The sequence below is a fragment of the Colias philodice genome, chromosome 8 (assembly GCF_061535455.1).
Source record: "Colias philodice isolate Cphi_HAF_F1 chromosome 8, ilColPhil1 Martin Lab GWU primary, whole genome shotgun sequence".
Classification (NCBI taxonomy): domain Eukaryota; kingdom Metazoa; phylum Arthropoda; class Insecta; order Lepidoptera; family Pieridae; genus Colias; species Colias philodice.
Window position 1 is genome coordinate 7301402 of NC_143093.1, and position 128820 is coordinate 7430221.

General features: G+C 33.1%; 4 protein-coding genes and 1 long non-coding RNA gene across 13 annotated transcripts; 3 read left to right on the forward strand and 2 right to left on the reverse strand.

Moving 5' to 3' along the window:
- Nucleotides 1–926: 926 nt before the first annotated feature.
- On the reverse strand, nt 927–46429 carry step (cytohesin steppke). 4 transcript variants are annotated; one of them, XM_089698304.1, is made up of 9 exons: nt 46282–46429; nt 46071–46144; nt 19534–19666; nt 15722–15920; nt 14696–14957; nt 9933–10051; nt 8453–8564; nt 5817–5947; nt 927–5114 (listed from the first exon to the last, which is right to left on the reverse strand). In XM_089698304.1, the coding sequence occupies exons 1-9, from the start codon at nt 46358–46360 to the stop codon at nt 4979–4981; spliced, it is 1245 nt and encodes a 414-aa protein (XP_089554430.1). In that variant the 5' UTR covers nt 46361–46429; the 3' UTR covers nt 927–4978. The 4 variants fall into 4 exon arrangements, with proteins under 4 accessions (XP_089554430.1, XP_089554428.1, XP_089554429.1 ...); XM_089698302.1 differs by lacking the exons at nt 46071–46144; nt 46282–46429 and adding exons at nt 40367–40677; nt 43541–43726; XM_089698303.1 differs by lacking the exons at nt 46071–46144; nt 46282–46429 and adding exons at nt 40367–40677; nt 43496–43514.
- A 980-nt stretch (nt 46430–47409) lies between these two features.
- not (ubiquitin carboxyl-terminal hydrolase nonstop) lies at nt 47410–55437 on the forward strand. Of its 4 annotated transcripts, none has more exons than XM_089698289.1 (8): nt 47410–47583; nt 47655–47830; nt 49026–49261; nt 49725–49890; nt 51781–51891; nt 53471–53610; nt 53819–54457; nt 54757–55437. In XM_089698289.1, exons 2-8 carry the CDS (start codon nt 47711–47713, stop codon nt 54809–54811), a joined length of 1467 nt encoding a protein of 488 aa, XP_089554415.1. In that variant the 5' UTR covers nt 47410–47583; nt 47655–47710; the 3' UTR covers nt 54812–55437. The 4 variants fall into 4 exon arrangements, with proteins under 4 accessions (XP_089554415.1, XP_089554416.1, XP_089554414.1 ...); XM_089698290.1 differs by having other exon boundaries at nt 47412–47552; XM_089698288.1 differs by having other exon boundaries at nt 47415–47513.
- Nucleotides 55438–59579: 4142 nt separating this feature from the next.
- LOC149486632 (spermatogenesis-associated protein 20) lies at nt 59580–65557 on the reverse strand. Of its 3 annotated transcripts, none has more exons than XM_089698231.1 (6): nt 65317–65557; nt 63189–64811; nt 62737–62945; nt 62143–62363; nt 61113–61233; nt 59580–60283 (listed from the first exon to the last, which is right to left on the reverse strand). In XM_089698231.1, the coding sequence occupies exons 1-6, from the start codon at nt 65460–65462 to the stop codon at nt 60135–60137; spliced, it is 2469 nt and encodes an 822-aa protein (XP_089554357.1). In that variant the 5' UTR covers nt 65463–65557; the 3' UTR covers nt 59580–60134. The 3 variants fall into 3 exon arrangements, 2 of the variants coding, with proteins under 2 accessions (XP_089554357.1, XP_089554358.1); XM_089698232.1 differs by lacking the exon at nt 65317–65557 and adding an exon at nt 65188–65208; XR_016315966.1 differs by having other exon boundaries at nt 60143–60283; nt 61113–61220.
- A 2640-nt stretch (nt 65558–68197) lies between these two features.
- Nucleotides 68198–68676, forward strand: LOC149486633 (uncharacterized). The gene is made up of 2 exons (XR_016315929.1): nt 68198–68306; nt 68377–68676. It is a non-coding gene; the product is annotated as an uncharacterized LOC149486633 (long non-coding RNA).
- A 2084-nt stretch (nt 68677–70760) lies between these two features.
- Nucleotides 70761–72617, forward strand: LOC149486634 (uncharacterized). Its single transcript, XM_089697889.1, has 4 exons — nt 70761–71166; nt 71419–71442; nt 72118–72216; nt 72489–72617. The coding sequence occupies exons 1-4, from the start codon at nt 70909–70911 to the stop codon at nt 72615–72617; spliced, it is 510 nt and encodes a 169-aa protein (XP_089554015.1). The 5' UTR covers nt 70761–70908.
- The last annotated feature ends 56203 nt before the right edge of the window (nt 72618–128820 follow it).

Consider the following 128820-nt stretch of genomic DNA (forward strand, 5'->3'; position numbering starts at 1 on the left):
ACATCGATGCAGTGTTCCAGTATATTATTTCAGAAGCATTTACGCAAGAGCGTTTCACCGACGGAAAAGGAAGCCAACAAACTTCACGCTCGGACAGCGCAGCGTAGCCGCTTGAAAATAAACGAATTCGGCCGAGTTACTAACACACTTACCCATTTTATTTAGTTTTATGGCCGTTGAGATAAAATTCGACATTCAATTTCTAAAATACATGCACCGGCTTACTTAGTTAAGTAATTCGCATTAAAATCGATAGCGCACATTCATGTATTATTACTACGTAGTAAGTAACATAGTAACGCAGTGATAGCGCATGAGTATCAATATTCATTTATTTTAACAAGAAACAAATGAATAACATCAGCATCAATTTGCTTGTACCCATTACGTAGGGGATTCGGTAACATGTTATAAGATTTATTACAAAATCGAATTTAAATGTTATCATGTCCCACTACAAGTTATATAAATTAATTCCACCACCTTTTTTCTACCGTTAGGACAGCTTCTGAGCTTTTTGGCCAGCATCTACCTCGGGTTTGTAGATGTTATATAACATGAATATTTTTATTATTCTGTTTCTTCACGATGTTTTCATTGACGAGTTGCAGTGGTGTGAAGTGATAATGTTCAGCTCAAAATAATCTATAGCTTTTTATCTATCTTTGGTTTGATTCGCAATATTTCAACAATCGTATATAATACGCGCGTATTTAAATTTGTTACATTATAAGGTTCTCATGATAGTTAACTACTTAATAGTATGCAGAATCTCAAGCCAAGTCCCTTAATCTCTATATTTATAACGTAATAGCACAGACTAATAATAATATACTACGTATGTAATAGTAATTGTCCAAAACGACAAACAATTGCATGTAAATCAAAATCAAGCGCTGGGAGTTGTTGAAAGAAAAACAAAACAATAAAGATAATAATGTATTTCTTTTCTTACAAAATTATTTACATCACAATAATTATTATGCATGTATCCATTGTCATATATAAATCATTACAATTGAGATAAATTAACCGATTGCGAATTTACACAGCTTTAATACTAATTAACAGATCGTTAGGCACCATTCCCTAAATACGATTATGTTAAAACACACAACATACTAGGTATTTCATATAGGATTCCACACGTTTTAATAAAAAATGCATACTTTTATTCCAAATTTTTTACTATAACACGTTTATGCGCTCAAAACCCCTCGGTGACTAAATTCAAGAGATCTTTAACTCATATAGCATTTAATAGAAAGCGAATTAATTGTAATTACTTAATAATTTATCTCTGAATCAGCGTATAAATATGATAACATTGTAATTGCATTGAACTAACAGACCGAATCAAATGAATTGAAGGCGTAATACATCATAATATAATCACTTACTGCTGTATAAAAGTGTTCAATCCTATATAAATACGATATTTACACCTATATTCAATCATACGAGTGAGTAATTCATTAAATCAACGATTTATATTAGCAAATTATTATTATTATTAATTAAAAACTGTTATTTTGCGCAACATTTCGTAACTTCTAGAATAGTAATGTTTCACCTTGAGTAGACGCGCATCAAAATTACAAAGCACGTTGCATAAATAATAACTACATGTATATCGACTGCTCGTAAACGTGAGTGATTAAATAATGGCTATAAATACAGATATTTATTAAAAAACGTCAGTTATTTTCCATTTACATACAGAATACAGATATACAATAGTACAGGTATTGTGGTAAACAATATTCTACAATTCAATATACACGTACAAACTTTACATATAAATGAATAACCAACCATAATTTAAATGTACATTGCTATATTTGCTATATGCGTATAATATATAGATAGAGGAAATCAACAGCAAAAACTACCGAATTCAAGTCATTCCAAACGTCCATTTTATTAACGTGAATATAATCACACGAATTATTAAAATGACGATTTCCAATTAATTGTTAAAGAATCGTTTCCACAAAAAAAGACGCTTGTTAAAACATTTTATTAACTTGCATATTTTTTGCCTTCAATACTATGAAACATTTATACCGTAGGTAAAACCTTATAAAATATGTATAATATAAATGGTTAAATATCAAAGTTGTTTGTTATTGTTGTAACAAGACAGTCATTTTGTGATAAAACGATTGTATTATTCTATTGTGGTGCCGACCTAGAACATAATATAATAAGAACCTTAAAATACAGACCAAATACAGAAAAGCTATTTGTAACATTTGAAGATAAATATTGTAAATGATTTGAAAACTTCTATAGTAAAGATTGTTATTGAGAAACGGGTTTCAACCAGAGAAAGAGCAATAAACAGTATTTACTTCAGTTAAAAACGTTCTGTTACTTATGTATTTGTAATTTGAATACATAAAGCAACATAACAGTGTATAGAAAGTATATTATGTAAAAGATCGGTTATAACTGATCATAACGTAATACATAATTAGGCCAATTTGGCAGCATTTCTGATAAAAGTTATTGTCGAGGTAACGAGAAGCAATTAACACTACACTCATTGCGATCAGCAATAATTCAAAATGGCATTGTACTCTCCTCAGATATAAAGCTGGGAAATAAAAATATCATTATAAATTCCACACGCAATTCATTCTATATAACCGCAATAATGGTATGTTCTTAGAAAATAAGAAAGCAAAGATGTTTTTGCGTTTGGAAGTAATTGGATTAGTTATAGAATAAATAATAAATAAATAAAATATAAATATTTCAGGACGATTTTCACACACGACACGATCTGTTCCCATACTAATCTTTCGCTTGTGTTATGGAAACCAGATGGCTGATAAACATAGATATATAATTTTAAATAAATACGTATATAGATAATTAGACAGACACAAAGCAAATATATGTTCATCACACAAATATTTGCCCCGGGTGGGAATCGAACCCACGACCTCTGGCTTGGAAGACATGGTCACTACCAACCACGCCAACCGGTCAGTCTAAATATGGTCGTATTATAGTGTCAGAATAATAATAAAGATAAAATATAGAAATAAATAAACGCGTAATTCTCAATTTATGGATTGCGAATGTTTTACCATTGTTTAGAAATATTTTATAACCGCAACCATTTCAATGAACAATATATATTTCCTAACAATAGATAATACATTTATAATTATTATAGCCAACATCACTATTCACTAACCTTTCATCATTATTTTTATTACCAAGAAGAAATCATTTTGCACTATATTTAATTTATTAGTTTTTTTTAAAGCGTGTCTAATTTATATAAAAATATACGTTTTTATTCTTGTTTCCCAGCTTTATAACGCGAACCATTAAAAAGCAATGTATGTACGCTTTCAGTCTTGCTTTCGTTATTTACATGGACATTACTAACCATAATTACTCAATATATATACAGAACAATGTTTAACAGTCACATTGTTATTTATCACATTTCACAATAATTCATTGCATTCAATGTGGACGACTACAATACTATATAATCTACGAAAACATAAAATAATCTTTCATTGCTATAAAATATAATAAAACTAAAAATAAATCTTAAATCAAATATTACAATCACAAAGACACTGATACATACACAATAATAATAATTAATGAAATATACATCGACTTATTTCGAAAATTAAATTATTACTTCAAATTTAAGACACTGTTTTTATTAATGATATTCTGTAAAGTGTAAAATAATGGTTTCACTAATAACCATATATTATCATTCTTTTTTTACTTATTCTATCAAAGAACTATTGCAATGATTGCAAAAAATCTCTTATCTATTGGATTACTTCATGATATAAAAACTTCAGTTTCAATTAATATTGTCTTGAATATTGAGTTTTGTTTATTTATCTAAATAAACAAATGTTTTAGTGCCTTTATTACCACTAAGAAGTACAAACTGATCAATCTGTAATTGCTATTTCATTGGAATATCTATTTAAAGGAAACAAAACTGTATTGCCCACGAAAAAAATTACGCATTACTTTTTTCCACCTTGATGTCTTCACTGCATTAGAACATTTATCCCTTCTTTTGACAATATCATATTAATATGGCTAATGAATCTCTTTAACCAAATGAGTTGCTTAACACTTCCTTCTTACTGGATAACTCTAATTTGTGGCGTAAGCGATATGCATATTTAGCATTACGCTTAAGATAATTTATTTATCAATGAGTTATCACCTTAATATCGCCCATACAATACACTGCCACCATTTACGAACCCATTTTCTGAATCTAATAATTTTTTATTCAACTATATAAATAATGTCCATTACACACTGCTTACGTGAGCGAACTCTTTGTACCATTTCTTCTTTCTAGCATGTAAATATGACGCTGTTGCATTGTGAACTTGAAATGTTTTTGTAGTTTGAACAAACAAGCATGAATCGTATTCGTATATCCACAGCATAATATTATGTCCACCAGTAAAGATCAGTACACACTGTGTTGTCCTGTAGAGTATACTACCACATATCTTGATAGTGATGATACAACACTGGTTACATTGGAAATAGCTCTTGCCTTTAAAAGCAGCAAACACTTTATCGTGAGTTCACAGCATTAGATGACATTATGGTAAAGACAGGACACTGCACATTTATGCATTGCTTGATGTTAATTAGTATGCTCGCCACATAGATAGCACAGTGAGTTCACGCTTTACAGCAACCAGAGCGCGCCCGACCGTGTGTTCACAGCTCAAAGACCGGTACACACTGAATACTAGTTGCTTGATGGTAATCAGTACATTCTTGCTTTACAGCCAGCACACACTATACTGGACCGTGGATTCACAGCTCACTATATGAAAAGCCCGGTACACACGAATTGCTGATGGTAATCAGTACTTTCCACAGTGAGTACCTTACAGTACACACTATACCGTGTGTTCACTCAACACTTCACCCGTACAGTCCGGTACACACTGTGCTAGTGGGCCGAGTGCACACTGTGCTGCGCCTTCTTCTTGCGCTGCGCGAGCATGTCGTAGAACGGGTTGTGGCTGATGGAGCGCCGCAAGCACTCGATCCACTCGTCCCGCTCCTCCGCCGTTGCTGCTGACATTCTGGAATAGAAATATAGAAATAGAAAGAATTTTATTTGCCACCATGTAACTCTTAGTAATATAATACACAAAACAGAAAAAAAAAGATAGCAATGGAGGCAAAAAGGACTCCCCGTCAGCAAAGCAGCAACCATTATTTAAAACGTATTGCTGCACTGATTTTCAGAGGAGAGAATAAAATAAATTAAACATTATTATCGTGTTTGGAGTTATGACGAATTTGTGCGTTTCCTCCTGTTGTTTCCTTGCGCTTCGAGGTGAATGATCTACATTACATATTTTGATAATTTTATTCTAAAATAACTTGGAGGATATTATATTGTTCGATATACATTTTCAAGGTCAATTGTCTGGACTATTCAAATCTACAATTCCACTTTTATTACCGTTTACCGTTTAATTATCTAACTCTTAATTCTCTTTTTTTTCGTGACATCACAAGAAAGCAACACGTTTATTATTTAAATTATTCTATAATACAAACATTACGCTTGCCGACTGATCTAATGATATGATCCCGTCAATTTCAACCATGTTAAAATTTCAAACTAAATTTTATCTAGACTAGATTATTAGTTACTAGCTGCTCTAACAGCCGTTATTCTGCCCTATTGCCCCTTTTTTGCCTTAACAGAAACATTTTATAATATAGTTGATTATGTCGAGCGGATATCTGGTTTTTATTATATATATATTACCCACCTGTACACAGTATGTTTCCCCTCGACGACCTTCCCCTCGGAGTCAGTCTTGCACGCCTTGATGAGGTCGGCGCCGCCGCTCGCGTACAGCTCCAGGCAGTGCGGCCGCTGCCGATCGCTCGCTGGACGGACCTGCAAATATTATTATTAATTAATTTGACGACGCGGTTGGCGCAGTGGTAAAGTAACTGCCTACTGAGCTGACGGTCCCGGGTTCGATCCCCGGTCAGGGCAAATATTTGTGTGATGAACTCAATTATTTGTTCTTGGGTCTGGGTGTTATTATCTATGTATTTATTAAATATTATATATTTTATCGTCGCCTAGTACCCACAACACAAGCCTTAATTGAGCTTACTGTGGGACTAGGTCGATTTGTGTAATACTGTCCTATTTAATATTTTTATTGGTTAGGGCATGGATATGGCATAAAAACTGGTGATATAGTTACAATCTGTAATGTTACATTATATCTATCCATATTGATAAGCACGATGGATACTATAACACATTCACCTGTTCAGACACATATTATGTTCATTATTACTATAATAAACAAATTCGAGTGTAATACTGTATAACACCATAATGCAGAAGTATACTGATGTTACTAATAAATAATAATAGCCGAATCTTTAATGCGGCGAACAATAAGCTGTAAATGTCTTTTTTTTTTCGAATAAACTGACATTTACATTCTTATTTATAACAAAGAAAGAGATAGTGGCATTACACGAGAATCCCATAGGCATTTCGTTACACTCGCATCTAATATTGAATACAAAATGTGTATTTTATAAGACCTTGTATGTTTATTTACACACTGCAAATAGGGAACTAGAGAATGTGTTGTGTGGTACCGTCACATGTTGGTATGTCACATATCCGTCTTATTATATATTCATAATCATAACAATTAGTTGCACGAACTATAGACGGAAAACTAAACACGGTCGACGGCCTGCAGTGTTATTATATAATTAAAACATAATCCATTGTGGATATAATACAATTATGAGTTTCCGAGAAACAAATTAAAGTTAAATTTGAACTGTTATTCAAATCAAATGTAGCAATAGTACTAGGTACGTCACGTACGCTTTATGATCATGGATTTACGGGTTTAATAAAAATTGATTGTTCATTAAATATAAAGTCATTAACAGCTTTAACTTTCACTTTCGAAGCTTAAATAAACCATAAAATAAACATAAATATTTTAATTATAAAATTTAATATGGCATATAAAGTTAAGAGTAATTTTGTATACCCAATTAACATTCCCCACGGCTCATTTCGATCACCCACAGATATTAATAAGTAAAAATTTTAATAGTATTAAATTTATTAGTGGAATTCAGATTGGATCAGTTCAAGAAACAAAACAAATAAAAAGGAATATAAAAAATAATTGCCTCGAAAGCGTAACTAACATAATATAGAAAGTTTATAGCGTACAAATTGTCGTGAACCAATTTGATACCCATGTGGTACTAAATTGATCTTTATGATCCATCTTACCGTAGATATTATGTATGGTTCGTTATGTGTTTGCAAGTTTTTCTTGTAATTATGAATACAATAACCTGCGTTGAAAGCATGGTAAAATAGAAAGATGCAACTTCAAAAACTTTTACTCTGAATGGTATAATTTTTTTGAAACATACCTTAATCCTATCACAAAAAACACACCCAAAACTTACTATAGTACAGAAATCTACCACCAAACAACACATATCGCATATACTGTTAAATACTTTTATTACACTAAGGATGCTTGTCCACCAATAATGTGCGAGGATATGTAGCAAGGAATGTGTGTGTAAATAACCAATCATATCGCTTAATTTAGTTTGAAGCGTTTAGCGTTTGAAGCGCTACTATTGGTGGAAAAGCACCCTTATGATCATTGTTTACCGTCTAAATTATATCACCACATTTCCATACGTTACTTGTGTGATCATCGCATGAATGTTATCAGAGCACACGCCTACCACGAGATAATATTAAAGGGGGATTACGATATGCATTGCTATTGATAATAAAAAGTGCAATTTATGACATCGTTACGATTTTATAGCCCGTGACAAAAATAAGGTTTACGCTTGTTAAATAAGACATAAAAGGAATTAAAATTAACGGTGTTATTTTTATTAAAATCTTACAAATATCGGTGACATTTACGCCTGTAAAATATATGTATTTATTAAAACTTATAAATTTAAGGCAGAATACTACAGAATACTGCCTGAGGTTTTTTATACATAAAAATATAATAAAACCCGTCCGTCTATATTTTTATCTGTTCGTTGTTGATGAGTATCTTTTCAAATTATACTATAAAACTATAATTTTAAAATAAACAACTGAATAATTGCGTAAGCTAACAAAAAATACGACCGCAAAATTATATGTCCGAAGTTTGTATACTTAAAATTGATTCATCTATAATATAAAAATGAATCGCAAAATGTGTTGGTAAGCGCATAACTCGAGAACGGCTGAACCGATTTCGATAATTCTTTTTTTATTATATTCCTTGAAGTACGAGGATGGTTCTTATTTAGAGAAAACGTAAATATGTACCACGGGCGAAGCCGGGGCGGACAGCTAGTTATAATATAAAAAAATACTCACAGATATATTTTCTAATGGAATGATTCCCCTTGGCTCCTTATCCGTTGTGTATTCGAAGTAGTAGAGGCAGTTGTCGTTCAAAATGAACCATCTTCTCTTCCATGATTTGTATCTGAAACACAAACATAGTTTATATTAATCTTATATATAAAATTCTCGTGTCACAATGTTAGTCTGCATACTCCTCCGAAACGGGTGGACCGATTCTCATGAAATTTTCTGTGCATATCGGGTAAGTCTGAGAATCGGCCAACATCTATTTTTCATATGTACCACGGGCGAAGCCGGGGCGGACCGCTAGTATTTATATAATTTTTAACATTATTATGAATAACTTACAAGTTACAACATATTCTGATAACAAAAATTTTTAACATTGCATATTTAGGCAAGAAAAAGTCTTATACATTCATAAATTCTCAGCTATTTCTATGTAAGAGAAAAATATTAATTGTTGTTTATAATATAAAGAGCTTGAGCAAGACCTAAATATTTATCATATACTAGCGGTCCGCCCCGGCTTCGCCCGTGGTACATATTTACGTTTTCTCTACATAAGAACCATCCTCGTACTTCAAGGAATAATTTAATGGTATTAGCCAACGCTTAAATATTGACTTTATTCTACAAAGTGGTTGATATTTGACTAAGATATTGTACTACTTCAGTTAATCCAGTTTAATGTACTACAAGTAGGCTATCAATACCTATGTGGGGCCAACAAATAATAGGCACTGATAAATTCATAACAATTTCTTTTAAACTAATGTATATTTTACTGATAATAAGAGCGTATTTACAATGAAACTTAAGCTTTTGGTTTGATATAACAATAATAATAATAAACTGGTTACGTAATCTCGATTAAACAGAATTATTAAATCAACAATTCCGAAAAACAATTTTATCTCAACGTAAATACCATAAATGTGTACGTAGATTCGCGAAAAAACATAATTCATATGTAATTAGCGACTTATAAAATATTTGACTGATAAATATGCAAATAAAATTCATAAGATAATATCATGTGCGGCAATGATCATAATATTATACAAAACAAACATTTGTTCTAAACTCAAAAATGTTTGTACAAACAGTGTCTGGGAATACAAGCTCCTATTAGAAACACATAGTTATTCCAAAATTCAATAGAAACTTTTAAGGGGATGCGATACTGCAGAGTAAACAAAATATAGACAAGACGGCAATTGAATTCAACAAAAATATACAACGCATTACTGCAAACTATTTAGTCTTTATTATGGTTTATCCAATAAAGATGATTAAAATCTGTTTTGGAAAATAAATGGGTTCTTACAAATCGTAATTTCATGATACCTATTGGTCAATCTTTCACAGACCTTACTTTGTTGTTGTCCATATTATGGAGGGGCATTATAGAGATTTTATATACATTATTTGTACTATAAAGTATAGACTTAAAAGTAAAAAATATTAATGTTTATAATTTATATACCTTCCACCCTGTTTCCACAGCCACCCCTCCTTGTCCGGGTTGAAGAAGGTATGCATGAGATCATTACCGTCGTCCTCGGGAATCTTGAACGGCTCCGTCTTTATAGACTCGTATAAGGACTGGAAATTAAATAAAGGCACATTAATAAAGGCATTTCATTACATACATAATGAGCATGTATTTTATTAATACAAATGAACGTTATTTTATCATTTGCATTTAATTTGCAATATTTTAAAATAAACAATAAACCAGTTAAAAGGAAGCAATTATCAATATATCACAAATGACCCAATATCTTTGTTTATGCGCACGTGCATAATAATTATCAATTTTCATACGAGCGAATTAATGCAAAAATAAACCGTAAAAACGAGCCAACAATCACTGCATAATGCATTTATCGAGTAATGAGGTTCACTTACATATTAAACACGTGTGCCGTACATCGAGTGTTAATCGCACTAGAAAACAAATTTAGGTAGCGTGGAGAATAATTGAAAACAATAAATTACTATCGTGCACCACATCGCTACTGACTCAACTGGCTTGTCAAATATCATGACACGTTTATCGGTCGTCACTTGGCGCCGATAAGAGGGCATTATATTGACATCAACTATCGCTTAATTTACTTTATAGTGTCTCATTTACGTCATTTGAGGTTAGGATGGCTGTTGAGTAAACAAGGTCGGGCATAATTACTTCGTGAATGATAACAATTTTCTAAATGTGTCTAATTAATGATTGATTGGAATCAATTTGGAAAATCATGACATAATATAATGAATGAACATTTTTAAGCTATCGGATTGTTTGTATACAGTTTGAAGGAGTGAAGATAGCGCCTAGCGGTCCGTGTTATGACGCAAACTGTTGTAAAGCCTTTTATCTTTTACTCAACCAATCTATACGCATACATTTCCAAAAATTTGTTGATATGATAAGATAAATTGATGAAAAACGATTTAAAATTACTGTATCTCTCAATATATCATGGCTATCGCACGGCTTCTAGATTAATGTAGATACTTATACTAACAATTAATTGCATCGATTATATCGCAGACACTTTGTATAGTTACATACAAAGATGCATTATAATATTCTAGGAAGCACTTACTGTTTAATTGCAGACAATATACCAGGTATTTCATTATTATGTAAACAAATGAACAGCCCAACACAACCAGAATCGTGACAATTTTACATTAGAACCTAGTACGTATTAATTTTTCATGTAGAAACGTGATGTCATGACGCTAATGTACTGGTGGTTAATAGAAGAAATAAACTAATAGCTAACCTACATAGTTTTATTGCGTTAATCCGAGCAAAGGAAATGCTAGCTAACGGTGATTATAAAATACTATTACTCAGATCTGACCATGTTCTTATTACAGGTAATTAAGCTAAATATTTTTTACTAATGCTCATAGTACTTAACAAATTATGTCTAAATGCATTGAAAGAATTCAGAATTCAATTACACTGCAAGAGAATCTCCAAAAGTAGATTTTCCCTTCAAAATACATAAAAAATAAATATTAATTAAAAACTATAGGCATAGCATCCAATTTATCTACACACATGTAATTCCGTTATTATGCCTAGATTATGTGTGTGTAATCTCTCTGTAAATGAATTACTAATTTAATTATTTTGCGATTTATTTATTCTTTACCTTAATCATTACTTTAATATCGGTGATATCTTGCGTAGGTACTCAAAAAACAGAGTATTTTCGTATATTTAAAGCAAATGATAAATTATTCAGTTCCAAATTATAAAAAAAAAACCTAATTTATTAAAACAACAAACACTAACCTTCGAATTCAATGTTAACAACTAGATAAATCGACTGTCAGAAATAATACGTGCTTATTCTATATCCTGAATGCAAATGAATATTGATTAAATACGCAACGTATCAACTACAAACTTTGCTTGGTATCAATTATTATTGTACACACATACGTCTCAATTAATATTGTAGTAATATTATTGTACTAGTTTAAGCCCGCGGTTTCACTTGTATGGTTGCCCTTTATAGGATAGAATTTTATTCAGACACAACCAGACGTTTAGGCGCTTTAGCTATTTTACGTTAATCCATCGATGGTTTAGAATTTAGATATTAAAGATATTATTATAGCAATATAATTAAATGACAGAAATTAGGTAAATATAATGTTAATTATAGTCATGGAAATTTTTTGTCGTCTTGAATTTTTTATATAGGTGAATTATTGTTAAACAGAGCAAAGCCGAGGCAGGCTGCTAGCTAAATGCCTTTCGAAGCACGCCTGAAGAATTTTGAAATACCATTGCTATTACAACGGTAAAGCAAACTAGGTTAATTTTATAAACTAACAAGGACTAATACTAATGTAGCCTACATTTGCATTACGTTAACTGTACACATTTGTTAAATTATAAGTGGACCGTTGAAACTTTGATACGAAACTATTTAATGAAGTTCATTAGCGATAATAGTAAATTAAAATTATTTTAAAGCTATTATAATAATATTATGTTATTAATAACTTTAGTATTATGGATTCTGTTTCAAATATATTTTTTATCATTTATAATTACATTTATAACGTATGAACTTTTTATTTTACAAGGTTACCTTGTCATAGACAAATGTGTTCTATGTACTAAACGTAAAGGTTCGTACACATTAATTCAATTATTTTACATAAGTGATCAATATTTTGCGATCCTATTTATTAATTATTATCAATTCAAATAATTTATAGTCCCGATAGACTGTACCTTGTCTCTATCTGTTACCACAATGTACTAAACCTATTAAATGAATTTCAATAGAATATACTCTATAGCGTTTGCTAAAATGAAACTTAACATTTGTGAAATAAGGCCTATATTATGCACGGAAGTTCCTTTGCATTCCTAATTTACACGCAAGGAAACACGCATGTAGGAAGCTAGTTTCCCAAAGTTTAGTTTCAGTTATTTCATACATTTGCAAGCCTTACAGCCTTCTCCGATGAATATATGTGTCAACCATAAGAAATGTTCTAATTTGTGAAGGTGACAGCCAAGTGATAACTAGTCTTACAAGACCATAGTAACATAGCGTTATCTTACCTAGAAATACACATCATTCTAATTTCTAGCATCACCGAACAAGAAAATTAGACTTTATTTGTATATCATCTTAACTTAATTTTTGTTTGAGTATAAATTTGTAATTAAGAGTTAATCAATTCAATCACAACTCTAATTTCTATGTTCATTACCACTAACCACTTCAGGGATAACGACATAATCTCTACGCATTAACGCGAAAGACACCCTTTCTATCCATCAGCACTTTAAGTAGGAGAGTAAAGCCAAAGTATAGACGGTTTAATTTGTTTTAATTTTAGTTTAACCGTCAGTTTTCTTTAATATAATTTATTTAAGAACTAGCTGTCCCGGCGAACTTTGTACCGCCCTGTCAATGAATGTTGTGTTACCTTTTAGCTGAACTAATTTAGGCTTTGATGAATGGAATACAATGATACAAAATAAATAAAGATATATAACAGCATTTTATTTCGATGAATAACACATAGGTATAGGTAAATAGTATAAAAAAATACGTGTGGAACTCGAGGACTGCCCCGGTAAAGCTATTGCATAGCATCGCATCGCTGTGCCGGTTGGAGTAGGGGGTGTTAGGTTTTTTCGTTACGGAATTTTTACATTCGGTCGCCGCGCTCAGTCTGAGATAAAAACTATGCAATAGCTTAAAATTTATTATAATTTATAATATTTGCTTTGCATAAACAGAAAAGCTTAAAGTTTGTGAGGATGGATGGATGGGTGTTACCGATTACAATGTGGTATGAGACAATGTGAGCTGAAGACCCAGAATAAAACATTTTTATCGCGGAAATCCAAGAGGAACGGTAACTATGCGGGTTTTTCTTTGAAAACGCGGGCGGAAATATAGTAAGATAAATTTAATTGGAATATCGCCGTTGGCCATAAATAGTATCTACAGTTTCGTCAAAATATTGTTTACTGGTAATTGACTTATCAGTATAATTAAAATGGGATTATTTATCCTTCCTAGCGTTTTCCTTGTTAAATAACAAACGTTAAATAAGTAATAATATCATCATTTAGCTTTAAATTAGTGCCAATTAAAATTAATAATATAAGTAATACTAGATGTATCCCGCGGTTTCATCAGTGGACAAAATCTACGACAAAAATTGTTACTTCTAACCTTTAGGAGTTGGTTTAAAATTTAAATAATGTACTTCTCCATTATCCTTTGTTTAAACTATAGTATTGTACTTAGATCATTAAGTAATTGTATTTTTCTCTATAAGTGTTATGAAATAAACCTTTATTTCTAATCGCGTAACTACTTATCTATTAATAAAAATTAGAATTCACAGCGATAAATATACAGCGATACATATAACAGATCGACGATCTGGGCAAATGTGGATGACCAAATCGTGAAACGTTGACGATTTAACGATCTGGCCGAACTAAATTGGCCATTTCATGAAATGAGCAAATCTACGATATGGCAACGACATATATATGGCCTTATCTATACTCTATTTGTCACCGTAAAATTGTAAACTCCGTTAGATTATAATAGACGAAAAATAATGCGTAGAATTGTTAGCGGATGTGACTCATAACTGAGGCTAATTTTTGACAATTTGTAAACTTGCGAGAAAGATTGTAATACACAATAACATAATATCATAATACACAAATAAACTCACCAAGAGCAACTCCTGAGGCAGATCCCCACCATTGTTGATCCCTCGATTCATAGCCACAAACTGTTCCGGCGTCGGCTTGTCCTTCACACTGGGGTTATGTAAGGACGTATTCAGCATTATTATCGCAAAGCTGAGCACATAACACGTGTCCGCGTTCGTGAATATATCGGGGTTCAGTTGGCAGTACCGTTGCGCGAAACTCTCCATCATGCGGTCGATCTTTTGCGCCTCGCCGGGCAATCGAAAACTCCAGAGGAATTGTCTGGAACAGCGAGAAGTCTGGGTTGATGGGTGGGTATATGAGAAGCCGTGTACAATACTCGGAATATGCGAATGGGTAGATTCTAGTAAAATAATGTAGCCTTTTGGATAAGATCTACAACAACCAAATTTTTGCCTAAATTCCAATTGAATCTGTAAAATTACATATTACATTCCATAATGAATATAATCATTTACAAAATCGTATGGTACGTATAGCTGTTTCATTAGGGTAAAAAAAATACATATACAATAGATAATGGACAGTGTAAAATAAAGCTCCACAAAAGCTCACTGTATTGCAACTCGTGGCTGCAGCTAACAGATAGATACACAGGCAATTGTTGTTTTTTTACAGGAATAGTGGTTATTTTTTCCGTCGTTTCTTTCTGCAATGCAGGTAGTTGTTAATCCTAATACGGCGTTATTTTTTTTCCGCAGCCATTCTCGTATCCTTTTTGTAGGTTTAACAACATTAATATATCATTAACGTTTCCTTTTAAAATTAAGAAGAGTTGAAAACGTTTACTTAATGATAATTGATGTACTCGCTTCATTTATTGTTAATAAAAAGCGCAAGAAAAAATAATCTCTTTAATTTCTTTTATAAAAAAAGGGCAAGGGGAGAGTAATAAATCAAAACAAGATCACATTACAAAGCGATTTCCATGTAATCAATCTGTATTAAGATAAAAACGCGCTGAATGAAGACCTAGCAAAATAAATCGAAACTGGATAAAGGCACTCCTTTGAAATGAAACTTACCTTAACGCCTGTACGAGTATCAAGTCTGTAAAGTCGTGAAGTTCAACGAAGGCTCTGAGTACCGCCTCATTGAATTCCGAGCGCTCGCCGAGGTAATCGCCTATCGCGGTTTTACTCAGCCCCTCGCCTTTGTGAAGGAATTGCGCTACGTCCTCCGGTGTCCTTTGTAGTAATCCGTTCTCGTACAAATACTCTATACCTGCAACAACCGTACGGGTGATTCAAGGAACATCCTCAACTGCTTATTGCGCAGTTAACACAATTACGTAAAAAAGTATTGTGACAAATTATCTGAATTCTTTAGTAATATTTCTCTCTTGATTTTGCGACATTATTATTTAATTAACGTTGAGTACAATTACGAAAGTGCATTAACAAATTCGTTGTAATATCTTTAATTTCAAAATGGTTCCCCATTCAGTATTTCAAGTGGCCATCGTAGTACACGTATTATACATTAGCAGATTAAAAATCTGTGCAAACAAACTCGGTGTTCCGCTTCAAAAATGTATTTCAGTAATGCAGTCCGTCCGAAAAGGAACGGTTACTTCGTCAAAGCGCTGTAGCCTGTGGCTAGGCTCTCCAGCGTAATTGAAAAGATGTTAGGAATTCAAATAAATGAACTGGCTTTGAGATGTATATCTAGTCTTTATTATTTAGCATTCTAGTTAATTAGAATGCATACTCAATATAACATACACATTTTTGAAATCTATATTAACTACCAATTCATGTAAGATCAAATCTGAAAGGATGAACGAAGTATGAAGTAATTTTCTGAGAAAAATTACAACCTAATCATAAAAGCAGAGATCAACTTTTATGGTTTAACTTACTTTTTTATCGAAGGTATATAGATTACAAGTATTTGCAAAAAATTCGTGTGCGCATAATTTAACTCAGGAATGCAACAATAACTGAAGAATGCAGTATTAAAACTAGCTTTATATCAAGCTCCACTAGAAATTTAATTTCCCTGACTCAGCACCAAAGGCCTTCATACCAAAATCCATTTTAATCTTTACGAGAGCGTTTATATTCGAGCCTCAAGTAGATTCTCAAGACAATCACTTGTTAGCATTTATTCGAATAACTTTCAACTTGCAAGACTTGAATACCTACTATACTTATAGCTACTCTTGTCCAAATGACGTCACAATCGTCATGGTTTATTGCTCACCCCTGACGTCATATACGTTCACCCAACACCCACAGTGAGAGTAGAACGTAGGCCTTTACATTCCGAGAAATCCAATGCCTCAAGTTACACGAAAAAATCTTTATATAAGCTGACGATGCGGCTCATTTATTCCCCGAGAACGATAGGTATCTAGAAATATATTTTATCGTTAGCGTTGAAAAAAGAATCTTTGAACTAAAAATAAATTGAAGCCTTTTTTATATTACGTCTAAGACCATGAAAAATTGAAAATAGCAGAATGATAAATTGTCACCGACAAAAAAAGGACATCGCGGGACGAGACGGATGAAAACATAAAAGATGAACACAGAGAACGTTGTTAGCGAAGCGGTCATTCTGCATAAATTGGCGCAACCAACTTGCACATTCTGAGTACGCTGTGATTTTATTAGCCTTGGTTCACAATATTATCGATGATAAATGTGACTGCGATGGGAGGGAATTATATCTGTAATTGCGTCGTTACTTCTGTATACATATAAAACCGTTTAACTTCAGTAATTATACTACTTGTTTCTAATTAAACCTAAGTAACTGTAATAGAAAAACGCCATGTAAATAGGTAATGATTTTAATGCCCTTAACACGTTCGCGGACAGTAACGACCACAGGCGTCTAGACAGCTAAAAGTGATACGACAGTACGTCTGTCGACGTATCAGTTTTTACTTGCATAAAATCAGTACGCCAAACGACGAGCGATTTTTCATACTATCATAAAGAACGGCATGTTGTACTGTCATCACAGGTATAATTACGACTTTTGTACTGTCACTGCATTATTTACAAAAATTCGTCAAAGGAAGGTACTTCCACGCATACATTCATATTTTTTTACCCCTCTCCCCGCGCACACTACGCCCGTGGGCGTCATGTTTGCATACGGTTAGTCGAGTACTGCGCCGCTGCGGTGATCCCGCGTGCCGCGTGTGAATTGTTGTTTAGAAATTGAGTATTTTGTTTCCAACGTAATTTAATTGTTTTACTCATGCTGGATGTACTAATTCAAGTCTAGTTGCTTATGTAAACAACAAATTTATGTTGCTATTGTTTGTTGTGAACACGATTTTGTTGAACTAAATTTGTAACGAATATTTTTGCAAATGGCGTCTCGAGACTCGTTCGAAAAAGAACAAAAACGTCTTCAAGACCTGCTTGATGCAGCGTCTACCCCTGAATCGAGTCCATACCCATTTGCTGATGATGGTGACTATGAATCTGACGCTGAGTACTTACGACGTTTACGCCTATATCCGTTCTGTCATATCATATGGTTTTTTAACCATGTGTTGTAACACTACGCCCCTGGGCAATGTATGAAAAAAAGTAGTGTCTCAGTAGCTGCAACCTGTAAACCAGTACTGTCCGCGAACGTGTTAATTTCTCTATAAGTATTCATGCACGCGCGCAATTTAAATGACCCAAGTTAATTAATTGCGAAGAAAATTAAAGCCGATTGACCATAATGTAGGGTAAATAATTACACCTTCTATGGAAATTGTGCAAACGGCAATAACATTACTTAAATTGCTATTCTTTCTTTAACAATGCAAGTTGCACGTCAAATAATTTATAAAGATAAACAAGGTATACTTTTAATGTCAACACACTTTCCGTTTATCCTTTTACGTACACACTTTGTTATTTGAACAGTGTTTAGCAACACAGTGTTTCATAAATCATCACACATATGGCAGGTGGATGAATGTAAAAATGCATAAACGACTGGTATTGCCGTCTATGTCAACAATGCGGTCTTTCAAGCCCGTCGTGGGAACAACACACCTGTGCTTCGTAAATGCTGACATATGCCAGTTAAAATACATATTATTTTCTGATTATAACGAGTAATTCTATTCACTGTCTAATCCACAACTATTCAGTAAGATACAGTGATCATGCTTGCGCAATCCCTTACTCCAATTGATTAAAGCCATTACGCAACAAAGAGATATCATTCGCTTACCTACCAACTAAAACAAACTCATAAATAATTAAGGAAACCTAACCTGAAACGCTTATACCTTGTAGTTTCTAAAACGTTCGCACGAATAATTTCTATGCTTATTACGTAACATTGAAGTTTAGTTATGTAAATTATTCAATTGTGGATCATTAATATTCGTATTTTAAGCTATTTATCCTTATTTGTTCAAGTGAACTGCATTTAACTATATCACTCGTTACATTAGGAATTGCTTTGTAACAATGACCGCTATTTATCACCGTAGCACTTGCCTTGCAGTATGTATCCCAAAACTTATTTCCTTTCGACATAGCAAATTGCGTAATATACTGTTCGTGAAAAAAAAATGAATGACTAAATATCTATCTGTTAAGATCCACGCTTCTTCCTCCCTCCACGCTCATTCTAAATACTTTCTTTGAGGCAATTCATTGAGATTTCTTTCTGTAACTGACAGCTAACAAATCGTTTGAACCGAATTAATTTTACATTTAGGAAACTCCGTCTAGACATCTTTTATTATGGGTAATTTATCAAATAACAATGGTAATTAAAAAAGTGCAACTCCCTTGAATAGACTCATCAGCTCAAAACACATGTAGGTACCTATTTAGTCTGATATATAGTGTCTGATTGAAATAGTTACCTTTTTTGGGATCCATATTGAATTTTTTCCTGCCTATGCTCATCTGTTTGGCCTTACTGTTTTGCTTGCACTCCTCCTGGCCGTCGAGACCCTCCAATTCTGCAACCACTTCGCCGAGTTCATCTTTAAGTTGCTAGAAAGAAGGAGAACAGTGTTCAGCATATTTTCAATTGTGCATAAAAAATAATATGACTTTTTTATGAGTCTTACAAACAAATAATACATGGGTGAATTTGTAAAAAATAATATCTAAATTGGAGTGAGTATAGATAAACGAAAAATAAAATAAATATTTTAAAGGTCACCTTCAATTTCATTTAAAAAATAAAAACTAAATTAGACACGTTCACGTATTATTGCTCAGAAAATTCAATTGATTACGATTGAATTCTCAAGAATATAATGGTGCCACTTAAATTCTCCGTCACAATATAAAACTAAAGAAGTAGGACGAACAGATTTTCAGCTGAACATCAGCGAATACAATAGCAAAGGTACAAAGAAAATATCATATTCACTAGCTCGAACAAAAGTGAGCCCAGCTGAAAATAATTACGAACACTGCCACAGCAGTTTATGGCAGACAAGCTTTTCTCCTTTAAAATACCTATTCCTGAGATACATGAAAAGTCTACAAACAATTTAGCTCATTCTATTTTGTTCGCTAAGTTTGTTAAAATTTATTCCAATAACATTAATATACTTCCGAGCCATTTGCATACAAGTCTATTGTACAATCAAACAATTTCCTATTATTAACTTGAGAAAGTTCGTCGGTTTAAATTTGAAATGTTTTTCATGAATCAAGTTTTGTCATAACAAAGCAAATTTAAAGATAATACATGTATTGTAGCGATTAAATACAGATAGGACCAATGGTTGGATGAACATAATATCGTCTTGGACAAAACACACATTAGATAGTAGTCTCAAATCCCGCGGCTACGGTCTGACGACGTTCCAACATAATTTGCGGTCGGCAACCTATTCCCCCAAGGGAGCTGGGAGCGCTACCGGTCTTCCTCGTCTAGACGATAAAATAATAACCATTACAGACCTATTTGTTTACTAAACTAGCAGCTCATTAAATAATATGTACCTAATCTTGAAGCGCATTTTCAAATAACACTGAATGTTTGTACAACGAAATCTATGAGCAATTTAGGAAAAAAATTAAAACGATATTTTAGTTATAATAATTATAATGAATAAGTGTATTTATAACAATACATTTATAATAAGTAAGGGGTGATACATTGATGCGCTCACTACACCCTTTATATTATCAGACAGGAGCCTACAAGAGTACTATATTTATTAAGGCTGTCTAGACTGGTTTTTACTTACGTCGATAACAGGTGCCTTTACAATTTCTATTTGAACGGGGTATGTCAATTAGAAATCCATCTTCTAGATATAGAGTGAAAAGAGGACGCATAAGGCATTTAACCAAATTGTTTGCTAGAGATTATGGTAATGTGACATACAAGTACGAGTAGTATCTTTAGATAGTTAGTTCCTATTTTGTGTTTCGTTTTAACTATAAAACTAAAGATCAAAACAGCAAATTTTACTGAGTAAGGCATGAAATATTCAATATAAGTACAGCATTTTTATTCGAGCTTTGATGTACTTAAAAGTAATTTTAGCAATCGCGTTGAAATAACGCCTTTCACTATAAAAGTGAAGGCGTTACTTCGATATTTAACTATCACTATACTGAAAGTCTATTTTATATCCCACGGTATTATTGCACACGTATTATTCAACGGATGACTGAATTAAAATGCAAAAGCCACGTCAGAAAGCTCATTTACGATTAATTATATGGAAGTACTGAATGCTGGATGCACGTAGGTCTACTTCTTAAGAAATATCATTTTCTTATTTCGATTAAAATGTTTAAGCATAAAGATCAAAGCTGAGGAAAACTTCTGGAAACCGTGAATACTATCATATAATAATATATCAATCCATAAACGTGAAGTTCGGATCAAAAGCTTCACCTTGTCTAGACATGATATTCAATCGGGCTGTGGAAATGTTTATTATTTTTTGTTTAATATAGTGCAGTCTTCCGTATATATCGGTCGCCTAATGGATAAAATGTGGTTATAAATAAAACGTTAAAGTTGTTGATGTTAAGAGAATCCCACAGATATATTTAGATTTAAGACCTATCCATTTGCAACACCTGTTCCAAAATATTATATTCTAAAACAACCACAAATTCAATATGTTTAGAGACATTTCATTTCAAAGAATTTAATACTTATTTAAAATCATGTTTAAATAAAAAAATAATTTAGTATTCAAAGTTTTTCTTTTAATAGTATACAGAATAAACAAAAGGTTCTAAAACTATACTGTTATTTAAGTGTCATGTGCCACTCAAGTTTCAATTTATGAAAAACAACAAAAACGTTCAAGCCAAGTCATTTGAAAGGGCAACAGTCGACAAATATGCCTAAAAATAATTGTAATAAAATAAAGGCCGTAAATCCTAGCATTTCGAATCAATGTTAGTTTCAGTAGCGATTGCCGTAACTCGATTGTGAGCCACATCCGTCATTACATTCTGTCCGAGGGATTGAAATTACATCACAAGCGCTGGTCACACTTTCCATGATTTAAATGTTTTATTGTCGCAATTTGTTGTTTGATGGAATCATAGAGACTGAGACTCTATAGATTATATAAATAAATATCTCAATCAAAATTAATGGTCCGGATCAAATTATATGCAAATGAAGAACGCCACGCTTGTTAAATAAATAGTGTACGAAGTATGCAATTACACACTTTAGTAGTAAATAATAAAGTTTCAAATTAGTTATTATAGCGCATAGAGCACCCTTCTGATTCCTTTCCAGACGACTTATTATAAACAACATAGAAAACACATATTAAAGGATGACTTGCTTGCTGCAAGCTTGAAGTGTCTGAGATATAACAATATCTCAGACACTTCAAGCTTGCTGCAAGCAGTGCCAGGCTTGTTTAATTTTAATTAATTCTGAATTTTTTCCCAAGTTAAAGCACAATGACACGCAAAATTGTTTTAAGATTTGTATAAGCGCTTGATAAATTACTCTTGTCCCTGCCTTGCTAAAACAAGTTATATTTTACATTACGTTCAATTGGACAATTGTCGGTGTAATTTTCAATTTGACTCCATTAGGGTGCACTCACACACATCAGTCACCGTCACGGCACGTCACCGGACAGGATTAAAAAAAAATATGTATCAATAGTTCTAGTATGACTCTGTTCCCACACGACAGTCGCCGGCACGAAATCTATCAGTGACGTCCCCGGTCAGGCACGTCAAATAATCTTTCCATACATGTATCATACTTTTATCCCCACTCACCCGGTGCCGTCACGTCTCAGTTCAGTCAGCGTCGTGCTACCGTCAATTGCTACATGTTCTCTAGCGTGACACACGTCTAATCACTCACTAACCTGATGTATGTGTTCAATGATTCAGTCAAACCGGCGACGTGACTGACGGACAACATGACGGTGACTGGTGTTTGTGGATACGTACACAAACCGTCACCGATCAGTCATCGGTGACTTGACGGTGACTGATGTGTGTGAGTGCACCCTTATCGACACAAATCACTGGACCACTTGATGAAGAACAATTGGCATTGAATACATAGTTTAAATGTTTGGAATAACTGAGTAATGTTGTATCTTATCGTGTTGTTGCATTCCCTTACTCTTTAAAAGAAGTATAGAGAAGCAGAAAAGCGCAGCAAATTTCAACTCATCACCGTCGTCGGAACAGATCATAAATCTATATTAAGATCTTTTGAACGACGGACAATCATACAATCAAACTGCAAATATAGCTTCTTAGTGCAATTCCTTATTAGGTATATTGGCAAATGAAAGTCAAACCTAACAAGAATTCAAGGAGCGTGTGAAGTACTTGCTTGAGGACAAAAGCCTCTTAAAATTGATTTTCTCAACTATCTACGACCCCTTGACCTATCTCCTCATGAAGATAAGATGAAGATAACTAATAAGATGCAAGATGAAGTAATTTTCTACCGGCAATTAAAACACTGAATAAATGAAAGTAAATTGTAAGGTTTCGTCTGGCATTGAAGCGATAGGTGTCGTAAAACGAGCGTGATCAAGAATCCTTAAATACTTTCCCCTATTAATTCACTTTCCCCGGGCTAAGTTTCAATTTCGCAAAGTCTTTCGATTGTGCTCTGTTTCTATAAAATAAATTAACATAGAACGATTTCATTTTGATAAAAATTTCTATCCATATAGGTACTACGGACTATCTAATTTTAACATAACGATTAATTGCTCGTTGCAAGTTGGCCAATAGTAAACAATAAAATAAATAAAAAATCATTAAGCTAAACTGCAACGGTAAAAAGAAATATTTTAGATAGCTAGAGTGAAGCGCGGTATATCAAACGTGTCCAGTGCATTGAGAGAGATCTAGGTAATGTGTTGTTTTGCATTTATAAACTAGACGGATGTGTGTGTTAGGTATTTTGCTGACGTACACGAAACAACGGCATTATTTTCCCTCTATTGTCTTTATACATTGGAATCAACATCAGTAATGTTGGGAAACATTACACTTTTCATTCAAACAATATTGCGAAATAATAAGGATTGTTAGTAATTAACGTTTTACCCAATAAAATAATTTTTGCGAAATTATAACAATTTTAATAAAATAATTCTCTGGTTTACTAGTGACGGGTTCCGTGTTGTAATTTAAAGAGATTTATAGACAAGATAGATTTCTTTGCAAGAATGAAAAAATTGTTTAGCTAATGTTAAGAAAGGTTGACCTACATGCCTTAACCTAAATGCAACATGCAGATTGCTCCTTAGCACAAAGGAAAAGGAACTTCACATTTCGACTTACAGCTTTTTAAAACCTTTGACCATTACGTTTTAATGGGCACAACTATAGGTGTATTTTTGTCACATAATAGCTATGTAGTATAAAAAGATAACAATTTACTGTCACACACGAGGCTAACAATAGATTCGTCATTATCATGCGGTTAGCGACATCCCATCGTCTAATGGCCTGGACAATGTAAGCCAATCTATAAATAATACCTACCTACCCATTTTTAAACTGATCGCTCCGAGTCCCATCAACTATGTATAAGGATGGGCATTATTTTTCTATCAGTTTTTACATTTATTAAAAAACTAGCGACCCGCCCCGGCTTCGCACGGGTGCAATGCTGATACTAAATACACTACAGAAAAACTGTGAACGTTGTATATAAAAACATAGCGGCCGGCCGGCCGGTACCGCCGCAAACGCTACGTCCCGCAATTTTTAAATCTGTAATATCTTCGAAAATATTCACTTAAATCATACGGTGTAAAGTGCCATATAGATCTATATTAAATGAACAATGTATTCAAGGTATTTAATTGGTTAAGGATTAATGCTGTATTGGTGAAAATCGCTTCGAAAATTAGCTATTATTTGTCGTAAAAAGTAAATGACAAAAAAATGTTATTGTGGGTTATCCATAAGAGATAGACATATACCATCGCGGACTTTTCTGTAGACCTTTTCAATGTGTATAATACTTAGTACATTACTTTGATAAAACTCGTAGGGTTCAGCCTGCGTTTGCAATATAAGCGGAAACAATGTAATTTTTTACGACATCACATTAGAAACCTCAAAAATAACAGTACTTCTCCACTATTTAATGGATGTTATTATACATATAAACCTTCCTCTTGAATCACTCTATCTATTAAAAAAAACCGCATCAAAATCCGTTGCGTAGTTTCAAAGATTTAAGCGTACAAAGGGACATAGGGACATAGGGACAGGGAAAGCGACTTTGTTTTATACTATGTAGTGATAGTGATACATTATTCTAATTAAATATTAATATTTGTAGTGTAGACGCATAAAATATGTGCATAAAATGAATTAGGTATCCATATTTTATCACCATTTTACGGTCTTTCATCATAGACAAAGGTCATCGTTCTACAAAGCCCAAAAGTAAATAAATTTTATTTATTTTGGCGGTTTTCCAGTAAGTGGTGTCGTTTTCAGATATATAGAAAGCTGAGATGATTACTTTCGTGATAATACTGACCTTTCCTTTTCTTGAGATCTCCTTATGTTATAAAAGGCTTGACAATTCTAAAAAAATACTTGTCAAGTTATATTTTAATATACTAGACTACTCGAATATAATATGACGAGAAGCAAGAACGAAAGCTTCTTGGAACGCTTCTTCAACTCAAGATTATTATCTAACATAAGGCCTCGGATCGAGCCGTTACATTTGTATAGAAAATGTGAAATAATCATATTTTTTTTTAAATAAATACCTACTAAAACTATAATTTATGTTACTGTGAAACGAGTTGATATTACTGTTATAACGGCATGTTTTTGCGTAACAGAAATACTTATTGAAACAGTGTCAACTCCTTGTGGGCTCTTATTCCCTGAGGCCTAAATGTTGCTTGTATTAGTGGCCCAGTGATATTTGTGACTGCGGCACGTCCGACTGCCAACTCTAATATCGGCTCAGCCATTTTCGTATGAACTGTGATATTTACAAACTTAATTCGGATGAAAGTCGATTCAAAGTGCTATATTAAGTTTCCATGGAGACTCATTAAAACTTTCCTTTGTCTCTTATTCGGACCCTTAATGAAGTCGTGATAAAATTATAAAATATGATTTGTACAAAACGGTTCGTACAACCAGAATAATAAATAATAATGGATGTAAATGCATCACTGTTACATATCTTCTGAATCTAGGCCAAGAACAATTGCATTCACGCATTATGCAAGTTTCATAGTGAAAGGTGATTGAAGGTACCAAGCGGGGTGTTCTTTTACAAATCTTTGAAATTTTAATTATAGGAACTTCTCATTAAAATATAAAGAAAAAGAAACGAAAACTTTGTGTTATGTAATTACCTAAGTTCTAAACTATGCCGTACATAATATATTTTAATATGAAATACGATTTATGTAAAAGATGTAAAAAGCTATTTTTAAAATTGATAGCGTTGTGTTTTTATGGTTGTATCTATTACTAATGAGGATATACCAACTTACGTAATTCGCGAGGAATTTGCTTAGACAGTGCGCGCACGAGCAACTTTGTCTCCGCAACTATTTCGTCTCCGCAACTATTTTGTCTCTCCACCCATGGGCTAGTATGAAAGTGCGCGCACGTAGCGACGCAACTCCCCATACAAATTGATGGGAGAGACAAAATAGTTGCGGAGACAAAGTTGCTCGTGCGCGCTAGCTCTTAGAAATACGACAACAGTGACAGACAAATGCGACCTTCAGACTTCATTCCGAGAAAAACAACCTGTGTCGCGTACTTTGTATTCCAGATAACTTCCTATTTGTGTAATTATATAAAACCTAATTAGTGAACGGTTAAACAATAAATAGCCTCATTTTTTATTAATCTTAGATATATCTATGATGGAATTTAGTATCAAGTAAAGCCTTTCACTTATATTATTATTGCACCTAATATTAATATTGGTCTTCATTTTGAATAGAAAAAGCATTGAATAAAACAAACTTGATATAAATGTATTGACTGAGTATATTATATTACATACGGTCTATAAGTAGTACAATGCTATGCAATTTTTAATCGAATTCATATTTGTCGAAGTTTTAATAAACCAAAAAAATGAAGATAATATTTATTTTGATTTTTGACTGCGTATGCTAATACGCTTACTAAATAGATTATATTTATGAGTCACCCAGTAATAAGTATTCACATTGTATTTAATACCCAACAAATCGTGTGTCATTCGTTTTCCAAGAATTTTCCCCCGATTCGTGTACTTTTTGTTTAGTGTTAATGTTATTTATATACACGTCATGATATCAAAACAAAAAATGTAAAAAGGTTTGGTTATCACATCCTAATCGCACATTATAATTTGTTATATAAACGAATTTTAAATTTAATAATGACACCAAAAGCTCCCTAATAATTTTCCAACGTTGAAAACTGTTTTAAAAACCATTTAAATTTTATTTCATTTTGAAAACAAGTTTATATTTCTTTTATCCAAAAGGGAAATTAACAGTATCGTACTTCCGTTTATAACAGGCATAATAACGGTATATAAATATTTATATTATAACTTAAATATCGCGGTCACGTCCAACATCTCCCCTGACCGCAACATATACCTCCTGCATTCTTGACCCATCCAATCACTTATTGCCCCGAGAAATAGTCTGACGCATGTCGGAAAACGTCACTATATCAACTGAATACTGATACATAAAAGCGACATCGAAAGAAATTTTCGTTGTACAAATCAACCTCATTTAAAGCATTTTGCTCGTCGGGACACGTAGCATAATAATTCATTCAAACTATACTTTTCGTTATTGTTACTAAGCGCTTGAGCGAAGGACTAATAACACTAATAAAAGTCAACATGCATGCAAATATGTTCACAAGACCACAATACAAGCCGTGCAAATAAGTGGTTCGTAGAACGAGTGCAGCAAAATAAAGAAACGTACATTACAATGACACTACACAGTACACACGCAGACTCCGGGCACAAAAAGGCATAACAAACAATAAGTCCATGTTTCCGGTGCACGGTCACCGAGTAGCGAATACTGCAGTTTCACAGGCTCTTTAAATCCAAGTGTAAACGAATACCGATTGTCCAACTGGCTAAAAGCCAAAATGGAAGAACACGGCTGGTTAAGATTGTTACCGTGTAAATTCTAATTATGCGCTATTTATTTTTGTAACTGTTGATGTTCGGACCAAGAACCATCCGAGACATTGACATTTATATATCCAAATATCTATACATTTCAAGTTTTAATATTTACTATTTTAATTTCAATTATTGAATTATAAAAACAAGCTATCTATAGGAACCATAGATTTATATATGCGGGACTATTAAGCGTGTAAGCAAGCTGAAAGCTTTGAATGTTCCTCGGTTTTGGTTCCACGCTAATTGCCACTTTGATATATACGTCCGTAATAAAATCATTTATCAACTGAGGGAGCTTTAGTCATAGATTATATCTATCGCCGACAACAATTGCTTTGTGCTTACATTCCCATTTGCAAGGGCTAAACAGACGCAATAAAAGCAAAAGAATTCGCGGAGGGAGCTAATGAGACAGCTCGTATAGAAGCGGTGGCGCGTTAAACACATGCAAACTCCACGGCCAACGCCCCCACAAATTCAAACAGCGTCATTGACATTCGAGTATATTGAAATTTCAAACGTCAATTTATACCATCCACGTGCAAGGATCATTGAAGAAATTAATGTAATGGGAATTGTTTCGCACCTAATTTGGCGCGCATGGAATGTGCAATATGGAAATGCGCATGCATAATGCAAATTCAATACTGGTGTCGAAGACGTCTCCGTTGGTCAAATTAGATCGGCATGATTCATTGGAATATTATGTTATATTCATGAAATGCTACGGTATTTATTGCAAAAGATTATGATGTCAAGATGTAGACGAACACATTTAGCTACTTCCGTGAGTAGACCTTGTTATGGAATATTTTAATGTTACGTGATAAATAAAAAGAGTCCGTTGTCTGGTAAATTCTATATCATACACATTAATTAAATAAACTTGAACTTAACAACGGCAGGTGTGTGCACCTAATTATACTATTTCTATTAGTCGTTAAAATACTCGTGCGACAGGTGAATGCAGCTAACGTGGAAATAATCTACAAAAGTGCTAATACGACTAAAACCCTTCATAAAAAATAACAAATAACATATTTTAACGATCATCTGATTTAAAGCAAAAGGTCACGTATTAGAAAACTTACATTTTGGCGCAAAATCCTGAATGTAATTGGTTACCATTTTCTAACACAATTTTGAAAATAATCCCTTAATTATTATCTTTCACTATTTAACATACATGCGCATTGAAAGCGTAATCGCTATTTTCTCGTAACTATTAATTAACAAGAACAGTAAAGCATGCCGTCACGATAAATGATGACCGCATTTAGTACAAGACATATGGTCCATTGAGAACGGCGCCCGAAATAATTACACCAGTCTATACTCTATACATGTGTTCTGATAAAGTTCAATGCCGTAAAACACGGAAGTATCTCTCACTACACATTTTTTAATGTTTTAATATTATGATAATAAACATTAACGATAGATAGTTTCCGTGTGAATCCACGTTGAACTATATATTTATTTATATTGAATTTTAATAAGTATACAATGTCTTGAGAATCCGGTGAAGGTGACATTCCTTTACCTTATTTTATATTATATTTTTCATCAAAAATGTATGTTCGTTACATTTTTATAAAGCTCTCAATGTTATACAAAGATTTCTCAAAACTGTTTTAAGTTTTCACGAATTTGGCTGCTTTAATGATATCTTATTTACCTATATCTGCCGTCCTTTAACTAAAAAGCCGTTAACCCACAAATGGTCAATTCTCAGTTTTAAATGTAGGGTGACAAAGTTCAAAATTCTCTATCTTTCTGTCTAAGAATCATTTCTCTAGCATTAATAGTTATAGAGATATGAAAATATTGTGAGCCGTTAAGTAACACAATTTTCGGCAATTCCATAACTTGAAAGCGTCTAACCAACACTACTTCGCTAAATTTCCTTTAAAGTACCTTAACCGCCAGATTTAATAATTATTTTTTAGCTTTTTACTAGACTAAAAGTACGTCATCACATTATACTTGACTATAGGGACGCAAAAAGACTATAACTGCTTTGTGATATGCTTTCATATAACGATTCCAATGGAAATCCTTACCTTATTTGCAGTTACTCGCCCTTAACGCTTTTTTAGTTAAGTAACTTTATTTAGGAAAAATACTAATTACACTTTTTTGCTTAGCTACAAAGCAGCTAACCCTCATTTTTTAGCTAAAAGGCAGTTATCTGATTCTGGTGATGCATCAGTTTTGGGGATGAGTGTGATGCTGTAATTGTGTCGCCCCCAAGCAGACTACCGATTGCTTTTGATTTTATTTTACAAGACGTATTGTTTCTGATCAGGTTTACTAAGTTTTATACAATCTAGCAGCTAAATTACGGAAAATATAACAAGTCAAAGTTACGAAAATTTGGTAGGTAATGGTTACGACAGTGCGAACTTTCAATCGTACTTCTCTGTTTTGACTCTGATTAGTCTCTGTAACCGAGAAAGAGAACATAGACAGTCTGTACTATTTATTAATGATGTAATTTACCCCTTGGGTGGAATTAGTAATCGACTGTCAAGCAATGTACTAGAGATGGTGATACAAAAATTGTTATGAGTACCTTTGGCGGGGAGTTCATTTTGCCACTATTTCTATTTTTTTTCTTTTCTTTATATTAGATTATTAAGATTTGTATTTTTTTACATGGTAGCAATAAAAGTTTTCTATTTCTACCTCCTGCTATTTTCCTAATATTCTGGTATATTATATTTTCTGAATATGGATGAAAGAGTCTTTTAATCATTTGATAAGCGGTTCTACATTATTTATTAAGAGCATCCCACATGTAAGAGCTTGAAGCCCTATTGAAACCAGGATGTTTTTTTCAAAAGCCTCGTGCAAAAGCCTTAATTTTTTTTTCAGAAAACGATTTATGTTTACATTGTTTGTTGTCCTATTTGTACTCACATATCCGTGACTCGTATGATGGCTTCGCAGAAGAGTATTTATAAAATAACGTTATAATTGCAATTCTAAATGAAAATACGGTTCCAAAAAGAAAAGCGAGAAGATTTATTTCAATCTTAACCACTTAATGAGCCTCTGTATGAAATAAAAGTGAAAAAAAGGTTAATTTTATCAATAACTTAAAAGAGTCATTTAGTAATAGAGTTTAAAATACTTGTTACATAGACAGACCATAAATTTAGATGTGTTTAAATCCTTAATACTTAAACCTAAAAGCTTTTGATCCTTTTCCTTTCCATTGGTTGACCTAGGGGATGTAATTCCCGAGAGCAAAGCCTCAGACAGCAGCAAATTTTTAACATTAGTAAGATTAAAAATTAGTACAACTTTATAGAATCGTAGTACAAAAGCATCCAAAAGCCCTTAACCGCTAATTATAAAGTTTTTGAAATATAAATTAAAGCGAAAGTCATAGCTTAAAAGCAGTTATAGTAGCTTAACGGCGTTTTAGGTAAGCATTTTGTTGATAAATTCAAAAAAAATCACAAAATGAAAATAAAAATACTAAATTACTAAGCTAAAAAGTCGCTATGGTATGTTAACGGCCGGCTTGTCCAGTAAAAAGATAAAATTTTCAGATTATATGCTGAGCTAAACGAGAAAAAGTGAATTTAAAAATAAATTAAAAACTATTATTTATATAATAATATAATTAAATGTCGATCGATGTATCTCACAATAATTATTCTAAGTGTCATAATTTTTAAGAAATAACGATTTCCGTGTTTTTTGCCATTTACTCGAAACTCACTTCGTTGGCTTAACGGCTTTCTAGTTAAAGGACGGCAGATATATGCTACAGGTTTTACCCAAAAACATTTGTATTTGACTTGAAGGATATTAAAAGAATCGAGGTGCAACATTTTTTCTTCATTCCCTTATGCACGAAATATAATTTTGGATATATTTACTCAATCTTTTAAATTTTTCTTCTATAAATATTATGATGAGTAATCGATCAATTCTCGTTTCACAGCATTGCTCATCCGACCAACTAGTTATCAAGTTATTGGCACGAGAGACGTCGTAATGGATTTCTTCAATTGAAGTTGGTTAACATGTTATTAATACTAGTTCAATAATCCGGAGACCTCTTCATGCACTAATTACGCGTAATTTTATATGTGACATATCAAATTTTAGTTTTTCATAAATATAAATGTAGAAAAATGAAAAAAATAACTATAAACACGCTTTAACAACTCATGAAATTATTATTAATTATTATATTGTCGCCGATCCTTGATAAGTGCATATTATTTGATTTCATACTGTTCGTTTTAAGCGGGTGAAAATCGAGTCTAATTTATAAGTCGTTTTGATAAAAATTAAAAACATACAGGTGAAGCTTATACAAGCGTGTTAAAAATTATGCCCCTATTTTTAGCCATAATTTTAAACATATTTACGAAAGCAATTTGTTTATCTCGTTTGAACACTTCAGGCTCTGTTTTGTATAAGTAACCTTCAAACCATCCAGACGTCAAGTGGCAGGCATGTAAGATTGTATCATGGAGGGAAAAAAAATAAAAATTTCAACAAGTTCCAGATTACCAAATATCGTATCGCCAATGTTGTGGTTGGACCGTTCTAAGTTTTAATTTTAAAGTGTGAAATTCCACGAAAAGTCACTTTTGCATACAAATTAATTTAAATTTAAATTAAAACCAGCATTTAGTAAAGTTTAAGAAATGTTTATTTCGTGATTACATTATTTTTGCCAAGCTTTCTTACAATATGTTTTTTTTTTTAAATCTTACAGTCTTATAGTTAACTATATTAGACTACAAGCCCGCATAGGACAAAAATATGGGTCAAATGAACCACCAGGGGACATATCTAGAACGATAGCAGAGCAAAAAATAATAAGATTCATCACTATGCCGTCACTTGTAAGCTGTCCAACTGAGTGCAGATGAGAATTGAAAAGTACAGGTAGACTCGGTAAATTTTGGTCATATATTTTTGTACGGCATTCTTAACCATCGATAGATCCATTAAAAATAATAAGAAACCGCTCAGTGCCGTACAAAAATGGTGGTCCACCAAGTCGGAATTTTTATTTAATTTCCGAGAGTTACCGGGGGTAAATTTGGTCATTTGACCATGTACGGCATCTGTGTCATACTATTGCTATACTGCTTTTAATCCATTATTCCGCAACGCCGTACAAAAATCATGGGGACAAGGGGAAAAAATCGAGAGTTATAATCCCCTCTCTTTTCCCACTCCAGGGGGTCATTTGACACAAGACGAAATAAATTTATTTTTAAAGTATTTTATGCATAGATAATATTTTTTCATGTGCCGTACATTTTCGTTGGTTCAAAGGGGAAAAATCTGAAAAAGAAAAAAATCCATATAATGAAATGTTTGCTTTATATTTTTATAATAAAATATAAATATACATTAATATTAAGAAGCTCGAGGTGGTTAATTATCACCTTGGAAAGTCGGAGTCAGGTGGAATGGACTCCGTTAAATTGATGAACTAATAAAAAAGCTTATGAACGAAAAGATGTGAATTATATGCAATCAGTCCATGAATACAGGTAAAGTCACAAGCAAATGCTAGTAATATATACATATTCAAAATGTACAAGTAAAGCGCTTTCAAATGATACCAAACACTGCATATTTATCTTAACTTTATTTTTTTACTCTGTTTGTTTTGTCCGCTAGAGGGCGCCACATTAGATTTTGTGAAACCCCATATAGCCTTTAGCTAGCTGGTCGCTGGTTATCCAGTGAACAATTCAGACGCTTCTAATGATATGTCATTTGTCGAATTCTGATAAGTAGTTTAGAAGTTACGAGGGAATAGATGAAATATGTAACATGACCTGTAAACAACCATAACCCTCCTTTTGCTTTGCCGTAGTTGGGTAAAAATATGTTAATGCCGTACTGTATCAAATGGCCATAAAGCACCCTTAAAATTGTAGCTTTCGTCGCTTTCATCAGCCTAAAAGATGTGGTCTGCACAAAAATGTACGGCATCGTTTTTTCCTAATTTATCTATGTTAATACTATTTAAAACAACGGATAAAGTGTAGAAAACTATTAATTTTCATTAATCTACGATGTTTAAACTTTAACAAAATTTCTGGTTTTGCATTTCTCTATAACTTTTTTTAGAACGGTTTCTTTTGAACGGCAATACTATACAACAATTGAATTTTACAATATCATGTTAAAAAAAAAGTTCCCGTACAGGGTCAAATGACCTTACAGCTCTTTATATCAAGAATTCGATGAAATTAAGATGATTATTGGTATACATTTAAAAGAACAATTATTTTTGACGGCATTGCTTTTAATAGTACTTTTGAGTGCTAGATAATGTTTTGGAACCGAAGCCGTACTTAGTCAATGACCCCCTGGAGTGGGAAAAGAGAGGGGATTGCAACTCTCGATTTTTTCCCCTTGTCCCCATGATTTTTGTACGGCGTTGCGGAATAATGGATTAAAAGCAGTATAGCAATAGTATGACACAGATGCCGTACATGGTCAAATGACCAAATTTACCCCCGGTAACTCTCGGAAATTAAATAAAAATTCTGACTTGGTGGACCAACATTTTTGTACGGCACTGAGCGGTTTCTTATTATTTTTAATGGATCTATCGATGGTTAAGAATGCCGTACAAAAATATATGACCAAAATTTACCGAGTCTACCTGTACTTTTCAATTCTCATCTGCACTCAGTTGGACAGCTTACAAGTGACGGCATAGTGATGAATCTTATTATTTTTTGCTCTGCTATCGTTCTAGATATATCCCCTGGTGGTTCATTTGACCCATATTTTTGTCCTATGCGGGCTTGTAGTCTATATGTTGACTATACCATTTTTTTAGACTTTCAATAGGGTTATAATAAATAGATATAGACCTACCATATTCCATTGTAATTAAATTTTGAACTAAATTCAATAACATCTGTTTTTGTTCACCAATGTAAACGCACCCTAACACAAAGTAAATGTTTGCTTTGTCTAAAAATAACTTTCGTTAGTTCATAATGACAAAATGACATGCGGGCGAACATTGAACAGCACTGCTCTTACTTTATTATGAGGAAACTAAGGACGTCGAATATTCATCTGTTATTCGTCAGCAAAAATACCAGAGGAAAAGATCAATAAGGTAAACAGTAACCACGTAGTATCCGTAATTAAAATTTCATAATGTGAAGTTTCTTCGGTTATCCATTAACTATCCTCTATATGTATATAATATATCCTACTACTATTAAATATGCTGTTATTATTGCTAATTTATAGCAAATATGAAAGTTTGCTAAGGATATGAGAAAGTTGATGATTAACACTTTTTAAGGAGCTTTATTCCAAGTGCTGTATTATCTGGCGGTATTTATTTTGCTCTCGCAAATGACACGGCACATGAAACGTATTTGGTCGAGATAAAACTAATGATAAATAAGATATTAACCTTACCACAATTTAACAACTGAAGTTGTAACATATTATACAAATAGGCAATATAACGTTATTTTACGGTATTTGCAGACCAGTTATAAAGGCTACGAAAATGTTAAGCATTTTAGTAGCATTTATAACTGGTCTTGGGGAAATAATGCTAAGCTAACACAAAAAACTGTGCCGTGTTTCCTGACGTCACACAACAAATAACGATAATTTATAAAAATGGAAGTGTGAAGATAAAACAGATTGAAACGTAAATATTGTTCCACATTACATGATAAACATTGATAATAACCGAACGTTATCACAGATTAAAATATAATTTTGTATACCGTAGCCAAAATCATAAGTCTCAAAACAAAATTTGCCGAAAAAAACAATTGACGTCAATGTCATAGGTCAAGCGTTAAACCGTGAAATGGAGATATATCGCAAACTAACTAGTCACTTACGCGTGGGTGTAAAAATCCACACTTAAAATGATTGATTGCAAACATCAAATATGTGCTCTCGATATCTAACAGTACAAGGTGGTTATTATAACGCAATGCATGTTAAACCCGTCTAGCGAGTCGCCCGGCCGTACGTTCTCGGCCGCGTACCCCCTTCCCCTGGCAAGGTCAACTCCCTTTGACAAAAACTATTCCTGGAACGGTGCACAACAATGCCAACAAAAACACAAAGGTCTGCATACAATTTCTTTAAGAAATCTACTTAAGAACATAAAAGTAAGAAGGTAACACAGCAAGTACGTACAAATTTTTTGTTTTCATTTTTTTACAGAAATTAAAAAAAATATAATTGCCTAGAATCTGAATTTATTACGGATTAGAAACTAACAAAAATCCTTAAATTGTACTGACATTAGCGCCATTTTCAAGACTCTAAATACCTAATAGACCGGGAGATACTGACACAAAATTTCGAGTCATTTGTAACAAGGATGGCGGTTCTACAGGGGTCTTAGTACGCAATGACAAAAAGAAAAATGATGGTGTGAACGCTGGTACCGGTGGCTTAGTCGCGTGGGCGTTTGTCGAACTCGTCGGAAAAATAGCGAAAGTCAAACGATTTGTAACACAAAAATTTTAGAATTTGCCGATAGCCCATAAAAAAGTAGTAGGCGGTAGTGTCATGCCATACTTTTCCGGTGTGACTTACAGCCCGCCATACCGACGCGAATGTGTTGATTTAAATAAAACAATCATTCAACCATTTGTACCAGGCTAACTTTTGCACAGGTAACTATCGTCGTGCAGCCATTTACGAAAATCGCCATGCCATACTTTTCGGACGATTCCAAATGGTCGCCATACCGCCGAAAATCTGCAAAAAATTTTTATTTCGCCAAACTTTTTGTACCAGTATTGCATTTGGATTTTTGGAGAGTATTTGATAAAATGTGACCATTATTATATTTGCCATACTTCTAGTAGGGGGAAAAAGTGCTGTCATACTTGAAAACTTAATTTATTATTAATTTATATAAGTGAAGATTTCCAACACATAGATCTTTGAAATTTTGTATTTATATTTGTTGATCCTCAAACTTACAGGAAAAATAAGTGCCATACTGTTACAAATCGTTTGACTTTCGCTATTTTCCGACGAGTTCGACTAACGCCCACGCGACTAAGCCGCCGGTACCAGCGTTCACGCCATCGTTTTTCTTTTTGTCATTGCGTACTAAGACCCCTGTAGAACCGCCATCCTGTTACAAATGACTCGAAATTTTGTGTCAGTATCTCCCGGTCTATAATATGTAAGTACAATCTTTTTTCCCTTTCATGTAAAGTATCGGATAAATCAATAAAGAAAGTCTACACTTTCGACGTCGTGTTTTGGCTCGAAGCCGGATTGCATGAGAAAAATTGAAATAATTTCTGCATTTTTCTGGACTCAGAGTTTTTGAAGAACGATATTCGAAATTGTATATGTATTTCCTTGACATTTAGGTTTCAGGAAAACATTCTAATAAATATAGATATTTATCTTGTATTTTGTTAAAGGAATCAAGCGACATTAGTGTGGTCAATTTCAATAAAGTTATTCATGGTACGACCTTACGGCTCGTTTACAAGGAAAGTAAATCCGTCTTCGTGCATTGACTATTTACGATAGACACTGTCATATTTTACGATAGTCAATGTCTGACTATTAGCATGTTACTAATAATTATGTCTAAACTAACTTTATACAGGGGAAAGATTCAACTTTCTGTCTGCTTTTTACGATTTTACACATAAACAACTTGACAGATTTAAAAAAAAACTTACTTTTTGAAAGCAAAATCATCCTCGAGTAACGTTGGCAATATTATTATCCCGGACGAAGCCGTACAAGCGTCTAATCTGATTTAAAATTCGTTAACAAATTATTTGGAATGTTGAATAAAGGTCAAAATTGGGAATAAATACGATGTTTTATGACACAACCCTACAAAATCCATGATATAACCGATTCTATTTCCCTTGCCAAACGCAATGCGGATACTGGTGGTATTTTACTTTGGTACAAGGTCGTTATATATTACAAGTTATTTCTGAGAAAAGTAAATATGTTTGGAATATTATAGCAGAACATGAAGTTGACCGTGGTCATGGTGAAGAAGAAAGATGTAGGTTCGGGATAGATTACTAGAGTATAATAAATAACATGATGTACAAAGATATTATACAAAGTATCTATTCCACAAAATTATTCTTATTCATAGACTCAAAAGTTATTCCAACTATCATATCACAATGGAATGCGCTAAACCTAAAGTTTATGCATGACTGGATTTTAAACGTTCAGCGGTTACTCCCAGTATAACCGATATGGAGGCGTTCTTTATTCAGTCAATGCGTTGTTAAAACTATTCAAAAAGTCCATATTGCATGACTTGAAATTTAATGAGGAAAAATAACAAGTTCATCCACACGTATCCTTAATATATTAATGTTTCAAATGTATTTTTTGCTCTCTATGCAAAAAGACTCAAGGGGTTTCAATTTAAATATAAAACGTGTCAAGTGGCCGAGTCACTTGGAGGTGTAGTCAATGCGAATACCTGCGTGCACCCCGACTATTCGAAACAAAGCCTTGTCGTTTCTATTGACAAAAGTGAAGATTGAGACGATGTTGCGAATTTAAAGGTGAAGACAGCAATACAGCAACGGTTCGTCTAGTTTATTGCTAGATTTATTCGTTGAATTCATGCACGTACAATGTTCTTGGAAACAGACTACAAACAATTAAAGATAGATATTCAATTCTACGAGTTTATAAACTATTTTTGTTCTTTTAGATAAGATGTCTGCAATTTAGATGCAGGCGTGTCGTTAATTTCAGCGTGGACAGGATTTTCTACCGTTGTCAGACGGTAAGATATACGAAGTGTCCCAAAAGCCAGATGGCAAAAGAACCCCGCTGTGCACATTAATGTCTGTTAGAAGAATGGATTATGGATCTAGGTAGCAAAAATTTATTATTTTGACCTTAAATCCTTAATTCTGGACTCTCAGAATTCTATTAATAGATATTGTACACATATTAAGTTTAATAATAACTTCTTCTGTTTGAGAATTATAATACACCTTTCTTACTCACCATTATATTTATCGTTTGATAAATATAATGGTGACGAATGTCATTTACATACAAACACAAGGTACTCTGATCTCATCTGCATATAAATAAAGGCTTGACGACCTCAAGTTCAATTTGAAGCATAAGTATGAGCCTTGTAAATGGAAATGTTTCGCAGCTTAATTTTAATTTTTCCGTGATTTATTTAACGCTATTTTTAATAAAAAATTCAAGTCAGGTCTAGAGCTTGATGCTACTTTTGTATTCCCGAAGCTGTATGCCGAGCATAAAAGAACCATTTCTATGACAGTTGAATATAAATTATTACGGTCAAGGTGTGTCAATATGTAAAACTTTTATAATTGGCACAAAAACTGAAACGAATTTAGGTCCGACACAGTTTTAGTCAGTTTCAGACGTCACCAAAGTTAATTTAGAATAAGAATGACTAATAATATAACATGTATTATGAGAAAAAATAGAACAACTCAAAGGAAATGTTTGTTATTAACATTGAAATTAAGACAAAAATAAAAAAAATACTGGTGTGGTCATTGCTAAATTAGTTAAACAGTGAGAAAAAATGCATCGCGAACAAATTATTAGTTAAAATGATTTTTAATTGGCTGTCTTGAATTAATTAGAAGAAAACGTATCTATATCGTTAAATGGTTACATAAAAGCTGCGTAAATTCGGAATTATATCAGACGAGGGTCTGATATAATTCCGAATTTTGATTAACTAACAATGTAAAGGCGAATTACCAAAAGCGCCCGCATTAGAATTATTGTCATGGGCCGTGGGACCATTCGTTATTCGACCTTAGGCAATAATCGTTTTATTCACCCACTGTCACATAATCGTTACGTACAATACAATAGTAAGTGCAAGGACAAAAATTGAATATTGTGCAGTCATCCTATCGCACGCAGTCTGGAAAAGTGTGATCGATCCGGCGCATTTGGATAATTGCCAAAAGTTTAATCTCCTCTCTCCAGCTAAATGTGAATGCCAAATAACGCAAAGCTTTCACTCAGATATTAAATATTATAATACAGACCATTCTAGTTACAGTTGTTAAGTCCCATGCGGATCTCGTTTTGCCGCGCGTTTGAGTCCCATCTTTTCGTCTTCCCAAGGAACCATAATTAGTTGGAACGCCACTGTCTTCGCGTTTTCGTCGCCCTCCACGTCTCAATGAGGAAAACCAATTAGAAACGGATCCTCGGCGCTCATCTTCGGGGGCCACAGGCCCGGCCTTGATAAACATAACTTCACGAGCGTTAACGCCAACCACTCATATTACACTTTCATACACTTGGGATCCTCGTACACGAGGGCACTCGCAACGTTTAGTTAAGCAAAAACAACCTATCAACAAGCCGGTAAAACGTTGTAGTAAAACGCAAAAACAAAAAGCAAAACAAGTCGAAATTGGTATAACTACACATCGCCGATAAGTGTCGTTAGCCTACGTCAGTTTACTGCCAAATACACATGAAGCCATTACTTTGCGGTGCATAAAGCGGCATGATTACCATGATTGCAGAAACACACCTGATCATAGTCGTCGTCATAGGTGCGCGTTGCACGAGCGCATCGCATCAGCAACGGCCACCAAAGCGCCTCGCACAGTAGGCGAACATGTAAACACATCGCGCGCCATACACTTCCCACTAAGGAACGTAATCGACTGAAGACAGGCGCGAGCGCCACAAAAGTTTGGCACGGTGACAACTGACAACTACCTATACGCGTACCTATCTAGATTGTTATCTTCAACACGTCTGAGTGTACGCAGCGGACAGTTATCGTTGAGTATTATTAAGATACAGTAATATTCGTGTTTATGCGCGCATATTTCTGAATTGCACAACAAACAATACGCTTTGTTTTCTAGAGAAATAAGCATATCGAATAATATTATGCTGTAAAGGAATATATGCGTGAATTGAAATGTTGTTGGAAATAAGAAAATAACAATGGATTGGTGTAATAATCACTAGGACCCTTCAGAGGGGTTTGACGCATTTGGTGCACTTCTCAACTTGTACACCATGCTCAAATGGTGAACTTAGCAACTGGTGCACTTCTCAAATGGTACCTACACTTCGCAACTGGTGCTCTTCTCAATTGGTGCACTTCGCAAAATGTTCACTTTTTATCATGAGTGGAGATTTGGAAAAATTGTTTAAAAATGAAAGAATCTTTTGTTTTGCGTAGGTTATTTTCTTAAAAAATACAATCAACCTTTTAATTAGGTACACTCTTACTCAAACAATTTTCGATGATTTTTTTTCAATTTTCGATGATATTCTTAAAAAATACAATCAACCTTTTAATTAGGTACACTCTTACTTAAACAATTTTCGATGGTTTTTTAAAAAATTCAATTTTATAAAAATTCACACGAAAGTTAAAAAAAAATTGTAAGAAAGATTACAATATACCTACCTATCATATCTTTATTATGAACTTATGCTAAAAAATATTTTTTTTTTATTTAATGATAATGAATATGATTTCGAGGGACTTTTTTATATATGTAAAAAATAAAAATGTTGTAGTGTTTATGCAGAGTTTAATTAAAATTATTTATATATTTTATTATAATGATTTTGCAGTACTTAGGTAAATCTTTCTCACAATTTTTTTTATAACTTACGGGTGACTTTTATATGATCATTGAAAATTGTTTGAGTAAGAGTGTACCTAATTAAAAGGTTGATTGTATTTTTTAAGAAAATAACCTACGCAAAACAAAAGATTCTTTCATTTTTAAACAATTTTTCCAAATCTCCACTCATGATAAAAAGTGCACATTTTGCGAAGTGCACCAATTGAGAAGAGCACCAGTTGCGAAGTGTACCATTTGAGAAGTGCACCAGTTGCTAAGTTCACCATTTGAGCATGGTGTACAAGTTGAGAAGTGCACCAAATGCGTCAAACCCCTTCAGAGAACACGAGCTCGAGATTGACAGTTTTTGAGTATAGTGATAAGGAAGGGGTGATTTTGACAATGACTAACTTTTTCGGAAATTCAAGTGAACAATGTAATTTTAAATAAAGTTTTTTATTTAGGTTAGTTTGGGAAAATATTTATTAATCATACAATGTTTGCCAGTAAATGTAGGCGGTTGTTATCAGTGTTGCAAAGAGCTGTGCGGAAGTGGCCAGAGGAAACATGATAATAGTGTATTGTGTAGTCAAAAACATTGTCCAATGTTGAATCCTGGGGAATACCCATATCTGTAACAGTATATTTTTTATAGAAGGAAAATTTAAAACATTAAAATGTAAAAGCGAGCTCGATAATGACAATCGTAATCTTATTAAACCGGATAAGGGACAATAGAAATATAATTATTAATTATAATTGTTTAAATAACTTTAAAATTGGGATATTACAAGCTTTGCAAATATAAGTACATATGTTATATTGTATACCATAAGATAACGATAACAAAATAATTCCTAATGATCGACTAGTAAACATGTCAGTTATGAATCACTTCGTAACAGATAACTAATGGGTCTAGTTAAATATTTAACGTTTAGTAGTTTAAAGTTTTAAAATATTTCCGATTAATATTTAAATACATATTCAAATGAATACTTATGTATTGTATGAATATGTAGGATGGTGTCTATCTTACACAGGAATGGCTTTAATTTTCATAACGTAACCTAATTTTTGAATAAAAGCATTTGATCGACAGCCAAATAACTGAGTTCTATTTTAACAGTGCGTGAAACTAAGGCAAATTAATTAGCCACGATTACTCAATGATGAGAATAAAATTGATCTTTAAAAAAAATGAACAAAAAGTAGTTATTAAAGGTTACTAATTGCTGCTCAAAAACAACATACAAACGTGGTCTTTATAAAATAACACATGTATAAATTTATGTAATGTATTGGTAGAAATATCGTCATGAACGTTCTTCGAAATTGCAATTAAGAATTATTAAAAAGTATTTGAACCGTCTAATGAGTCACAAGGTTAATGTCTACCACATGTGCGAGAGTTGCGCAAAGTCCAGTTCAGTAATTTTTTTAAAAATCTTATCTCATAGTACCTAGTTAGTGTCCTAAAAGATTAGACAGCTTTATAAACAAAATCAACGACAGTCGACGTGCGAGTCATAGCAATTTCCACTTATCTTGCCTTATCACTAGCAAACTTACTAATGAGTTATTACGCAAGAATGCGGAACCCATTTAAGATACAACCTTTTAAGATAATTCACTGTACACAACACGTTAACTTCGGGTGAATTGAAACCGCCTTTAACAGTATAATTGCAATGTTAGACCCGGCTTATAGCTAACTGCAAAACGCGTCACACTCGCGCCGCGGACCGTTTGTTACTGGTACACACTGGCTCTACTCCACGACTCTCTCGCCGCCCCTCGCCCATAGTAAAGCTCGCATTGATGTTTACACTACGCTGCTCTCACATTTTTTTCAATGAAAGCACTGGCAATGGTGTGGTTGTAATTTAATGGTGATGTCTTTTATATTGATTTTTTTTTTTGTATGTGTACAGTTAAAAAAAATATGATCTGTAAAATCGACCATAAATTTTATCTAATTAGTTAACTAATAAATTAAATACCATTGAAATTTTCATGCTAACAATTACAGATTCAAACATTCTTAGGTACATCCACACATTTATTTTCAAAAAACTATAAAATTCTCTACATAGAGCTTATCTTTGAACTTTTATTTTTTATTACAGTAAATAGTTAAATTTAATTTATTCATAAATTTTATAATATGTAGAAATATTAAATATGAATATTGTACATATTTTTATTTACTTAGGGCCGATTTTTCAATCTCTGGTTAAAACTTATCCGACCAATAAAGTATTACACGATAATATTAAAATTTCACCTGTAAACTGTCAATTGCGCACAATAAGAATACATTTTGAAATGGTAGTTTTATACGTTATTCGATGAATAAGTTTTAACCAAGGATTGAAAAATTAGCCCTTAGTTATTTTATTACATATATTTTTTGGTTAAAAACCAATCTATCAACATCTTCATTTTTTTATATTTTTGTCCAAGCTCAATGTGGTGCTGATAGATGCATATTGCAGTTAAAGTTAAACAGTTATTAACAACAAAAAAACCACAACTCCAAATATGAATCATACATCCTTTACTATGAATGTTATCTACTAAAACCTCAATATTAATCATACCGAAGAGATAACAATTTATAAATGTGTCATATACTGTATACACAGTGCATCTCCACATGATATTTGAAGGGTGCATACGTGGTAATATAGACAAAATATTAAATAACATTAAAAATTTAAATAAAAACTGGCCAAGTGTGAGTCAGACTTGCACTCCAAACAAACCTATTTTTTTAAACCAAGGGCTCCAAACAAACCAATTTTTTTTTTAATATGTTGCAACTTTAAAATTTATATTTTAAGCAATTATTCCTATATAATATATGTGGTATAAGACATTGCTTTTTACCAAATTTCAAGATTCTGCGTACACGGGAAGTACCGGATACATAGGATACATAGGATACATAGGATTTGATTCCCTTGCGAGTGTTGAAATTTGCAGCATAAGAGGCATCTTTTGATTGCGTTGGCTTATAAATTTTTTTCACAGCTACAAGGGACCGTAAAATTGAGTTTTCAATATAAATTCCATAATCTAATCTATCTATGCAGGAGTCAAAATGTTTTATGTAATGTTAGATTAGTTGAGCATGCATAAGATTATGAGAATAACAAAACAATAAAAGGTACTGAAGTTAAAATAATGAATAATATTTTAACTTCTGTTATAGTTTAAAATATAAAAATAAAACATTATTTAATAAGATGGATCCATTAAATTATAGTATTTTCACCAATCCTTGATAAGTGTACAAAGTTTGAACTAAATTAGTGTCCGTGTCCATCTATAGTCGGTCAAAATCCTTCCTTACATACAAACATACAAAAACAATAATTAAAACTAATAATCATTACAACTTAATCCATCAGGCTCCGGAATCACAGACACAATAGAAAATCTATTGTGTCGTGGCCCGATCAGGCCGTTTGGAGCTCAATGGGTTAACACAAATCCAAACATATATTTTTTTACTAAGTATGTTATTTTCAAACACTTTTAAATGTTAATAACCACAAGTATTGTATGTTTGTTAATAATGCAGGTCCATTTGATCCTTCTCAATCAATTTTAAATTATATACCGACACTGCTAGTACAGATTGTGATAGAGAATCTCTTAATTACGAGTAAATAATAATATAAATTAAACTAGTTTTAATGGCAGATGTTATTAAAGATTTTGGCTGATGAGTTACTATTTTTATTGACCCTTTTAATTTTAATACTAAAAATTTGTAATAATTTGTGTCAAAATCCACAATCCATTCTTATCTAACATGCGACACATGCAGTATCTAGATAACATTTATAATAAAAGTGCAAAACTATATAATTATTTCATGAATTAGGTAAATGAAGAAAAAAATTGAAACTTGAATATCCTTCTGCACTACTGTGTACATAAAAATTATTTTAATTAGTTCTCACTCATAAATTATGATCAGTCAACATTTTATTTTGATTTTTGATAATTACTATCATATTTTAAATAGGTGTATTTAATTGGAGTATTATGTTATGTTTTCAAGAATATAATATACAGACGTGACACCAACAAATGGAGAGTAGTGTAGATAAGTATTAAAAAAATCTTTGCTAACCTGTATCTCTAATAGCAATTCTGTCTTGCGTCGTCTTATATCGATAAGAGTTTTTTGCTGTTCGGGTGTCAACTCTGGAAAATAATACACAGGAAGTGTTATTATGACCAAACGGTACATAACAATCCAAATTCCAAATGGTCTACTGTTTTATGGAGTTGTACATCGAGGTCAACAAACACAACGTACACAAAAATTATAACATATTTACCAGTATGTGTGAAAGGATCTGCATGACTACTTGTGGCATTACTTCCTCCAAGAGACAAATTTTCAAATTCACTTAACATTTCTTAAAATTTTAAAAAACATAAACAAAAGTTTACATCGTTAAAATTGACTGACGGCCATATTTATTTACTAATTACACCACAGACTGACATTATACAGAAAATAAAGATTACAGATAATATTTGATATTGTAATTTTTTAATTTAATATTGCAACACATTATTTTAAATTAAGACGACTCAACATTTCTAACAAGCTAACTATTAAAGTGATAAAATGACGCTATTATTTATGTACAAATCATTAGTCAAAGATATAGAAATACATCTAGGGGATCGATCAAGTTGTGGATCAAGATGGGATCAAGTATTATTTTAAAAGTGCCACAAAAGAAGTCCCCTACAAGCTGAGCTGTCATCGCGTAAAATAATGCTGCCATTACTATTTAATTCTATTTTCCCCAGAATTGGGTGAAATAGATGTGAAAAGGGTCACAAAAAATAGGTTAATTATTTTGATTATTGATGGAAATTTAATTATTTAACACCAGAAAAGGAAGAGAAAAACTATAATATGGCTTTTATGTGCTTTGCTTTCATGCTTATATACAAGCACTTAACCTAGATTTGGCGAGCTAAGTAGTTCTTAACAATGAGTTTAATGATAAGCATAAGGTTTAAATAATAAATTGTTGTCTGGGCAAGAAAAAAAAATTCACCTAAGTAATGTTTTTTAAAAAAAAAATCATTTGATAGAATATTATAGATTAAATAGACATTTTAAAATCATAATATCGTTTAGCCACAATGGCATCACCCGTTGTGTGAAAACACTGTGAAAATAACAATGAAATAACATTAACAATAGAACGATATTACTACCTGTGTTACGTAAATTTAAATATAATTTTAAGTACAAAATTGATAAATAAAATATTATAATTGAACGTGGAGGTATTGTACAGTTCCGTATAGGAATGTTTTTGCATCTGCTGTAGTTAAAATTGGATTAAAAGTGTGATAGTTGCAACACTAAACCACATTGTAAATTAAAAATTTACCAGTGTGCAAGTATCAAATGTCATCAATTTCCCAAGTTTTATGGTTGTATTGTGAGGGGTCGCTACTCGCTGAGGTTCGGTCGCCTTTTCTCATTTCTGTTACGTTTGTTGTGCTAAAATATAAATGATAGTGATAGTGATTAAAATACTATGTTCGTCACAATAGCTTTGTGGTCTATAAAAAGTTCTATGTAAATCCGTTTTCTGTTTGAAATTATTATTGTACGTCTATTATTAAACAGAAACTTGTTTGTTTTACTTCGTGATTATTATAAATAATGTTTTTATTTTAGATCATCATATACAAAGTGTAAATAAGCTGAGCCGGTTATTAATAAACCACTTAAAAATGAATGATACAGGCTGTATACATTTAAACAATTTTAAAGCTGCGAAAGGCACGAGTCCATATCGGATTGTGCATGCATTTTTTGTTTCGTGCACATCCTTCGAAGCTAGAAGATACAAGGTATATAATGATATGTATATAATTAAACAAACATAAATACATTTTCTTAGCTTTTATTTAGTACGTATTACATTTATAGCTTTTTTATTAAATGTGTAAGTAATCAGCTGATTTGGTAATCTCTGCAGCTGTTTTTGTATTTCTCATAAAATGTCCGCCGGTTCGTGTTTATATTTAATTAAATTTGAATTTATTTACGTCTAACTTATAGTTATTGAATGTTTACTTCACAGTTGTTTTGGTATTATTAAAACCTAATCTGTAAAAAGGAATGCAATTAAATATTTGATTAAGTAGTTCATTATGTGCATCTTACATTGATTTAAATTAATTAACTTCTTTTCTAAACAATAATACTACATAATTTTAAACTGCCCTTATTTTCAATGGTTTCTTGACATATAACTCTTTTGCTGTTGTAAAAGTACAGTAGTATAGTAATTGTCCATTATTATTTTTTTCAACAGGTATGTACTTATTGTTTACATTCACTTTTCTTTTAATTGTGCTGATGCAACTATTCAGAATAAAAGTATATATTGATAGTAATAATATGTTGAATAATAATAGTACTTTCCAATTCATAAATCATAACCTAATCTAGGACAACTAAATTAAAACTTTGTAAAAATACTGAAAGGTAAGCTTTGAAAAAAATATTTTCAGAGGGATTCTCATTTTATAGAACATTATCTCTATATTTATCAGCAGGAGTATATACTTATGTAAAGAACAATTGACAATAATATTTCATGGTATCTATAATTATGATGCCTCATTTTGTATGCTTGTAAACTTAGAGATTTAAATTTTCATAAAAAATAGATATTAGAAACTAATTTCAGCACATAAAAAAAACCAATTTGTTATTGAAACATTTAAGGAAGAGTGGAACTTAACATTTATCAATCAAACTGAAATCTCGGCTCTGCATGTTACTGAGATCTAAATAAAATTTCAAAATGATTATGCAATAACTCAGGCCCCGGATTCACAGACACAATAGAAAATCTATTGTGTCGTGGACCGATCGGGCCGTTCGGGGCTCAATGGGTTAAGTGGAAGTTTAAAACTAAATTAACACGCGACTCTTCATGTACAGAGTTATTTCATGCCATATTGTGGCAATTTCAAGAAGTATTACGAAACAGTTCAGTGACGAAATGTTAAAGTTAACAATTTCCTCTTGTTCTAGGCTACAACATGTTTGTGTTTTGCTTGTGGTCAGCCAGGGCCAAGGATGCATTCCTGTCTTCACTGTATATACTTTGCCTGTTATGCCGGTCACATGCAAGAGCACTCTAAAACCAAAAAACATTTTCTTTATGTGGACTTGAGTTATGGAAACGTCTTTTGTGCACAATGCCAAGACTATATTTATGATAGAGAACTCACTGAAATTGCTACAACACATAGATTGAAAGAAGCAAAGTAAGTAAAGATGATTTTGTATTAATCATTGAAGGAAAAGGAGGTGTGATATAAGTTTACTAATGTATATTCATATACCTTGATACATCTGTGATAATGGGGTGCATAAATTAACATTAATTTACTTGCGTTTTTGTTTAACTTCTACTTGCTAAATAATTTACTTAGATAAAATTCCTGAATACCGTTTAGCAAGTTGATTAGAAGATTTTAGTTGTTTTGAGACATAATTCAAAGTTACTCTGGTAAAAGTAATCTTATACTCAATACCTGGGCATGTGTTCCATTTTACAGTATCAGTTTTATTATATTTGACTTTGATTTTGTAAGTATTGATAAGCATTGGTTTTTACCTGTTTTTGATATGAATTTCCGGAATATAGGAATATAGAATCGGTCAACTATTTACAAAGTATGTTCTAAAAATAAAAGCTGCAGGCTGTTAATAAATATAATTTACCAGGGCTCTGGGTATGAGTGTACCCTTCACTCCCTGGATACCTAACAACAATGAGGCGATGGCTCTCCGTCGCCTACGGAAGAGGCGCATGATCGGCCCGCTAACCACTATCGGCTTACGAGGTCTACAGAATCTTGGCTCCACCTGCTTCATGAATTGCATTGTTCAGGTAAAGAGTGAAATGTAGTCAAAGAATTGGAATGAGCAAGAATTTCATGTACATTGTGTTTTTAGTGTCAGAAGTGAAACTTCTTTGGCAAGATTCAAACATACCAAAGTCGCCAAGTCGGTATTGCTATGACGTGACCCTGAAATTTACTCCCAACGCGCCTTAAGAAGTTTCACATCAAAAATTATAGTGCTTTTGGAGAAAGTGAAGTAAATTTTTTATTTTATCACATTGTTAATTGATATGGTATAAGATAATATTATTGTTTGTTTATATTCACTATTTGAAAATACTCTAATTGAAATAAATTAATTAAAAAGAAAATTTTAGGCTTAAGTGTTCTAAAACGATGTTAGCAGGTGGAATTTCGATCTACCTCCCTCCAAAGAAAGCTAACAGTTATTATTGATGATAAATTTTGCAATAATTGCATATAATAATTGTTAACGTCATATATTAGATATAGATTGCACTTTTCGAAATAATATTTTTTTATCGATCTTTAATTTTTTTGTGACACCATATTTCACAATTTCCATGATATGTAGGTGGTACTCATAAAAATATCACATTCCTCAAATCATACATTACCATCACATATTAGGGATGTGATAATTTAAACTTTTAGATGCTCTAATCTACGATAAATATTTAAGTGAGTCAAAAATATACGAGCATGACAAAGCAAAGTTATAACTTATAACTAACAAGTTAGTTTTATGTATAAAAATTAAAAATATAGGTATAACCCGAGCAGATAGAGAATAGATCTGAAGATGGTCCGCTCGCATGCGTTCTCGCTCACTCTCTATCGCTATCTATAGTCTATACTCACACAGTGAAGTACGGGATTCGCATTCTATGCTAGGTTCTCGACGCACTCCGAGTTATAATTGCTTTTATTGATATTGTTGTTTTTGTTGAGTTTTATTGTTATATTGTTTGCGTTACATTTGATTGTTATTTATTTTCGTTAAGTTTTTGTTACATAAGTAAGTACTTTAAAAACAAATGGATGAACCAAAAAAACGATGTTAGAGAACTTAATTTGCCAACCCTACCATAAGTACCCGTCGCCATCTTCAGATCTCTATCTGCTCGGGTTATACCCATCTATATTAAATTCAAGCTTCACTCATAGTAATCAAGAACGGCTACCCATTTAAACGGTTTTTTATTTATTAGCGTCGCTATGAATAGCTAAATACATAAATATTAAAACACCGGAAACATTCTCGAAAAGAAAAATGTATGAGGATATTTCCATGAGGCGGCACGAAGATGGCGGTCCACGAAAAATTATCATTCAATTATTAAAATATATTTGCATACATATTAAATTATCTCGAATACAATCAGTTAAAAAAATGTATCTCTAAACAAAGATATAGGTAACTTCAACTGTACAAGTATTTCTAAACTAAGCAATAATCAATATTATTATTGTGTTCTTAAACATAAATCTTTCGATACGGTGACGTTGAACTGCGACTGGAAATTACTTATACATATTTATTTTTTAATATGGGCGTATTGTTGACATGCACTTTATTTATTATTGATGATGATAAGGATTATCGCATACGTGATACGATTTTATTAATATGTAGCGGGTTTAGCCGTTTCTAGTTGCAACGAGGTTTTATATACCAAATCTTTTGTCGTCTTTATTACCAATCTACAAATCCTTGAAGAAGCTTTATATGAATAAAATAAAATTAAAATTACAATCATACTTGTAAATTTTTTTATTAGAATTTAGGTATTAAAGAATTTGTATTGACTATTATCGTAAGATCCTTTGTTTTAATAACCGTAATAGTACTTTTAATAAACATCTAAGAAAATAGCAACAAATAAGCTCCAAATGCAGATTTAATCGTATTCCAGACGTTAATCCACACACCCCTGCTAAGAGATTACTTCCTCGGCGAGAAACACAAGTGCAAAGCGCAGAGTTCCGGGAAATGCCTCGTGTGCGAGGTATCGAAGTTGTTCCAGGTACGTACGTCTATAAATATCATTGCGATATTGATTTGTAAGCGCGTTTCAGGCTGTTGCCGCCCACTGCATTTTGTGACGTAACTCGCTGGTTGCTATAGCCTGTAGGACTGTACATTATAAATTATGTTTTTACTTTAATGAGTAATGTATATTTTGTTTATATTAGGAGGAAAGATCGCGGTTTAGATTATCAAATTACCAAGAACAATACCCATTTAATCAATAACATAAAAGTTTAAAATTTATGAAAATAACATCGGGAAGGCAATTAGGATGTTCACTAATAGCCTAGGGTCTAGAATAAACGATTGAATAAACTAAACTGAATGATATTCAGCCGAGTGATTTAATAAAATAACAACGTATAAGAAAAGATAATTAACCGTTTAATGAAGAGCCTAGGCTATTAATGACACAGCTAATTTAACCGGTTGGCTGCACATGGACATGAGAAAATTATAACGTATAGTCTTTGCTATACAGCAAAGACAGTTGATACAAAACTACCGCTCATTCTGAGTAATAATGTTTAGAATTAAAACTCGCATCATCACCATGTTTGTTTGTTTTTAGGGTGGGTCATAATATATTACCTATATGGCATGTTTATAAACAACGCGCGTTAGTATGTTCTACTAGTTATTATTCTGTGGTATGGTGTAGACTGTAGTAGAACCACAGAATAATAACTAGTAGATAGAACTAAGAAATATTAGGGGCAATTTACGTATATTAATGGAGATAAAAAGCAAAATACAAGTACTTAGGTATCAGTTAAATATGAACAAAATTTTACTGAATACATACCTAATTCTAATCCGTTTTCGATAAGCAATAATATGTCACATGCAAATTGCAGTACGATTATAACATGTAAATTGAGATTAAAGCCATATTTGTATGGTTACTCATAAGCCCATTTTATGTATTCCATAAAATAGCGTAAAATGTGCAGTTGTGGAACAGATTAATTTCCCACTTGTTTCATTAATCGATTTTCCATACTGGATTTCCGTACTTACTGGCATGCTTATAAAAACTTCTGGTAAAAGGAAAGGCAATTTTTATCGTTACATATCGCAAAAATATGATGGTAGGATATACCACAGATCTTAGAGGATAATATCTATTAGAAATTAACGAAAAAAATAAGTATATTAAAATGGTATGGTAATATAATATTGGTAATGCCTTATGTGTTAAACTGAAAGCTTCTATTCAATTCAAAATGGATACTAAAGATTATTGAAAGAGCAAAAGTTTAAGTTTATCCATAAAATGCCAATCAGTCAATCACTGTAAAACATATGTTATGTTATAAAAATCTGTACTATACGGAATATAGGTATAAATTCCATATATAAGACTCGTCTTAGTTCAAAAGATTTATATTTTTACAGCATCAAGTGCACAATGGATAACATTTAAAGAAAAAAAAGGAAGAGAACATTGTATGACTTTTCTTAACAATACATTTTTTAGCACTAAATGGATTCCATTGACAAAAACATTGATTTCTCATTTAAAGAAACAGACATTTTTTTTAATAAGTAACTGACTAGATTTTTTTATTTAGGAATTCTACTCTGGCGCCAAAACGCCTCTCACCCTACACCGTTTGTTACATCTAATATGGACGCACGCGCGCCACCTGGCGGGCTACGAGCAACAGGATGCGCACGAATTCTTCATTGCCACACTTGATGTGCTTCACAGGTGCGTTTGGTTATTATTATGACATGATTTTTTTTATAATTGGAAGTTTTAGGACTTATTACATTTTGTTGGTTCCGATTCTCATTCTATTTTCGACAAAAGACATAATTATTGTTCTGTGGTAATAGCGAGCTAAATATAAATATTTCAATAACACCCTTGTCTGTTATCAAGAAAAGAGATAAATTGTTTAATTATAAATTTTCAGGCATTGTATGAACGGAGTAGAAGATAACGGAGAGAAGAAAGAGAACGGCCGTTGCAACTGTATAATCGATCAAATATTCACGGGTGGGCTACAGAGTGACGTTGTATGCACTTCATGTTCCGGGGTTTCCACGACCATTGACCCATTTTGGGACATAAGTCTCGATGTAGCTGGCCCTTCTGGGTCCCTACAGGGCTGTCTCGAACGCTTCACCCGCGCGGAACATTTGGGTTCAGCCGCGAAAATCAAATGCTCAAACTGCAGAGCGTATCGGGAATCCACCAAACAGCTCACACTAGAAACATTGCCGATAGTCGCCAGTTTTCATTTGAAAAGATTCGAGCATTCGTCACAAATTGACAGGAAGATATCCACATTCGTTTCGTTTCCCGATGTGTTGGATATGACGCCATTTATGTCGTCACATCGCAGGGCGGTAGATGCGGCTGATAATAATAATGCTCCAGATGGGATTTTTGAAGATAATAGATATTCTTTGTTCGCTGTAGTGAATCACTTGGGGTCGTTGGATGCAGGGCATTATACCGCGTATGTGAGGCAGATGCAAGGAAGCTGGTACAAATGCGATGATCATATGATCACTAGCGCTTCGTTAAAGGAAGTGTTGGATAGTGAGGGGTGAGTTAATTGCAATTGCTTTTAATCCCGCTGATGATGTTGTTTTTAATTTAATAAATCTGTTGATTTTATCGTGTGAATCTGTTGATTATTTATAATTTTACTCTCATGAGCTAAACGGAACTTGCAAGCTGAAAAACCAGGTGATATTTTTTGTTGTGAATTCTTTTTGTAAAATAATTCGACCATCAATTCTTGTCCAATTAATATTGGTAGAAAATTAGTTTCAGTGATGGTATAAAAATATAAACAGCATATTCAAACTATTATAATTTCTAACATAATATAATCTGTTACAGGTACCTTCTCTTCTACCACAAAACAGTTCTGGAGTATGATTGCGACGTTCCATAATTTGTAGGTATTTAATCCATTACATGCTCTTATGTGTTATATCATAAGTTTCAAGCGTCTTACATACTTGGCTGTTTTTCCACTATATTTTTAGCGCTAAATAGATCCAATGGAAGAAGTCTTGATCTCTCATATCAAAGACGAAGTAATGATTGTATTGTACGATCGGTATAAAGCTTATTGTATTACATTCTAGATCAAAATATATTCATCCATTTTAGTAGGACTGACTTTCACTACGAAGTTACTATATTATGTATTCAAATAAACAAACGTGATGTTTTTCTTTTCAAGGCGCGTTATTAGAACGTAGGAAATTTTCTTAGACCATGCTTTATATTTATGTTTAGCGCGAATCAATCACGAATTTGTTAGTTTATAAGCTTTAATGTGTGTATTCACAAAATAAATTATTATATGGACTGAAGAATTCTCAACTAATATTTTAGTTATGTATCGCTTTATTGAGCTAGGACGTACTAGTAATTATTTGCAAGTAAATCTGTTATCTGTGATAAGATTTCTTATGATTTATAATTAAATTGCTGAACATACTACATTTTTTAATCAGATAATATGTATATCACAAAACAGTTTCTTATTACATATTTGTTTCCCAATTACTTGTTGAAGAGCAGGCTCCAAGGAGATGTTCGTTTGCAAAAATAGCGGACCTAAATCTGACTTCTGATATATATTGTATAGGTCCCAGACATCCTATAGACAGATGTTGCCAACCAGTTTTGTGGTCCCCCTGCCCGCACCCCGGTAATTAAATATGGCATACAAAGAAAAAAATAAAAATTTCCAAAACATGCCGTGTCGGGTATCAAATGAATGAGCTTATTGAGTAGATCACGAATATATAGCATACTATATACATTTCTTACACTTTCTCTAAGATTTTTTAGAAAATTTACGAAAATGGTCCATTTTTGAGTTAACTTTAAACCACTATAGATTGAAAACTCATGAATATATTTTTTAAATTATTATTTTAAATAATTAACAATAGTCCATTGTTTATGATTCAATAGTTCGTAATATAATATAAGTGAGCTATGTGGTGGATTTGATGAAAATAACTATATACTATATGAACTTGAAAATATACTCGCCATCTTTGAATGCTCCCCCCACTCCCCCATGCAACTATTTTACTGTACGAAATATTGAATCGTAAACAATGGACTATTGTTAATTATTTAAAATAATAATTTAAAAAATATATTCATGAGTTTTCAATCTATAGTGGTTTAAAGTTAACTCAAAAATGGACCATTTTCGTAAATTTTCTAAAAAATCTTAGAGAAAGTGTAAGAAATGTATATAGTATGCTATATATTCGTGATCTATTCAATAAGCTCTTTCATTTGATACCCGACACGCACAGCCGACACGGCATGTTTTGGAAATTTTTATTTTTTTCTTTGTATGCCATATTTAATTACCGGGGTGCGGGCAGGGGGACCACAAAACTGGTTGGCAACATCTGTCTATAGGATGTCTGGGATCTATACAATATATATCAGAAGTCAGATTTAGGTCCGCGATTTTTGCAAACGAAACTCCACTGAGAGTCCGGTCTAATGACATAGCCTTATAGAAAGAAATCTTATCACTAATCAATTTCATAGAAAAAGACACCGTATTATAATTAAAATAAGTGATTATGAGTATTTTAAATAGACATTGAACAAATGGTCAATCTACCTCGCTGTCCATTGTTTGCATTTGTTTCCAATTTCTTCGAAAATTTATTAGCGATTTTGTGTTCATGAAAAGGCTTCTTTGTACATTATTTAAAATTATGCCTGTATAATCGCTTATTTGTGTGTAGTTTGTAACTGACTGAACTGACATTAGTTTAATGTGATATTTAATATTTATGATGTTTATTTAGTAGGTAGTTGTATCAAATCCTTTTCCTAATAGCGCTTATGAAATAGCTTTGAGACTGGCTGACTATTTTTATATATTCATTCAACTTAGCTTCTTTAGTTGAACATTAATATCAAATAAAAGGCACTTTCTCCCCAATTAGTGGTTCGTATTTCAGCATTTTAGTTAAATATCTCTTTTAGTATCTATCATTCGCTGATTATCCTTATTGACTCAAATCATTGTAGTAAATCCAAAAACTGAATCGTTATTTGCAATGAGCACGGATGTATTTTACCAGGGAATAATGCAAAACGTTTAAATACACATTCAGAAGAATTCTTGCTTCAAGCATCATCATATTATTAAGTATCTATCTGTAATTTTCCATTTTCCCACCTGCTTTTCCTTTGGGAATTAGAAAACATTGAACTATTAGGTAGTTTACCTTTGCATTTAATAATATAGTTATTTCAAGTAAAATAAAATTACATAATTTGCGTTCAAAAGAATCGTCTCGTGTATAGATATTACAGTAAAAATGTTATCAAATTGTATACAAAATTGTAAATTTAGATATTCATTGTAATGTGTAATCAATTAATCTATACAGGTATTATAGTAATTAAATATTCATGTAATGTTAAGCGATTGGTATAAATCATTGGTGTATTATTTATTTAATATTATTCTATTGGTGTTATAATTATCGACCATTGTATGTTAGGATACATTGTCATGCAAACACTATTGTCAGTATATTTATTATATCAGTAATCAGATGTAGCTTACTTTAATGTTTCCGTATGGTATGATTACTTGTATTTTTTCTGAATTAGTGTCTAAATTCTTAAATTGTATTATTACTTTTAGATATTCATAGAAAATTTGTGAAATAAGTAACACACTTTTTGCGTTCATTTTTAAAATAAAAAGGTCATGTTAATTAAAAAAAAATAGTTTAATTATTTCCAGTTTTATGCCAACATCACATAGCTGGAATGCCTCTCCGAAAATACCATAAAATACAAAAATACATACAATTTCACTGGGCCCCACACACATTTCAAATTTTTCAGATCGATCTGATCTATAGAGCGAATTCACACACTCCATAATTAAGATTATGAATTGTCTCATTTGTGCCGCAAAATTAATAGCGGGAAGGTGTATTATAACTATATGATTCTGAACTTTAAAGATATGTGTGAGGCACTCTACTGGAAAACAGATCTTGAATTAAGAATCTGAATTTCAGACAAGCATGAGGCATTCCAGTGTGGCCAGGTTAAGGTAATCATGTAACGATGCATTTACATCAAACGAGCGAATGCTCATTCTAACCTCACGTCCAATTCTTTTGATGTAATCAGGCGTAGAGCATTCTTTCGTTGTTCTTAGTGCATTCGAAAACATAACATGCAAAGTTCTAATACAGAACAACACTGAATACGAGTTGTCTTTTAACACTAAAATATCGCAAAAGAATGCTCTTGCTCTAGCTTTAGCTCTATGTTCGTTTGATGTAAATGCACCGTCAGTTGGAAGCAATATTGTACAGTGTACACGATAGGATGATCAAATCAATGTATTTTGGTTCTGCTATAGTTGTTATTTTTATTAGGTTCCATAATTATTATTGTAGTCACAGCATGATTATGTGTATAATATTATATTTAAAAAAAATTACCTGTGTATAGAAAGTCATAAAAATAAATTAATTTGATAAATTTAATACTTGTTTTCTTTTTAAATCCTTAAACTAGCTGCTCGTCCTGGCTTGACTCAGGTACACTTTTTTTCAAATAGCGTTGACAAATCCAATAATCTCTGTATTAACGTCGGTAATTTCGTGTAACTTGTGTCTATAAAAGCAATCTTACACGAAGGAGAAGAATAAACAACTTATCTTCTTTCTTAAGTGCGCTTGCAGGAGGCGAAGGTGGGGGGTGCCAGTTAGGGTGCTTTGCACCAATAATGTGCGAGGATATGTAGCGAGAAATATGTTTATAAATAACTAATAGTATCGCTTTAAAGTTTAAACGCTCCAAACTTCAAACTAAATGAATCGGTATGATTGCTACACATCCTTGCACCTCATTGGTGGAAAAGCACTCTTAGAGGTGGGGTGTCGGCACACTACTAAAGGTACACACCAACCACACTACCGATTTCCGATTGGTTAAATTTGACCGTGTTGCGTATTGTCGGCGTCGCGTAGTGCGTTATACAATTATACTTCATACAATTTCATAGAAAGAATATGTATTAAGCTGAGTCGCGTCACGCTGCCGCGCAGTTACGCTTAGTGCGGTCGGACCTTTAGGGGCATGCCGCGACATTGTGTAAACATTTTCGACATTTATTCCTCATCTTATTGAAATCGATATCATCACCTATATATTGAGCAATAACTAATAATATCGTGGTCCAATAACAATAGAATTTTAGTTATATCAAGTGGTTAAAAAATGAAACACCTTTCTTTTGGCACTACACACTTTATTAATATTTTAATCACAAAATGATATAGCTACCAAAACGTATACGAAATTCGAGATTTATAGTCCTATCACTTTATCAGACCTTTCTTTTCCACTTTTAGTGGCCAACTTTTATACAACTTCAAAAATATAACTTAATATTTTATAATATAAAATAAATAATAAATATATTGCAACATAGGTATAGAGTATGCGATCTTGTTTTCTTAAATATAATGTATAACAAACAGATTTCTCTAATAATTTTTAACCGAACATAATATATTTATAATAAAAGTAACAGTCAAAAATAATATTTAGGAAGCATTTGTTAGTATAACTTATTGAGTATTCTTACCTAAGAGTGTTAATGTTATGTTACTTTATCTATTATTTTTATGATCTAACAGTATAAGTTATATAGTATAACATCAAGGTAATCTTTCAAACAACAACTACACAGAGATCTAAAATTTCAGTTATTTTATTAATATTTAATACATATTCGAGTATTATGATAGCATCTATCTATCGATTTTACGAGCAAAAGTATGTTCATTTTAAAGTTTTAAAAACATTTATTCACTAAGCTAAAATATAACTGAAATATGACTGAGTGTTACCCTCATTATTATACTGACTACTTTTGAGTATAGAGATTAAATACTGTCAAGATATTTTTTTTAATCGCAACAACATCGACATATTTTTCTATCTACCTTCTATCATTAGACTAAAATTCTTATAATATACCTAACAATCAAAATGTACTTGAGTACTAAAATTTTGCAATTTACCCGTTTCAAAACAATTGGATATAATATAACATTAACAATTAACATTGAGTAACTAAACTTTTTAACTAGATTTTTTAAATAAAAGATGTGGACTATTAAATTGACCAATAACAGACAACTACAGCTACATTTCAATTAATCACAGCGTAGCACGTCACAAGGCTAATATTTGTTATTGTTTGTGCTGCGTTTGATTGGTTCGTCGAGTAAATCCTCTAATTGTTTGACATCAGTGACGGGAAGAGAGCATGCGTATCTCCGACACACGTAGGCCGCTGGAGCGTCTCCCGCTGTGCGTATTCGACTGAGAACTGAAATAAATTTTAGTTAAAAAAAATTGAAAATAAATAATTGTATCATTCCCAAATATTTTGCTTAGATATTAAAAAAGAAATAAGTATATTAAATTTAGAAAAGTTCTTGGCAAGAAAAGTTCTTGGTGTTGCAGAGTTTATGACGCCCGCGCATAATTTCACCCGAGGAGCGTTAACAATGGGAGTCTTAATAACAAGATTTAATAATATTACGGCAGCAATGTTATTTATAAAATATTATTCTAATTACCCATAGGAACACATTATTCTTATTTTAGACATTCGCGCGAGCAGCATTTAATCTGAATTAATATTATTTATTCACTATTAAATAAGTAATAAGATAATATACTCGCAGGTACGCTTAGATATGTACACTATATTACGTCTCTCTGATACAATTCCACGGGATGTTAGATCCGACACGATTTGAGAGATCTCTTTACAAACAAAAATCATACAACAAATCGCACCGTTTCTATGTGAAAGAAAAAACACACAGACACTTTCGCATTTACAATATAAATAAATAAATATTATAGGACATTATTACACAAATCGACCTAGTCCCACAGTAAGCTCAATTATGGCTTGTGTTGTGGGTACTAGGCGACGATAAATATAATATTTAATAAATACATATATAGATAATAACACCCAGACCCAAGAACAAATAATTGAGTTCATCACACAAATATTTGCCCTGACCGGGATCGAACCCGGGACCGTCGGCTCAGTAGGCAGTTACTTTACCACTGCGCCAACCGCGTCGTCATAAGAATTATATTCATAAGAACTATTACAGAAGTAAGGAATCATTATGTACCAGCAGGTGACTCATTAGTCGGGTCAGTGACGGCCAGCACTCGGCCCGGCAGCAGCCGAGACCTCACCACCCGCACTAGTTCCATGGTGCGAGGGTCCGACCTGCGTCCTGATATCAATACCTATACAATTAGGGGAGGAAACAAAAAAACAACGTAAAGTCAACTGAAAATAAATAGACCAACTAAATATAGAAGAGGAAGAGAAGGAAACTAAAATGTAATGTGAAGTTGTAAAAAATAATAATACAAGCAGTAGAATGAAGGCACTAAGTAATAAACATGTAAAAATAATATTAATGCATATTAGGTTTCGACGAAATTCTATTTATGGTACATTCTTCTTTATTCTTGATGTTTTCTCTAGTCTCACATGCAAAGCTGTAAGCTTCAATTGAATTGAAATTTAGAATCTTTAAAGTTAATAGATACAAAGCAAAAGTACAATAATTAACAAATTCAGCTTAATCCTAAGAGTAATTTGATTACATCAGATACCGAATTGATTAATGTTAAATAATAATTTAAACTACTAAAATTGCTCTACTTGCTCATAAGTCATAAGCATGCCATCTCACTTTTACAAATGTGATCAACAAATTACTTTCTCGCTCACTTATATGAGACTAAAACGAACGAGTAGCGTAAATATGTGTGATTATGCAAACATGCTAAACATGTTAGAGGAAAATGACTTATTTTTTTAATCTACATAGGGAAGCGCTCGACCACAATCTCGCCTGATGGTAAGCTAAGATGTGGTCTAAGATGGTACGGGCTTCCCTCGTAGCACTTTCCAATCCCTAGTTTTTGACGTGACAACGTCTTATAATTCGATAGCGCCGGCTGCACGCACGAAAAAACATGACTCATGCGGCGTTACCTCGCTCTGAGGCGTTCCATGTAAGGTTTGAAGTGCAAGCGAGAGCGTGGAACGAGCGACAAAGAAGCGCAATCGGACGTTGTCACGTTCAACTATCGTCAGTAAACTGACTTTACAGACAACCAACATTTTTTTTTTTTCATTTATACCTGAGTCGGCGAATCATGATACAGCATGAGCGCGGAGACCATTTCGGGCAAGGCTTCGGGGGCCTTGTGTACTCTTGCACCGAAAGCTTGCAACAGCTTCTTGGCCAAATCCCTTTCCCTATCCCCTCCCCGGGGCGCGGGGGATTTGTCCGCGTGTGCCGCGAGACGCAGGAGGTTCTGACAGGCCACGCTGTTGCCAGCCGGTTCCGCACAGTCTTGGTCTGAAATTTAGTTGTCTATTTATCAGAACAATTAAATAATGGAATGTTTCTAAGTTTAATGAGATGCTAATTATATTGATTGCTATTGAATGTAGTCGCAAATGTGTAGGCGAATAAGCTGCTACTTATACCCCAGGAGAGTAAACGAGAAAATTAAATGTCATGTTATTTAATGAATTAAATGTCATAATCTTGAATCTTTATCAAGAATTCTAATTTATATAAAATAATAATCAAATATGTATACTGTCTATTTACACAACTTCTTGTACTATAGTGTCAGAATAAATACATGATTTCAATATCATTTAAAGCCGTTTTATTTCTTATTACAAGTAATCTATTGCAATAATTTTAACGCAATTAAAAATACCTTCTTTCAACCTAACAACAACGGTTTTATCTGCCTCACAGCAGGTGAAGTAGGCACCGCCCACATTATCCCAGAACAGTTCATCTTGCTTTGCCTGTAGTTGCCTGGCCCAGTTCAACCATTGCTGGTCTAGAGAAGCTTCGTACAGATCGATCAAACCGCGTATCAGAAACGCGTAGTCGTCCAATATTCCGATCACTGGCCCGTTTCTAAAAATAGTTCAATGAATATTAGTTAACACTTGAGGAAAATGTTATAGTAAACTTAAAACAATAATATTTTTAAATTTCTTTGTGTAGACACGACTACATATTTTTTTAGTTACTTTATCATTTTAAATTTTGTCTTTATAATAAATAAAGTTGATAATTGTTAAAAGGAAACAAAAAAAGATTGTATACTTGTCTCTAAATTATGTGAAATCAAAGATTGTTTATTTGTTACATACATACCCATAAATAATTCTTCCATCATTAGCTCTGTAGCTAGAATGTATAAGTGTACCTGTATCTGAGTTATACAAGTACTCTTTAACAAAATAAGCAGTTTTTATCGCATCTTCTACATACTTCTTCTCCTCCAAGCACTGCCCAGCATGTGCTAAGCCAGCAATCATCAAACCATTCCATGAGCAAAGTATTTTTGTATCCAATTGTGGCCTTGGTCGGCTTTGCTGGTATCTGAATAATATTTCCTTGCATTCATTTATAACTTTCTTAAATTGTTTTTTCGTGAGTCCAAATTTTCGTATTGCTTCTTCGTCAGTTCCATAAATAATTAACACATTTTTATTCTGCAGTTCGCCCTTATGTGCATACTCAATTGGTATATTACCACTTTCGCCGACATTATAATAGTAGCAGAAAATATCTAAATAAGAATGAGATCCAATTCTTTTATCTTTCAACAATTTTTTCAATTCCTTGTATTCCCACACATAAAATGCTCCTTCAAACTTTGCGGGAGCTCCAAAGTAGGGATATGAGTCAGCATCTTCAGCACTATAATAGCCCCCATATTCATGTCTCAAGTCTCGGTTGACATACTTAATAATATCATGAACAACATCTGCAAAGTATTCATCTTTGGTTGCCAGGTATGCGTCAGAGTAGGTGCTCATCAACTGTGCTTGGTCGTACAACATTTTTTCAAAATGTGGCAAGTGCCAATGATCATCAGTTGAATATCGCGCAAAGCCACTGGAAATATGATCATGTATACCACCTTTAGCCATCTTGGTTAATGAATGTAGAACCATATTCAAACACTGCTTTCCCTTGGGGTCATTCTTGTCTCTGGCATAAAAATGAAAGAGGAAATTGAAAGCAGGGACTTGAGGAAATTTAGGGGAAGTTCCAAATCCACCAAACCCTGGATCATATGTGGACATATATTTATCAACACATTTTAACCAAGTTGCTTCGCCAGGAACAGCTGAATTTCTGTAGCTTAGTTTTGATGCTACTTTCAAATGGTCTACGATTCTATTACCAAAGCTTAAAAGACTTTGTGGATTGGCTCTCCATTGTTCAGCAATTTCCCGAACAATTGTTTTAAAACCTTTAAGACCCCATTGATCTTCCGGGGGATAGTAAGTGCCACCATGGACTGGCTTAAGATCAGAAGTCAGAAATAAATTCATTGGCCATCCACCATGTCCAGATGTAGCCATAATAAAGATCATATAAACTCTATCTATATCTGGTCTCTCTTCACGGTCCAGTTTAATACTAATAAAATTATCATTCAAAATTTTTGCAATCTCTTCATTTTGAAAGGATTCCTTTGACATTACATGGCACCAGTGACATGTGGAATATCCCACAGAAAGAAATATTAGTTTCTTCTCTTTTTTTGCTTTGTTAATTGCTTCTGGTCCCCATGGGTACCAATTAATAGGATTATGGGCATGTTGCTGAAGATATGGTGAATTTTCATGAATTAATTTATTGGTAAATTTATGTTTTTCACCTAAAACACCATCTGTATTAGAAGCAGCCATTCTTATTATATTTTCACTTATGTTCCGTATACTTTGAGGTGAATTTGATTGACTGTTGCAAAATGCAGAAGCCCTGAAAGAGAAGAAGGGCCTTTACAAAAAGTACCTCAAAAATACACAAACTACGACTAATAAATCTCACATATCATTTCAAGAAACAATTGTAACAAACATAGAATATTCTGAATAATAGTACAAACATTTAAAAAAGACAATGTAAATATGATATTCTGTCAGATAATCAGACATTTAATAGAATAATATGGTCTAAGGTGCAGTTAAAAAGTTAAAGCAAAGTACTTATATAATTAATTATTATAGTGAACTAAGTGAGTTTTAGTTTTTAACCTCTACTAATTAATATTATCTGTATGATAATATTCACATCTAATAAACAAGGTCAAAGCATAAACATTTAGTAAACAAATAATCTTATGACATATGCATACATTTTTATTTATTTTCAACCTAATAAGAATGTGCATTAGTCATGTCTTTAAATACATCGAGCGATAAATTAGAAATAGAAAGTAAATTGCTTTAATTTGCATAACTACGATGTGTATATATTATATTACCTAACGTTCCAACAAAAATCCCTTTGGTTACAGATAGGATTTGCAGCGAATACTTCTTTAGTATTCGAATTTATATTAATATTCTTCAATTTACCATCGTTTGAGGACAACCGTCGCAACAACAAAACTGCGCGACTGTTTGGCATATTAATATTAACTATTTTACCAATAAACACAAATATCTAAAACACTTTTCTTCTTCTATTTTGAACGAAGAATAATATTTTGATATGGATTTTGCCTTCACAATTAGCTGTCAAATTGATGTCAACTGTCAAAATAATTTCTTTATACGCAACAAGCACAATTGATTCCCATCCAAAAAATTTAATTGAATTGAATTGAATAAAAAGCAACTTAAAGTATATTCTGGTACGATGTGATTATTATTATAATTGATGTAAAAAAAAAATGTGAACCAAATATTAATTATTCAAAAAAGCAGCTAAGACCCCTACAAATTCATTCAATACAATTAAAAACTAGAGCAACTTCAGATTATCACTATTACGTCTATGTCTTCGTCTATGTAATCTTTAATTTTATGGAATGTTAATAAATACACAAAATAAAAACATAAACACACTGAAAATAAAATAGCTCGCAGAAGTTAAATTTGCTTTAAAGCTCAAGCTGTATTTATATAGTCAAGAGCTTTAAGGTTTTTTGGCTCTCATTTTAATTTTAGGTAGTTACCACATTTATAAATATTAAATACATAACATACATACATATAAAAGCGTCTCTATTGACTATAAAAAGCTATGCTCATCATTAAGGTCTTATTTGGGTACCTAATACATATTTAAAAAAGCTGATATTTTTTTGTAACATGTTGTAATATACGTTAAAATAAATATGAAAAAAAAATTGTTTGACCATAATATTTATTTTTTATTAATATTTTTTCTTTTTTACTTTTATGGCACTTATTCCTAATAAGCTTATTACTAAATTCTTTACATGTTGTCCATTTGCTCATCTACAGTGAATAGGCGCTTTTATTTATATAAATTGAGAGGAAAATATCGTCATAAATTCGTAATTAAGCAAAAGGAAACTGTCAATTGGATTTGTTTTATTCCTTAATATTTACACAGATGAAATGTATGTACTTACAGCCTACGAGACTAGAACTTTTTAATCTGTAGGTACCTCCTAGTTTAAGTCGGAAATTAACTCGCCATGGCGCGGCGGGACAACAGAAATTCAGTTATCTAATAACGTTCTACTTTCTCTATTCTACACTTAAAGTCTATTACTGTCACATAAAGTCATTCAAAAATGGCTGAACTTAAACGGACGCAACTTTCTGCAGAGATAGCTTATAAGTTAAAACTGTAATTCCTCGTAGGATAAGATTTTAAAATCTTTAGTAGAGTCAGCAGAAGGAGTGGAATGTAAGTTTACATATTATTCCGAATTTATGATGCTTCATCTATATCTATACTAATAATATAAAGAGGAAAGGTTTGTAATTATGTATGTAAGTATGTATGTATGTTTGTATGGTTTTCACTAGGGATGTGAAGCAATACATGATTTTGCCGATACGATACCGATACCGATATTTGTAGTAATGTATCGGCGATACCGATACCGATACCGATATCGATGGCTTGGTAGAAAAATAAATAGTGAATTATGCTATTAGATATGTTAATCGTATTCTTTTAAATAAAAATGCCAAATCAAAATCAACAAAACCATTTATTTTAGTATTATTATTTTACAAAGTCAGTTAAACTTTAAGTAATACACATACAATCAGTACCTAATAAAAGTTTACTATTGGTAGAGTTTTTTCAGAAAACAAAGTGCGCACGCGCGGGCGGCCTCCCGCATCGTTCATTGGGCAATGGGCGCGGTTTTTTGAATTGTTTGATATCGGTATCGGTTGTTTTATTATCGGCGATACCGATATATCGGCTTGCCGATTATATCGGCCGATATATCGGTATCAGTATTGGTATCGTTACATCCCTAGTTTTCACGCATAAACTACTGGACCGATTTCAAAAATTCTTTCACCATTAGAAAGCTGCATCTTCACTGAGCAACATAGGCTATATTGCATTTTCAAAAAAAATAGAGATCCTTACCAAAAATGCAATAATGTAACCCAAGGTGTAAAAAATTCCTCAATAAAACTTCTGTCATCGCGTGCGCTGCGGAATCTATTGAAGATAGAACAAAAAAATGTTCTACGGTAATAAAGAACGGATAAATATCTACAAGAAAGTCCGCGATACCATATGTCCATCTTCAGTAGTTATGTTACTACAACAACTTTTTTACGTTTTCAAAGTAAATAGAAGTGCCGATAGTAATCAAACCATGTTATTCATACACATATATTAATCCTTATTCCATTAAATGATGTATTATTATAGACTGTTTCAATACCAGCAAAACACTTTTTAAATGAAAAAATTTGGATGTTCCATTCAAAAGATATAACGAATTTTTTAAAGTGTCAATCTACAGAAAATAGTAGGTATACTGTTCAATACAATGAGCGCCGTAGTGCGGGACGGGGTAAAGGTGATTTTCATGTGATTAAAAATTAAACCTATAGTCCGACCTTTATTAGACTTTTCACTGTCACGACTCACGATATCGCTATCTATGCGGGTGAAACCGCAGGGCATTGCTAGTCTACTATATAAAAATAAGTCGGGTTTTCCTTCCTGAACGCTAGAAAAAGTTTGGCTAACGAAAGATGAGACTGGCTTTTTATTTCGAAAATTTATATGGCAACACTTATAATTACGTAATTGTCAATAAAACCTGAGTTGTTGATGTGTCAAAGTGAAAATTATTTCCGCGATTTTAGTGATTTCTAATTGAAAACGAGACGAAAACATTGAAAAGCGACTTAAAAAAAGGTTCTTTTTACTATGATTAGTAAATTTGAAAAGAAACAAGTTGAAAGAGATGTAGTTTTCAAGGAAAAACAAGAGTGTTTACGTGAAATATCTCAATGCATTGTTAAGTGTGACTTTGATATTTTGATACTATTCATTTTGATTGCATTGTTTAATATTTATTATTTTGCAGGTAATATGGATGATACCAATAGTCCAGTTATAAACTATTCAAGCAACAATAAAAAAAATTGAATGATCTGTTTCGTTCAAAATGTTTAAAGACACAAAATCAGTATCTTGACGAGATTTCTTCTATGACCGGACCATGTTATTCGTGTTGAAGATAGTATAAAAAACGAGATGGAATAACTGCAGAAATGGAAGAGTTCATAATAAGAGTCAGAGATAATGATAGTGATTCTTACTATTCACTCGCGGTTGAATTTTTAGATTTAATATGATTATATTGATTAAACAAACTTTAATTGTATTTTTATTGTGTTTTTTCTTGCTTTCATTCGGTGTTCTTTTTTGTCTATCTGTATCACTTAACTGTACTATATTACATAAAACAATATTATACAGATGAAGAGTTTGTTGTTTTTTTTTGCTCGTAAGAGAAAATAATAAATAAAAGTATTAAAACTATATTTCCAACTATAACCTAGTTTGCCATATGTTGATTTTTTGAATTTGCCGCCTTTTTCCAGTCTCATCTTTCGTTAGCCAGACAATATAACTCCAGAACGCACGAACCGATTTCCACGGTTTTGCATTCGTTGGAAAGGTCTCGGGCTCCGTGAGGTTTATAAGCAAATAAAAGCTGTCTCTGGTGGCGAAACGGAGTTCGCCCAGTTCGCTAGTTGATTATAAATTTCATTGTAATGTGTATGCGATGTTTATATAGTCTTTAGAATTTCAGGAGTAATAAGGGGATACAACTAAAAATAGATCAAAAGCGCTGATACGTAATCGATTGATAGCGCTGAGAGACGCCCGATATTGATATTACCTATCCTGAACATCAAGGCCCCGCCCTTCCTGTACAATACATAGATGTTATGTAAAAATGAAATATTTTTGATTTAAGAAATCAATATCTTATGTAATCTATTATTGATTTGTTAATAGGTTTATATATGAAGGGGTTAATAGTTTTTTTCTTTTTTTTCGAATATACGGGAAGATAAAGTAAAAGAAAATCTAACGATATTTCTGCTCTTCCATAAAAAGAAACGAGCCCGATTTCACATCTAATAAAGCAAAAAAGAACAATTAAAGCCCATACATTAAGGGACACTTACAAATGGATGCAGCCTGTTGCTTTCTACAGCATCAAATGTGCAGACCGTATTTCTGGACCGCGTTTATACATTTTGAGCTTTCGTTGATATTCGGCTTTCGTATTCGCACCGTTTTTATGATAATAGGTAATAAATAAACCGGGAGAGAAAAGGGCCTCACAGGAGATATTAAATGCAATATTTGCGATGCACCCTCCCGTTAGGATTAGGACAACGCATGCGCCAAGATCTGGACGCCATCCTCACTTTCACTGGAACACAGTGTGTTTTGACGTATACTGCATGTTCACGAGGTTTAATGAGTTCTTGACACGAAATGTCGTGTAACAAAATTTCGGGAATGAAATATTGTGTAAATTACCCCTTATGATAGTGACGTAATCGATTAAGAACAGGGTGAGTGATTTGAACTATAATCTAATAAGTTATAGGTTACGGTCGTAATGTAAACAGATACCTACCTATCGAAGACAACAATGATATTAAACAAATGCATCCTCCAATGATAACTGACGCTTCGCAAAAATTATGCATGAATTCTACTTACGTTTCATCTATTTAGGTCACCTTGACTAATTTGAATTAAAATGGTTAATCATCTGTAAACCCGCAATCAACGTTGCTGGCATTTTAGTTAAAACTTAAAAGTTATTTAGAGGACGTTGCATATGAGCAAAAAATATGAGATGATTAGATGAGCTTTTGTTATCAAGTAGTGATTAGAGTAGCGTTTTTCAACACTCGCACGTGTTAAAGTGCATATCGCCGTGAATGAAACTGCGACACGTTGCCATGGAAACGGGCTGAGGGTTGAAGCCCTTTGGGCCGCTGTGCCTTCCGATTTCCCCTAGAGAAAAATACGTAATAGCTTGTAGTAGTAAATCAAATGCTGTCTTAATTGGTATAATAAAAATGCTTACAGTAACTATCTTATTATTTTCTACTTTTAACTAACATAATATGAATGTATGTATGCTGTTATGGCAGGCAATAATTTATCTTAATAATTAATATCATATAGTGATTAATTATCACTATCATAAAAAATTTCAATCAAATGTTTATACCTATTGATTACACTTAAGGCTATTTTAAAGAGATTCGTTAAAATAATTATGATGAATTTTCATAAATTAATTTTATTATGTAGAGCAAAGAGCTGTATCATATAAAAGACCTCACAAAATACGACTCTATTAAAAAGCTATCTAACATCACATTGTTTATTTTGTTTCAGGTGCCAAATAGATTAATCACGTGCCTTATGATCTTCCCATATATCTTTATCATTTCGAAATTGTTCATAGCAAAGTTATATGTCCCGTTATTCTGTCCATGCACCTTTTACAATTGTTGTCATGAATGCTTAATGTAGCGCTAAGAGAGAAGGGAAGGGTTGTGTGGATGGTGTTGCAAGGATGTCTATTTGGGTGGGCAGTGGCGGCGGCGGGAATGAGGTCCGCGGTCCACCACCAGTCACTGTCCTTTCTACTAACACTTCTATGGAGTCTGGTATCGAGGCTGGAGTTCTGCCGACTGTCACGGGCTCGCTCGCGTCGGCGAGGGACTCTCTGGGATCCCTGTCTAGAGCTGCCGAGCATTTGTACGACACAGACCACACCGATCTTGGAAGCGAACTTGATGAAGCTGAAATACGACGGGAGTTGATGCACGATGTAAGTTTCAATATCTATGCTCTTAAAATAATTAGGATACAAGTTTATACCCGTTAAATATAATACTTACGTATAAAAAGTGTATGTAAAGTAAGTACTATGAAAGACTTCAGAGTTATTTCATATTGATTTTTCTGGGTTTTAATTGACCATTACCAACGAATAATAAATGCATGTAGTTTTAGAATGGAACGAGTAATTTACTATCGATCACACCATCGATAAAACATGTAATTTTTTTTTTTGTTTCAGAAATGGCGCCTTCTTTTTGATAAGGTAAGTTAAAACATTATTTGTAACTATATTTTTACCTATATTTTGTATTATGGTAAATGTATTAATGTACTAGGTTAATGTACTAGAACAAAATTAATACGTATATACTAAAATTATTTAACGCTGTAACAGATAGAAAAAATCTTTATCGTCTATATTATAAGTTATAAATATCCCATGCCTAACACCTTTTTTAAATAAAAATTATCAAGGTATGATTTAAGTTTTATAAAATTCGACTACTTTAGAACCATTGCACATGTTGCCTACGAATACATCAAAAGTGACTTTTACGACATTGAGACAAATTTCCAGAAATTCTTATGTTGAGTTGATTAAAATGTACAGAAGCAAGTTCCAAAAAAGTTTTATAAGCAGATAAAAGTGTGTCGGTAGCGCCGCAGATCAAACGGTGTGTCGTCACGTAGAAAACATTGAGATAATGCCACTGCACAGATAGGGCGCTTAATATTTTTTTGTCATCTCCTTTTTGGAAATGGACGAAATTATTACAACAATATTATACACATAATAATGCGAACTCTCGGAACGGTGGGTGATTATGACGTTACGGATGCTCTGTTGAAATCTCAATTTTGTTTTTGTACGTGACCGTGTCGAATGTTGAAGGTGTGAATTTTATACTAATGATTTGTTTATTATCTTCTTGTGCAGTTCGATCCTGAAGGCTTTGGGGAGATTCCTTGGCCGGACTTCCTGCAAACTCTTCAGCATCCCGATTTTATAGCACAGGTGCCTCATCACAAGCGTGAGGTAAATTCACATTGAAATATTAAACTTGGAAATATTAATTGTTCTGTATTTAATAATGTTACTATCATTGTATTATAATCTAATACTGGAGGTTATTTGAGTTTGATTTGCCGAATTAAAACAAAGTAGGTAGTAGTTAGACTAACTTTCCAAAGTTATCACGAGGTAGGTACACAAACATTCCAGTTTGTATATTAAAATCTAGTACTTCATTATTTATTGCAAAACTTAGTAGGAACATTGGGCAAAATTAAGAAATATATCTTTTTCAGATACTATTAGATAAAGCTCGAAGTTCCAGCAGCCCAGCCATAACATTTCAAGAGTTTGTTAATGTGGTAAGTTTTAGCGTACTTTTGTTGTTTATCTATACTAATATTATAAAGAGGAAAGGTTTGTAATTATGTATGTATGTATGTATGGTTTTCACGCATAAACTACTGGACCGATTTCAATGAAATTTAGCACACATATAGAGGGTAACTTGGATTAACACATAGGCTAGGTTTTATCCCGGAAATCCCACGGGAACGGGAGATACGCAGGTTTTTCTTTGAAAACGCGGCGAAGCCGTGGGCGGAAAGCTAGTTGAATATTATTTTGTGATATCATGAATGATTATTTTGTATGTACTATTATTACTGTATGGAAATAGAAAAACATTACGTAGAGCAGAAAATAACATCGACTCTACATTTCGTTTGATGTTCTTTTTGTACATTATGTTGTTATTTATCATTATGTTTTACTATATAATACTAATCTCATCAAGAGTTGCAGATCAGTATGATAGTTATATCATACTAATCTGCAACTATTCTTGTTTTTATTATATGCAATTTATTCTAAATTCAACAAGATAGAGCTCTACAATGTGTAGAATATTAGTGAGCCGCTTAGTAGTCTTACCTTGGTAAATTGTAAATTAGCTTTACCCTAATCATCAGATATACAGGGGCGGTATCTCTTAGTCTTGATGTACATATAGGTAACCTATAATATCGTCGTGGCGCTCCCCGTTTCCAAAGTACAAGACAACTAAATTAAGATGCAACGCCGATTACGCTCAAAGAGCCCAATTTCAAAATGAGCCCAAGTCGTACAACCCAGCTCCACGAAAACAAGTCCTATTACAAGTAATAAGAGTACACGGGATCTTTGCTAAAAGAAAAAGTTTTCTAAATAAACTTGACTTCGGAAAGGACCCACATTCTTATCGTTTCTGTCTGTCGCCTCGAAACTCGATAAAGTCCAATTCGATTTATTAGGTGGACATTTATTTTTGTGTGGTTAAATATATTTATCTTAAATGCGTATTAACATTGAGCACGATCGTTTATTATTGTTTTGTTTCGTACTGATTCAGAGATTGTTATTTTTGTTATGATAGGTATATACATTAGGTACATAATACATATGCCTATCTATATTATAATACTAGCTGTTGCCCGCGACTTCGTCCGCGATTCGGTCGTTTTTCGTCATTCGTCGTTTAAAAAAAATACGTGACACTTTATTTTTGAATGTTCTTAATTGTCTCTTATAAAATTTAACTACATTAAAATTGAATACTCTGATAAGAAAATCTTAAAATCATCGAAAATCATAGACATCGAATATCTGAGGAAAACGTGAATGAATGTGATTTAAATTCTACATTTCTTAGTAATTAAAATAATAATCTAAATTAAATGTAGATTAACAGTTTGAGCGCACCATTATAGAATATGTACCTAAGTAATAAATTACGTTAGTTTACATAGTAACTTTACTAAAAACACGATGACTTTCTTTCGCGCTCGGTACCACAAACTAAACATGTTTGTGGTACGTGGCCCGCGTCACTTTACCCCCCACGAGTTCCCCTCCGTTGCTATGCGAAAATACATTCGTCGCCCTACTGTAGGAAAAATTGTAATACTGCGGCCTGGGCGTTATAACACGCTCAGGGAATTCCTGAGTGCTGATAGACTTCCGTCTATCGGCATTTATACCAATTTTATATTAATATCACCATCTTGAGGAAAAGCTTCTAATGTCGATTTAAAACGCATATATACGGATTAACCTGATGAATTAACATGTTCTAAAATTGTGAAATGAGTTCAGTTTTAAATTCGAGAAATATTGATTTCTTGTATTCGATTATTCGTCGTAGTCGAATACAAAATATATTTAAAGAAACTTAGGTTGGCCTTCAGGCAAAAGGGATCCTATCAAATGATAAACTTGACCTTGTATCTTAAAAGTAAGAATGAAAGGAGCATCTGATAATTGTTGAGCACCAAAGGATCATTTAAAACGCAATACTATAAGAGCTAATATTGTCTAAGAACTGTTTAGATTGCACATGTTCCTCTAAAACTTAAAAGTAGTGATTTCAAAGGTTCCGGCGTATCTTCAAACGAAAGCCGACTCCTTACTCCACTTTAAAGCATTACAAAAAGAACATACTACGTTAATATCGCCTATACAGAAGATGATCTGTAATCAATTGTGAGGTTATAAGCAAACCCACTTTTATATTATTTTGTCGGACCACACCACCGAATTTGTAGATTGATCTTCTATGTTTACCTCTAAGTCATTCAGACTATGTCGAAATCTGTCTGCAATAAGACGGGCCTCTCGCTATTCGTCCGTTTAAAGAGACCAATAGTTTCAATTCTTAATCTTTCATTAAACAAACTTATTAATCGTTCTTGTCTCAAATAATGGTAATATTCGCGTCCCTACTCTAGTCATTGCTTATGCTCATGTTCATCTTCGAGAGATCGAATAATATTATGGTGCACCCTATTATTTGTCAAACGGTCTTCATATTGAGTAAAAGTTTCAGAATTCTCGAGATAAAATATGACGATCGTGATCAGCTGTGAGACGTAATTCCCTCTCAGTGAGGGTTTCGGTCTCACGGGATAGTACAATATGCCATTTGCGATCAGCTGTGAGACGTTATATATACCCTCAGTGAAGGTTTCGGTCTCACAGGATAGTACATGCCGTTCGCGGTCAGCTGTGAGCCGCAATTCTCGTTGTGAAGCGGTTTCAGGTTCGGCATAACACATGTTGTTTTCGGTCAATAGTAAGCCTCTTATCTCTAACGATCCTTGAGAACTCTTATTTCTCATTTTCTTAACTTTGCTCGAATTTCGATATATAAAGATTTTTTAGGTGGCACTGATGCGGGTGAATAAAAATTAAAACGGACTAAGAGTGTTATAATCTCAATCATCATCATCAATACATATAATAAAATTGTGGAAAAGTGATGTCTGTACAATTAAAATATGTAGAAAAAAATTAGCAGGTGTTATTATTATCGAGAAATCGAGAGAAACCATTTATTTCTCTTAAAAGCTCCCCCCCTCCCACTTCCCGAACTCCGATTGACCGTAATATATTTTTCCTTACATTTTTATCATATCCTTTTCTAATGGGTTTCATCCTACTCCCCCCCCCCTGGTTCCTAAAAAATAATATGACATAATTTAAAAGAAATTTTACGTAGAATTAGTTAGGCATTTCTTTTTTGATTTTCGATATTATATACTAATCATAATTTTTAATTACAATATGTAGTAACTATTTGGTATAGGTTAGGCATTTCATTTCTTGATTTTCTTTAATAATTTGGTACGTAAGTTTTTTAGCTCAGTTTAGTAAGAAATTTTAATAACAATTCTTTTAATTATTTATGGTAGTACGTATTTACTCAATAATTGTATGTTAAGTAGTAATTCAGCATGGGCGTAGCCACGGTGGGGCTGGGTGGGGCGCTTACCCTGGCTTTGATCTGGTAGGTACTAATTGTGAAGGGGAGTGGGCGTGGGCGTGGGATTGGGACTGAACGTGGCATATGGCGTGGGAGTGCGAGTGGGCGCGGGAGTGGGAGCATGAAAATAAAAATGATTTTTTATTGTTGCCCCACCCTGAGCCCATGGTCATAGGTCCCATAGTCACTATTCCACGCGAACGAAGTCGCGGGGACAGCTAGTACCTAGACAAATATAATCAGAAAGCTTTGAACTCCTAAGCTCAACCATAAAAGATAGACATTTATGATGTCGGGAGATATTTTTAATATAATATGGAGAACATTTCTTTCATACTTGATTTCTGTGTAGCTTTAACCATTAAGATACACGCATTAAGAACGCACACGCGACGAAAGCTTAAAAATGGAGTTGCTGCTCTGCTCACGAATATGAAAAATAATTGTACCAAGTTTCGTTTAAATCCGTCGAGTAGTTTTTGTTTCTATAACGGTTATACAGACAGACAGACGGACAAACATTTTTGACGTCGATGTCGATCTCTAATCACCTCGTGATAGTTATTTAGGAAATATATTTCATGTGCAGAATTGACCTCTACAGATTTAATATAAGTAGGTATACATATATTTAGATTCCAATTTCCATGTAACGTTAAATTCGACTAAATAATAACTAACAGACAACGCAGGTTACTCTCGTTTCCGTAAGTTGAGGCGGCTACATATTCGGTCCTAATAACATGACTTTTTGTGAACGAAACGACAGCGCGGTTTAATTCGATGGCAACACCATCAGAAAAAAGGAAATATTTTTAACTTTGAAAAAATATTATGATTTGTACACTATTAATACTATTTTAACATTAACACAAAATATAAGACTGTGAGTGTGTAAAAATAAGTCCAGCTAGTTTCACATCACACTTATGTTTATAATTAGGTATACGACATGAAAATATATTAATTACCAAGCAATAATCATACAGATAAATACTGAACAAAAGTATTAACAGTCAAAGTATATTTTTACTAACAACATGTAAATGATGAAGGAATAATAATTATCAACGAACTAACCTTTTTGTATTAGAGTCCCGCCTCGTGATCGAATTATTAAAACACGAAGATTTTTAAAAATGTAACCAATGAACACAATCAATATTAGATTAACTGTAATGGTGTCTAGTTTGACTTAAAATAATATACATCTACCCTCACTTTTAAAAATGTAGTATATTCACACGAATTATATAAGCGCACCTTATAGGGAAGGGAAGATTTATTATGGGTTAAAGAGTTAAATAAATAAATAACATAATTATATTTAAATTATTAATTTTTAACATTGTGTTCAGTAGTGTTAACATGTAAATTGATTTGATTTTTACGAAATCTCATAGATGGCGCTGAATCAAATTTGTCTTTATAGTACTAAGATTCATTAAACAGTTTCTCTGCCCAAATTACGTAAATGACGTAGTTTTTATAGTGTAAAGCTAGATAATAGCATGGCTTACTCAAAAACAACATTTAAACATGAGTCTTTAGATTGTACGCTGTCGTAGTACACGGAATACGTAAGAAAAGTAAAGGTTCACAGCTCCTCCCCCGGAGGTGATAGCATGATAATATGTTTAAAAAAACCTCACACGACCTGTTAGTAATATTCATGCAAAATTTGAAGTCAATCTATGCAGTACTTTTCGAGATTAGCTCGGACAAACATACAGACAAACAGACAAACAGACAAACAGACAAACAGACAAACAGACAAAAATTCTAAAAACTATATTTTTGGCTTCTATATCGATTATAGATCATGGATTATGTATTCTTTTAAAAAAATATTCAATGTACAGTTTTGACTTTCCTACGATTTTATTATATGTATAGATGTATTCGTATACTGATTAATTATACATTTTTAGTTTTTACATATATGGTAGGTAAGTGGTAGAAACAAATAATCTAATATAAAAATTATAAATTAATTATTAATTATTATTTATATTAAATCGAATCGTATCGTTATACGAGAAGTGCCATTTTATTAACATGTGCTCTTAAGCTTTATTTTTATTCAGGCGCTTATAATACGCAGTTATTAGGTACGTTCAATAAAAAATACATAAAGATTAAATCATTAGTGCTTTGGTTTAAAGATTTAAAAGAACGATACGATCTCATTAATCCTAATACATCACTTTAATGTCAAACGAAAGGTTATCCCCTAATTAATTATAAAAAAGGCATATGAAAACGAAAATTTGCATGAAGAATCTTAAGAAGCACTTAATTAAGTCAACCAAATGTGGTGTCGTGAATTATTCGCTGTCGTAAGAATTTTAAAACGAAGATACATATTTCTTAAAAGGGTCTCCTTCTTTTCGAATATAAATTTCAAAATGATTTTATGTAATATGAACCTATATCATATATACAGAGTATTATAATATTATTCCATATTAATTATTAATTAATTGGTATTCTAATACATATAAGCAAACTAAGAGCTCTTTAACAGCACTCTTATATGATTTTGTTGTTGCGTCTAAATAAAAATAATGCTCCTTTTTGTTATTAAAGTTTCATTTTTTTTTCGTAGGACTTTTAAGTCCGTTATTATCGGTTTGAAAACCGCAATATTAAATTTCAGCCGTATGAATTATTCATTCGCTTGTATACAATATTTCAAAACTTTTTTTCAGTTTGTCGAGATTGGCTCAAGCGAGTGTTGATTTTAACAGCGCAGCGGCTTCAAAAATATTTCGCGTACAATTGTGTAGATAATCGTAAATCAAAATTAAATTCGAAGTATAAAGAGACAACGAGGGACACTGTTGGGTCGTGGGCGTCCATGATGCGGCATTCTTATGCTAATCCGGGCGAACCACATTCGAATGGGGTGGGCCAAATTGTTATTTATATTGTCACCTCCAGGCTTTTTTTGTTCACTATACTCCTGGACTAAATTACCGTCTGACTTCATTCCCATAAATATACACTCGTAATGCAAACATGATCACTTCATCTTGTTAGCAACGTTTTTACGCTCCGAATTATCGGACATAGTTGTGTTCGTTTACTTTGTTTACATTTTTTTTTTGGTAGAATAGAATGATACAAATAAAGGAAGCTTTAACAGTTGCTCTTTCTAGGTCATAGGCCTAAGGTCATAGGATTTAGCGCAGTCCTAATCAAGATAACACAGGATAAAATTCATAATTTAGTAAAATATATTCTTCTTCTCATGCTGAAGAGGTCAATGTTATATATTTTATGTAATTTTATGGAAACGCATAAAATATTATTCCTTACCATTACACACAATAGATATGTGAATAATTTTTTCTTTGTGTGCTTAATGTAGGGCAGTAAATAAATGATAAATGACAATACAATGACGGAATGAAAGCTTTTAGGGAAATCGTATCTGCTTGACATGGGAAGTAATTTCCTGGCAGGAAATTAGTTCACACTGTTACGATATGCAGTGTAAGAAACTATTGTTTATTTAAATATATATGCTCGTGTAAACTATGTGTGGAATGGAAGCAACTAAGTATTTACCTGTCTCGTGGCACAAAAAACTTTTGAGAGACGCCGCGGACCCTTAATCAATTTATGGGGCGCTAACTGGTACACAGAAAATGTATTAAAGCTCGCTGTGGGAACGAGCCACACGCCAAACACTTTAAACAATCATAATAATATATTTAGTGTATTTGTGTCAAATAAAAAAAAAAACATAGAAATTGGTTTATACATTTACCTTGCTATAAACTATCGACTGTAAATAAGTTCGCTTTAATTCATCAAATTCGGGAAATTAATTCGGAATTACTTTGTTTAACAAAGCATTACAAATTTACCTTCATTACAATACAGGGTGTACCAAAAAGTAGTGATGAACGGAAGCTGAGAGGTAGAAGACCTAGAGGGCTATCCGAATCACCCCCATGTATGTTATGCGATTTTTCGTATTTTCGGAGTTATGACGATTTTTTCAATTTTTCACCTATCGCCGAGTACGATGATATTTTCACTCATGCTGACGTCAATGATTGCGGAAGATGCTTGATTTTTTTTGTGTGCTAAGCTGAAAGATAGGCCAATTCAGTATGGTAACATTTACTATCGTTAGATCTTTGAATGGAATAAAAAAAGAATTAAATGGCAAGAAAGATAAAATTACCCAGTATGTTCACCACTTCAAGGGCCCGTAAAAAAATAAAATCACATAAAAAAAGTTTTCCGTTTGACTTTTAAAAACTTGCTCTATCTATCAGATAGCTACCCTGAAAATTTCATTTTATTATTCAGAAGGCTTCAATGGAAAAATTTAAATCTAAATGTGGTAAGTGCAAAAATTGAATTAACATGATGATCATTAAAACCAATAAATAGGTGTTTAATTACCAGAAATTTTTAAAATAACCCCGCTGTTGCTCAATGCAAGTGCGACATCACCGTAAAAAGTTGTCTTTTAAATGTCTGAATGCCCTTTTATCATTTTAATGGTTTCTTCTACTACTATGAATTTCCGGGTTATTTCGTCCAAATTGTGGCATTCTCTCAAGTAGCCGAGGTCTTTTTAATATTCCCATTGAAACAAATCAATGGGGTTTAGGTCGAGGGACCGTGGAGGCCAGGCTTTAAGGCAGGCTTCACCGGCGCATGCGCAGGCTGCAACGACCAATCCATCTTTCAGGGTATCTTTGCCCTTTAGCCTGGCCTGCACGGTCCCCGGACATAAACCCTATTCATTTTTTTCCGTGGGGATACTACAAAGACGAGAGACTGCCACAATTTGGACGAAATAACCCGGAAATTCATAGTAGCAGAAGAAACCATTAAAAATGATAAAAGGGCATTCAGACATTTAAAAGACAACTTTTTACGGTGATGTCGCACTTGCATTGAGCAACAGCGGGGTTATTTTAAAAATTTCTGGTAATTAAACACCTATTTATTGGTTTTAATGATCATCATGTTAATTCAATTTTTGCACTTACCTCATTTAGATTTAAATTTTTCGATTGAAGCCTTCTGAATAATAAAATGAAATTTTCAGAGTAGCTATCTGATAGATAGAGCAAGTTTTTAAAAGTCAAACGGAAAACTTTTTTTATGTGATTTTATTTTTTTACGGGCCCTTGAAGTGGTGAACATACTGGGTAATTTTATCTTTCTTGCCATTTAATTCTTTTTTTTATTCCATTCAAAGATCTAACGATAGTAAATGTTACCATACTGAATTGGCCTATCTTTCAGCTTAGCACACAAAAAAAATCAAGCATCTTCCGCAATCATTGACGTCAGCATGAGTGAAAATATCATCGTACTCGGCGATAGGTGAAAAATTGAAAAAATCGTCATAACTCCGAAAATGCGAAAAATCGCATAACATACATGGGGGTGATTCGGATAGCCCTCTAGGTCTTCTACCTCTCAGCTTCCGTTCATCACTACTTTTTGGTACACCCTGTATAATACAATATTCATTCTTTGTTTACAAAACAAACAAATGTTTTTCAACACGACAAGAGTAATTTTCGAAAGATACAACTTTACGCTGCGTTTCAAATTCACATAGGGAACAAAAACAATTACTTAATAAAACACACCTCAATCAAAATTAATTGCTTTACGCATTAATCTCTTTATCTTCCCTCACTAACAAAACAACGTGTCCGTTCTCTAAGGTAATGGAAGCAATCATTCCAGATAAGATACCTCTAATGTGAGAAAAGGTAACGTTGGGCTCGGATCGTTAATTTAATTTGAAATAATAAAAGTTATATCCATCATTTATCTTTTCGACAAATTTATTTTTAAATGCCCTCTACGATGTCCTTCTTATCTATGTTAAGAATGGAAAACTGTAAAGACAAGTTTTCATGAATAGATAGAGGCGTATCTCTTCCGCCAAGGAGTCATTAGCCATCATTACGGGTGCCAAAGAAATTATACACGCTACATGTTTAAAAAAATCCTTTAAGTTAGGAGGAGAGCTAATGGTGTATAAAATGTAGCCTTATCTCCTAAAATCGTAAATTATAAAATAAAATTGATATAACGCCCAATTTGAAGTACCTAATTCGTTAGCAGGTCCTGTCGCAGGGCACATTCCTCCGTCGAGTAGGTTTTCGTGTTCTGTCGGACTGTCCGTCCGTAACTCACGCGGTATCGCTGCCATCTAAATTGAGATTTTATTGACGATTACTGTTCTAGAGACGGTATCGTTGCGATCTTGGCGCCCGCTAGGTACCTCGCTGTGTCGCCCAATTCGATTCGTTATTGATGCCGTGATTCCATCTCGGACACAAAACGTTTTACCGCACTTTACTTAGCATCACTTTTATATATTACGGCAATTTGGAAAACAGTTTGAGCTTAAAAGCTTCGGCCGAATCATTTACTGGAAATTTGGAACGTTTTATTGAATTGTATTTAACAGTGAAGCCATTTTTCAGTATATATAGTTACGAGATAAAGAGCAGATAAAAATTATATTACCAATACACTTTTTTTTATTTTTGTGATATTTACTCTACGTTGCAAGTTTTAGGTAACATTGTTGTATTTTGGATCCGTATTATACCGTATAAAAGTATTAAACACATCCAAGGTATATTCACGTATATATGCCTAGTCAGGGGGTATCGGAGGGACAAATGATCGCAGGGAGGTGGCGGTGAGCGTGGCGAATGGCGAAGCAAGGGTTGATGCTTTAATGTAATCGTAACATTTTTTATAAGACCACACCGCGGTAAATTTACACTAATTTCACGCGTACTGCTTTCTCACGCACCTGTTCAATTTTGATAAATAAACTAGCGGTATGTAGGTACATAAATAATTTGGAAATAAATAAAGATTTCTGTAGATTTATTTATTATAACTTATCATTACAAATTTCAAGATTAACGATAATCGTTGATTTTTACAAATAAACAAACAACGTAATTTAATTCAGAATACAGAATTTGCTAAAGTTGGAAACATATTTTTTATAAGCTCGATAATATAAACCATATAACTTTATTGTTGTGGATTAAATAACATTTCATATTAAGCAGCGAATTCCTTAAGGGGCATAGATCATGTTTCATAATAATTTTAACGTGCTATAAATTTAAAGTGGACCAGTCAATTCGAATTTGAACATAAAAAATATTCGGTAGTCCATTTGTATAATTAGATCCAAACTTATATTCTAATAAGTTATTGTATCCATTAACCTTGAGATTTATAAGGTTATCGAATGACCTATTCATGCTATACAAAATATTAATGTAACCTATGTTTCAGTAGGTAGGCATCAAATAATCGGTTTTACTGAGTGAATTGATTAAAATCGGATATGTGTATCATATATTTTGAATTTTCACACATAGGAATGGCGGACAAATATCACTCTTCCACTACCGCATGACAGAGCAAAGATAAGCAAGTCCTAGATAGAAAATATATTATGTACATAGTGAATTCAATTAAAATACAAGGTAACTACATTCTTGTGTGAATGAACTCGCGATTATTGTGGAGGTGTTGCTCGTAAAGTTTCCAAAACGGGCCTCAAAAGATGTCTCGTTACGGTGACATCACTAGTTATGACAGCATTCGTCCTGCTCTAAATAGAATGACATTTTTAGTTGAAAAATATTTAAAAGAGAATGTATCGATAAGTAACAAACGAACAGTTAAGTGGACAATATAGCGCCATGGCATTCCGTTCTATATTTAGCGAGCGGGTTTGCGCTGAATAATATCATATGGGAAACAAGGAGTTGAGCGGCGCGTATAAATTAGAAGATAATCGACCGACATCACCTGTCAATGCCCACGCGCACGCGACTAGTTCAATGCTTTTAAATTGACTTCTGTTCCCATTAACAAAAATAACGTACCGTATCTGTAGATCAAATGTAAATGTATACTGTTATACGTAAACAAACACACTTACCGACGCGGCGTAAGGAAGCATTAAAAAGTGCCGGTTCGAATGCCATTTTCTAATCGTTATTTACAAACCTGTATCCTGTAAAGAGAGCACGGTCGATCCGTGAAACATTTACGTCGATAAAGAGATAAGACAAGGGCGATGCCAGACACGTTCAGGACTAAATATTTACAATGACTGTGAGGAAACATAAATAGTGGTTCGTCCGACAGCATTCGTTAGAACTGTTAATTGGATTCGTCATACTGCCTAAGGCAGACTGTTTGGGATTAACAAAATAAAATTCCTCAAATACTTCTGTCTTGTACTGCGTCTGCGAATAAGAATCCAATGGAATGCAAATTCAACGTTGTGAAGTGTAAAATGTTATGTTAATACTCTCTTAACCGTATCGGTTAAAAGCCTTTCATCTATACGCTAGGATGCATTTTATTCCCAGATAATAATACATTTCGTGCTCAGCTTGTAATTACGTTCTCAAGGAATCTGCCAATTAATGTAACAAGGGGAAGATATAGGTAAAAACATAAAATATGACCTGTTCAATAATTACTTTTAACATAACATATCCTAGTTTCTTCTTATTTTGGAGTTCTTATCTTCAAGTTCTTAGTTAACATTTCAAGAATATCTGAGCATGTAATACTTTTTTTTAAGTTTATATAATACATATGTATTGCTTATTCCTCATATCAATCTTAAATCATTTACTCTGCCATTAAAGTTTTGAATATAATATCTTCACTCTCCATTACATGTCTATTCCATACGTAACAATGGTATCAATTGCAATCGTAGAAATTAAATAGGCTTGATTAAATAGCAAATATGTAGTTGTAAAATATAATAAAATATTGTGTAATTCAAAAGAGAAATACATAATGTAAGAAAATAGAAAATCCCGTTATAAATATAATTGAAGAGTGGTCTTTTACTATAAACATGAATTAATTTTCTATTTTTAAGTCGTTAGTTTCTTCGAGCCACGTAACAATACAATAATTATAAGCCTGGAGTGTATTATTATAGTGAATTTACATGTTCATTTCACTGTTGCCACCTCCGTGGCCATTGGTCACACATCACGTGCTCCCGAGGTTCTCACGAACTGTGATCTCATCATGCACATTTATTATGGATACTATCAAACTTATCTTTACTGCTGTCATAAAAATAAGAAATTGGATTACTTTTTTAAGCAAATTTTACGCTTGGCGGGGCACAAATTCGCACCGAATGTTTCCTAACTTATTCTCAACATCTTGTCCGTTTCAAAATATACTGTATAGTTTACTGTTCAGTTCAGAAGTTTGCTTGGAAACATAACGGTGCTGCACAAAATTTAACTAGAAGATTAACAAGATTATGACGCTGTTTGTTTTAAATTAGTTGAAGAGAACAGGTAGCAAATAAGTAGTAGTGCGAACGCGGTATTTGTGGATAGAGTTAACGCGCGACGCGAGACGCCCGAGCCTTTCCCACGCCCACGCGCGACTCCTTTCTTCATCCGAGATATACGCTATTGTTCTGAAATGTAAATACTTTAGATCTTAATCATATACTAAGGATATATTTTACACGCGATTTCTACTTTCTAATGTGACTTCATGATGATAATTTTCTTTCATCATTTTTTTTTATGAAATATATTATCTAAAAAGTCAGTACTTTTTTGACGTCAGTACGTCAGATACCTACTTTTTGAGGCCATTAAAAATTCATTAAGCATTTCACACCAAGGGAACATAGGGTAAAAGTACATGTGCTTCAGAAACAATAAAAACAATGACCGGACATAAATAGCAAGCAAATAATACGCTCACCTAAAATACGAGTGCCATTAGTGCAACCGTCGTGGGTAATGTACTGTACAAATGTATCACATCTTAGCTTTAAGCGCAAACGGAACTAAGCATTCAGTCGTTCACTTGCCACACAAGATGTTCCTTGTGTTAATCCGCCGTTACCAAGAAAAACCACGGATATAACATAAAGCCGCGTCTCCCACCGGACATAGTATTCAATTGTTGGTGTTCCACTAATGGGATGTTTACCTTACATTAGTCGCTACGGAATTAAACGTCTTTGTTCGAAATTTGCAAAGATGAATGAGGAGATTTTGTAAAGGATTTGTGTGAAAGGCAGACTTAGCCGCTAACACCTTCACGTGTCGAAATACTTTTTTATAAATAGCAAAATGGTATTATTTTTTCTTGTACCATAAGATCACCGTTCTCTTAGGTCTTCTTAGGTTTTACAAATGCTCAAAAAGATTTATTTGAATTTGAAAGCTCTTTCACTGATGATGACGATATTATAATTTACTTGTAATATCAGTCTATAATTCATATAAAAAACTATGACACGTTTAATAAAAAAGCACATATATGTAGTTAACATCGTTAATTTAGTTAATAAAATGACATCATACAAGCACGTCCCACGTGGGCAGACAATAGAGTAGCGGTGGGCGGGCGCCGCCAAAACGTGAGCCTACGCGCCCCGCCGCCCTACATCGAAAGCTCTATTGCCAATCAGATGTTTATAATAAACGATTATGACTGTGTATATGCCATTTTTTTGCACTATTTTGTACGTTTTTTACAAGCCTAGATTAAGTTGTATCGTCATTATAATGGGTTAAAGTAAGATAAGATATATTGAATTATTGTACAGGAGAATATAATAAAGCCACTTATTTTATATACTTCATGCATATACCTGTATGAAGGTATAACTTGTTTTTTTTATTGTCATTTTTAGTATCGTTTTTTCTAGATGTTTATTATTAAAGTCTGATGTAGGGTCATATAATTTTGGAGTGTGATAATGAACATTATACCAATAGAACTGAATCAATCATCAACAAAAATACAATAATATAATTGATAGTCCTTATAATTCACGCATTCGATAAAAGTAAACAGAACGAAACACATTTTATAATAAAAATATACTGTAGGTGTCAGTAATCACAGGCTATAATTCATTCTCCTAAGTGTCCATACTTATCAGATATTCAGAGATTGTGACGTTATTACTAATATCACAGTAGTGTAGCCGTGAAGCGGTGGCTGCTCCCCCGGGGGCTTTGTCGGTGCTCCCCCGCTGCTTGCGTCCACCACTTACGTGAAAAATTACACAAACACACTCCCGTGTACCTGAACCAAACAACTGAGCGATCACGCTACAATGAATCTTACCATTTCGGTATTAACGATGAATTCGGAATGCAGCATCATGGTTGTTACGTTAATGAATGTGTTAGGTCACTTTATGTGTCACCCATACGTAAGCAACGTCCACTACATCTCAATAAAGAGCGATCGGAGCGCGTCGAGCGGTCCCGGTGGCCCGCGGTGATATATCACCGTGGATGCCAATAAATAAGGGCCCAACTCGAGTCAAAGACGGCTATTTAGTAATTTTCTGCTTTTTTCATTCGATATCATACCCTAGTTTTATTTATTTGACGTCTGCTCAATAGCAAATGTTTCACAAACTTAACGTAGCAATATTTTCTTAACAAGGTCTTTCACACTATCACAGGTAGGTACATAAAAAGGTTTTATGATACAAATATTTCGATCTCAGTGGCATGGATCAGATCGAATATTTCGACACAATTCCAATAAAGTCATCAATGTTTCAAAATCAATTCGTCATCGATCAAAGTTTGTGATTTACCGTCGCGTTACGTCGTGACAGGTGCGCGGGATCGAACCGATACGATTTGCCTGGATGGCGATTCGATATTTTCTTAAAAAAAATATGAGCTTCAAGTTATTTAATGCTATGAGGACGGTCACGTTGACCAAAAAATTGATTATTAACGTCGTGAGCCTAATACCTTATCCGTGTGAAGAATTTCTTGACATTGTTAAACATAACTTAAACTTTAAATTTTATATTAACAGCTCCGTACGCAAGATGTTTTCCTGTCGTGTGGAATTTACATACATCAAGGACTTCGGAAATCGTAAATATTAAAAAGTTAAACATCTTGTATTCACAAAGCGTCGGCGCAAAAGCTTGCTGAGGGTGACAAATGTACTTATTTTACAAGTGATGTTCAGAGCAGAGCATACATTGTCAATAAATCAAATAAAATCTGAACTACTCACATGTCGAGAAAAAATATCTAGGTAACATTTATTACGTTTATTATATTATAAGAAGTATCTACATACCGAGTGTACATCATACCTAAAGCATACGAAGTAGGTATGTGTATTTAAAATAAAGATATAATATAAGTTCACTGTTCAAGACAGTCGACATCATCCTATTTTAAGGGGCATTTGTGAATATAATAAGCTAATTTCTGACGCGATCCGTAAACCGATTATCACAAACAAGGTGGTCCATCTTTTTTTTCTTTTATTTTTCAACGAGATTTTTATTTAACTACCTACAGACTACAGTATAAGTTACCTTCAGTAGGGCTTACTGAAGGTAACTTATATGAAGCTGCAATACAATAATTTCTTGTGTTCTCTAATTTGTTTAATTTCATTTTTTTTTTATAGAATTAAAAAATCCAATTTCTTGCTTTTCTATCTGGTACTAATTTTTAAAATTAAAGCTCAACGAAAAACTTCAAAACGTTATTAAAATAAATTATCGCTTTCAATGTCATGAATACTGCGAGTTTAACACTTTTGGATGTCTTTGTACTGGATCGTTTATATGTTGTCGAGTATATTACTGCTATTCCTGTCTTGTCTCGGTATAGTTGTTCCCGGAATGCAGCGGAAGTCCCGGGCTCGCGAGCCGCCTCCGTATTAATGGCCTTTTTAGACGCACTCCTTTGTTACTCGCTCATGTCCGGCCACTTTAACAAAATACGTCATCGTTCTATTTGTACGACATCACATACTGTTATCGTTAAAACTTAAATGCAATCGTCGCTTGTTGAAACCGCAATGGATATGATACAGTTCATAGTTGTTAGAAGAGTAAATAGAGACGTCGAATAATTTTCATCCACTAATTTGGACTGCTTTAAAGTGACGTATCCTGTTGTCAGATTTCCTGGCGTTAAATTAGTCACGCGCCGTATGATACTTTGTTTGATCGGCGCTTAGTTTCTCATATAAATAGATCCTTATGGAATTTCTATGTGTTTCGCTTAATTCTCGCAAAGCTATTTTGTGGGCTTGGCGGCTTAAAAACTATGAATCATGTTCGAAAATAAGTTCCCGCGACATTTCGCAAGGCCGGTCTGTGACCTGCCTTCAATGAATGTATAATAATAATATGGTCTAATTTATACTCCTTGTACAGTTTGGGAATTATTAGTTTTCATAATTTATAAAATCGCATTAATGACAAACTAATGTGTTTATTTAAATTAGGGGAAGTGTGAATTTTGTATGTTGGTATTGAAGCATCTAGCGATGCATAATCGTCGAGCTCTGCATATCATGTACATATCTACCTTTTCTTTTATTGTTTCGATTGAGCTTTCATTTCCTATCAAAAATAAATAAAATTTTATACATATTTCGGGAATAGTAGTACAAATTGAGTTTTGTTAGTAGGCCAGTGAGTCATGTCCCTCGAGCGAGAAGTAACAGGTGCCTGGGGTATAAGAGATCCGGTTCTTAACATTACATTAACACTAACTGCTATTTGCAATGCGATTACTGTTCTGACCTTATACTATTATACCGTGTTTCAAATTCTAAGCGTGTAAATTAATTGCCACATTTCTATAAGTTATATGCATAAATTAATTTAGATATATGGACCGAATTAAGGATTACCTATGGGCAATTCAATCATTTTTCAACGCAAAAATGATTGAATTTTGTAATTTTATGGTGACTGCCCTTTGTGTCATGTAGCTATGATAATTTTTGTCTGCGTTAGGTTAAGCAGACATCCAAATACTAATATTTCCACTTCAAGAAGGAGTTATGTCAAAGGAAAATCCATAAAGTTCATGTACCGGTGGGATTTCCGGAATAAACCCTATATTTTGTATTTCATCAGGATTAAATCTATATTTGTTCCAAATTTCATCTTAATCGGTTCTGTGGTTTAGACGTGAAGAAGAGACAGTCTCTTTTCTCGGGTTTAAATCTATATTCGTAGCAAATTTCATCTTAATCGGTTCTAAGTTCTGTGGTTTAGACGTGAAGAAGAGCCAGACATGTAGAGATAGAGTTACTTTCGCATTTATAATATTAGTAGGGATAATCCCACCCAGTCCGTAATATTTGACGACCGTGATTTGCTCTATTAATTCTTTATGTTTCCTGAAATAACATGGTTTAACTTTTAGATGAATAACCAACTTCTAATGTGATTTCGCTGAAGAGTAGACATTGTAGAGCATAATCTCGTGAAATTATCTATGTTTTTATTGACATAGTCTTTAAAATGTGTGTGTCAGGGTGAAGAATGTAAGATGCTTGTAAGATGTACAGTCAGAAGCATTAATATATTACCATTTGCAGATTAGCAAAAATATCTGTCATAAGAACGGGTTCAATAATATCTGTCTGCCCGTATACAGCAAAAATATCTGACATTAGTAGGCAGCATAATAAAGTGGCATCAAAATTATATGACGAAAATGTAGAGCAAATAATTGTGACAACCTCTCGAAGCATAAATATGTGACGTCACCTAGGAGGCAATAATATCTGACACAATTTTATATTTCTGTATTGTAAAATATAATTGATTCCTCACAAAAAGCATAAATATGTGACACTAGCTTTCCGCCCGCGGCTTCGCCTGCGTTTTCACAGAAATACCGCATAGTTCCCGTTCCCGTGGGAATTTTGGGATAAAACCTATGCTATGTGTTAACCCAAGTTACCCTTTATATGTCTGCTAAATTTTATTGTAATTGTTTCAGTAGTATTTGCGTGAAAGAGTAACAAACACACACATACACATCTTCACAAACTTTCGCATTTATAATACTAGATTAGTAGGATAGGATTATAGTAGGACTAGTAGGATAAGATAGGATAGGATTTTAAAAAGGCCAAACGTTTTTTTATTGAATTAGTGTTTTGTATTTTGCTGGGGTAAGAATATGAACAAAAGACACATTATATTTTGTAAATATTTTTTATTTAAATGAAATTACGATAATATGATAACTTGCCATAATTTTCGATACTCAATAAAATAATAGCAATATTATAGGTAAATGAAAATGAATAACGGAGCAATCGTGTCAAACGCCGCTAACGTCAAATACTAAAAACAATTTCTAAATACATAATACACGAAGGTTACACTGAACCTTCAAAAAAAATAGACCTACCCAAGTGGGTATTCATATAAGTATGTATATGAATACTTTAATTTTGTCATGATATGATATCCTTCTAATATTATAAATGCGAAAGTTCGTATCATGTAAGGATGTTTGTTACTCTTTCACACAAATAAAAGACAAAACAATGGAATTTGGCACACACATAGAAGGTAACTTGGATTAACGCTTATGAGAGCTTTTATCCTGGAAATCCCACAGCGTATTTTTCTTTGAAAACGCGGGCGAAGCCGCGGGTGTTAAGCTAGTAGGATATAATATCTAGACATACAATATGTAGTATACAACGACGGCACATATTAATTAATATGGTAATCATGTTTTAAAACAACGTAGTTAAAATACAATTTATTTATTTTATATTAATTCAATATTAAATTGAAAATAAAATTGTGTCAGATATTATTGCTTCCTAGTTGATGTCACATATTTATGCTTTTTGTGTGGAATCAACGCAAAATACAGAAATATAAAATTGTGTCAGATATTATTGCTTCCTAGTTGATGTCACATATTTATGCTTTGTGTGAGGAATCGATGCAAAATACAGAAATATAAAATTGTGTCAGATATTATTGCTTCCTAGTTGATGTCACATATTTATGCTTTTTGTGTGGAATCAACGCAAAATACAGAAATATAAAATTGTGTCAGATATTATTGCTTCCTAGTTGATGTCACATATTTATGCTTTTTGTGTGGAATCAACGCAAAATACAGAAATATAAAATTGTGTCAGATATTATTGCCACCTACTTGGTGTCACATATTTATGCTTTGTGTGAGGAATCGATGCAAAATACAGAAATATGAAATTGTGTCAGATATTATTGCTTCCTAGTTGATGTCACATATTTATGCTTTTTGTCAGGAATCGATGCAAAATACATAAATATGAAATTGTGTCAGATATTATTGCCACCTATTTGGTGACACATATTTATGCTTTGTGTGAGGAATCGATACAAAATACAGAAATATGAAATTGTGTCAGATATTATTGCTTCCTAGTTGATGTCACATATTTATGCTTTTTGTGAGGAATCGATGCAAAATACAGAAATATGAAATTGTGTCAGATATTATTGCTTCCTAGTTGATGTCACATATTTATGCTTTTTGTGAGGAATCGATGCAAAATACAGAAATATGAAATTGTGTCAGATATTATTGCCACCTAGTTGATGTCACATATTTATGCCGTGAACGGGAACTATGCGGTATTTCTGTGAAAACGCAGGCGAAGCCGCGGGCGGAAAGCTAGTGTCACATATTTATGCTTTTTGTGAGGAATCAATTATATTTTACAATACAGAAATATAAAATTGTGTCAGATATTATTGCCTCCTAGGTGACGTCACATATTTATGCTTCGAGAGGTTGTCACAATTATTTGCTCTACATTTTCGTCATATAATTTTGATGCCACTTTATTATGCTGCCTACTAATGTCAGATATTTTTGCTGTATACGGGCAAACAGATATTATTGAATTTGTTCTAGTGACAGATATTTTTGCACATCGCCCCCTAGGCATATATTATTGCTCGTGACTGTACCTAGAGCTAAGGACATAGTATTAAGTTTAGAATTAAGTTTTATATATTTATGGTTTGGCGTATGCCGTAAATAAATAAATAAATAAAATACATATATACCTACTGGTTCTGGTCGTTAAAGTGAAGTCCATTCTATACAATGTTATGTTATAGTTAAGCTAATCACATAGATAAAAGCACTATTACTATAAAAAAATGTTGTGTGGTTTTATGAAACCACGGTAAAAGTGAAACTGTTCGAACGGTTCCGAACACTGCTTTGTGTAGCGCATGTCGCGTGACGGTCGGCTGCCGAGTAGCGATGCCGAGTAGCCCCCCTATGCAAGTTGCTTTCTGTTAGCGTAGCGTTCAATAGAATAGACTACGAATATATGAGATTGACGTAAGCTATAGATACGTTTATCTACAGCTTACATCAATCTCATACATTCGTAGTCTATTCTATTGAACGCTACGCTAACAGAAAGCCACTTGCATAGGGGGGCTGGTATACTTAACTCGGCAGCCGCGATACACGCGACATGCGCTACACAGACCAAAAAGTTTGAGACGATGTAATAAAAGTTTCACTTTAATAAATAACAAACAAACAAAAAATAAAGAATCATAAAAGCTAATGTCAAAACAATTATAAAAGAAGAGATCGGCTCCTAAATCGTATTCTTCACTAAATTCAAAATAAATAAAACAAATAATAAAATTCATTTATTTTCGATGCATTGCTCACCACAAAGAGCTAGAGTAGATGATTGCTCAATTACCAGGACCTCCTTAGTAGAATCTGCCGGACAGTGATGATTTATAATTTCAACTTTATATACCTTATAAATAAATGCTACATTGTATTATCTGGTCTGTAATGTCAGTCGGCTTTACATAAAAGGTGGTTTGAGTCCGCGCTTTGTCATTAAGTTACAATCAAACATTATGTTTAGGGATCGCCGACAAGTTAACCGGGGTTTTTCATCCATTTCATAATTTGTTATTTCGGATATCGTACAGGAACGTGCCGCAAGAGACAAAGTAAATATTAACAGTGTGCCGCCGGCGCGGACGCACCCACTGCCTATTACGATGAGTTATGATCGCTTCGTTTGTTGTTTTTTTGCAATTCGTTAGCACTTGACTTTTTTCCTGCCATTTCACACAATTACTAATGATACAAATTAGCCAATTAACTCATATGTTTTAAATTTTAATAGTTAACCCACTACTGTCAAATTTAGACGATATTCTCTATATGGAAAATAGAAAATCTGTATATGTATATAAAACTCAAAGGTGACTGATATAGTGATCTATCAACGCACAGCCCAAACCACTGGACGTATCGGGCTGAAATTTGGCATGCAGGTAGATGTCATAACGTAGGCGTCCCCTAAGAAAGGATTTTAGAAAATTCATCCCCTAAAGGGGTAAAATAGGGGATGAAAACTTATACCATGAAAATTTATCTTTTCCACGCAAGCGAAGCTGCAACAGCTAGTAATAAATATGGCATGATTGCGTATTAATTAAATTAAAGTTTTAAACCTAACATAAAATCTTCTTACAGTTAGAATTCCCACATTATCTTAAGATATAAATCATTTAAGTCGGTGTATAAAAGTTGATTTCATCAAATGCAATTACGTTTACAAACGTCTTCGAAACAGTAAAAATTGCTATAAAATAAGAGGTCGCTGTACAGTTATCACTAAGGTTAATAACTCGTCAAATAAACAGATTGAAATAATTATTATCTTAAAGAAAAATCGCTCCAGTTTTGATGTTACACTCAAAGTTGAAGCTTGTAGAACAACCTTCTGTTTAATTTTTACAGATGAACATTGCTTGAAATTATCGTATATACTTTATTTGTGCGACTGAAATTTTATTTGCAGTACAAAACACAAACAGCGCAGGTATAATAACAATTAATTTAACTAAGTTTTCTTATAATGGTATATCTTAAAGGGCATATTCATAGAATTGGGTCGCAGAATGCAGTTTCGTACGCTTTGTTTATACCACGTTATGCTCTAACTGTGACCAGACACAGTTATAACGAAATCTGCATAAACTGATTGCGTAGTGCGTGCTGCGTGCCTGTGAATAGTTTACGGTAGAATACGGTAAATGATAATCGGTATTGTTAGTTCCACTACATGCCATCGCGACCATTCCTGCTCAGATGGTCACTGCTCCGTTTCACGCACCGCCACGGTTGTTGGATGCTGATTTTTATATCGCATTCAAATATGGACTGAACTTTTCCATTTGCTTTGGGATATATTGTAACGGGATTTTGGGAGCTTTTTAAACAGAACAAATTTAAATTTAAGATTAAAACAAGACAATTTTATATACTATCTACGCGTCTACTACTTAATCAATTTTAATTAATAGTAATTTAAATGCGGTCTTACAACATCAGGCAACATTCTCGTTGTTATAATTTTAAAAAGTTAACATAAGGTATATTATAACATATTATAAGGTAATTTTAAACCTAAAATCCTAAATCCTAATATGTTAAATGATAAATTATTTAATCGTGTTTAACTTATCAAACTATTTGCGTATATCCCAATTCCCACTGGGATTCTGAATTGCTGTGTAAATAACTTCAATATTGTCGACGAGAGTACGCGTGTTGAGCATCAATTGGACGTATAACGCAGCTGATTTATTCCGACAGTTATTGCATCGAAAATCGTAATTTGTAAACATTTTTGAATCATAACAATAGCCGTGCACAAAGGTGCACCCGGATCTAGGATCTCTACCTGCGGCTTCCGAATCTGCGCGCAAAAAACTCAAAATTGATTCAATGCGACGCGACGATCACAAAAAGCAGCAGTCCCTTATGTTTAGCGATGCCGATTCGACAAATAAGGTTACATCGTTCGGAAAAAAATGGGATTATTGGTTTGCGAGATCAATTTTGCTAACAAACGATAGAAAAAATTAGGGCTCTATTGAACTTGGATCGTGGTAACAATTCACGATCTAGTTAACATTGTTCGATGCATCTCGATTGACCGTCGACCTGATTATCTTTGTGTTCCTGGAATGTGGGTCAGTGTTAGATCTCTCGTAGGAGTCGGAAATTGAACACAGGATGAAGGTAATGAGTGCTTGTAAGCTAATCGCATGATGCGCCCACGCTCTTATTATTTCTCATGAATTAAGTGTAAGTTGCGAAATTATGTTCTAAATTTTAGAACAAAGACTATTAACATTGATTTTCCTTATACATATATTGTTGTTAGTCAATCGTTGCAGATTACATTACTATGTTTTAAACCAATATTTAAATATTCAGCCATATTTGTATATTTGACAATGCTTGTTATGCATGATTTAATAATCATTAATTATTATGATAATTCTACAAAACAAAAACATTGAACAAGTTGTCTAGCCTTGATATAACAACCTAGTATAAATTAAAAAATGGTTGCTTTAGTAATTTGATACCGAGAAACAACGGTCAGTCAATAATTCCAGGGTCTAATCTGAAATTGAATATGGCCTATAAAAAAAGTATAGGACCTAACTAAAATATCCAGTTAGAATATTTTCTGCTAGCGACGTAGAAGACTTATTAGATTCATCATTCAAATTGCAAAAGTATAGTTGCTCATCGGTATTAATACTAGGAAATAGTATAAAAAAGGGATGTACGTATATGTCTCTATCGTGTATATCATGTATGAGTGGAGCTCATTAATATTGCAAGTTGTGGGTGTTCACAAAAAGAAAGCAGCGCTCACATCGCCGCGCGTGCTGCAATGAGGAAATACTTCGGATGTTCACTAAATGACCGAGCCTATACATAAGTCATGAACTCGACGCACTGAATTCAAAATTGAAGCACACATATGACGCACGATCCATCTTAATCACGTCACAATTTCAACGATGACAGAAAGTCTATAGTCGTACTAAGTATCGGTCAATTAAGGAAAGCTGGCATGTTCACAGTACTCACACTTATGCAATTTCACTTACAGTATGTTCAAAAATAAATGCGACTCTAGTTTCATTTTAGACTTGAATTGTAAAATGGGTGCGTTGTAGATAAATATATGCAAATATAATTACTTATGAAAGCTCTCATAATTTACCTGTAAAATTATAATTTAAAAGTAAATCAATTGATGAAGTTAATTATTTATTCTAATAATAATCAATTGGATAAAGGTATTAATAATCATTCAATTATCAAATAATAATTAAATTTCAGGTCATAAAAACAATACAAATAACACGTGCGCTTACTCCCAACACACGGATGGTTGTTTTGATAATGATTTAAATAACGGACGTCTTCTGCAGTTGCGGAGCAGTCTTGTCCTGACTTTGGTCGAGTAAAGATATCTAAGAAATATTATATTTGTAGTAAGTACGTAATACCTACCAATACGCGCTAACAAATATTATGTGTTACATGTTTATTGTATAATTTTCACACTATTGGTTTTAAACTCAAACTCAAACATTTATACAATTAGACTTCTTCTAGAAGCACTTTTGAATCGTCATAACAGTTTAACAGTTTTAACATTTACCACCAATTCAGAAAGCAGTATCTATAGAGAAGAAGAATCTATTTAATCATAATCGTAATCTTCTACTTCACTGAAACTTTCATCGCTCGAAGAACTCGCCGTCGGAATTTCTTAATGTTATTATAAATGAGTCAGTGTAATTATCTACTTTTGGTTCTAATTGAATATATTTTAAATTTTTCCTCATGTTTTCGCGTCTTTTTCCAAACGTCACTAAACATATCCAGACTAATAGCATTTGCTTCCTTTCTAAATAATTCTTCCACAGTTTTCAATTTAAAGTTCACATTTTGTGATGCTACTTTCCCTTTAATTATGCCCCATAGTAACTCTATTGGGTTGAGTTCTGGATGGTATGGTGGAAGGCGCAATACACTATGTCCATGATCTTTGAGGATTGCATCAAGTAAAAATTGTGTATAGTTTGGCTTATTTTTTTTAATAATGTGATAACTCTGATTATTAATAGACTGGGGTAGAAGCCTTCAAAAATAATTAAAAGATAAAAAAAATCGCAGTCGGATGAAAACCATTAGAAAAGGAGGGGAATATGACGAAAATAAAAGGAAAAATAAATTACGGTCAATCCGAGTTCGGGAAGTGGGAGGGGGGAGCTTTTAAGAGAAAAAAATGGTTTCTCTCGATTTCCGACAAAACTACAAGTCCTACGGAAAAAAGTTCAATGGCAAAGTTGTAGGTAATTAAAAGTTCTACAACTTTTGTATTCACAATTTTTTCACATAACCTCAGAATTTAGGTGAAAAATTCAAAAAACCAAGTTTTTGGTTTTTTATTTTTATCTACTTCAAAATTTATTTTTTTTCTACGAAATTTGGTGGAAACTTAGTTTATTGTGTCCCAAATACACTGTAATTTATTTGATTGAAAATATTTATTTTTTCGCCTTATTTTGAATTAATACCAAAAAAACAAACTAATTTTTAATCGAAAAGTCACCCGTCAAAATATCAGCTTTTTTCAAAAACTTGGGAAGCCTTTTATTCATTGAAATCTCTACTTTCATATGGTGTAAAAAAAATAAACACCACCATAGTAAATGTTCTCAGGAAATGCATACAAACAGTGTGAAAATTAGCTTTTACTAAATCAGGCACACTTCTCGAACTACCTGAAATGTTTTTATCGACATCATTTTGCTTTTGAATATGCTGTAAAATATTAAACTTAGAACAGATAATCATTTTTCTTTTGAAATATTACCGAAAAGCCGATACAAGAGAAGATATAGAGTTCGAGAAGTGTGCCTGATTTAGTAAAAGCTAATTTTCACACTGTTTGTATGCATTTCCTGAGAACATTTACTATGGTGGTGTTTATTTTTTTTTACACCATATGAAAGTAGAGATTTCAATTAATAAAAGGCTCCCCAAGTTTTTTAAAAAAGCTGATATTTTGACGGGTGACTTTTCGATTGAAAATTAGGTTGTTTTTTTGGTATTCATTCAAAATAAGGCGAAAAAATAAATATTTTCAATCAAATAAATTACAGTGTATTTGGGACATAATAAACTAAGTTCCCACCAAATTTCGTAGAAAAAAAATATATTTTGAAGTAGATAAAAATAAAAAACCAAAAACTTGGTTTTTTGAATTTTTCACCTAAATTTTGAGGTTATGTGAAAAAATTGTCAATACAAAAATTGTAGAACTTTTAATTACCTACAACTTTGCCATAGAACTTTTTTCCGTAGGACTTGTAGTTTTGTCGGAAATCGAGAGAAACCATTTTTTTCTCTTAAAAGCTCCCCCCTCCCACTTCCCGAACTCGGATTGACCGTAATTTATTTTTCCTTTTATTTTCATCATATTCCCATCCTTTTGTAATGGGTTTCATCCGACTGCGATTTTTTTTTGTTTCAAAAATTATCTACTCTAGTCTATAATTAGTAATTTGATTTTTGAAAACAAAAATGCCGATTTTAGTCAAAATTTATATTTTTATAACAAGATCCTTATCATCCAAATTTCCACCTTGGTGAGAAAAATTGACATTTCTAATGAAAATGAACAAAAAATTGAATGATTTTATTAAATACTGTAAAATAGTCTATAATTCTTCCATTTACTGTATCACAAAATTCTTCATAGATTTTTAGATATTCGTACTACACCAATTACATCACCCTGTATTTATAAACAATTGCAAAATATGACACATACATAGGCCGGGAGATACTGACACAAAATTTCGGGTCATTTGTAACAGAATGGCGGTTCTACAGAGGTCTTATTACGCAATGACTAAAAGAAAAATGATGGTCAGAACGCTGGTACCGGCGGACTAGTCGCGTGGGCGTTAGTCGAACTCGTCGGATAAATAGCGAAAGTCAAACGATTTGTAACACAAAAATTTTAGAATTTACCGATAGCCCATAAAAAAGATGTAGGCGGTAGTGTCATGCCATACTTTTCCGGTGTAACTTACAGCCCCCCATACCGACGCGATGCGTTGATTTAAGAAAAAAAACAATTCAACCATTTGTACCAGGCTAACTTTTGCACAGGTAATCATCATCGTGCAGACATTTACGAAAATTGCCATGCCATACTTTTCGGACGATTCCAAATGGCCACCATACCGCCGAAAATCTGCAAAAAAAAATTTTTTTTCGCCAAACAATTTGTACCAGTATTGCATTTGGATTTTTGGAGACTATTTGATAAAATGTGACCATTATTATATTTGCCATACTTCTAGTAGGGGGAAAAAGTGCTGCCATACTTGAAAAATTAATTTATTCGTCACGTTTCAAAAATACGACTGTACAATACGTAAAATAATTTTTTACAGTATGGGATCATTATATTCTGTTTGTTTGTATACAATTCTACCTAGAAAAAAATATCGCAGATTGCAAACATGGGGCGGATGATTGTAAGACTTAAGCCAAGACGTAAAAAAAAATGAAAAGAATTGGCGATTTGTACCAGTACGGCATTTTTGGAAAGTATATGATGCAACGTGACCATTATTATATTTGCCATACTTTTAATAGAGGGAAAAATTAGTGCCATACTGCTACAAATCGTTCAAATAACGAATAAAATCTTACAATAAGAAAAAAATCTTATACACATTCGCCACCTCCCACAGGTATGGCATTATCACACTTCTATTTATAATCATTCAGGAGTTGTTGAAAAAAAAATGGAGGGTGGTACAAATCGTTTGGCGAGAAAAAAAAATTCAAAAATTTGCAGATTTTCCGCGGTATGGCGACCATTTGGAATCGTCCGAAAAGTATGGCATGGCGATTTTAGTAAATGGCTGCACGACGATGGTTACCTGTGCAAAAGTTAGCCCGGTACAAATGGTTGAATTGTTTTTTTTAAATCAACGCATTCACGTCGGTATGGCGGACTGTAAGTCACATCGTAAAAGTATGGCATGACACTACCGCCTACATCTTTTTTAAGGGCTATCGGTAAATTCTAAAATTTTTGTGTTACAAATCGTTGGACTTTCGCTATTTATCCGACGAGTGTGACTAACGCCCACGCGACTAGTCCGCCGGTACCAGCGTTCTGACCATCATTTTTCTTTTTGTCATTGCGTACTAAGACCCCACTAGACCGCCATCCTGTTACAAATGACCCGAAATTGAGTGTCAGTATCTCCCGGCCTAACATGTGCAATGTGTAAATGTGTTGACGTTCCAGCTCTTCTTAATATACCTATAGCTACTAACCAGTAATGCTATAATCCCACGTGTTGCTATTTAATACGGTTTACCACTTGCCTGAGTTAGTTATTCCATACTAGCTTTCCGCCCGCAGCTTCGCCCGCGCAGTTAAAGAAAAACCCGCATAGTTCCCGTGGGATTTCCGGGATAAAACCTATCCTATTTCCCGGGGTAAAGAGTAGCCTATGTCCTTTCTCGGGTATCAAAATATATCTATACCAAATTTCATGCAAATTGGTTTAGTAGTTAAGGCGTGATTGAGTAACAGACAGACAGACAGAGTTACTTTCGCATTTATATAATATTAGTATGGATTGAAAGCAGTTCCATCAATGATCGAACACTATATCAGTTTGTGCAATTTATTTATTTAATTCGGTTTTTGATCGAATTAATTTTATATAAGATAGATCTAAAAAATATAAGGCCAATAAGCATTTTATCAAATAGCCACAAAAGGGACCTGGGACAATTGGTACATTTTATATAGGATCCTCTATATAGCCTCTATAGAGTCTACAACAACTGTACCTACTGGAATTTTTAATTGCCTTATTTATTCTCACTTCACATGACAGAAAAAAAAATCACTTCTAAATATTTGTGTAGTTCGTCTATTTAAGCTTTTGTCCTCACAATTCAAAAATAATCTCACCAAGGATGTATCCATCACAGTAGCGTGAAAATAAATCAAGTTGATTCTTTCTTTTCGGTGATGTGTTCTATTTTATTTTGGTATAAATGCTAAACGAAGACTTATGCTTTCTTATGTAGTTATTCGGAAAAAAAACATCTAGGTATAAATATTTTAATTATAAAATTAGCAAATTCTGTAATTATCATATATTATGAGACATAAATATTAAATCATACTTTAACTGAATGAAAATTTAAGTGTTAAATCAACTAGATAATTGTTTAATTTACATGCTAGCCAATAACACTGCAATATTTACAATTTTTGAACTAGCTCTACCAATGATAGTTTTGACTGTTTATTTTGGAAAAGCAATAAAAAATTTCCCCCAAAGCTCATTTTATACTCCATAATATACAACGTGTTCTTCCTCGGTAATCGATGTACATACAGCGTTGATCCCACTGATCAAATACTTTCCCTTTGAGTCTGATCATTGCGGGTAACTCCGAGTAGCTCCTACATAGAGGAAAATCAAATACACATATGTGTTCTAATTGAATAATGACATCGGTATAAGTAATGTATTCAAGGTAGTCGATGTCGGCGCCAGTGTTTATTGAATAATGAGCCAATCCTGCGGCGTCCTGGCTCAATCAATTGACTGATTGAATGATTGCTCACGGTTGTCATAGTTACGCCGCGTGCCGTATATCCTTTATAACATGAAGAATTGGTGTAATTTGCTTATCAACTTGAAGGAAAATGTTTGCATCATATACATGTATTTTGTTGAAGCAGATTTTTATGGTTGAGGAAAAGTTGGTTGGTACGCATGTTGTTTTGATTATAATATTAATAGATATAGTTATAATGAGAGCTTTTAATACAGCTAATAGAAATTAAGATAATAATTAACTTGATAAACATTCTATATATTACCTGTATTGTTTTAATACTAGATTAATTATTTTTTCTGGATACTTGATCGATTACTAACCGTAGAGAACTATAGATACTAAACTAAAATACGAATTACATGCATTATTTATCGATGACATCAAATACAATAATCCGTCACTAACAAGCATATTCTATGTCGTGACCTTTATTTAGGGCTTGGCCGTCTAGGCCATCATTATTCAACAATTGTTTACTACGTGTAAATTATTTATAGATTATATTAGATATCGATCAGACCCTAATTTTAGTCTGCTGAGAATCATGATCGTGCTTCGGTTACGCAAGCCAATGCACTAGTGTTAGCGAATTAATGTAATGTTTATGCTCGCTAACCTTACCATCTATTATTATTATTACAAGTTACAACCTCATTATGGTTAATTTAAAGGCGCCTACTTTACACTTGTGTATTTCTTATGTTTCGACGTGGCATGAACCCTGTAATAAGGACACACTGTAGAGTACATGCTTCGATACAATGGAACTAATGTACGAGTCGGATAAATATTGTAATTTTCTCCAAAATCACTCTCATGCCCATAATATTTCGTTGCAGAATTAAAGAGATACTTTCGCAGTAATTATTTTTAATCGATTCAAAATAATGTCTGTTTGACATCAAACCGAGACTGAGATACCTACTCTGCAGCTGCAGCGGTCAGTTGAAATATACCTTCATAATAAATATTATGGTACCTATTCAAATATCTCAATATTATACTTTATTCGTTTGCTTATATGAAGTGATTTGTACTTTGTGAAAATAATAGAATACTTATTTTCACTGGCGCTCAGTGGCGGTAAACTTGTTACGATTATTTTGTAGAGCCAAAAAAAACTTGCAATATGCTTCGTATAGTAGCAATATTGTTAGGAACATTCTTCTTTTTTAGCCATAAAGAAATTGAATTTAGTAACTGTTATAGTGTCTCGGTTGAATCAACGAGAACTCGACCGTTTCATTGTTAACACTAATTAATTAATGAGCGGCGAAGATCAAAACATCACGCTCATTATGAAACTCCTAGTTTCTCGTTAGCGCTTGAATATTTTAATAGCTTTTCTTTTTATAGATTAATTTTATAAAAAAGGTCGCTTCCGTATTGTGCACAGTTACAATTTTATGCATTTAAAAACATTATAGTGACACTAAAATCTCGATTGTTCGTAATGATGTGTTTATTTACTTACATTAAAACACGCCTTTTTATAAATACAAACGGAATTAATTTAATTAGTATTTAATCTCACTAAACCTCTTAATAAGTTATATGAACTAGTTATCATTTAATTAAAAAAGATACATAACACATGCATAAATTAAGCAAGCTTAAGTTGTTATTCTGCTACTCATATAATGTATAATAATTAAAATATTATGTTAATTAAGCATGTTCTCATTATCCATCAAAGTCCCCTCGGTTCTCATAGAAAGCAAATATTACCTCAACTTCTGTTGTTGACTGTTGTCCTCGTCAAAGTTTCCCATAAACTTCGAAAAATAGTAGACTACGTATTTGTTGTACGCGGTAAACTGTCAGCGCAAACAAATCGTGGTCAAATCTTTTAAGTAGGCAGTCTGTAAATATTTTTGTTAATAATTTAGTGTGCGTTTATTCCCACGATAGGTAATGGAGAAGTCTTGGTTACAGATCACACCCTCCGCATTAGGGTTATGTTTGAACAGGAATCTATTGATTTTTATTGTACACCCTGCTGACCGTATCACATAAGTTCAAGGCTCACAAAAAGTTTACGTTGTTTTATCATTTATAGTCACTAAGCATGGTATGTTTTTTCAAATGTATGTATTTTAGATGTATGTACATATTAAACAATTAAACAATTTATTTATTTGTCAGCATGGCGGTGTGTATCTATTAATAAAAAAGCGTATCCCATTTTCACGGGATAAGAAGAATTTAAAATATACACAGGTGAACACATCTTCCTGATTACAATATCATATTGACTACGTAATAACAGTGAAGAAGTTAGTTATTGCACAAAAAGTCGGTCAATGGACCAATTAACAATAGAATAAGAAAACAAAAGATAATTAACTGTTGATGCAATAGGCAGATACGAAGGCTTGCTAAACAAAGGTCTTCCTAAAAACAATTTGTAAATAAATGGCGGTGCTTGATGATTTCGAAGGATACCGTATAAAATACATTTAAATTTGATATATATATTATAGATATAGAGTTTGTTTAGAAATTTATGTATGGCAAACGAGCTTAAGCGCGTCACCGGACAGAAAGCGATGATTGGCGCCTTCGAGGGCCTTAGTAAAAAAGAATCATCTAAAATCTCGACGGAAATAATTCTTAATAGTTTTATTAACTAGGTACGAATCATTGATTATTTCACATGAATAACTTTTAAACAAATTGTTGAGAGCAATCGAGGTAGAAACCCTTTTCATAGTCAAGAATCAAGATGCCTAGCCCAGTGTAGATTTATGTATAACGTATATCGTTTACATAGAGCTACGACTTGACCTAAATACTCCTTAATTCCGAAATAATTCAGCGAGCCAACTCTCACTTGCAAGCCTTGCGTAATTCACGTATAGGTAATTCGGTTAAAATGCTAACCGTGTAAAGTAATGTTAAGTGTATTGTCTAACTTCACTGTTAAATTTGATCGAGGCAATTTTTGTTTGTGAGGCGTGAGCTCAAGGAAAGTGGAGCGTTTACCAATAAATTCTCAATATAACAATGATTTTCTATTCTTATAATACTTTTACTATGCTCCAATATTGAATCGTGTAAATTGTTCTCAATAGCTTTATCTTTCCCTTTTCATTATTAAACTTAGATAGAGTTTAAAATGTTCTATAATTGTTATCCGTTATCTGTACTGTTATTCGCTTTTAGTTATCTGTAATACATTGTATATTTATAAGAAAAAAAGGGAAGTTAATAAATTCATACAAATGGTATGGGGGCATCCATAAATTACGTGAGTTGTTTAAGGGGGGGAGGGGGTCGAGTAAAATCTCATCTAACCTTACGTTGGGGAGAGGGGGGGTGTCGGCAAATATCACGCAATTTTTTTAAAATTGAAACAAAACAAATTATTAACTTTTAGTCCATTTAATCCAAATAACATGCTTAAGATTTTAATGTTACGGTTAAAATTTAAATATTCTTAATTCTATTGTTACCTTGTTAACACTAAGGGCCGATTTTTCAATGTATAAAACTACCATTTTAAAAACGTATTCTAATTGCCCGTATTTGACAGTTTACGTGACATTTTAATATTATCGTGTAATACTTTATTGGACGGATAAGTCTTATCCAAGCATTGAAAAATCGGCCCTTAGGGCGCGTTCCCACTATGTCGTAACGACTAATTTATCGTTCGACGACTGTCGTCTCTACCTGTTCCCATTATAACGATTGTTTGTCGTCAACATTTTTTATCGTTTAGCGACTGTCGTATCTAGCTGTTCCCATTGGATCGCGACGACATTTTATCGTTTCCTGGCAGTCGCTTTGTCGTTTACACATCATAAGCAAGCTACAAATCTAGTCGCCTCTGCGTTCGCTTGGTGATTACTAGTGCGTTTACTCTCCTGAGTTCAATGGACGTCATAGAGTTGCCGTCCACGATTTTTTTATCGTTTTACGACTGTCGTGTTTGCCGTTCCCACTGTCACGACAAAGTGTCGTCACTGCAAAAACTGTCGTAGACGACAGTAAATTGTGTCGTTCTAAATGTGAACACCTCCATTTAAACATATAAGCCACGACACTTAAAACTACACGATTATCTGTCGTCACGACACGGTGGGAACGCGCCCTTAGTGTTATAACTTTCAGCAATATAAATTACTATTTTTAACTAGTCGTAAACAAAAGCACGAAGCAATTTTTTTTCTTTTTACAATGACAAATAAACATAAGAAACCCACATTTTGAAAAATCTCACGTGGGATGGGGGGATGGGGGAGGGGGTTTAATAAAATCTCATGATATCTCACCAGAGAGGGAGGGAGGGTCAAAAAATGGACAAAAACACCTCACGTAATTTATGGACGTTCCCTATGTGCTAAAAATCCGTCGACGAAACTATTTAACACTTTCAATTTCAAGTGCGATACGTAAACCAGTTTCATTGACCGCGAAATGAATCAGCTACAACCCATTGGCTTCCGACGGATATCCTTCATGCGACTTCAATGGATGCACTCTAAAATACTATGAATGAGACACAAAGAGCGACGACGCACCAAAACGAAAAAGCCGATGCGCGTGCGCCGCGTACATAAACCATAACGAATTGTTTCGTACAGTATGCGTACAGTGAACAGGTTATCAAATACGGACACTTGATTCAGTTCAACGCTTATGCGTTTTTTTTATTAATGTATCGTTGAATAGGAATTCATACATAAGAATTTACGAAATTAACATTTTGGATTGGTATCTTAGAACTCGCATTCCTTAAAATTTTCAGTAATATTAACAGAAATCATTTAAATATTAATAATAAAATAAATAGATAATCCTTTAAAAATATTTTAAAATAAACTTTTACTTTATTATATTCCTTAAAAAATGTGAAAAATTGAAATTCCTGTGCTGCATTATAGTCAACTCTACAATTTACATAGTTAAATACATATTATTAAAAAAAAATATTTTATTCTTTCGTCCCATAAAATCTTTCACATAATATAAATACTAAATACCCATATCCTGACTAATGTGACGACAATTATTAAAATACGTAATTAATTTGCATAATACAGTCCGCATGCAATACCCGTAGGGAATGTCAAAGCGGATGAGATCCCAGCACAATATTACCTTACCTCGCTCTCATAAATGGCCCAGGCGAATCTGTCGCGTATTCTTGAAGAATAAAGGCTATATTCCTGTATAAGAACTTGGTAATAATGAACTACCTGTGTGCACTCTAATATGCGCGGTCACCGGAAGGCCGTGCGGAGAATGGGACGGACATGAATGACGTCGATACGCTCATTACATTATTATTATGTCAGCCAAGACCGTAACCTGTGCCTCTGAATGAGTAAAACTATATGAGCGTATATCGTATAAATTGATATAATATGTACTTTCATATGAATTAAAGCAATGGTAAGCATATTATATGAAATTGTAGAATAGTGGCATTTGTACAGGATAACTGAGTATGATGACTAAGGCTACACAAATAATTATTCACTACCCTTATAATATTAAACATATGCGTAGGTTTTAGCATGATCAGTCATAAAGTTTCTATGGCGAACAAATAAATGGTCAAGAATAGGTATAGAGTCCAAGGACTATACGTGATTAATTGAGCATCACATTTTTTAAATAATTAATTTTCTTGTTAGGTATAATTAGTTTGCAATTCATCAGTTTTCTTATCTTGTTAACACTAAGTATAAACAAAATAAATTTATGGCTACTAATTAATTATTGTTGTTTTATAACACGATATCATTCAGTCGGGGTGTATTCAATCTGTGAGCCGCAGGTTACGTGACGAGCCTACGAGATACCAACGTAAGCATTCACAGCCGTACCAATGGAATCTTCGCTATTTGTACGTTTATTTTCAAAACCGTTTCATTCAACGACAATCTGTCATTCATGTAGTTGTTTACATTTCACAAGCGTGTAGAATAGAACAATAGAGGCAGTAAACGAAACGTAACGGGCGTCTCCTGGCGTTTAGTGTTTACAATAGATACGGAACGTGAGAATGTTGTTCTAAACCAACTTTATCCCGAAGGTGAGATCCTACGTGCGCATCACAAAGCCGGCACACGACAGTCGGACCTCGGATTCATTGTGTAGGCGGTCTGTGCAAAGGTGTCATAAACAACAGCCATTAGCCACACTGCTAGATTTAAGCCCCAAAACTTACGTACAATCACGTTACAAGTTTTAGGCGACCAATTGTAATTATGAGTTAATTGTAGTGTCCGTGGGAAAGCGTTTTGGAATTTCGCCTCTTTTATAACTTCCTGTTGCCTAAAGTGCAGGGGATCGGATCAGCGTTACTATGGACCGTTGACCTCGTCGAGTAATACGTTGAAACAATTATATGCAAATGTATGTTGATGTGATAATATTTAGCTACGTGACCGCAATAAAGCGGATATATTTTGATAAAGGTAGCGTGGTTTCAGGGCTGTCTATTATACCGAAATCGCTATATAATATCTGGTCACAATGTTAAATTCTCACTTTTTACTTTTCACTCCCAAGCGCAAAGAGTAGATACCTATTTGCGAGAATAGTTTCGAAAACAATGTGATTTATAAGAGCTTTTTTAGTAGCTAGCGCTTAGCAACCCTGATTAAATCATGTATAGTCATTGATAGCGGTTCCTGTGACTACAGGCTCGCACGGTGGGCCTGCTTCCGGCGGACACAGCCGAACTTCCGTGCTTCTATTGTCCTCTCCCCTCATTAACTGTATTAACCGCAATAAGGATCCGAGCTTAATTTCTACCCTTTATAGCAAAAATAATATTTTTTTTTACAAACAATTATGACGTGCTTTGCATAGAGGGGAAATTAATCCGATTTCATTTATAAATACACATATATACATAAATAAACATTTACCCATTATTAATTTAATGAAATTAAATTATTTGAGATATGCTTTACATTTAAATTACAATTTTTCTAGACCAAGTTTTCCGTGTTATATGCAAAATATCAGGATTTTTAAAAGCAAGAAAAAACATAAAAAATCATTAAAGTTGATATCTACCATAAACAAATGGAACGATTGTTTTGATCGTGAAAGGAAGTATCAATATTGCTAATTGGTGTTAAACGTTTGTTCAAATGGCTGTAAAAAATACTTAATGGACTGCATCGGCGATTAAGCGAAGTGTTTACCGCCCAAATTAAGAGAAACGGCTCCTTGAAAGTAATTTGAGAGATAATTTTTAATGATTTTGAGATGATCCGTCTTGTTTACTGCATGTTATCGTACATGTGATAATATTTGTTGTTCGTATCTTGTGTGTGTTTTTTGTTAAATTCGTGTTTTCATCTAAAGTAGGTTCGTGGGGGCGGGGCGGCAGGTGCGCGGACGCACGTGCGACGCAGCTTTGCCACCCCTAAATGCGGATTAAGCAAATATAATTAAGTGGGTTGTTTTTAATCTTATTCTTATGTGAAACTTTACATATATGTTAATTATAGTCATAGTAGTGATTAGAGTAAAATATACGTCTGTCGTCAATAATTCTTAAAAGAATTGTTAAATTTTGTCATATTCATGGTTATAGCACTAATAATATAAAACTGGTTATAGTAAATTTATTATTATTTTAAACTAAGCAATAATCATAGTTAATTAGAAAAGGAAACAATTTATAAATACATATATATTATGGCATGGCAGTACCGTTATAAAGACGTCACATTGTCACATAACACTGCAAAGCCTGACTATCAGACAATGTACGGTCACAGTAGACGTTCATGCTACCTCGCTGACAATAGTTACAAAATCGCCCTGTCACGTGATACTAGCCAGCACCGCGACCGGGTCTCAATTACGCATCTATTGTGGAATAACCCGTTAACAATGAACACTATAAACTATGCGAGAGCTGCCAGAAAATAAAGCCAAAACAACGTAGAGGGTTAAAATTCTTCAATTTAAGCATTCGCGATGTCAATTCAAACGTACCCTTAGGTAAAAGCCACAATCGGCCGGAAACGGAAGGCGGGTTTCGCGATCTGGGTGAAATTCGTCGGGCAGCTGCGCGTGCGCCGCTTCGCCAGCTGTTTGCGCGATCTAATGTAATAGGTCATTTCCGCTTTATACGCTGATGTCTTGACAGTATGGTAAAGAGCACTCGACGGGCTGTTAGCGCGCTCGTGCCCTCTTATTGTTCACTCGATAATACCTCTTTGAGTACTTTAATTTAAGTAGTAGTAGGCCTTTGTAAGGTATGTAGATTTGAACAAATTAAAACGTCTAGTACAATTACTATTGTACTAGACGTTTTAATTTGTTCAAATCTACATACCTTACAAAGGTAGACCAGTATTTTATGTTTTATTGTTGATGCTGATAACAGACTAGAATATTTTTTAAAAACAAATAAATAGCTTAGAATTTATTTCGCGTTTCTTTTTATTTTTTTTAACAGGTGTATTCTGTACAGATTGTTGGAGTTTCATATACCATCACACTACGCAATTGAACATCTAACATTAATCATAGAGAAAGAGGCTTATTTTTTTCATACTCTACATTTAGATCTTATTCAAACTGCGTGGCTCTATTAGAGACAGATGGCACTACACTACGATATTATTAATCCAAAAAAATACTTATGCATATGTTTCTCCCGCACACGTGCGATACTATTTCTATATTTAAACCAAATTAAAATAGTTATGATAAAAAATGCATATTTTTAGTATTGAGGGAAGAACGTGATTTAGTTCATACGTATATATATGATTCTTGTGTGAAAGGTACGCCTTAGTATAAGTTTGTAACAAGTTCTATTAGGTTCATTCATAAATTACGTAGTTGTTACTAGTTGGCTATAATCTCGTGGCCCGTACATCCTCATTAATATCGTCTTCTAAGAAAAGGAAATTTAATAAAACCACACGATTTATGGACTCTTGACGTGCGCCGGAAACGCGATTAACCGAAACTAGACTTTTCTCTGCCACTTGATGTATCTTATTCTTTATGTGATTTAATTCTTCAAAGCCGAAATTATATACAGCTTATAAGCTTTGTGATTTAAATACTGACCTATCAATGTTTTGACTTAAATTAAAGTCATCACTCGGAATGTGTTAAAAAGCTTCTTGAAAACTTTTGCATTAAAAATTGGATGCATATATATTATGAGATTGCTCTACATATCAAATAATGCTTATTACTTATTTATTTATTTATTTACAATATGGTTCACCTACATATGCAGATTCACACGTATCTCTTTGTATCGTAAATCTTCTTAAAAACATATCTAATTCTATACAGCAGTGTTGAGTGTTAATTTAACTATTCCTATAAAATAGCTAATAAATATAAAAAATATAACATTCAGCCAGTTACCATGTTAAGAAATTTTGAAAGATATACAAGTAAATGCACACATGAAAATAATTATAGTTCAATTGCGCGTAAATAATTTCAGCAGCTTTCATACATCTGTCGTCGAAGCCCTCCATGTTTAATTTGAACCACAAAAAGCCACGCGCCCAAATATTTTTTATGCAACTCAACTTCCGCCTTATGTAAATGGCACGTATTATATGATGATATACATATTTGAAGTACATTACATATTTTTTTAATACGAAGAAAATGTCTAGCGCGTATATTATATTTTAACGATTTTAGTATTACCTACTTGCAATGGTTTTCTTTAATTGTGAATATAATGTAGCGTAGTAAATATTAAAAATCACAAACAGATGTGTGAAATAAATATAAAAATAAAAATAGAAAAATAATTTTTTATTTCATATTTGATTAGTAATTCTATTTTCATTAATCTTTTACAAATTAAACACATTTAGTTTAATATTAATATTAGATTTAAAAAATGTTGTGTCATGTGTCATACGTAAAAATGTGAATCTAAACACGTCTACCAGACCCTTGAAGTTCAAAGAGCATCTGTTGCATTTCGTGAAAGTGTAAACGTGTGAAGAATCCAACAAGCATTCTAAACAAACACTTCAGTAGCGCAATCTTCAGCTGAATTCCCTCGACGACCTTCTTTTACGAACATTTGGCATCACTTTTGTTTTATGTTTTTATTTATGAAAATTTGATTCCGTTTATATACAGAGTAAAAAATACGAAAATATGGGAGCTTTATTTCTATATAAACCTTTCCAAAATTACTTAAATCACTTTAATCAATTTATTTTATAAAATCTACAACAAAGTGAGTAACAACTCTATTACATATTTGTTAACGCTAACACCACATCGTCTCCGATTACACTGATTATCGCTATAAAAGCTCGGCTCTAACAGAAGCTTCATGTAATCTTATTACCGGATAGTTCCGAGGTTTAAAATAACACTGTTAGCGCCTTATAGCCATGATCTATTGTATTTGGCTGCTAATCCCATTGTACGATGTCCCTGGCGAAACTACCTTATCTCTTTAGTTATCTATTTTACATCGTAACCGAGAAAAGCAAATTATGTAACACGATAGAGATATCTATTGATCTATTTATGATGTTTATCGAGTTTTGTGCTGGCTCGTATCTTAACATCGGCCTTAGAATTGTTTATTTTGTCGATTGTTTAACTTCACGGTGCATATAATCAGAAGTGATCACAAGCTTGAAACCTTTAAATGTAACCATTCAGATTAAACTTGGATCAAACGTTAATTGGATCATTAATCTATATGAGATAGGAATAAAACCCCAGATAACATTTGTTAAATAATATATGTACCATTTTATAATTGTACTACAGCAGTTGTATGGTGCATAATATAATGTTTATGACACGTTCTGTTGTATTATTATTATATTGTGATTGTGCACCAACCAAATCAATTCACTTTGTGTTCGGCCCAGTTCGATAACATCTGTTGGCGGCGGCAAGGACGGCAAGGTGTCTATGAATACTATTCAATTATTTGACACAAATATTCCGACTACGGGCCAAAATTGTTGAATTAAACTTAAATGTATATTTTTTGTAAATAAAAATATATTTCAACTAAAACAGTGTTATTTAAGGTCTAAGTAGGTACTAGGTAGAGCATTAATAAACGGATCATTTTAATTATCAATAAGTTTTAATATAGGTACTTTTTCAAATTCTATTCTTTTCATCGTGGTTATCAAAACAGATTGAAAAAATCCTGTTGACACGCTCACGATTTTTTTAACAATACATTACAATTAATAATCATTATACCAATCCAGGAAGATTTTACTAATACAAACGAATTATACATAACATGCAAGTATTCATTTCCAAACTACTATGTATATTGAATACTTCTCAAGTAGAGCGGCAAAGTAAAGCTTTTAGTAGTAACGACCGGGGTAAGAGACTGGGGTGAATCAATCTGGGGCATTAGCCGGGTGTTAATGCATTTTTTCTTAGACATGTGCTCCTGCCAATTTGCCGGCAAGGTGTTCCGGCGCCTAGCAGTGATTTGACATATTTTAAATTCGATACATCACATTTTCAATACTTATTTCGCTTACAACAATGTACCAAGGTGTTATAGTAGCCTAAAAGCTCTCCTATTTATATTCGAATATACGTAAAATGAGAGGGTTGCGTTTAGATGCCGGAGGCTGTTGTGTATAACTTGTATAAGATGAAAATATACGCAATAACATTACATTATTCCTAAGTAAAACCCCCTGACGCAGTCATCGTAAATAGCATTTAGGCGCAGGGAAACCAAGGAAAATGGGCCATTTACAAACTCTATGGAGTGCTGACTAAAGCTGTAGGTGAATAAATGTTTGTATACAATTTTTACACGTTAATTAAATCTGAAAGAAAAGTACAGTTAAGGTGATAATAATTATTTTTTAAAGAATTTTTCAATTAATTTGTCTAGCACTCTCATACTCTCATAAACATATTTTAAAATAAATACATATACGATTTATTTTTATGTGAGATAATCGTGAATACATTTAATCCTTCCATAATAACCGTTACCAATTGTACAAAAAACAACAATAACAAGGCAACTAACGACTCCTCTATCCAATTTTACGCAAAAATAACTCTATTTTAGATTTCCACTGTGAAACTACCGAAATTAATGTAATTGTAGGGTAATTCATGTAACGACCAATTTAAAGCCATCCATTCAATAGAAAGGGATTTACAAAGGGAAAAGGGAATGTCAAATTTGAATGGGACACGAGCAATTAAATGTAATCACGTTTAAACACGAATATTTGCTTAATTTTTTTTTGTAGAAAAATAGGGCACGAAATTTAACATTTTTTGGTTGAGATTAATAGCTGAACAAATTTTTTATTTATAAATAACATTCGTGTAAGGCGTCATATAATGTTTTAATTTGGGATACAAATAAATAACCTGATGAACCAAATGATGTTAAAAACTATAATATAGAGACTTTTTCTAAATGTAAAACATATTTACCCACATTCACACATATATTATAGTGATATTATATTATTATGCGTTCAGCATTCAGTTTAATTTCATAATTGAATGTGTTTGTATCATTTATTTTAATGTAGTTTTATAGATTCAAAAACAACATAAATAATTAATTCACATTTCTTGTATTCCTCGTCTCAATACATGCCTACTATATGTACAATAATTTAACATGTGCGGGACTTTATTCATGTCGCCATATAATTTGTGTGCTCTACAAATCTGTTTTTCTAGACGAAGCATGAATTCGTAGACGGCGCCAACATGACTGATATCTAACTTTCTGATGTAGCACAAAGGCCATATCAATTTCTTTTCATACAATGACTGGATATATAGGTTTTTTTGAATTCGTCTATGCCTTGAATTTTGTGCTCAAACAAATAATATTTTCTACGTAATTATTAGTCGGTACGTCCTGTGTTATCATTATTATCACGTATGTTTTCAGATTACATGATAAACTTTGTAAAACATACTCAAAAAATTCCGTATAAAAACACATTTAAACAAGCCAATAATTGCAAACAATATGTTCATATCTGTTGTTGATCATCCGGAAACCTGTCAAAAGCGGAAGACGCGCCGAGCCCTCGCAGCCCCCTCCGAATTTATAGCAATCCGATACCACGCCAGCGTAGGGGAAGCCTATCGCTTACGGACTACGGTACTCTAGGATTTTATAAATCACTGCGGGCATAGCGGCATGCAAACATGGTAAAACGTGGACTGGCTTGACATAATGCAGTGGTTATTTTCATTTTTCAGCTTTCAGAATTGTGATTTATTTTTCGTTGTGACGTTCTTTCGAAGTGGATTTGGTAGACGATCACGAAAATCTAAACATTTCAGTATGCATTTATAACATTTGCGTGTATTTATTCTAGTGGTCGACTCGTCGACTTTTGATATGTGATATTAATTATGAAAAGCTTAATTTTAACGAATTCATAATTAAAGATGTGCAATTTTATTCATATTCTGGTAAATAGTTCACTTTAGATTCATTACCACAGCTGAGAATAAAGGAATGTGTATGACTTGAATTTGGGGAGATAAAAGAAAAATAATATCAATTAATAAGTACTTATTGAACTTTACTTTACTTATTTGAACAATTTAAAAACCTATATAGGTAGCCTATAACGCGAAGGGAATTTCTATAATTCAATGCCTACGCCTTAGGTGCTTACGGGTTACCAGTATAATGAGCTAAACATTCCCCATAATTAAAAACACTTATAAGTTTGCATGATCAGAACAAGCAGTTAACAGCGGCCTATATTTTCAAAGGACGAAATATGACGGCATACGACGTGCGTGCCAATGGGTCAACGCCTTAGCCGCTATTACGGTCGATAAGCGCCCAGTGGTAAGCTTTCAAATTACTTTATTTCTAGCTCATGTAGCTACGGTTAAATAGAAATTAACTATATTAAATAAGAATTCTTGTAAAATGATGTAGATCAACTCTAATAAGTGATAAAAAGTAACGATTTACCTACATAATTTGTAATGGTTTTTATAACTTCTGTTATATACCTTCAAAAATAAGATGAGAGATTTAATTTGATTTTAAATTAGTAACATGATACAATAGTATTTAATTACTGGTTCCCTATTTGCATTGAATAAAATTTCTTTTAAATGTACGTAAACGTTTAATAGCAACAAAGTGAAACTAAAAATATCTACAAGAAAATCTAAATATTGCATAACGTTGGCGGATATTACATAATGCAGTAGGTTTTTCATGGAAAATTGCAGTATAAAATTACCTTTGAAACGGACGGGCTTGTGATTTATTCATACGAAATGTTTTACAGTTTCAACCTGAATATAGTTTGTGAGTAAGAATTATTTTCAGCTATTTAAACATCCATAATAATTGTAATCATCATATTATTGTATTTCAATTTTTATAAATGACGAAATATATTAATCTTTAGAAATTGTCTGATGAGTTTTATCGAAAGAAAGTTTTAATTAAGACGTCGAACTTTAAATTAGAACGGATATTCTAGACTTGACTGTCAGTGAAAAGTTTTAGCGTTATGCAAACTTTTCTGTGTTAATTAAGTTTTACGTCTCTCATAAATCAGATATAGATTTCTTCTGTTAAATCTTAACGAGAATTCTAATACATAAGTGCTTAACGTATATTTTATTAAATCCCATGGAATCCACCTATATCTTCGAACTTTAACCTTATTCAATTAGTAGGTATAGTATTTAATTTTAATAAATTAAATAAATTATTACTGTTCACACTATTTCAACACGCAACTTTAATAATACTCCCATAGATTTGCTGGGTTTTTATTAAATTTACATACTTGATATTGTCGCCTCATTATGCCTTTATATTACCTACTAGCTTCCGCCCGCGACTCCGTCCGCGCGGAAAAATTAAGAAAAAATAAGATTTATTTTTTTTCTACGTATTTTTCCGGGATAAAAAGTATCCTATTTTATGCCCAGGATAATAAGGTATAATTGTACCAAGTTTCATCGAAATCGAACCGTTAGTTTTCACGTGATGCCTTCACATACAGACAGACAGACAAACAGACAGACAGACAGACAAAAATTTTTTTAATCACATATTTGGGTTTGGTATCGATCCAGTAACACCCCCTGCTATTTATTTTTTCAATATTTTCAATGTACAGAATTGACCCTGAATTATCTCACATAAATATAAAAAAGATATTGATAAGTAAAGGAAAAATTAAATTTGTAATTAGGCTAGCCCGCAGCTTTTCGCTTACAATAATTAGTGTGCTTGTAGTCATAAATATTTTGGATAAGACGCAGAAATATATTTAAATAGATACATGCGGGTATTAGGTACTTAATTTTGTCTGTATGCAATTGAGATATCCAAATAAGAAAACATTTTAAACACAAAATATATTTATATGTAGATATTATATGTAGACATATAATGGAGTCGTCGTATGGTTTTAAATGTGAAATAATTTCATTCTTTTCATTGTCAATTATTTACACAATATAATAAAATTGTAAGATTTCAACGACATCGTGGATTCTACATAGCATTTGGTGATTTTGACCATAATACTAATATCTACGAGACGTCAAACTACTTTATAACAATACCTATTATTCAATGTATGCGTAACACATTATACTCGCAATCCATTCTTATCGCGGAGAAAGCTTTCGATAAAGGAAATCGTGGGAGACCGCGTCTAAAGAAAGTAAATACAGAACGTCATTACAATACAACGATGCTATTACAATTATCAGATTTCTAGCAGCTTACCGTTTTTTGACATCGTTTGCAATAAAGAACAATCGTGTATTTGCAGTGAGAGAAATTGTAAGTATTGGAGTTGACACGATCTGATAGAGTTCGTGATTACGGCTTGAATATTTGTAAAAGTTAATATTGCTTTGTAGATTGATAAATAAGAATCATTATTGTACTTACTTTATACACTAAATATAGTATGAATATTAAATAGGTTTATAATATGTATTTTATAATTATAATAGAGACCAAGCTAATATAAATTGAAGATTGGAAGGATGCAACCAGAGCAAAATTGGACTTCAATTTTGTTTTTAAGAAAGCTCATATCGATTAATACATTGTAAAGCACATTAAAAGGTAAGCACCCGCGATACGGCGAAAAATATCTGTAATTGTTGCACGTTATGATTTGATTGCAGGAATTTTAAATGGTTTCGCTTTAGACGGACACTTTTTATTCACAGACCAATTATATTTATTGATATGTCTACTAATCATTATTTCAAATTTTTAATTACATTTCACATCTAATCGTGATTTACATTTGAATTCAAATTTTATCAGATTTTATTATTATTTCATAGTTCTCAAAAGTAGCTGTTATGTTGCTTAGATTTTAATACATCATAAACTGTTAGTTTTCCTCCTATTGAACACGGAAATGGAAAGACGCACCCCGGACACTCCATACAAAATTATCGTTTTGACAGTCACACTGTAGAGACTGCAAATGTGCGTGTTAACGCTTTATGGTTGGCACATTATTGATTAGCGTAAAAAAAATTCGCGTTTTTCTGATGAAATACATCCCTAAACAGCACAACATCTAACCATTTTCTACGAAAAACGGTAATCACAAATCCAAAATAATAAAATTACTTTAAGTCAATTTGATTAATGTTGTCAATCTTCGTTGCGTATCGTCCCTGTAGAAAAATATGGACCCTTAGTATGGACCATTTTTAGACTGATCGTGCGGGGGAGGTAAGTGTTTAATTTTGGCGGGAGGCGGAGAGTGCCCGTTCTGTAGCGTTTAGCTACTATCATGTATTCTGTGACACAACTATAACGAATAACACAAAATCATAGAAAGCACATTCTTTAAAATTTGAGCATACGACAACCTTGCACCTGCGCGGCGCGATCGTTATTCTTTTGACAGGAGCGAATATTTCAAAAACATCTTTTACATTCCGCATTGCTTACATAGTAGGCATAAAAAATGAAATCCTGAGTATCTCGATGCTGCGACAGGAAACTGTTGAAAAAGTAGTAATGACGAGAAAATGTACTGAATATCAATAGTATGTGGCCACCTGCGCATGCGGTCCGTCGAGTGCTCAATGAGCGACGCGTGCGCAGAACGAGCGCAAGAAATCACATCCACTCGCTATGTCAGCACAGCTTCGGAATTACGTGGGTACAGACGTGTGAGGATACATACTTGCAATAAACATTTTTCTCACAATTTAATTTTTATTTTTTATTTATAATTGTTAACTTAAATATTGCATTCTACTAACCTATGACTGAACCATAAACGAACATAAGTCATAATTGAATAAAATTCATTTATCTTATGTCACTTTCCATCATTGAGCATATAAATGGTTTCCATTGAAATCTTATTGTAAAGATTATATAAATAATTATGCATCGATAGAATAAAGTTCCCCAATTATTTCTCTTAATTTTGAGTAAATACAAAAACTTTCCTAAATTCGGATGCAATGATCTCAAGGATAATTTTCAAATGAACTGTGCAGCTGACTGTACACTGTATACCAGTTTTACTGAGGATCGATAAAAAGAAATATTTTCAAATCTGAATAACACATGATTTCATAATGGGCCGTTGTTTAAAAACTTCTGGTATCGCTTCACTCGTTGATGGTTCATCAATGTAATTGATAATAATATATCGTAAGTTCTTTGTGTGTATAAAAATATTAATTAGATTTATATTATAAAGTACAAAGGTCAAAGAAGTTTCTTTAAGAGAGTCTGTATAACTAAAAGTAAAGAAAATATAAATTAAACATTCAAGTACCTATATCAACTTTAAGGTAATTATCAAAACGACGAATTACACATTCGTCCCATTTACTAATTCGTCGGTCCCATCGCGGTTCGTGAGAGAATTCAATGAATACGTGTGAACGGGGCCTACAATAGGCCTAGCACACATGACACAGTGCAGCTCTGATTTAGAAGAGACATTACTTCGAACAATGCTAAATCGTAGTGGCGTAATCGTACAATGATTACGTATCTACTTACTCGTAGGCGGCATGGGAACGCGTGTTCAGTTTGTTTGCTCACTGCAGTCGAAGCTTTCTTCCGCATATTAATGTCATTTATTAGGGCGTTCATTATTTATTCACAACAAATTGAGAGCTATTAGTGTACAGTAACCTGGGAATATGTTCAACGTGTACTGGGATTATAACATGCTTGCTTTACATTGCATTTCACACATTATACCAATGCACTCATGAAATAAAGAAAAGATTATAAATAAAATTTAAAAAGCTCTGTATTTATAGAATTTATATTAAAGATACCTTTTTAAATATAAAAATAAGTTCTGGATATGTCCCAAAATCATTATGTATTTTTTCAGTGTGTATCAATAAAAATTATTAAATACAAGTAATTATTCCAATTTCCAATTGTGTCATCACGTGACCCAGCACACATTTTCGGCTATGACTTCATGTCCTAAACGCGGAAAAATGGCACAAAATCCCCATCCAACTTTCTGCGTATACTTTATTACAAATAAAATATAACTCAGCAGTAACGAGAACATTTATTGCTCGGCTCGTATAATTTAGACATCAGAGGACCGTGCCTTTTATTGTCCTGGCTATTAATGCACCGCCCACAAATATTCGATAAATTGTCGTATAAACTAAGCCGATACAACACGTACTGTCAACTTCATATTGAATTTGTTACTTTTTAAGAATATTTATAAATACGTTTATTTGTATTTATATGTTTTACATACAATAATGCTGTAGGTACAAAACCGAATACGTACATAATTTTATGTGGCTTTTGGCGCTACGTATTTGCAGTCAAATATAATAACTACTTACGTAAAAAATTAACGAAGGACCTAAAAATTAGTATAATCAATGTAATTTAGTCCGGCAAACGTTGAACTTATTTGGACAATTGCCGAAATGTGGCGTGTAACACGCGAGCACTTGCTTTTCTTTATTAATTGCAATTTTATACAAGATGACATTCTCAAATTATTGCTATGAGTGATAAGCTTTGTTCTTAGCCGCTAATGCTGAGCTTTTGTAATCCTTTTATCATAGGACATGCAGTAGGTACCTTAGATTAATCTTTAACAAATTTACATAATATACCACATGCCTATAACTGCATCATAATATTTACTTAGATGTAGAGACTTACTATAGTAAGTCTCTACATCTAAGTAAATATTACTCTACATCTAAGTAAGTCTTTACAAAGACTTACTTATTTATTTAATTTACGTATCTACAAAGAATCTTTAAGATTTACATCATCCATTAGCAGATATAGCAGCAACAGATGCAACAATAATAAATGGTAACACTATTGACGCAAAGACTAAAAAAATCGCATATTGTGAATTTGGATATTACGGTAGATGAACTGGAAAATGTATCAAGTAGGTATAGAGAATTTATGAATTTTTTCTGCTTAAAATTAAAAGTGTTGAGGTCTATTCAAATTCTTGAAATAAGATTTAACGCCCAATATGACAAACAGAAAATATATCACAAAATTAACGCGTCTTTTAAGTGTTCGAAATGTAAATGAATGCACCAGTCAAATACACACTCGTTATTCTAAATTTAAGTCAGACGAAACATTTAAAATTATCTGCCCGTGGCCTACAATGACGATCGCGAAATTCACTAAAGATTTATTTAGAAACAGGATAGCTTTTACTGACACGTCGGCGCTTCTCAAGTTATTTTCTTCGGTTCATTAAACTCAACATTGTAACGAGTCTTAAAGTTTACAGACATATTTTCTTCGATTGATTTATATCTGGATTTAATGTTCTCTTCAGAGGTTTTGAATGTTTGGAATTAATTGCATTATGATTGCAAACTATAAGATGATAACAATTATTGAATGTACATAAATTAAACATTTAAAAGCTCTACTAACATCATCCTCATCTACATCTCTATTTTACGATTTCCCTTTTTAAATTCTGTTTCCTTCTCCCTTCTCTTTCCTTCCTGTGGATAAATATGTACATATTTCCAAAATGCAATATCGTTTTACAATTCTTTGATACCCTATTTTCCACTACCAACAAAAATCACTACAAACGATAAACGGTTTCCTAAAAGAGTAATTCAAAATTGAGCAGACAGCTTGAAGCGCCTCAGCAAAGAAAACACAAATGTTGGCGACGCGGATGTCGCCGCATTTAGCCCGGTAAAGGAGCCCCGACGGCCAGCATACCCCTCGTGTTGCGAATTGTCTGAACTAATTCTGTCCTTTGAGTGCTTAATGGACGGAACAAGCTAAAAGACAACATTTTGTATCAGAGTAATGATACGTTTGCATTGATCGTTTTTGGGCTTATCTCTGACATCTGCGAATGAATAGTTTAAGCTAAATACAGTAGATACTTCAATAGTTCGTTTGAAAATATCAAAGCATTCCGATTAAACTGCTTAACTGTATATTAAAAAATCGATATTCGCAAGATTGCATAATTTAACTGTTCTAAATTAAACTAATATATTGTTGAGTATTTTCATCGAAAAGTTTTAGGTACATATGAAGTCGCCTAGTATGTACACCAATTATAATCCTAAAAATAGGCAGCACATGTGCAATTATAGCTGTTTTTTCGCTTTCATATTTATCTGTTTATGCAGGTGATATTCGCATTTCACGTCCTTGAATAGTAGCGGCTAGCACGTGCCTGTGTACCGGCCTTGTGACCTATCGCACGGCCTTGCAGATGTCGTCTGCAGGTGCCTTAAAATAATATGCGAATGCTACTTTATATTTCAAAGCTACAAATTACGATGCACGCCATCGGCCATACGATACGCCTAAGTGAGTAATGAAACGTAGTTTTGAAAAGCTCCTGCAAATCTATCGAATATGGTCAATTGTAGATATAGTTAATAGTTATTTAACTGTAAAATATATTTCAATTAAAATACATATTAGCTTGGGATCCTTTGAATGGGATTCAGCTTACATAAGTTCTGTGTAGCTTCCACTTCATACATTTTAACTAGAAAACTCATGTAGATGAAGGAATTTAGTAAGATAGCAATAATAATAATGCACTTGTCGATATTAAAATGCAAACAATGAGTGACGTGCGTCTTCACTTGAAATTTGAAGATAAGAGAGTCGTGTGTCAGGCATATCGTATCGTGATGTTTAAAATAATATTACAGATTCGGACAACATCAGCATACTTGAGTTCTTATGTCCTGGAGTTAAGGATATTATTCGTTTGGCACAGAGGAGTTTGTACGAAAAGTGTGCTGGTTTGTTTGTCGGCAATGTTTCAAACAAGGTGTTTGTATGAGATATGGTTATCGCCTGGGAACGACAAACAGGCAAGCCTCTCCGCGTGCCGCAGCCACCGCCACTTGCGCCACGCCGGGGAAATACCAACGAGATAAGTCTATGACGATTGCAACTCCATTTCATGGCGTATCTAAACATACTAAAATATGCAGCGTAGTTTGCTTAGAATGGTAATAAAAAGAATTTTTAATAATATGACTGATCATAATTCATCTAATCGTAAAATTTTCATGGAAATGAAAATTTCAGACTACTGCTACAGTTTTTATGCACCTAAAAAATCTAATGGATATAAAACTAACCATAGCACTTATATCAATTAACCATAAAACGTGTGGAATAAAAATTAACTATTTTACATAGGTACTCTACATTCTACACTGTAGAGTCGATCTACGATAATATTACATTGCTCACTTGATATAAATATACCTAGTAATGATATATCTATATTCTGAAAAGATTAACTATTTTAAGATAATATTTATTTAAAAAAAACTTACATTGCGTATAAAAAAATCCATATAAAATCAAATTATTCGTTATTGTTCAACGTAAAAACATGTGAACGTTATAACTTATAACGATAATGCGAAGTATAATAAAGATTTATGTGTCGCATCACCACACTAAGCTTTTTCTATAATGAATATAATTTATATGATGTAAGTTTCATGAGATATAAAAAGGAAAGGATATCAACATGACTTAGTAGTAGCGCTGATAGAATTAATTAGACGAGCATCGGAACTGCATCGCTTTGTATGCAACGAGGTTGTACGTCCGTCCGTTATGGGACACTCATTGGCGAAGCATCGTTAAAATGTTGCAAGACAAATTGACAAGAAATTCTATTCATGTTGACTGAACTGAGCTTTGGTTGAAGCCGTGGCGATATATGTGGCAATCAATATTCACTATGAAAACTTTTATAGACTTCACTACTACTACACACACTACTACTACTTGCTACATTTAAAAAAATACTGAGGATAAAATATAAATGAAGAAAAATAATCCGAAATTATTTAATTATACCTACAATGCACTCTTGTGTAAAATTAATAAGAATATTTATAAAACTTTGTTTTTTTTAATCATAACTATATACATATTTCAACTTAAAGAGGATCGATGCCAAAAATGCGTGTTTCCAATTCCAAAAAATAAAAACGTACTTACTATAATACAATGGCAATATGTACGTCAAAATCAAAATCATAAAATCGTACAACTGAAAAATCATTTAAACCACCGATTTCAACGCGAACTGGATCTCATTAAGTACCCAAGAGCATGTTTACCGAAGAAGAATCCTGGCAGGTTATCTGCTGTCGGAATGCAACAATCGACAGGCGCACAGGTGTATCTGCACCTGCTGCGAGTGACGATTCAACGTTTATCGATAGCTCTATCGATAGGTATCGATTATATTACAAACATCGATTGATTATAATGCTATAAGTTGATATGTATAGGGTTTATGCTACAGAAATGTTTGTTAACAACATAAAGGGATTGGATCACAGACATGTATATTTAAGTAGACAACGCAAGTACCGCGATCTGTATGAAAACCAAGCGTGTCATATTTTTTGTACTGACCTTGACGCGTTATGACGTCACGAGCGCTTTTTAGTGATGTTAATTTCATTTTACGCTAAATCGATTAGGCCGCCACTCGCGCGGCGATTCTAGTATCGTCCTATCCCATCGAAGTAAATCGAAAGAAATCAGATCAAACTAGATCTATGTCTAAGAGGTAGTCAAATAAATGAATCGTAATCGATTACTAAATCGATTCAAGACAGAAAAATGATAATTACCATAGACAGAGGGATGATAAAATAAAGTTATAAACCTTTTAATATTCTAACAAGTAAACTAATGTGTTTTAGCTTTTTCTTACATATGCCCATTGAGTTACCATGTACTACGTACTAGAGAGGCCATCGAAAGAAAGTAATGAAACTGTCAATCAATCTTTATGTCCCGTTGCATCGATCCATTTTCCTTTTATGTTCGGGTTACTTGGAAAACTGAAAAAACAAACATAGTCTAAGCAATTAGGAGTTTTCTTAAAAAACTCCCAAGATGACACTTTAACTAATGGCGTCCATGTCATAATATTTATTTTTAGTACCTTTGTATTAAAATACTTAAAAGTTCTAGGTCAAGTCGTATTAAATGACAAAAAAAAAATATGCCTTTTTTTCTGAAAAATTGCTCCTTCAAATTATCATTTTTCTGTTCGATTATAAAATCGATTAGAATCGAGAACTGTTGCATCAAATGAACATCACTAACCACAAAATTGGACAGAAAAATGAGAACAGAAAAATGAGAAGACGCTATTCATTGCTTGTTATCATACGCAGAGGCGGCTCGCCCTAAGGAGCGCTGGTGCAGTGAACTCCCATAAATAATTATAATAAAATCATACTCCTTAATTTCATTATTAATATTAATTATTACTATTTAAAATCAATCGTAATCGTAAAAATCTACTGTCAATACCAATGAATATATCCATCATTCCATCATTCCATACACTTGAATAATACTGTATTTATACAGTAACGCGCGAAGGGGAGCGCTCACGATTGCGCTCCAATGAAAAAATATTTAGTACATTTCCTAATACGAAATCCAATAGGAGTGAAAGAGATGGTTTGCCAGTGCCCTGAGCGCGTGAAACAGAAGATTTTCTATGGAAAGATAGCAAAATTCGGTGCGCCGCTCCCGCAAACGTTGCCGGTTCGTTTTTACCGCCGCGCGCGACATTGCCACTCTTTATATTATAAACAAACACTCGACTCTCGAGTCAACTTCAATGCACGCGCGCGAATGCAAATTCGGGAATTTTCTAATTAAAATCATAAGATACGTGTGTTGAAATAGTCTGTAGTTATCAGTATTACTTGTGAGTGTGAAAATGAACAATTATAATGTGGCGTTCATTAAAAAGTGTGTTAAAACGTTACAAATTCGGCTTGAATTGAAAGCAGGGACTGCCACGGCCTGAACTTGACCTTACGCAAAAATGTACGACAAAAACGAAAACATATACGCGTGTGTTTAAATCCGAACAATATTATGTGAAAACACCGTGGTTGTATGGTTGTGATGAAAGCAACAACAGACATTTACGAATGTCTTGTCGCTTTAAGTTATAGATATTTTTGTACACCAAAAAGAAAGACGTATGTATTTCCTTTATAAGTAATTTTTTTGATAAATGTACTGCTTTACACCATGTATTTTCAGTGTTTTATTTCAAGTGAACACCCATAAAATTTTGTCACGAGCCGCCTCTGATCATACGACGCGATCTTTACCGTGCCAAGTAAAAGCCGCAATGTATTCCGAATCATTTCGTATGATTTGGTATCCGTGTTTGTCACGATCGTTTTCCACAGATATTCTTTATTTGATTTTAAAATAAATAGTGCATATTCTGATTAGAAAATTACTTACCGGTGGAAGGAAACATCTCTGCTAACTCGGCCACTCACAGCTGTGGAGTTTCTACAGTTTATAACGGCGCAATTCGGCATTTTACTTTATTCAGCTTCACGTCTTTCCTTGGCGAACTGCAAGCGAGGACTGAGTGTAGGCCAGCGTCAAGTAAGTTTCATAAACTTAGTTTGGACACGGGAAGTACATACACTCGCTTAGTCTATCTTGATACATGTCTGTGGATTGGATTATATTTACAAATATTTTAGTAATGAATTTCTCGTTTTATAACGATTATTTTGATTTAAATTACGCTAGAACCTTAAAAATAAACAAATTAAAGAATCATTTGTCATTTATTATGACAAAAGACATTCTGTTAGAGTTTTCTATGAAGTAGTGTTGGCGGATGTTGTCATTAATCAATATTAATAACATTTGTTTGAATTTTTATAAAAATCGCAATTTATACGACAGCAATAAAATGTCAATTGGATAATAACACCTACATGGAACCTAAAATAGTGTACAAAAATGTTTGTTTAATGGTTTCTATCATTTCCTAACTTGACGGCTATCAAGAGTCAATGGACGTCGGGTCAACATAGCGAATATGGGCTGTCTATGTCGCCCCCGCAGTAACGGACACATCTTTGTGCTTTATGAGTCAAATATTGGAACGTTTTACTTTACATATGAATAAGTCTGCCTACATGATGATCGTTTAGAGCAATGGCATTCTGGAAAACTTCTATTGTGAATTGGATTACAAAATCTTCTACATTTGTACGAATATTGTTATCGCCTTCTTCGTTTGGTACAAATTTGAGTTTTAGTTCTGAATTGAATACTTCAAAATGCTTTCAGTTTGAGGGTAATTTTTGAATTAAATACCTCTTTTTCCTTCTCGACATCTTTATTAAGATATAAGTTAATTTAATGGAACAGCAGCTGTTCTTAGAATCATTGAACAAAAACTGTAATACTTAGACAACATTTAACCATAGTTAATGAAGTATATCAAATAAACGTAGTTTTGCCATTGGAATGACGTTAGCAGTAGAAACGTTAACGATTGCGTAATATACCAAATGTATTTTGCCGGCACGCTAAATTTGTACATAGATATTTCATATTTTTATTATTACTGGCTCTTTGATTTCTTATATTACCTTTTTATGTTGATAAGCTTATGTATCCAAAACTTACAACATCATTTCGTACACAACATCAGTTATTGCCAAATACACGCACGAACTTTCTCAACAAAAACCTGCGGAAGCCATAACTCCAATTTCTGTTATTTTCTTAACTGAAACAAGCCCAATAATATTTCTTGGGCAATGTTTTTATGATCAACTTAATATTACTAGGTACTTCCCTTTTTTTACATTTCAGCCTTTGTTACTCTATATAAAAACCATAAACTAGGCATAAGCGCTACAATATCTAAAACTCCCGCAGGTCGTCACTAGTCACTATTGGATACATAAGAATGAAGGTGCTCATCAAATATGACAAGGTGTTTAGTATTAGTTGCCATCCGGGTGACTACCGGCGCCGGCGCCGTGAGAATGGCGGGTCCGCAAACACTTGAACCGTGACAACGATTAGCTGCCTCAGAGACGGGACGAACGAATCGATTCACAAAACCG

Coding starts and splice junctions, on each gene's coding strand:
- step (XM_089698302.1), bottom strand. CDS start 40,576: ATGTTTATCAAGGCCGGGCCTGTGGCCCCCGAAGATGAGCGCCGAGGA. Junction 8,565..9,932: donor CTGTGGAAACAGGGTGGAAG/GTATATAAATTA, acceptor TTTGTGTTTCAG/ATACAAATCATGGAAGAGAA. Junction 5,115..5,816: donor GGGAAACATACTGTGTACAG/GTGGGTAATATA, acceptor TTTCTATTCCAG/AATGTCAGCAGCAACGGCGG.
- not (XM_089698288.1), top strand. CDS start 47,486: ATGATAGTGATAGTGATTAAAATACTAT. Junction 51,892..53,470: donor AGGTATCGAAGTTGTTCCAG/GTACGTACGTCT, acceptor TTTTTTATTTAG/GAATTCTACTCTGGCGCCAA. Junction 54,458..54,756: donor GAAGTGTTGGATAGTGAGGG/GTGAGTTAATTG, acceptor AATCTGTTACAG/GTACCTTCTCTTCTACCACA.
- LOC149486632 (XM_089698231.1), bottom strand. CDS start 65,462: ATGCCAAACAGTCGCGCAGTTTTGTTGTTGCGACGGTTGTCCTCAAAC. Junction 62,946..63,188: donor GATGGAAGAATTATTTATGG/GTATGTATGTAA, acceptor AACTATTTTTAG/AAACGGGCCAGTGATCGGAA. Junction 60,284..61,112: donor GACTAATGAGTCACCTGCTG/GTACATAATGAT, acceptor AATTTATTTCAG/TTCTCAGTCGAATACGCACA.
- LOC149486634 (XM_089697889.1), top strand. CDS start 70,909: ATGTCTATTTGGGTGGGCAGTGGCGGCGGCGGGAATGAGGTCCGCGGT. Junction 71,167..71,418: donor GACGGGAGTTGATGCACGAT/GTAAGTTTCAAT, acceptor TTTTTGTTTCAG/AAATGGCGCCTTCTTTTTGA. Junction 72,217..72,488: donor TGCCTCATCACAAGCGTGAG/GTAAATTCACAT, acceptor TATCTTTTTCAG/ATACTATTAGATAAAGCTCG.